Source organism: Ascidiella aspersa, chromosome 4, assembly GCF_963924565.1.
Source record: "Ascidiella aspersa chromosome 4, kaAscAspe10.2, whole genome shotgun sequence".
Taxonomy (NCBI): Eukaryota; Metazoa; Chordata; class Ascidiacea; order Phlebobranchia; family Ascidiidae; genus Ascidiella; species Ascidiella aspersa.
This window is the reverse complement of record NC_139450.1, coordinates 29641104-29762999: the sequence shown is the minus strand read 5'-3', so window position 1 is coordinate 29762999 and position 121896 is coordinate 29641104. Positions and strand designations below refer to the sequence as shown.

At 41.0% G+C, this 121896-nt stretch overlaps 4 protein-coding genes across 5 annotated transcripts in view; 3 read left to right on the top strand and 1 right to left on the bottom strand.

Annotated features, from left to right (window-relative positions):
* Positions 1–5316: 5316 nt before the first annotated feature.
* On the bottom strand, positions 5317–57137 carry LOC146157392 (uncharacterized). The gene is made up of 15 exons (XM_083387264.1): positions 56747–57137; positions 56496–56584; positions 56025–56166; positions 25042–25242; positions 21320–21541; positions 20398–20517; positions 14916–14997; positions 13586–13748; positions 11434–11496; positions 10309–10438; positions 9819–9877; positions 8950–9090; positions 8176–8312; positions 7072–7184; positions 5317–6757 (listed from the first exon to the last, which is right to left on the bottom strand). Exons 1-15 carry the CDS (start codon positions 56825–56827, stop codon positions 6677–6679), a joined length of 1824 nt encoding a protein of 607 aa, XP_083243390.1. The 5' UTR covers positions 56828–57137; the 3' UTR covers positions 5317–6676.
* A 1123-nt stretch (positions 57138–58260) lies between these two features.
* On the top strand, positions 58261–62140 carry LOC146157391 (testis-expressed protein 36-like). The gene is made up of 6 exons (XM_083387789.1): positions 58261–58393; positions 58551–58685; positions 58869–58949; positions 59365–59494; positions 60073–60230; positions 61403–62140. The coding sequence occupies exons 1-6, from the start codon at positions 58343–58345 to the stop codon at positions 61496–61498; spliced, it is 651 nt and encodes a 216-aa protein (XP_083243915.1). The 5' UTR covers positions 58261–58342; the 3' UTR covers positions 61499–62140.
* A 1721-nt stretch (positions 62141–63861) lies between these two features.
* LOC146157390 (uncharacterized) lies at positions 63862–73807 on the top strand. The gene is made up of 7 exons (XM_083387322.1): positions 63862–64188; positions 64891–65034; positions 67553–67669; positions 68121–68239; positions 69107–69236; positions 70540–70682; positions 71295–73807. Exons 1-7 carry the CDS (start codon positions 64077–64079, stop codon positions 71661–71663), a joined length of 1134 nt encoding a protein of 377 aa, XP_083243448.1. The 5' UTR covers positions 63862–64076; the 3' UTR covers positions 71664–73807.
* Positions 73808–121031: 47224 nt separating this feature from the next.
* LOC146157389 (uncharacterized) overlaps positions 121032–121896 on the top strand; it is a 16885-nt gene continuing 16020 nt past the window's right edge. Inside the window, exons 1-2 of one of the 2 annotated variants that reach the window (XM_083386771.1) lie at positions 121032–121271; positions 121700–121848. In XM_083386771.1, the coding sequence (XP_083242897.1) occupies positions 121703–121848 (146 nt within the window). In that variant the 5' untranslated portion in view covers positions 121032–121271; positions 121700–121702. The remainder of the gene's footprint in view (positions 121272–121699; positions 121849–121896) is intronic. The other variant, XM_083386772.1, reaches the window with a different exon arrangement.

Below are 121896 nucleotides of genomic sequence, written 5' to 3'. Positions count from 1 at the left end.
CGGCTTAGCTTTTTCGCTGTAAATTTGTAAACGAAGCTTTTCCTACTTATGTTGTGTTGGCTCTTTGAGTTTCCATCAAATTAAAGGCGACGAGACACATGAGGAACATTAAGAAAGCATGGAAATGGTGACACTTGTATTAGCACTGCTTTAAATGTTAGATATAAACCTACATGCATAAAGACCGCGTGAGGTAAAACAATAGAAAAATCGTTTTAGTTTGAAACTTAGTCAATTCAGTTAACTTTGTCCCTTAATCGTTTAGCTTACATTGTTTTGTTAAATTTGTTTTTTGCCCCCTTGTCTCATAAAGTGTCATCGTTTAGAATCCGATTATTCGAGTTGATGTGCTTCGAAAAAGCTTTTTTCAAATTAAAACGAGAACCACTTTAAAGGATTGCAGCTCAACAAGGTGTCGCGTTGATTTGTGACATCTGTCTACAAGCGCTGGGCCGCCAAAGCAGCAAGAGTAATCACAAAATGTGCTGGCAAAACAATGACGAAATGTTTCTACCATCAATAAAAAGTAGACCAGGGGTTCTCAAACTTTTTTTACCGTGGGCCCCTAATTTTTTTTGGGGGGGGCTCGCGTAGACAACGGTAGGCAAATTTTTTTCGTAAATGAAGTCATAAATTTACGTTACAATATAAATAGAATTCATAAATATTCTGATTTCGGTTAAAAAATGATTTTCGGTTAAAAAAAAAATCTTTCATAAATTGAATATACTTTATGCACTAATATTTATGGAATATGCACTAATATTTATGGACACCCTAAAATTAGTTAGAAAAATTCGCAAACCCCCAAGGGATCCATGGACCCTAGTTCAAGAACCCCTGGTCTAGACGTATAACAGGCGCAAATTATCAAATTAACGTGCTATTTGAAGAGGCGCAGCAAAACACGCACATCTATCATGTTACTGGTTTGAAATTTTTAACTTAAAAACGAAACACCTCAGGGTATATATTTTCTTTGCTTAGCTTTAAATCAGTTAATAGAAAATCGATATGTTGGCCAGACAGTTATCCGAATGATAAGTTCATGAAATCTTAATGGCAAAATATATCGAGTTAAAATGGTGCCTTCTGGTTTGCATAGAATTGCAGATGAAATTAAATTTATAGGAAAATCGCTTGTAATACAGTAATGAATTAATGTCGTGCAATTACCACAGCCATCGACCAATTTTTTGTCACAGCAGGTACTCATTTTGTATTCTAATTGCCACTGTATCAGCAAACCACACAATACATCACTGATCGAACCCGGCATAAATCTTTAATGCCCGTTGGCTTCAAGGTCAAGCAATCAATCGTTTAACAAGATTGCGGCCGTTAAATCAACAAGCAATTTTCTCTAATTTGCAGGCCTTTGGGAAGATAGTACACGGGCAACAACGTGTTGCCGATCAATTTAACGCAAAGAGCGCATCTTCCAATCGCAATCACATTCCGCATGCTAACTTGTTTTACTCAAATCTCAACGCGATAATTTAGACTGCAGGGCTGATAAACACGCTCGCGAGCCACATGCGTTTCTTTTACAGGTTTTATGCAGTTCTTTTGGTTCGTTGTTTTTTATATTTTCTTTAGATTGTAAGTTAACTTCGGTTAAGTCGCCAATTTACTTAGTAACTGACTTTTGCAAGCCTGCCTTTCAAAAATATAATAACTGACCCGCTATACTATAACACACATGACAGTATGTCTTGTACATTTTTCATTTTCACATTGGTGCGTAACATTCAAAATAAATCTGGCTAAACAAAAAATACAGTATCTGTGCATGTTAGTAAGACACTGCGTTTTTATAGTTATTTCTGCCCATTTGTAAATTGTGACTCTATATGCGGTTAACACAGCAGAAATAGGGCACTTGGTCGCTGACTGGTTGGCCACCCCTGATTTAAAGGGTTAAATAACTGTTACTGTTTTAGAGTAGATGTACAACGCCAATCAAAGTATATATGACCTTTCCAACGACTGCATGTAATCAGCGGTGCACTGGACCAGCTTCTGCATTGCGTTTTACATACACGCTCATTTCCGCCAAAATATAATAGTGTAGGACAGGCTAAATTCAACCCTGTTGCCCTGCAGTAGGCTTTGATAGGCAGCCGACGATAAGGTGTCAGTGGATTTGCCATCGCTGGCAGGATGAGGCAAACAGTCTTACTGCTGTTGTCACGCTTGCCAGTTGACAACCATAAAGCGCGAACGCGTGCACCTGTCAGCACATTTGCTTCAGGCCCATCAAACTGCGCTGTGGTAGAGTTGCATAAAGGCGGTATTAATTAACGAAATTAGACGAGGATTTAGTTTTACTAACGTACCGTTTTGTGTGATTCGGGACAAAGGTCTATACCAGTGGTTTCCAAACTTTTTGGATACGCGGCACACTAAAAATATATTTGATATTTCGCGGCACACTTTTAACAGAACCACAATATATTAATTTTACAATCGCCCTTAACATACGACAAATTATATGTTAATATCTCCAAATTAACATAATTTGTAATGAATAGTGCGTATTTCAGTCCAAAATGCTTGCGTGTATGTCTATTGATAAATGCTCTCTTTTCCGAAATTACAAAATGTTTTGCGGCACACTTGACAATCTCTCGCGGCACACAGTTTGAGAATCACTAGTCTACACTGCCCAATTGTCATCTTTGAAATGTTGCATCATTTAAGAATCAGATAAACGCCTTGCGCCAACCGTAAATTAGATAAGAAAGCAATATAGTCAAATCGCACGTCGTGGTTTTTATCTGATACCTACAGACCACTCAAAAACTTTTTCATAAATGATCTAATTTTGAATTGTACTCTTGCTTGTAGTTGGTTAGTAAACTTTGTATATTATGTAAGTCAATATGACGTTTGCGGCCTAAATATCTTCCAACTAATATTAAACAAAATATGTAGTATTTAGGATTATCAAATAGCCCAACTCTACAACACTGTGTAATGTGTATGCTAGTCTGACAGTCTGTAGCCTACACTGGAAGTTACAAAATAATACCAACGCCTCTTGTCATGACCAAACGTTTCCGTGTTATTTTTGTTGCGCTGTGCAGCGGTATACCTTATACCGGTGTACAGTGAAGTTGATGTATTGCTACTATCGTTGTCGCCAGTATTATAATGACTTAATTGAATGACTTTACTCAGGTACACTTAAGTCACTGTTGTGAAACAATTTGACTTAATGAATATACTGTCCCTCTCAGGCGTTGTATCAATTGTAAAATTGTTCTACGGTAATATTTTTTTTAATAAATGACTTAAATTAACTAACGTTTTAGGGGCAAATCGACTGGACTTGATTTAAGTCTTTTGAAAAATGGGGAAAACCATTTGAATTTACCTAAAATGTTTTTTTATTCAAAACACTGGTTAAGATCGGAGTAACCCATTTTAATAGTGTAATTCTATTCTAAAGTAAATTAATTGACTTGGAATTGACTTGTTATTTTTTGCAAGTGATGTGATTTGGACTTAAATTTATTTTACAAATGAATTGAATGGACAAAAGTTATTTAAAAATGACTTGTTCATAACTATATTCAACGAATACGGATCAACTGCATTGCCATCTTTAAATAAGGCCATTTTAACATAAATAAGTAAGAAAAATAAGAAAAAAAAACTGTTTCTCCAGCTAGTGTAGAACTCCACAAAATGCCACTAACCGGGCAATAATCGCGTTTGCAAAAAGCGTAGCCAGCGCATAGATTTCGTTGTGAGTTGCAAGGAAAGTTCCTTAAATAACAATCGATAGTCAACGTGGCGATACAAAACACAATCTTCGTAAAGTACCCGGTGGTTTTACAAGGGTTGCCTGCATCACGACCAGGATAATTTAATTGCCGTAATCGATACTAAACAAAGTTATATACCTTTAGCGTGCCCAGACACTTCGATTATTTTCCATGGGAACCTGTGCAAGATACGAGTGTGTTTAAGGCTCTTAGCAGTGGTACTTAACCTTTTTCCTTGTCCCCCCTTTCAAATCGCCAACCAATTCGGCCCTCCTCCCAGAATTGCCTAAATAACATAACCGTTATAATTTTATTTTTGTACAAGTAAAACTGATAACCTAGTAACACAATCACAAAATGTGAGTTATAGTTTTACATTTAATTGAGCAAAGAAATAAATTACAGTAATACATATTTTACGTGTCTGAATCAGCAAACTCGCACCCCTTTGAAAAAGTTCTCGCACCACTGGTTGATAAACCCAGGCTTAGAGTGTGTTCCAAAAATTAGTTTCTAAAGGCCGGAAGTCGTCTTCTTTAAAAAACTGATGCGCTTTCTGATTTTAATGATCTACGGATAATATTCATTTGATCTACGATACTCTTTGCCGCTACCTGGTGTGTATAAAGGACAGTTTTGTTTTACCACTTGTCAAGTATAAAAATATGATTGTTGTTTTGGGGTGTTGCACTCCTTCTCTGTTCCACAAACTTAATTAAGGAAACTTTTTTAGGGAAGCTGTTATGATTTTTGTATAATAAAGGGGGAGTAACGCTTTAATTTTATTTAGTTTGGACGGCTTGATGATTATTACGCACCCAATTGTGCTCAGCGTTTGTTTAAAGAGCTGAAATACCAAAGCTTACTTGCTACCTAAGCCTATGTGTATTACTATCGGTTTGCAGCCTTGAGTCCCTTAGTTATAAGCATTGCAACGACTTGGCCAACTGATTTGCTTTGTGGAAAGTTGTTTAGGGAATTTTTTTTATAGATTCTTCTTTTATAGCGCCTTTGTTTTCCCGATCCAATTTTAAAATCGTAAAATCGAAAACTTTTCCTCGGACATACCACAACTTAGGAGCTGTCGGCCACAATATTTGTGCCTCCATCTTGTTCGCCGGAAGAGTTGTATTTTAGTATAATTATCACTCTATTACAGGGGTTCTTAAACTTTTTTCACCGCGGACCCCTAAAATTATTTTTTGCTTCACGTGGACCCCTGTAGGCAATAAATTATTAAAAATGACGTCATAAATTGCCGTCACAATCAAATAGCCTGTCAGAAATGTGTTGCATTTAGTGGTAAAACGTTTTATTTTTAATTAAACTTGTTTTTTTAATTTGATTACTTTTTAAACGTACACTAATATTTCAATTTGGCCTTCATGGACCCCCTGAAATTAGTTCACGGACCCCCAAGGGGTACATGGACCCCAGTTTAAGAACCCCTGCTCTATTATCACTCTATAGGTTAACCGGTCTAGATTTCAAATGCATCTGTGCGTGTTTCGAAGCCAAGTCAACAAAAACACGTCGTTTTTGGCTTTCGTTTTGTTTAGCATTGTATTTGTGTATATAATGCGACGCCTGGGCGAACTTTAACATAAAAAAAGAAGCAAGAAAAGAACGAAAACGCGCAGGTTGTTGTAGTAAGTAAGTAAGTGAGTAAGTAGTTGTACACGATCGGATATTCGGAAACCACGACAGCGAAAACGTCAATCATCAATTTACACAGGAAAAGGAAAAAAAAAGAAAGAACGATATTAAAAAAAAACAAAAAAACTTACCTCGCGCTTCGGTAAACGAGAAAGCGATGTACATGAAAAAACATAAACACCGATCGGTTACTTTTTTTTGCCGCGGTTGTTTTTCTGGTTATAGGTAAAAATAGAAGCGGGGAAAGTTAGCACCGAATCTTAACCCCGACGGGTGATTTTGCCTCGAATTGCAATAAATAACAAAAAATCCCCAAAAATTTGCGAAACCGTGTAATGTCCTTTGCAAAACTGGCGTCAAAATACGTGTTTCCTGATACTGTTGTAAGTAGTACGCGGACAAGAGTCTAAAAAAACCGCAAAATAACAGCTGCTGAACGAAAAAACTGTCAATAGCGAATTCGACGTCAACAGTTACGCACTTTAAGTTAAAAGGAAACGGAAACGTAAAGTTGTTCGAACACTGCGAAAGTAAAATAAAGCCTTCCTTTCCACTTGAAAGCGAGAAAGTAAACACAAGAGTAAGAGACTGGCGAGTACGTTTTGCGTTTTGCGACAAACGCGTTTAAACAGTATAGTGTAAAGCATCTTCGTATAGTACGTTCATTTTCGAGAAAATAAAACGGATAAAGCACGCGCGAGAGAGTACGGTTACTTATGGGGGCGGTTGGCTATTGCACTGGCCTTATAGTGGCCGATTTAGTGAGCTTTTTTATACATCTGAGGTGCACTCGGGCCTACACAAAGGACACCTGCGTCTATTCGGGTTATAGGTCACATCTTGTTTTTTAAGCAAATGGAAATCAATCAACAATGCGGAAAATCAGGTTCGAAAAGAATTACAAAAATTTAAGTACGTTCAAAACAACTATTGTTTTCAGTGTAAATTGCAAAACTCTAGGCTCACTTAACAATGTCGTGGACTGTTTGTTTTTTACATACTACGCTCTTAAACATTTTTGCTACGGTCATGTGGTGCTCAACACTTCAAACGAAAGAAAAAACGGCAACTCAAAGCCCAAAATGCCGGCAAAACGGGAATAAAGCACGTACACTTGGATAACATTGGGTTGTCAGCAAGAAATAAATACGAAAAATCAACGAAAATGCAGCAAATAGCCCGTTCCTGTTCTCCCTGGGAGACGATTTTATGCCAAGCTCAGTCGAGAGTTCTGGCGCCACCTAGAGTCACTCGTCCATGGCAGCAATTAACCGCTTGAGGTCACTCGTAAGCACCTCGCTGCCTTCCATTCCGATGATGCTAGGGTTCTGCATAACAAAAAACGAAAAAACGTAACATTTAGAAACATAAGTTGAGAGTCTTTAAATAGTAAAACAACAACGTTCAAAAGTATGAAAAAATAAAACATTTGAAAACATAAAACTGAAAGTTTCTAAATAGTACAACAACGTTCAAAAGTATAACAAAAATGTAACATTTAGAAACATGAAATTGGGAGTCTTTAAATAGTTAAACAACAAAGTTCAAATCAAACCAAAAAATGTTTCGCATTTTCAATTAGAAACCATGCGAGCTATAGACAGTTTATTCCTAATATTATTTTTAATGTTGCTTTTCTTACCTCGTCGAAGCACACGGAGTTGGATTCCGATTTAGGGGAAGTCCCACCGGCGCTATTGTCGTGCTTTTCATCCGAGTCACGTGACAGATTTTGAGGCGAAGCGTCTTCTTGTCCTTGTGAAAAAAATCCAAGGTTAATTTGGGTTCAAATCGAATCGTAAATAAAAGGCTGAAATTTTTTTTTTTTTTTACAAATCCCTGCAGAATTCGGGTTGCGGTTCACTTTTTATTATCAAAGTTGTTTAACAATTTGACGACAAAAAATAAAGTAAAACGTTCACCCAGCGCGGATTTAACTTAATAGAGCGCGCATTTCTACCAAACTAATAAAAATAAAAACAAACCTTGCCCTCGCCTGTAACTATTCGTTACAATTGCCATTTCTATGTTATGTACTTCATACGTTATAAACCTACCTCACACCTTGCTCTAAACTTTTGTACAATTTTATCGGGTTAAACTTAAATCAAGGTACACCAGCAACACTTTTAAACCGCGTTTTAAATATATTTTCCAACAAAAGGAAAAAAATAATTACGTAGAAAAACAGGTTAAACTTCTAATTAAACGGAGCCTAAATTGAAAGAGGTTAATCAGGTGTCACTATATAAAGACAAATTGTGTTGATTCTCGAAAAGCTTTCGCACAATCGTGCTTCATCAGAAGAAGTTCATCAGAAGCATGGTTGAGCGAAAGCTGGTCGAGAATTCAATACATTTTGTCTTTATATAGTGTCACCTGATTACTTTATTTAGAATTAGACAAATACGGCAATTTACAAAGATAAATTGTAAGAGTTGCTCAATGATATGGTACTGTGAAGTTGCTCGTACTAACAAAATGTAGCATGTAGCAAGCATTGGCGTATGGTTGTTTCTCTACTTGCTCCCTCACTTAGCTTGTGTAGCTTAGTTGGTAGGGCGACGGTCCCGGTATAGCAGGAGGTCGTGAAATCGAACCTAACTGCGGGCTAGTTGTTTTTCAACTGCTTGCATAATAATTGATCGACAGATTCGGTCAGTCTGCGATGGCTTTCGGTCTACTAATTGCTCAAGAGCTTTGTTTTACCAAAACTAAGTATCGAAAACAAGCTTGGAAGGCTTACCTTTGGGCGCCCTGCTCAGGTTGAGAGCGGTCATGAGGGCCGACTCGCCTGGACTGTTGGATCGGTCGTCAATCGTGTCACCGTTGGTTTGGTAGTGGCCGTTACTGCCGTTGAACAGACCGTTCTTGTCGGAAGGGCTGCGCAGGTAAAATGGAAAAGTTGGTTATTGCGAACTTGTGAATGTTGGGTTTTCGCAACTTGCGAAATGTTGGTGAATATCAGGTTGGAAACAGTTTGCTTTCGGCAGCTGGGTAATTGTTAGGTTTGGGCGTATTAATAGAACTGATTAATGCATGTGGGTTAAGTCAAATTATCATGTTTCTAAAAAATTGAGAGTTAACCTTTATTGATTGTTGTTTGAATAACGAACTAACTTGTTGTAACCTATTTGAATAACGAACTGACTTGTTGTAACCACCACTTGTGATTGATCATTAATTACTAACTGATAAAGACATTCTACTTTCATTTCCCCTTTTTTGTTTCCCAGACTTTTACCTTTCATTTTTCTTTTTTATTTCCCAGACATTTACTCTTCATATAAATTGTTGCTACCAGGCATAGCAATGTATCGTTGCAGAAACGTTGGTCAAGAATTACAATTACCAGAGGAGATTTGCATAGGTTGCAGAAACGTTGGTTAAATCTTCATATCGTGATTTAAAGTATTTGCAAACATTTCAAATGTTTGTCTCGTGGAACCTTGTGGTTTTATCCGTTGTAAACGTTTTGCTAAAACGCAAAACTGTCTTTTGTTTTATTCATGTCTCTCACCTCTGTCGGTCGGGAATGTCGCTGTACATGGATGGAAGAACGACCGGTCCGTTCAAGTGGCGATCAGCGTCGTGCATTTGTCCGTACTGGTCGATCATCAGCTTTGACAGCGACACCGCGTCCTCGCGATCGCGCTTCATCCTGTGACGTCACAAACAAGCGTTAAGAAGAGTCGGTTATTTTTATGACATGGGTTAAAATTACAGATATAGCCAGTGTAGTAATGACTTAAGTCATTGACTTGACTGGGACTTGACTTGGGCAACCGATGACTTGAACTGAGAGCTGGTTTGTTATTTACTCAAAAATTTAAGTTATTATACGAATTACTTGACTGGAACTTTACAACACTGAGATATAGTAACGGGGTGTGTTGCTTGTTGGGGTGTTCGTGCTGCAGAACATAGAAAATAAACAACGAATTAGGCTCCGCAAGGCCTTTAAACTATTCAGCCCTTGTTCATGGCCATTAAAGCGTGCAAGAAAACACTTTAAATGTTAGGTCATGTTGGTCATTACAATGAAACCGGCAGAAAAAACGTTCCACGACGCATTAAGGCGATTAAGCACGCGCAATTGGCAAATATCATTTTGATGTTACGCAACACATCGTGGGGAAGACTCGAACGTGATTTATAGGAGGTCGTAAGTTCGAGTCTCACTGCAGGCTAGTTTTTCTTGCCTGCCTTGCTTGCATCATTGATCGACAGATTCGGCATGTCTGCGATGGCTTTCGGTTTACTAATGATACGTAAGCCGTAATCGTTGGTCAAAAAGCAAAGGGCTAGGTCACAGTCGTTAACACACCTAACCACAAATGTGTGTGCATGTTTCATTGAGTTATTTGAAGAAATTTTATTTCGACTTACCTTTTGCGTACTGGCGGGCTCACGAATCCGACCATGTTCTCGTGGCTCACTAGGTGGTGCTAAAGAACGACAAAATGTTAGTGTGCACAAAAATAAACAAATGAATGAAAATAGAAAACATTATTCAACATAAGACTTTTTGATATGAATATAATAGGAAAATTTAAGATAAGCGTAGGCAATTTATTTGCAGTTTAAAAAAAACAACGAATAGCGCCTAACCTATTTTTACACAAAATTAAAATATGCTGTTGCTACCAGGCTAGTATACCACAGTAGCTCTTCGGGTACTTATTGTTTTTTTTGTATGGGCAGTTGACACGTTGGGAGAAAATAAAACAGTTTCGGAAGAGCTTCTTTTTAGTAAAACTAAGTCCATATTATATTATATACTAAAGCGCAGGCTTCGGAACCAAGATGGCTTCCGTTTCACAGCAGCGGCGCGCCAACAGGTCGGACAACCTACGAACGACTTAGACCTAAAACATACCTTAAGATGCTCGGATCGGCGAAATCGCTTGTCGCAGTATTGGCAGGGGTAGGGCCGCTCCCCGGTATGGGTGAGGATGTGTCGCTTCAGGTGCTGTTGGCGACCGAACAACTTGCTACAGTACTCGCATCTGTGGGAAAATACAGAATTACTATCAGTTTTGCGTTTGTTTAAGATCGAGGTGTCGCTAAAGGCGCTGACTTTTCCTTTCGAATGTATAAAAGCGTTTATATGGCAGTATAGTATTGCTGAGTGGTAAAGCTAGGTAGACTCAAAAGGCACCTGTGGTAGAAAATACAGGATGAATTACTATCAGTTTTTCGTTTGATTAAGATTAAGGTATCGCAAAGGCGCTGACTTCCTTTAGAATGTATAGAAGCCTTTTTAGGTTAAGAGTGTAGCATTGCTGAGTGGCAAACCAGCTAACAGGCACCTGAGTGAAAATACGTATCTCTGAAATGAGTTACTTTTTAAGTTTGAACAATCGCTAAAGATGCTTCTCCGTTTGAAATGTATAAATTTCAGTATCGTATAGTAAAGTGGTAAAATAGCCAGGCCATCAAGCACCAGGGGTGGAAATGGGAAAACAACTCCAACAAGCGGTAAGTTTTTTGGCGTGAACTATCGCTAAAGGTGATTTTTCTGAAAGAACGTATATGTATGTAGTTTTATGGAAAAAAATTGGTACGTGGTGTTGCTGTTCCAGCAACAGGACCCTAAATATTCAACACACATTAATTGGGTCTCGATTTCAGAACACAAGTCGAAAATGCGGTTTCAGCGACAAGGCTATCAAACAGAAGGCCAGGTCAGGATGATTATTGTCCAATTTGCAGAAAAAACGAATGTAATCATTTTTCTTTCTGTGGGATTCCCAGCGATAATTACAGCGGGGGATTTCGCGTAAGTTTTGCTTCTACTCTCACCTGTGGAGAATAATGACAGGCAAATGGCCATTTTAGAAGAGTTTTGTGGCTCTCTTTATAGTCGTATGACGTAAGCGACAACTCTTAACTCCAATATATATATAAAAATAGACAAAAACCTTGATCTTTTAAAGGTGATAAAACGAGTTTTGCATTGAAATTTTATTTTCCCCCGAGGCAAAATAGAAATATTACCAACCTGTATTCCTTTTTCGGTTTTTCCTTCTTGGATTGAATCATGAGGCTCGATGGCGGGTAGTCACTGCGCGAAAAAATAGCAGCGTTAAGATACAACTAAAGCCGCGTTTTGAAACTCAGGCGAAAATGCTTCAAAATGAACGGTTTCGGTCACGATCATGTGGCATCGAAAACGAAAAAAAAAAAAACTTCTTTCTGTGTCAAAGCCGGTGAAGTTGTTCAACTGGAAAGAATCGTTCTATTGTTTACATTGAAAATGCTGCAGCAACCGTTTTTTGGCTATAAATTTTTCGAAGGAATTTCGCAGGTTTATTGTATGGTTTCATTTTTGCTCCATAAAAAATACATAGCAGTCCTAACTTCGTGCTTTCTTTCATACTTCGTTTTGGTTCAAACGAACGTACAAAAACTGAATGTTGTTCAAACATAACAATTCGTTCCAACTGTAAAATTGTTCTTCCGGCAAATTTTTATTAAAGTACCAACGTTTCGACCATAGGCAGCCTATAGTTTGCCCGAATAGGTGGTCGAAACGTTATTACTTTAATAAAATTTTACCCAAAGAACAATTTTACATTTTAAACAATGATTTTCAGCATTTTTATAACAATCCGTTATTTACGGTCGAAAAAAAAATCCTAACTTGCTTCGTCGAAAACCAACTACCAAAAACAACAGCAATAGACAAGGAAAACGGGGCCGTATATTGAAAGCGACCACAAACCAGTTTTTCGATCAGGTTGAGCGATATTTGGCTGGCGGAGTTTCCCGCTTAAAAAGCGCGCTCGGGAAATTTTAAGTCGAAGCCCCCGGGCACGAATCCTGGCCTTTACAAGGTTAAAGCGGCTCTCGGTGCCCTTTGATGCGTTGGCGCTTTGCGAAAACGTCGATTTCGGGATAAAGTTGGGAAAAAACGTCGCACTGTTTAAAAATGGGCGAGGGCCCGGTTGGCCGTAAAATAGCACAACGTTTTACGACTCGCGTTTTTAACGTATTCTATATGTTGGTGTTGGTCTTAAAGGCGGACAAGTTTACTTAATTTACATTTACAATTGTTTTTGCTCAGTTTGTATACGTTTACATTATAACGCTAGACCCACTTACAAACAGGAAAACATTACCAATAAAACATAAAACTCCTTGATTCTTTGGAGCTCGGTTAAAACAACTAATGCTCTTCACTTTATGTGAAACAAACAGGGCGAATGCACATTTATAACAAGAAAAAAAAATCAGTACAACAACAAGAGTTTTGCTATTTAAACCTCGGTTCGCAGCCATATTCAAAAGCTCATAATACGTTAATCGACGATATGTCAATTTTATCCGGGAAGGATGAGCAAAAAAACAACAGAGCTCTTTTTCCAACACCTTGGCGTTCTTTGCTCGTTAACCGCCAATCGTCGGCAGAGCTCAAAGTGATGTTGTTTATCTTTAGGGCGGTTTCTTCGGCACACCCTCTGCCTAATCCAAGCCCAACCGAAAGTTAAGACTACATAAGCCGAATGTTGCACTGGGACTTTTGAAAAAGCCGCTTGTTGTTTGTTGCCCGATTAATATATTTTTCGTCCTTATGGGCCGGACAACGAAGGAGAAATGATTAAATTAAGACTCTCTTAAAGGATTGTAGACAAATTCTCTCACATCGTGTCAAAAACAAAACAACTAGCGTTGAAAGCACGCTGTTATGGCATCCATGCTCAGTGTTTTTTAGCGCATTTTACGGTATCTTAACGGTCTTTCAAACCATTACAACAGAAAAACAAACAAGTTTAGCAAAATATAAATTGTTGTCCAATAATTGTCGCAGTGTTCACTAACAAACTAGCCGAATCTCGAAAAATCTTGTCTAAACGCACAATGGATCAACAGTTGGTTTGATTTTTGTTGTTTTTATAGGCCAGTATGAGATTCGATTCGAGGACCCTAGGTTTCTGGGAGCATCAGAATGTGGGGCGTAGGGTCAGCAGTGAATCACCTTAAAATTGTCGCAGTGTTCACTGACAAACTAGCCGAATCTCGAAAAAACGTGGTCTCGACGCATAATGGATCAACAGTTGGTTTGATTTTGTTGTTTGTTTTTAGTGACCAGGATGAGGTTCGAACCGAGGACCCTATGTTTCTGGAGAGCATAGGGGTCAGCGGGGAATCACCTTAATCCACGTGGCGAGTCGTGTCGCTCTCCATTGTTCGCGAGGACACCTTGCGGATCTACCATTGCGTAGTAGGTGGTGGGGTTACGGTCCGATTCTGTCCAGTGGTCCTTCTCTCGGAAGTAGGCGGCCAGTGAACTGTGGTCGATACTCTCCTGTAAGTCTGAAAAAATAAAATAAAAGAGCTGTGCGTTAATTTTATATTAAAGGTTGCGTGGCCCGAACAAAAAACAGTTGGAGGGCACACGTGTATTATATTTGACAAGAAACAGAAAATATTTTTGTATCACATTTGACAAGAAACAAAATTTAGTTTGAATTTGTTTTTCCAAAGATAAAATCTTTACGTTAACTGATTTTTTTTATCGATTTGTTGGATACGATAAAAAATAATAATGATTGAAAATAACGCAACGCTAATATTAGAAAACTGTAAGGCAAAAGTTATTGCGCGTTATTTTATTTCGTCGTTGAAGTTTTGCGAGCCGTTAAGTGGAAATCAGACTTGCTAATGCATGATAAATCACTGATGCCAAGCAAATATAACTTGTAAAACTAATTTAAGATAAAAAATGACATGTTTACTCCTACATCAAGGTTGTTATCTCATTCTCCGGGCAGAAAATAGAATAACTTTTCAACCGAAGACGCGCGAAACAACGTATAAGGCCACACGTCTCCGATCGTAGGCGGCTAATTGTTTTTCGACGCTTGGCTGATTCAACAGGCGGCAAAATCCCCACTCCTGTAATTAGCCAACTTGAAAAAGGTCGCAATGCGCCTCTGGCGAAACTAAGCATTCAGTTGACGACGCAGCAACAACCCTAGCTGATTGGAGCCTTGTTATTCAAAACGCATCAGCGTTGGGATTATCCAGCACTTGAGAGAGATATAGGATGACGCTTTACCGGGAAAAGTGGCCCGCATAAAATTAAGCAGAAAAAGAATTGTTGCGCAAATTTCTTGTTCAGAGGTTAAGTGTTGTGCTCGGCTCATTAGCATGAATTTTTAAATCATAGGTGCCACTAAATTATTGTACGTCAGTATGTTTAAGGGGGGGGGGGGGGGGGGAGAGTACATACAAGAATGTGATTCGTCCAATCCAGGTTTGAAACAAAACGTGAATACTAAACAAACACTCCTTAAAATTAATTCCCGCCTTCATATACGCCACACATTCGACGCCCCATTTAACAGATATTTGATTTAGATAACTTAGTTGACATGCCACACTCAGCCATCTTGGTGGTTTGGTTTTTAATTTCAGTGTCTTTCCCGAATTTTTAGTCTTTTTTTAAAAAGCAGGCGATAAAGAAATCAGGCCATTTACCTCGGCCATCTCCGGCGTCCCGATTCATGTCGCTGATGTAGTCGTCGTTGTTGCCCATTTCGTACTCTTGCTTTACCATGACCTACAAGCAGAAAAAATTATGTTAAAAAAAAAAAAAAAAAAAAAAATTATGTTCTTAGCGGCAATGTATTCAAAAATCAAGTAAAAGCGCCTAAAAGTGGCAACTGTAATAAGCCACGTGCAAGATATAAACCCTATAGTCAGCATGGCTTGAAATTACCCTTTTACCAGCGGGAAGAGCAAATAGGAGCTAAAACCTTCCCAAGGCTAGCAAAAACATGGGTACAAATCCCATCTGTGAACATGCAGAAAAGAGTAAAAATCTTTTTCCGCCACATACAAGACGCGATAAGAAAAGCATCGAAAAACGGGTTTTGGAAAAAAACGGATCTTTTCAGAAGGCTAATTTATAAGCAACCTATAGGCTGGCGCGTAGCGTAACCCCGCGGGGCAATCGTTGCCACTTACTCCGTAGCCCCCGGGCTAAGCAAACTGGCCTGCGGGCGGGTTACAGCATCGCTGAAGACTGCAGAACCTGTCGTAGAGCGACGATCGTATAAAAAAATATCGCGCGGTGCAAATTGGTAGCAGTAACGGGCGACATGACCGGGGGTGTGGTTTAACGGTGCCGCTCAATTTACCTGGGCGGTTCAATTTCAAAAGACGAGGCCTAGTTTTTTGTAATATTTCGCCCAGTTTTCCGCGCCTTTTTTCGCCAACGCTGTAGGTTGTAAGTTTCTTTTGGATTGGCTGTCGTCGAAATACTCGTGTCTACTCGAATCGAATGACTCGACTGTTTGTTACGATGTTTTTTGCAAACTGTGTCATATTATAATAAATTTCGTCACGCTGAATTGTTCCAAAGAAGCGACATAGAGCATTAAACATCGCTGTAGCCTTTTGTCAAAACACTGAATGTGATAGAATACGGAAAAATACCTACCAAAAGGTTATTTTATATAAACTTCTTTGTGACTATTAACTTTCTTTTATACAACAATTCGACATTTTGTTATTTGGTTTTACCCCTTAATTCATTTGTTCCGTTATTTTGGCAAAAAGCTATAGTGACGTTATTCGTGTCCAACGGAAAACGCTGCATTCGTGACGTTTGTTCCTCAATTTACGCAAATCGGTGACCGTTATAGCAACTCGCTTCCTATTCAAGCCCATCAGTACAGACAACGATACCATGCGCTATATTCCGCTGCTTCTATCCACGAATACACACTTTAGAAATAGATTGGCGACGGCACTGAATGGCGGGACTCGTGTGTTTATTTCAGTCGCTTCCCCAGTACGCCGAAATCGCATTTGCGGATTGCGGTCGTGGCAATTACCGCCCACCCGATCCCACTATAGATCACTCCCAAGTAAAGAATGAGACCCTAATGTCGGGGTAGCAATATTAGCTAAATCGAATGTCGCAAGCGTTGTTTTGCGAGACGTAATCAGTTCAACTGCTTTCGGCAGCACGGTTTAGGCACAAATTTGCAATCTAGGACTACAGGCTTTGGAAGGTATTTTGGGACATTTTAACCAGTTTTCTTTTGCTTTCACGCGAAACAAAGCGAAAAACTGTTTAAAAAGCGAAAAACTGAGCATTTCGGAAAAAAAATGATTTATTCTCTTTTTCCTTGACACTAAGCACTGCGAAAATTTGGAAAAAATGACTGACAAGAAGAATCAAGCATAACTGGCCAATTTTCACTCTACCGATTTTCATTAACCCCACCCTTAATAAAAATAAATACCAATCGATTAACGTACGACTTATATGAGGTGCAAAAATGACTGAAAACTTGGATATGAAAAAATTTCCCTACAAACCAACCAAACGGAAGGAGTCCTCATAATGAAGATGCAAAAAGTTTCAAAATTAAAAAGTGTAGCAAGGAGGCCACGTCCTTGGAACAGCCCGGGGCCCGATGCTTACATGACGATGACGTCACTTGTTGACCATGGGAAAATTCCGAGGCTGCTTCTTGCAAAAAACAAAATATAGAAGAGCGGAGGTGGTGCTAGCCCTGAGGCGGGAACCTGAACTACCTCTCTTCGGGTTCTACATCATCGTGAAACATCAGGTTTGCTTAAATGGATTACAAGGCCACTTCAAACAGTCCATGGCCCATTTATCTATTTATGGCTTTTCTACGTCCTCCTTGTAAAAATCGTAATCGTCTTTCGTCGAGATTAACTTCATTTTCAGCGTTTGTAGAACTGTCCCCTGTTTTGGCTTGTAAAGCACGACAGGCCATAAGTCATCGCCAATCTATAGTGGCGTATAGTCAGTTGTTTAAGCGCCGTTTTGTAGATTTACACAAATATAGTACGCGAAATCAAAGAAGATCGCTGTCGAAAATAAAAAAAGTGTTTAACTGGGTAAAAAAGAATAAACCAAAATAAAAAACAAGACTCGAAAAATTTGAAATTGAAAATCATTTTGGTGCAGTTTGGAGTCGTTAGAACTCTGACACCAAAGTAAAATCTCTTTAAGGATGCAGCACGAATTAACTTTTGACGCAATGTGCGCAAACTGCAATGGGTTAACACGAGAGGCGCGATCCCTAATTAGGTCGGAATTCCTGGCGGGATTAGGCAGACGCGGCGCAAAGAATGGGCCCGGGGCTGGAAAACTTCGATCGGAAAAGCAATCTCGATTACTCATGCGGTGGGAAATCGCCGATGTGCAAGTTTGAGCGAGAGGCATAAACAAGTTTCGGGCAAGTTCGGAAAGGCTGAGTTCGCCCAGTTCATCTCCCGGGGCGAGATTGTAAGCAAAGTGAAGATTAAACTTGGCGAAAACTTGAATAAGTTGCTATGTATTGTACAATAAATCCAAATGCGCGGCGTACAAACATAAATCACTGAGGGCTATGATTTACATTAGTTTTAAGCTAGGGCTGTCCGCTACTTTGTATCTAATTCCGATACCCGATATTGTGGCCAATAAAACTGCTAATCCTAATTCTATCAAAGTAAAGATCCAAACTTGAATAAGTTGCGCAGTATCGTACAGGCCACCTTGAATTAAATCCCTTCGCGCGGCGTACAAACTAATATCACTGAACATCAACCAGGCACAAATGGACTTTTAACAAGTTAAAAAAATTTGCTTAGGGATAAAAAAATGACTTTCAGACAAGATTTCAATTTTCGGCTTCATACCAAGGCATTTAAACAAAAATTCTTTTAGGCAGTCAATTTTCGGCTTCACATCACGGCATTATTTGAACTGAAAACGTTGTCGTGAAAACGCTTACGCAACACTGACGACGCAATTATTTTTCCGGAACGAAGAAAATATTAAGAGAAGGTTAAGCCCTGAAAAAATCCCATCGCCATACAGGGGCGTGATAGCGAGTGAGTGGCGGCAATAAAACGGAATAAACCTGACTAAGAGCGGTCACGATCGGGCGATTTGCCTTCCAAATGACGTCATAGGCGCCTGGGTCACGGCCTGACCCCGAAATCGCCCCCCGCTGGACATTTAAATGTCGCACGGAGCTGACCATCGTGCGTGGCCGTCGTGGAGCTAAGCCATGGTACAAAGTGAGCGGAGCTAAGTCTTTCGCAAAGTGAGCGAAATCGCCACACCTTCTGATGCAGGCCAAACCAGCGGGTAAAAAAACCCAAGTCGAAATTTTACATGCAATTTTTAGTGTATGAATTTGACACCACTGTAGGACCTTTCCGTTGTTGTTTTTTTAACCGAGATGGTATTTTTCACAAAACGCTCAGAAACTCATTTTCAAGTTTAATTTTCAAGAAATCCCGGTGAAGCCGAAACTCTAAAATAAGTCTTGATCTCAGAACATTTTAACTGTGTGACAGAAAGTAACTTCCGCTTTGGAACGATATTTAAAAAAAATGTAAAACGCTAATTTGACCTTATAAGTAGGGAAAATTCGTAACGATATTCGTTTAACAGGATATAAAAATATATTTAAATTTCGCTGAAAACAATCGCCGAATTTGAAAGAAAGACGTCAACGCAATTATGCAAGAACTTTATACATTTCACCAAACAATAAACTCGATTTAAAAGCGTTATTTTGTAATTTGAATACAGACGGTTAACAGAAATAGGTCTATTCAAAACCAAGACTATATTGTAACGGTTGCGTAAATTGCGTGAGGGCAAGGCTAAACTACAGCCCTGCTGACCTTAGTGTTTTTCGCGCGAATTGTTAAATGCAAATAGCCTTGGGTAGTTGGCCTTAGCATCACAAGCACGATTCGTGCACTTCCAGCAAATAAAGTGGCCAATAATGCCACGAACTACAGCCGCGTGACAAAAAAGTCGCGTATTTTCCTGATAAAAGTTTAGCGCTTGCGTTAGAAGGCGTCTAGGCCAGGGGTTCTTGAAATTTTTTTCTACCGCAGACCCCCAAAAAATATTTTTGCTTCGCGTGGACCACTGTAGGCACGGAATTTTAGAGATGACGTCACAAATTGATGTCACAATACAAAATCTGGTGTTTCCTGTCAACTAAGTGTGAAAGCGCAAATGAGTCTAAATAAAGATTCAGTGAAAAACGTTTTATTTTTAATTCAACACTTTTCTTTCAAAAATGATTACTTATTTCAGTAAGGGCGTCATAGAGTTATACACTAATATTTCAGCAAGGAAATCTCGTAACCCCACGTAACCCCAAGGGGTTATAGACGCCAATTTAAGAACCCCTAGTCTAGACCCAAGTCACACAAAAATATTCTCACCCCGCCCCCCATCTATCCCTTAAGCCCCCCAAGCCCCAATCTAGAGCCATTACTGGGTATTTTTAGGTGGGGGGATTTTGGTGTCGGTAAAAAGGGTAACGCACCACACAAGACGTTCCCACAGGGTAAACGAGTATTTTTATCACTCAGGAATGCTGTGAATAGATGATATCGCGCCTAGGGACCAACATGATTATTCTTTCTCCCCCCAAAAGCGTTAGTCATCGTTTAGACAAACGAGAAATGCGAGACTTTTATAAAAGCGACAAAATATAGGAGGCGAAAATCGAAAACTTCAAGGCCGGTCTACCTTGGGGCCCGATACTTACTCGGTTCATACGATCTTCTTTGCGTTTGCGAAAAAGTTTACGCAGAATAAAGTTTGGTTTCGTGCCAGTAATAGATACGAAATATTGTTTTAAAAAGGTTTTAAAATCATTTTTGCCGGAGGCAATTTTCTATACAATCCTGTTTCTCTCAAGGTAAAACGTTAAAACGCACGTTTTTAGCAGCAGTAAAATGCCCCGAAAATAACGCGTGCACCCCCCAAAGTTTTCCATGCATATGAAACAAGTATTTCGATATTCTAAAGTAATTTCTATCTTTTTCTTGTTTTAGTTATTAACCCTAATACAACGTTTCGACCAGAAGAGCGATTTCTACCTAATTTTAAGACAAGGTAAAAAAATCGCTTTTCAACCTATTTTTTTAGGCAATGTTAACAAACCACTTTTCCCACCTGCTTCGAGCTGTCTTTTGTCCTACCCGAGTCATCTGTGTCCGGTGATCCAGATGCAATTCGATCCTCTCCGTTTGATCTTCCTCCGGGCGAAGGAGGAGTGTTGATCAGCTCGCATTCCTGCATCCGGACAAAATTTTTCATCATGGTGCAAATGAAGGTTTCTATAGTTCCGCATACTCTTTCATGCGGAATTTTAATTATCAAAAACTCAATTCAATTTGTATTGTTTTAAGTACTCTGATAAAATTAGACTCAGAACGAATTCGAAATGGTATTTAATCACCTAAAATGGACACTATAAAAAGCTTAAGGCCCTGCTTTTTAAGCCCTCTGTGATCTACATTTTATTCTGAGGCATCTCTCACCCGAATACGGCACGAAATCAGGAAACGAAATACATTAATAAGCCAAACCACACTAAAAAAACGGCCTTTCAAACCATGCACCTGTATCATTTTAACGACCAATTGACCATCAGTTTTAGCTTTTTCAGCAGTCGGTCCCCTTTTTCCTAACACTGTTCACCAAGGCGTAAGGCGTTAAGCAAATGTGCGGAATAAATGAAACCGGTCGTACTTTTAAAGCTGACCAGTTAATCACATAAGGAAACATACAAGTGTCAAAACTCCGCGCTCCGAATGCATTCGGTCAATTTTAGAGGCATACACATCCTGCAGGAGGGTGATGGTTAGTTTTGACTACAGGCGACGCCAAGGCAGGCGCCGATTCTTTTTTCACAATTTTTCAATGTTCTTTTCGTTTGTTCAAACTTTCCGCGGCCCTTACGTTAAAACACATTTATAGTTGTCCTGTTCGGTACGCATTTGTTAACGCAATGTCTCTATACTTTAAGGGTTTGGTTTTGCATTAGTTTTACCATTTGCTGTTCAATCTCTCGAGAAAGTTTTAACTCCCGCACCTGTTGTTCGTCGTGGTCCTGTTGCGTTCTTGGACTCATCTTGTCCCGCTTAGTCATATCGAGAAGGCCGTCACTGTTGGCCACCTCTCCGTTTTGCTGCTGCTGCTGGTCTCCAGGGCTGGTCTTCTCCTGTTTGGCAAGCTCGATCGCTCGGGCTCGCGAAAGATCGCTGGCGCGGTTCAGTTGCGACAGGAGGGTCAGACTGGCGCTGGCGCTTGCGTTCTGTGAAATACGGCTTTTTTAGTATATCCTACAGCCTTGATTTTATCAAGATTCTGTTGATGAATAATCTTGTGATCTGCTTCCTATAGGGTGTGTTTGAAATCAAGGAAATGCAGTTTTTTTTGAAAATACAAGGTTTGACCGACGTCCTGCGAACTTAGGTTCGTGCTAATGGCGGGCTTAATGCGTTTTAGAAGGGACGAATTCCAATAGAAGAGACGGGTTTCGTTTCTTCTTTTCTAATCGTTCGAACAAGTTTCGAATTTTTTTCTAATATCTAATTGATTTCTAAGTTAAACAATCATTTTCTGAATGTTTGCTGTATTTTTTACAGTTATTTTATCCTATCAACCCCTTTTTGTGACAATTAATAGTCGTTGTAGGAGTTCAATCTATGGTTTTTTACACTTTTTGCCACTGAATTGATAAATTACTAATGCAAATTTCAAAGAGTTTATATTATTTTATGCAAACCATTTTGTGTTCTTTTGTTACAAAAAGCCTATAGGACAAAAAGTCTACTGTTTGAAAAATTGTATATAAACTGGGCAAAAAACAGTTTTGGAGTGATAACAATCTAGGCTTGGCAAATCCATACGTAAAAAACTCACAAAGCATAAGTACTTAAATATAGGGGCATCCATTTAGGGTAAGAGCAGTAAATTTAATCGTGTCTTCACGGCATTGCGGGGACAGTCTATTGGGGCGTTCGAACTCGGTCTAAAAATAAATCCCATACCGCTGACCTGTCATTTTTCATACTGACGAATCACGAAGCCGTCACCCATGGCCCTAATGCGCCCCTAATAACGCCATCCGTCAAAACCGCGCAGGGGAATTTGAAGCGAGCTAAACCTACATAAAAGTGAAAACAAACAGATATCTTAATTAGATGTGCATTGTGCAATACAGATAAATAGCGCTCGTATTTATGAACTTATATCGAATTTTAACAAAATTGCTTATACTATAGCGATATTATACGTTAAATACTGCGTCTGAATTGGGAATCAATTCAAATAAATAACATCTCGCGACAATTGCTGACATGTCAATACACGTGTGTTTCAAAAGCCTAGCAAAAGCAAAATTGACAGCTTTTTTGAGCAATTATACACAAGTCCACCCAGTTTTAGCTTCTCCATGAGCAAAGTCATAACAGCAGGGCTTATAATATGAGAAGAACAACGCCTTAACTAAACCGATAGGCCTACGGCCACTCCGGTTCGTTAAACATAATGACGAAAGCGGCAAAACGGAAAGGTTGCAGCCGGTGCACTTGCCCTGCCCCCATGGGGCCTGTCGGGTTCCTTAGGAGGCGTTTGAGGGACCCCGGGGATCCGAAACTGGAGATTCTGTTTCACGAAAAAGCGGCGACGCGGGGGAATTGAGTGACGCACCGCTGGGCAGGGAAAACGATTAAATCACTCCGTTCGGTGATTTTTAGAGGCATACACATAGGAGTGTGGTGGTTATTTTAGCTACAGACGGCGCCAAAGCAGGTTTACACGATTTTTCAATGTGCGACCCCTGTTGGTTTATTCAAACTTTCACCGGCCCTTTTGGCTAAAACTCCTTTCTAGATGTATTGTTCGGCGCACATTTGTTGAAGTAATGTCTATACTTTAAGGTTTTGGTTTTGCATTAGCTTTAGCATTTGCACTGCAAGCGTAAGGAAAAGTAGAGCTATTAAAGACGAACATTCGCGTAAAAATGAGGTAGATTTACTGACGACCTATAAATCTCGTTGCGCGCCCCCTGCAGCGCAGCGACACCCCAGTTGAAAAAGATCTGCGATAATCGGTTGATGCTTTAAATACGAGTGGGTTTACTGCGTTCTAAAGGAAGCCGGGTTGCTCAATTGCTTGCTTGGCAATGTCGGGTGATTGACGGCTGTCGTCTCTGCGAGCAAAGCCCCTCATTAAAAATATAGAAGCCCTTCGGCGTTCGTTTGCGCGGGTTCGCCGTATAAACACATTTGAACCGGACCACTTTACAGAGGCGCCTAAATGACTTAAGCTGAAAATATTCAGTCCTGGTATGACACTAACAACCGAAAAGGTTAGCTAAAATATGGGAAGCATAACTGGTATCCCTTGTGGGATTAGCCGAGTCAAATAATGGTGCTGAACAATGAAAAAACATTCGTTCTTAGGCTGGCACATTAGTGATTTCCAGACACTTCAAACTGAAATGACCGAAAGCGACAAAATGGGATTAAGACGGAACTAACCCTGCTAGTAAAGTGATCGCAACCTAAGATTCAACAAAAAATTCGGATCATTGTTTTCTAAAAATACGCCGAGCTTTTCAACTTATCCATTTCTATACCCGTAAAGTGACAGCATAAAGAAGGGTCGTAAACGGCGTGTGTGAACCACTGTTCTTTATGAATGGATTTGGGACAGGTATAACGATGTCTATTTTAGATAGGGTCGCTACAGGCGTTAAGCCCCCAACGCAGCATCGTTTCGCCTGCGATTGAACCCAGAATTCGGTGCGACGAAGGGCAATGTACACCACAACAAAGTACCCGTATGTGGCCCGGCGTCGGAATGTGAACCCGAATGAACCCGAATGGCCCGAGTCATTACTGCGTTGCCGGCCCCATAAGTAGCCATTAATTATTAAAGCGGACGGCGTTTTTTTTTACTCATATGCACGCCGCCGTTATAATCATAAATAACCCTATGATGCTTGGGCGTGGGTGTCGGCAGGCAAAGTATAGGACGGCGTCTGGCTGGGTGAGGCCACTGAGTGCGGTTTGGTAGCAGTGACGATTTAATAGTGGCTATTTTTTTGAGCATTTGCTTGAGTTGTGTGCTGCAGTCCACTGATCCTAAAAACTGTTGAAAATCGACAGACATTTTGGGATTCATCAGCGGCCCCAATTTGAAATGATATGTGTACTAATTGGATAAGGCGTAAGACGCAAACACATCCCACAAATCGTGAAACAACACTTCTGACGCCAACACGGAAATGCCTCAAAACTAACTTTACATTAAACGCAAATACAATATGGTATAAACATCGCAATGCTCCGAAGGCCTCGTAATCATTGGCCCAATAAGTGTCAAGCAACACACATGAAAAAGTTGGTGTGTGTTGATGAAATTAAAAAAAATCATATATAGTTCGTGAATTTAGGAACAGCACTTGACACTTTAAAGGAGAAAATCCACTTCAGTTAACTTTCCGATTGTAAATGGTCAAGCACGCCAATAAACACAACTTGATAAAAAAAACAGGTTGGCAATTATCTTTGAAGTTGGTGCAACACCAAAATAAATACAGATAATGAGGTAAACTAAGAGTATGATTGAATTGAAAATGGTATTTTTAAACCTTATTTGACAGAAAGACAATAGAGCATTAGGAAAATTCTTTGCAGAGAGGTTTTGACTTGTACGATTTTGAAACTTTACAAAATGCCAACAAACTAGAATTAGTTTTCTGAACCTCGGATTTAATAATCGCGCATAAATCAAACCACTAACCTGTTGCGCCGTGCTTTGCTTGGAGTAGGACCGCTGCTGTTGGGTCTGCTGGCCGGGGTTTGCGGCGGCCGAGGAGGCCAAGTGACCCCCAAGGGCCTGTAGGGACGGCACCTGCTGGGGCACGTGACCGTGGGTGCTGATAAACTCCTGGCACTTCTCGACCACGTAGGGGATCTGGAGGTAGCAAGCAGAGCACATCACCTGTGCAAAAAATAAACATGAGGTTTGAAAAAGGGTAGGTTTTAAGTGTACATGCTGTATGGAAAAAGTTTATTTTTTAACTATGTTAGAAAGAAGCTGAAAAATAACATTGTATGTAACAAGAATAACAAAGCCCGTACAGAAGTAGGTATCATTTTGGACGTTTCAAACAAAAAAATCTTTTTTAAATGAATAAAGAGTTATTCGAAACGTTCAAAATGAAACCTACTTCTTTATGGGCTCTGGTATTCTTATTACGTATTACTACAATCTCCAACCATTATGCTCCACAACATTATACAATTAGAATTTTATTTCGAATAGCAGAATCTGTCTGAATCCGATTGGTGAAAACAAACGATTCTGGTTGCGCATCAATGAATCATTCACTCTAATTAAGATTCTGATGATGCTTTTAATATCGAAATATATTTATCATATAACGTCCAAACAAACTGATTTTGGATTTTTAAGTTCTCTACAGTTAAACCTTTATTATACAATTTGTGTATAATTTGTAATCAAGCCCTTCTGGAGTCGTACTGACCAACGAAAACGATACAAATTAAGTATACACTGAATGCTTTTGGAAAAGTTGTTTTCTGATTATCGTGCAATGCGAATGTCAGGAAGTAAAGACTTTAAAATTTGATTTTACTTTTGCGACCATTGCCGACAGCGAATTACGTCGTTTCCGCTGTGGGCCAGACTACAACGCCCTTAGTAGTTTTCCCGGAAGAAACGTTTGTTTATTCCTTCTTGTAGCGTATTTCGTATTTGCGGCACACTGGTCACCTTATATACCCGTGAGCGAGTTATTGACTGAGAAAACACAATAGTGTTGATGTTCTTCCCTACGCGGGCTGCTTTTAGCAGTGGGCAGCACACAACTACGCCATTACTATATCATTAACTAAACCAACATCAGGCAAACCATGTTAGCAAAGTGGGTGAATTGCTCAGCTGTGGTGCACTTATTACAATAACAATCGTCTTGGAACGTTTTACTATGTAACAGTCAAAAATCTGCGATATACCGAGCTCTATATTTACCAAGGTCAAAGAACAATCAACTCTAAAGGCACCCACGAATATGACATAACCATCTGGGCGGTTATATCCGCATGAAAAAAACACAGCGGTATTTCCAATCTAAAACCCCCATTGGCGGTCGAGGCGGGAAAATGGGAATAAGAACGCGAAATCAAGGGTACAGGAGTTTCGAGAAGCGAACAATGGCCGCAAATTCAATTGCTTACGGTCGCCCAATGCAGTTTGCTCGTTTTTGCGATTAAGTCAGTCGTAGTAATGATCTGGGATATGTGCTTAGTGGCGGCAACCACCACGTTTGACAGCTTCAGTGAATAAACGCGCCACGGTAGATACAAACTATTTTGGTGTATTTTGAGATTTGCGGGAGAACCCAGAAAACCTAACTGTCCTGTTTGGCCGCGTCTAAAAGTGTTGCGCACCGTATATACACAATACAGATACACGTTATTGTACAATCTCTCTCTGGAACGACCGTGGCTGACACCAGCTCCGTTTCTACAGCGGAAGGATTGATTTTTTATTCATTGTCGAATTGGAACTAATAAGCAAACTCGCATAATGGTAAAAATCGTGGTTCAAGAAAACTTTACCGCTGGTGTACCCATGTAAAGTAGCGTTGATCTTGCGTTTATGACAACGATAGGTGTCACACTGATTATAGTATGTCATGCGTCACGCGTGCTAATTCGGCAAGCCCGTTTCGAAATGTACCTTGTTACCCTGTTTACTGTTTAGGCGTTACCAATTTCCTTTTATACGTTAAGCAAGCTATATTAAAGTAGTATAGTGGAGTTGGCGAGAGGCTAACTGGGTGTGATGGACGAAACAAACTGCGACACTCAGTCAGAGTTCGTGGACAGCCACTAAACGCGTTTGAACTTAAATAAACGAAACGGACTTCGACGTTTTGTTAAGCTTCGGTCCGTGGCTGTAAACGAAGGCAGGGTTTTTACGCCAGAAAATAACAGACAGGAAAAATACGCTTCCTTATTATTCGATTGAACCCTAACACAGGAGGTAGCTTGACGTGTCCTAAACTGGTCTCAACAATACCCTTTCACTTCTAGAAGTCCCTGCGGTTTATTATAGCAAAACACGCAAAATGAGTGCGTTTCCCGTGAAATCAAAAATACTGCATTGCACTAAGCCACTGCACTACATACAAGCAATGTTGACAAGTTAAGTCCATTTTGGGGCTGAAAGGGAAAACAGGAATGTATGAGGTATGGGGAAGCAACGTGCTTTTGAAAACTCTAGCCTTTTGCAATACAAATGCAATAAGACAATATTTTCTTTTTTATCATACGCGCATTCCCGCAAGCCCAAAACACGAAAGAGTACTCGTCCCCTTTGATAAATGGCACATTTAACCACTTTTTTATGTCGAGCAACGGGATAATGAAGGCGAGGCGCCGCTATCGATTCGACGAGGTCTTTGGCGTTTTCTTGTCCGCAGGACCCCGGGGCCAATTCGTCGGGCCGCAATTTGGCGCATTCGCTCGTAAATCACCGAACGGGCGCCCGTGGGGTTCAGCGCAATCCGGTTCAAACTGGTTCGGGCCGCCGGTGACCGCCGCAGGGCGTCAGCGACCTGCTGTAGCCTGCTGTTAACAGTACTCAGGGTACAAGCTAAACTATTTAATGGTTTGTGCTCGCTTTGCGACTTATCGATGTAAATACGCAAAAACTTTGCCTTTCCTAATGATGTTCAGGAACACGGTAAAAACAGTGAAAAATCAGAATACCATATTGCGCTGGAAAATTGGAATCTCGCAGAATTTCATGTCGGTTCACACTGGACGCGCCTGGAATTAACGTATAAACGTTTTTAAAATCGCTTTTGGTTACGTAAACCTGAAATATTTTAACTTTGACGCTTTCGTTTAGAAGCAAGGAAATTTGTCGATTACGCTGGCAATGCGTTATGTGTAAACTGGACGACGCTAGCGTTTTGCGCCAGACGCTAAAGCAAAACGCGTCTATGGTGTGAACCAACCTTCCATGAGGGTACAAGCGACCTTTTTATAATTTTCTTTTACAAGCTACCTTTGCGGCGCCCTTCAGCACAAAACTGCTGTTCCGGAATAAGAATGTCACAGTTTTTTACGTCTGCGATTTGGCCAACTATAGATTGCGAGGTAATGGGATAGAGACGACGCATTAGGACGTATCATACCTTAACATGGCGAGAGCTAAACATTGTTTTTTTTATGCTCGTTTTGGGGTTGGTTTAGCGTACTACTGTTATGCAAAAAATATAACGACTGCGCAAAACTGCTGCGACACGAGTTTCAAAGCGTAATTTTGCCACGTTTTAACAAAAACTAAGCAATCGAAGTATCTTTGCAGACAAAGGTAATCGCAATGTAAATGAGATTGAGGTAAACCAAAAAAATATTACAGACGTCATTTAGTGCTGAAAAGGTAGCCCAGTCAGAGGGCCCAGACATCACGCACTACTATCAACCCAACAGTGTTCAACAGGAGGGGCGGAACAACGTCACCCGAGTTACAATGAATGAGCGAAACAGCCGCGACAATTCCCGATAAGGCACAATCGAGCCTGAGCCAAGAATTACAGCGGGCCTTGATTGAAATCCAAGCCGCTATCTGCGGCATAACGCCGGACATTGTCGCATCATTCGCTGAGCCCTTACTGTCTGCCTACAACTACAATCGTTCGTCGGCAGCAGCCTGAGCCCCCTATTGACGCTATTCATGGCTTGAACCCTTTTGGGACGTGGGACGAACATCACGATTTGTGAAAGCAGTGATTTTCAATTTTTTTTACATGGCGGCCCTTTTTGCGCATTTGAAAGTGCTGGATGCAATCAGTTTCACACCAGGAAACATCACAGTCAAAAACTTACTTTGAATTTCTAACCATAGAATACTTCTTACTAGACACAAGCTTTTAAATGATTTATTATCACTCAGTAACACTTAAAAAAAGAATCTGCTCAGATTGAGAACAACTGGCTTAGGGTGAAAAATGGACTCGGAAACCTAATGTGTGCGATCGACAGTTATCAGGGGCAGCTGTTGGGACCGAAATTCATCCCCCTAGACACAAAGCCGATATGAAAAAATATCGATTTTCGCAGATTTTAATTAATATTTTCCGCATGGCGAATTAGGGTAAAGCAGTTAGGGTCGATGGTGTCGATGGTGTCTCAGTGAAGCTCGAAAGCAAACAATATTGGCTTGTTAGGTCTTTTTTGCGATGCACGAAGCAAAACGAACAAAAACAACAACCCACCCAGTAAACGACAAATAGTTGGCTTAACTTCATTAAAACAAAATATTAAACGATTTGTTGAAGTTTGGGCTAATTTTCGGACAGGTAGAAATGAATGGTGTACTTCAACCCCTATTGATACCATGTCGTCAAAATCGAATGTTAAATCTTACAGAAAAAAAGTATAGGAGGACGAGAGGTTGTGTTTCACGCGCGCCCAAATAGTACAGTAAATTATTTTTTCCACTTTTCCGCTGGTACTTTTGTGTATTACAGTAATCTTTAAAAAAACACAGCAAAACGACACGATACCCAACACTGTTCAACAACAGAGCTTATCCCCGAACGTCCTACTTAGGAGGGTTGAAATCAGCGGGTTGCACAGATCAGTCTGCTTATAAACTAAAAAATGCAAGCCTCACTGTTTTGATCATGTTTTTTTGCTCACGTTCACCAATGCTAGTAAGGACGCTTCATAAACGGCGTGCTCCCTTTTGTTCATACTGTTGTACGCTACGATTGAAAATGTCCGCATAACGGCCGGAAAACTGAGTGAATAAGGGTGCGGGCCACTTTTGAAATGGCCGCGAAATCGGGCCGGCTATTTCGCGTCGACGGTTGCTCCCCGCTGTTTGAGATAGCAACCGAGTGGGCCTACTCAGTTAACGCTTGGGTGCTCTAAGTGGGTTAGAGCCGGGAGCCAGAGTACCCCCGGACAGAGACGCTGAAAAAACGGTGACGTCATTGTTTAGCTTGTGTGGGGGGGGAGCTGCTGCCCCCCCCCTGAACGCGCCACGCCCCAACGGACAGGAAATGGTGGCACCTGTGTAGTGAAACTGATCGAATGGTTTGTGAATTTACATCGATTCGCACTTAACACGCAATAAATGGTTTCGGTGATGTGCGCCAGCCTTATATCGAATATTCATTTCCCCATTGATTGAACATTGTCAGTTGGAGGTAAAACGCTATTGGCAAAGCAAAAATAGACATCAGGGATTAGCAATTAAGGGCAACCTTATTTGAAACCCCGAGACATAATCTCCAATAAAAGTTCAACAAAGTTGACGCAGATGCCAAGGCAAGCGTACCGGGATATTGGTAGCGTCGGCCGTTGTAAATAGATTTGAATGCGATTTAAATAAGGACAAGTGGCGTTTGAAGCGAGTCATAAGTCGGAAAAGGGTTGACATGAGCGAGAAATTAACATTGAATGGCGACGTGCCGTGGAGAGGCCGCTACCTGTTTAAGTGAAAGGGGACGTCTTTAACAATGCGCCGGCTCGAAATAGCAATGTGTATAATGCGGTCATAAGTGAAGTAGTGGGTCCAATGCTCTGCACTGTGGTGAAATGGAGCGTTTTGAACTCACGACGTGAAAGGGATTCCTAAGCACGATTTTGCATTGTATGGTAGGAGGTGGTTTTAAATGCGCAGTAACTCTTGTTTCCGTGTTTTAATATGACATATTTTAATGTTTATTTTACTCTTTACTGAAGAAATGACCGTTTTTCTTTGTTAAAGAATAGACCCCTTTTTAATGAATTTGTTGTTATATTTGTCCAAAAATATTAAACCTCAGACAATTAGTTTTTCGTTGAGAAAGTCTAACAATTTAATCTTAAAAGGCGACGGTGATCAGCAACTGACGAATTAACTAAAAATAGTAAATTCGCACGATGGCAAAAGCAAATAGGAAACTAAGCTTTCCGTAACGAAACAAAGCGGTCAACATAGGTTTGCATTTGTTTCCGGAAAGCGGGTCGTGGTTCGCTGACAAATCGACAATTAATATCGCTAAGGATTCGGAATTTTCGGTTTCAACAGCCGTTTGTTGTCACAACAACAATCCACGCCCAGCTGTAGTTGGCCTGTTGTTGTAGGTTTAACGGGCGATCGGGCTCACTCTGTACAACGCGCACTGCGTTGCGTTATTAACCTTCTGAGCAATAAACCGGATTTTCGACCATTGAAATGGCGACAGATTGGACAGGTTAGCTCGGACAACGCGCAAGGTTACCCTTGTCTAATTAGGTTTGAACAATCATGTGAAAATATTATAAAAAGAGGGTAAATGATGGGGCTGTCATTTAAGTGGCTATGTGCACCGACGAAGGATGTCGGTCATATTTCCTAAAGGGCAAATACGAGTTTGAAAAAGCCATGTTTTGAAATGCAAACTACCTCTTGCGATAAGCGAAAGCTGTTGAGGTCTATTTCTTGTGGCAGTGTAAGCTGGCGAAGGGGCGAGAACTGGGAAATAAGAGCGGAAGCAGGGTTTGAAAAGAGGGCGAGGTTTTGCAAACGACTCCTAACAGCTTTATAGACGGCATACAAACGCCATCGATTTAAACAGGCTTGATACATGCAGGATTTTTTAGGTAAGAGTCAACCTGTGCGAAAATTTTAATACCAGAATCTATTGACATTAACTGAAAATGATACAAGCTCGTATCGAAACAACCTAATAAATAAGATGATGTCGATCTCGACCTTTTTGGCTTCGCAATTCATTATCAAGCTACATTACAGATCCGTGCATTGTGTACGCAACAATCGAGTGATATTCATATATAAAAAGACAAACTTTCAGACGCTTTCGTCCCAACTACATAGTCAACAAATTTGTAGAAAAACAAAAAAATCCCAATTCCCAGCAGACGCCGGTGGCGGGCAAGCTTCAGGCAAAGGGGGGGCGTTCATTAAACACACACTCAAAAACACTAAACATAAAGCAGCGGCGGCGCGGGTGCCGCGGGGACAACGCAACAACGGCGCGTTGGTGGGAGGCATCCTACCGTATGCCGCGAAATGCCGTGGGCAGGATATGGGGGGAGAGCGCGGCGCAACAAGGAAACAAAGCGGCGGGAGCGCACGAGCGAGCAGGTTCTGTGGGAATAGGCGGGCGTCCCGGGGCCCGGGGCGCCGTGGGAGCCGCTAATGGCTTTTCATTACGATTGCCCGGTCCCAGAAAGCGCCCGGTGGAAAAAAAGCAGGATTGATCGTGCAGCCAAGGGCCCCGAACCGAGATTTTGATTCTGCGGCAATTCGAGGGGTATTTTCCCGCGGGATCAAAAAGGTTCCCTGGGGAGCGCGCAACTGGCGCCGGAGCGAAAACGACGATGGAAATATGCGTCTCGAGGCGACCCGACAATTTTGCTCCACGGGCCCTGGGGACTTGCCTTGGGAGGGGAACACAGCGCTGCCATCGGCCTTTTGCAGCGAATTATACACAAGGCGAGACGCGGCCCGAAATTTACGAAGGTCAGCGCACTAATTTTAAAGCGCGCTTGTTTTGAGTCCCTGAAGATTCGCGAAGACGCCGTCGCTTATGGCTCACAAAAAATGGAAAAATGCAATTTTGTCCCACGAGATAACCCTAGGAAATTTAAACTAAATCCGAAATTAAAATTCTTCTTGTGTTTTCTAAATTGGCACTTTAAAGAAAAACACAATCGTTTAGGTATGATTATATACAAAAAAGTCCAGCCAATGCGTTTTAGGGCGCTAACTTCTGGATAACCCGATGCAGAAAGCTTTGATGTTTTAAGGCGTTGAGCAACAATCGTTTGACATGCCTACGGTCACGCAATACCATTGATTGGCGCAAGACCCATTGAAACGTGACGACACCCAGGTGGATGTGACGTCATAATGATGCCCTCGAACGACGCGATTGGTCCAAGGAAAGAACGATTTGCCGACGAGACAACCATTTCATATCCAAGAAGGTTTATCATAAAATCGACGAATATTGGCTTATCAAGTCTTTTTTCTAAAAGGTATGTAGCTAAACTTTAAAGATTGAAACAAATTGATCGCGGACCTGTGTACATTGAAGCTGCCTGATCAAGTCAAAATGGCGCAGGTTGAATTGTTTCAACCGCAAAAAATACCTTACGCCATCAAACCACAGGACAATCGGCCAACTAATTTGCAAAATCCCACCATAAAATAGCTCGACAATACATAGACACGCATATAGCCGTGCCAATTGCACGTAACACACGGCACCCTATAAAACACGGTCGGTGAACAGAAGGTCAACGGTTGGGGCGTGATAAGGCACCCATCGCGTGCGCCAGCGCCCAGCTGAGGTGTCCCAGACGCGCTAATTGCCCCCGAAGCGGCCGGTGCCAGAATTCCTTCGTTCGCACGTTCACAGCTGGCCGATTAACAGGTTTTCTTCTCACGACCAAAGCGAATGAATGCCGCTCACACACCTTACATGAATTCCTAGCGTTTCTGTGGGGTTTGCGCCGATCGGGAGAAAAAACATGGCTCTTTTGGATGTTTTTTGGGGATTTGTGCAACTCTTTTCGGTGTTTTGGATGATGTAGGTGACTCTTAGCTGGTTTTACGAAATTCTAAACTCCTTTTTTATTGCTGATTTCGGTCAACCTTTGGTGGACATTTCTCATTTGTATTTCTCATTATGCGTTTTTCGCTAATTTTGGTCGACTTTGGCTTGTTTTTCTGAATTTTATATATAACCTTTCGGGGCGTTGGCGAATGTACTATAGATCAGCAAGACTTAGTGTAGTATTTTAGATCCTTCGGTCAACAGTTTGTTGCCTTTTCGAGTGGCCTGCGCTTTCTACACGTCATTAATGCTGATTTGGAAAACTTATACACGACCCTTCCGTGTCTACCATTGGGTCGCTCAAAGTGGTCGATAAAGCGGGTGGCTGATGGACTTTGGTTAATTGCCTTCGCGCATTCTTGGCCGTCATCTAAGCGCAGTGTAGAAGTGGCTATTGTAGCTGCGGGCGGGGTTTGATCATTTGAATGCAAGTTAAAACTCAGCGATGGCAAATGGCGGCGTTTTCAGGTTATGCAAATCGCATACACCCGTCCAACTTACTGACCCGCGTTTGTTTTGAATGCGATTTACATCCAGGCCCCGGTGTTAGTTCGAAAATGGACATCAGTATGTCATTTGTAAGGTCGACGACAAAAGATTTTAAGGTCTTTCTTCAGCCCGGTGCCTTGGCTTTTCGCATTTAGTCATATTGGGGTTTCTGAATATTCAAAGCAGACAAAGAACAAAAGTTGCGGCATAGTTGGTCGGTGCGACTCTTAATGCTACAGTTAAGGCGTTCATAACTTATGTTACCTTTAAATACCATATTAAACTACAATAGAGCGTTTTTATGCTTGGGCATTGTTTCCCGGGTACTCGTTTAACATGTATTAATGTGGTATATCTTTGGAGATTTTTTCCACACCCGGACAAGATTAAAAAATGGAACAAACAGTGTAAAAATAGTCGCCGCTAAATGGATACACCGTGCAGTGGCATGGCTTATCAATCGTCAGTCATCTATAGTGGGTCAATGGACAAACGCAGCAAATTGCTTCGCTGTTTTATTTTAACATCTATACGTGGATATTGGTATATTTATATGAACGTATTGTTTCGCTGTACGCGTCGCTCCTCGATATTGAACTACAGAAACGTCGCGGAAATGAGCAATAAGCCAGTGACGGGCGTTGTTGGTGTATTCAATATTTAATATTAGCAGCTTAATTAACGACACATTATGTTTTTTAAACCAAATAGAAGTAGAAGTATTTTTAAAACCAAATAGAAGTACAATGGTAAGTTCAAATTGGCCAAACGAAGTTAGCCTTGAAGAAATGACGTGGCAAGCAACGAACCCCTGGGATTGGAAAATCTGAAATGTCATTTCTGAAGCTGGATTGAATATTTTTATGCCCTAAAAAGTTTATCGTTTGTTTTTTTGCAGGCAGAACCACCGGATGCACACATGGACAAAATATTCGACAACAACTGAAACATGAGAACTTTTGTATAAACCCAAAACCATTCGTCGCCTTATTTACTTAAAGCAGGAAACCTTCGCTTTGTCTGCGTTTTCATGTTCGACTTTGCGATTTGCAAACCTAAAAACAAGCAAAAAAACCCGAGGGAAGATGCTGGGAGGTAAGAATCCGCAACCAACCACCGAGGAACTGTGCCTTGTAGTGCTTAACACTTCTAGGGTAGCCGGATAAGCAGAATAGCTGTACAAAAAAATGTTGCGAGATTCATGGGTTGGGCTAATTAATCACGTCTCCCCGTTTCAACCATGCCCTTTGAAACATTATTTTACTGTATTTGATAAGTTTCAATCGGCGGTCGGCCTTGAAGTTCCTTACTTAAAGTTTTCACGGTAATTTTTTAGAGTTAAAAAATGGCCCAGCTCGGCGTTTCAGCAGTGGTGTGTTGCCGCGGGCGCAAAAGGAGGCGGATTTTTGCGTTGTGGCGCGTCAAGCGTGCGATAAGAGAACAAACCAGTGGTGGTGGGCTCTGGATGGATGAGGCCTGCATTTTCGAACGCCGGCGGCGATAACCACTCGTTACGGTGCGGTCGCCGTTTCGGGAGCTCATCCTTCACCAAGCTTAAGAAACAAGAGCCGAGGACGACCATAACAGCACGAGACCTTGATTTCGTTGATTGCGATTAAGTGGAGAGCTTTTCTCCAATTTTTGGAGTTTGAAGGTGATCTTACGCGTGTTTTCGGCTATTTCATTTTACCCTGTTTTTTGCTTCTTTTGGATTACACTTTTACGCACCGTCTTTCGCTATGAGCCGAGGACGACCACAATGCCACGAGAAAAAATATAGCACTGTGTTGCTTCGTGCAAATGAGGACAACACTAACTAATGTCCGTTCAACGTTGGCCACTTGTAAAGGCAGCTGATCCCGCTTTTACAAGGCTTTGAGTGCGACGAGGCGCCAGCGAAATGGGGCAAGGAAAAGCTGATGTGACAGATTTCAGATATCCGCCGAACGTTGCCCTATACGACATATCATATGAAGAGCGCGATTTGACACGCTAATAGTTGATCATGGCTGCCCTTCGTAACTGGTCCATAACGCAGTTGCGCTAAACCGGTCAAAAACTCACAAAAACTGAAAGGAGGCAATACAAGAAGTCGCGATCGTGGTTTGCCGAAGTCGCGAACGTGGTTTGCCGAAGTCGCGAAACTGCTATGCTGTTTAACACAACACACAACGGCATGGAACAATGAAAAAAGTAAAAATGCCTATATTTAGAGGCAAGTTTAAACTACTTTATTCAATAAAACGCACACGACACACGTAGAGGCTCACAAAATCAAATACGAGTTACCTTCAAGCGGCTATAAACATCAAGCGGTGCACAATTAGCGCAAAAAAATATACCCGGTTGTCTAATAAGATCGGACGAAGCCAATTAGCAATAAAGGGTAGAAATGTTGACAGTCGAAAGAAATCTTGGATAATTTTCTGCGCCAAAACATAGTCAGAAACTCAAAAACACGCGCGTTTACGGTCGAGGATTTAAATAGCACGACGCCCGCGTACACTATGCATGTGAAACCCGGTAGAAATAGGCCTAGACCAATTCACATACACCCAAGTCAGCAGATTTTGACCCAAGTGTCAGGCAAGCGGCAGGCCTCCCCTCCCCCCAATTCGTCGTAGTCGTCGGCGCCGCCTTTTAAGGGAAATTGCCGGGAGGAAAAGGGCCTCGTTGACTTCCTATAAGCGCGCATGAGTGATCGAACGAATTGCGTGCGCTTCTGGGGGCCCCGGCTTTGGCAGGCGAAGAAGCCAGGCAATACACCCAGGCAGAGAGGCCCGGAAATCGCTTGCTTTGCCTGTTGCTTGTCGAGCCCATGCGTTCTGCGACTGCAACAGTCGCGAAATACACGGCAGAATAACGGATTCCAGCCATAAGACCGAAATAAGACGACATCAAGGTTGGAATAAAACACAGTTCGGTATAGTCACAAAATAGGACTTATAGTTGATGGTCGCAAACTCGCAATAATGTCCAACTCAGATTGCGAGATACATGACAAAATTACAGTCAAGACAAATGGTAAAAAAATCAAGTTATGTTTTTCGGGTTATGTTTTTCGGGAGATGTATGGCAAAATAACGTACTCCAGTCATAAGACCGAAGTAAGAACAACACCAGCGTCGGATTAAAATACAGTTCGGGATAATCCCAAAACAGGACTAAACATAATAGTCGTAAAAACGGTTAAATCAAATCGTGAGATATATGGCAGGATTACTGTCAAAATAAATGATAAAAAGTAACAAGTCAAGTGTTTGGGTTTTTGTTATCGGCGATTATTATACCCTCTAATTTAAATGGATGGCTTTTTCTGCCACGCGAGGGCACGTTTCACCGAGCGCAAAATACGTGCAGCTAAATACAAAACAGTTTCGAAGTTATTTTTTTGGAAAGCAATTGGCCTTAAGAGTAATTTTTTTGTGAATAGCAATTTGCCTAAGAGTGTGAAACGGGCAGGAAATTATCATCGGGAAATTTTCCCTTTTTCAATTTTAACAGTTTTTAATTTCCGCCCCTAGATAATGACAAAAAGCGGCACAGGAAATCTTAGCGCGCGCATAGATAAAACTGGAAATGTCAAAAGTCAAGTGGGTAAGTAAAAAAGGGCGTGTCTAAACTTGAAAAAATATCTTTTTTTTTTCAATTTCCGCCCCTAGATATAAGGTCAGCCTTTACTCGTCGGATAATGGCAAAAATTGGCATAGGAAACCTTAGCGCGCGCAAAAATAAAAATGCCAAAAGCCCCGTGCGTAATTTAACAGGGGTGTATGAACTTTAGCGTCCAATAGCGCACGCATTTGCGGACGACATTTTGGCAATTAGGCTTAAGCGAAAACAAAAACAAAATTGCCAGTTCTCCTGACACGTCATTAGTCATTAAAGTACGTAGCGCGCGTCTGCCTAAAGCGTATGTAGAGGCAACCGTATAAAAATAGACCCTGGGTGCTTAGTCCTTATTTGTCTCGGCAATTTTAATGTTTACTGTGGCTTTAGTTTTTTGCATACAAGCAGCTCACGCAACGCACTAAGTCCCAGAATTGTAGTTAATTAAAACGGGACAAATTGACGCAAAAGGGTTTACAAGCAGTTACGAAAACTAAAGCAGAAGTCATTGGGTGAATAAAGTATATTTGGGTTTAGATTGCTTTGGAATAATTAAATAAATTGGAGGCTTGTAAACGGAATAGCTGTTTTAATAAGATGGATATTTATATTGCACTAAATCACTATCAAAGAGGTCCAGTCATTGGTGTGAACCTTACAACTGGCGCAATGGGCATCATACTTATAACTTCCAGCATCCTTAATTCACAAAACATTACGCTAGCTCAACGCTTCACAACAAAATTGCGATTATTTCGCTGATTTTTCCTGATCGGTTTATTTGCCCCACGCCAGAAACCATGCAAAAGTGGCCTTATCCACGGTGATAACAACGTAAATCGCCCAAGTTTTTCGTGGCGGTTGACCTATACGCAAAATAAAAATCTCAGCGGATGCGAATTTTGTCGATTTACGCATCGCGCTGGCAAAGGTCGCAAAACATGACTCCGCTATGGGCACTTGCCGAACAGGTGGTTGCGCTATATGCCGGCCGCAGTGACTCACGCCGTGTACGTGTGGCTACCAAAAAAAATGCCCGAGACCGTTTTTTGACCGTTTTGAAAGTTTACGCAGCCACGTTAAACGCATTTTTTACCAGTTTCTGATCCTGTGAGACCGGTTTGAAAAAGAAGCGTTTTTCCCCATTTGTATGCAAATTATTGAATTTCGGCCGTTTTCTACGTTTTTCGCCAGTTTAGGAAGCCACGTTGAGCGCATTTTCACAAGTTTCTAATCCTGTAAGACAAATTTGGACAAACAGCGTGATTTCTACCTTGATTTTCCCTTTCGTACGCAAAAACGGTCTAGATAAAGCTAATCCTTATTAAATTAGGTTTGTTTTTGGCCGTTCGGGTTCTCCTTTAGATAATAATTATAATTTTCGGATTTAGAATAAGACGAATGTGGCAAGTACCGAGAAATCCCAAATCCATTTCACCAATTGGCCAATATACCCATACTTCCGTTATGTCAACCCCATCACAAACTACGGGCCAGCTTTGGCGGCAAACGTATTTTCCACCTTTTCGTCCAAACAGTACCAAACTCAAAGTGAAAAAAGGAGCCGTCACCTTTTGAATTTTCGTGTAAACTGGCCTTTTGTCGATAGATCATAAAGGCGATGCGATTTTGGCGGTAATGTCACCCGAAAATGGCGCAGCATTGGCATTAACGTAAATGCAAGTGAATCACCGTAAAACGACGCCGGAGAACGAGACTCCCGACTGCGATAGCCCGCGGCTATTTTCCCCCAAAACAAGTCGATTTCGACATTTCCGAGACTGGCCTCCATACTGTTGGGCATATTCGAAAAACAGACTCCGTGAAAAACCAAGGGTTGGCAAATCAGCTATTGTATTTATGCAGAAATCCACCACCGGCGTTCTATCTATGTTCTTTATTAAGCGATTTTTTTTAGTTTATGTATATTGGGTATACTAATTTGAATATATTAGGCAAATGCAGGTTAAATTGGGAACAAACGTAATATAACACCGACATTTATTCAAATATGTATACCACCAGATCGCGCCTATTTCAAAATTTTCAAATTTACACACTTGTCTAAAGTACCCTTTTTTCCGAAAATATATTTTCATTCTGAGATACCACCTTTATATTGGTAATTGCCGGATACCAAAGCGTAATTTACAGGGTGAAGGCAAGTATTGCCTTTAAATAAATAAAAAATCTGTTTGTCGAGTGTTTGACGTTATGACCAAGTACGAAGCATCCCGAGTAAAATACGGGTGTTATTGTGCAAGAAAATCTGCTGACTGGGTGTTTTCACTGCATCTTGTGACGCCCCATAAGAGGAACGCGACTTTTAGTTGAACCAGAGTGAAGTTTTTCCAAAGGGGAAACTTCGCAACGTCAATAGCGAAGGCTGTTTTAACACTTAAAAGCAACAATTCTAGGTACGGCAATAAATTAAATTACAGCAAACCTCAAAGAGCCTAGAAACGACCAAGTTCAAGAAAATACCCGTTCGTAAAGCTTTTATTAAAAGGGAAGCCACATTTTAGTTTATCGCGATTAAAACAACAAAACCAAAAAAGGTAGCAAAAAACAGGTTTGGAGGCTCTTCTGGCCTCAGGAACCTGTTATGTACAGCAAACCCCCAAGAGCCAAGACACGGTCGTGTACTGTACACGTAGGTGGTTCAAGGCATACATTCTTGAGGTAAAAGAGCTTTGCTTAGTAGGAGCGATTAAGAGCACAGGGACAGCCCGAGGGGTGATCTACGTTAGTTGCGTTGATGAAGGGCAATTAAGACAGGCAACGGACTTGACCACATCGGCAAAACCAACGCGCCTAAGGGGGCAACGTTTCGCCTTTGAGACGACATCACAGGGCGTCTTGTTGTTGTCCGAACGAGCCAATCAGCAGCGCCATTCGGCTCGAACTGGGTTTTTGAATGATTACAACATTGTTACGCAATAATCGGTCTGTCAGCACCCGGCTGCTGAAAGCTTAATGAGCGGGTTATTGCCGCGCTAGGGCGCAAGGGGTTAAGCGATGTTTAACGACTTTGCGCAGGCGGCGCCGATCAACTTTGCGCTCTAATTAAAAAGCTGCTCACAGTTTATTTTTTGGCGAATGCGTGTGGAACGAGTTGGAAGCGATGCAAGTGCTGCGCGTCCACTGTCCAGTGTCAAGCGAGTTTGTTTGCAATTTTGAACGCTCCAGCAAGCCAAATTTGACGCGCAAATACATTAGGTCACTGTCTGGGTCCGATCGCAGTGCTGAGTCCCGGTCATAGAACTTTCGAGAACGTCTGACCCTTCGCCGGGAAAACGCCCACAGACCAATACACGGTTCCGCATTCTGGGCAACGCGTGCAGCTAATTTCTCGAAGACAAAAACTCCCGAGTCAGAATGCGCAGGAGTGTCCTGACAGAGTTTCGCCACAAAAATAAAACTTCCATTTCACAGTGGCAACATTCGGGTTTTGTAAGTGTGAACAACATATGGCCTTGGCGTCATGAAATGCATCGTTGGCAGGGGCGATAGAAACTTAAACAAATACGGCTAATTATATAGAAGGTTAATTATAGCAGTCACGGATAAACCAAGAGGAACTGGAAGGCTGCGGTCGTGAAGTGACGATTTAGGCCTGAAAAGCAGGATAGGGGTGTGAAAATTTCACCTCTTCCTATTACGACACTTTATAACTGTTATATCCTGAGTCAAACTGAGGACAAGATCACAGCTGTTATCATTTTCGGTACTTCAGCGACGTCTAGATTTATTAATTTTAATCTATAGGCTTTTTATTTTCATACTTCTAACGCACTTTCGTTTTAATTATTAACCCGGATGAGGTCAGCTGGTATCTGCTGTCCAAACGTCGGTTTATACTTCGTTTACACCAGAAGAGCAATCTATTTACTGAAAGTAAGTTGTTTTAGGCATTTTATCAGAGGGGGGAGAAAGGGTACCGTTTTAATAAAGGCCGTCCAAAAGTTACGATCTCGGGTGCAGGGCTATGACGCATCACAGTGTTTATGTTTCGATTCCAGGCCGCCTTGTGCGCGTTCTACACGAAGCCAAGTCACGACCGAGCTTTGTGGCACCCCCTCCCCCACATTTGGTTGGATCTCCCGGTTGGGAGTCAGAGCGTCAAAATCGTTTTTCGCATCGTCCCTGGGTGTGCTGGAAAACGTACAGCTTTTGAGTTTTGAATTCGAAGTAGCCGCCTGGTTTTGAAAATTTAAAGTGACGACATATTCCCAGGCGGATTTTGTATCTTTCCAGTGAAAGTGATAAAAAAGTATGTGACTAATTCAGTTTAATGCCCTAACATCTGAAGAGCAAGTCCTACTTCGAACACTAATCGGCGTCAGCATTTTCAAGGGCACTCTAAACACACCCATTTACTTGTCCTATGTAGTTTTTTCCTATTTACCTTCTAAACTAGAAATCGTTCAACTTATGTATCTCCGTTTACTCGCATTATGTGAGCCTAAAAAGTAACCAATAAGGCCAGACAATACTGACGGGTATCAGAATTGTAAAATTTTCGACTAATTGGACGTGACGTGACCGAAAAGTGTGTGTACTTAAATATCGCAGTTAAAGCAAAGAAACATGGTCTGAAAACAGACTTTGCGCTTCCCGCAATAATCTGGAAAGACGAGAGGTCTTGTTTCGTCGGTTTTTCCATTTCGACCGGCCGAATCCAACGAACGAGATACAAGCCTGCCAAAAGTTTTCTCTCCCTGTTTGTAATGGGAGCCTGGTGCATCAAGTTGACAACTACAACTGGCCTGAAGACCAAATGGCAAAAATCAGCCGGCTTGCATCACGTCCGAGTTTTCCTTGCAATTTTCGACATGCGAATTTTCCATACAGGAACGCGTCAAAAAGAAGCCGCCAACCATTTAGTTAATGTTTGCGTTCTGTTGAGGCCGCGTTGACTGGCAATATACAGGAAGTAACCCACAAAAAAGAGTCGTGATCTCTTCGTATGTAGACTGGCACACTTTAAAACTACAGTTGCCCATATTTTCAATACCGACCAATTTGCACAGCAGCTAAAATGTGGTGTATTTCTGACCCACTTTTTTTCTATTTTCACACCTGAGCAACAAAAAGTGTCAAACGCTTTTACGCCAGTCGATTCCATTCGGGTCACATATAAGCCAATGCTATATAAAGCGCGTCCCATAATCCACCTGGGTCACATATAAGCCAATGCTATATAAAGCGCGTCCCATAAAAGGCTGTGGATTGCGGGATTGGTACGATTTCTTGGAAGCCCTTAAAACGCTGGCGTATGCGTGTTTTTGATTGCGGCCGCCAAAATGAGTCACGAGCTTGCCCAATGGCCCCAAGGGAAGATTTTTTTTTCTGCGCGGCCGTTCCGACTCGACAAACAGATTTCGCAACGGACGTTTCGGCGAAGCTAAGGTCTGTCTTGTGCGCCAGTTTATATCAAGGAGAAGCAGCCTAAATCCACTTGCGACCTATTTCTCGCGAGGTCGCGTGAAAAACTTACGGCCTGTCGCTCGAAAAGGTGATCAAAGGCATGGATTTAGAGGTAAAGCGCCGTCACTCGACGGCCGTTCATTAAAAATTCAACGTGACTGCTGACCATGGGCAAGGTCCAGTTAAAGCGTATCTGTTTAGATCTGGCAGGAAAAGGCCTCAGTGCGTTAAAAGCTAAAATCGAACTTGAAATCCTGGAAATGCGGTTTCTATGTAATCACATGCAACAGCCGGAGTTGTCTGCGTATGTTAGTTAAATAAACATTTACTGCTAAAAAACGTTTTATGTATTTTTTCGGTTAATCAAGCTTGAAAGAATATACAGAAGTAGGTATCCTTTCAAACATTTCAAAATGATACCTACATATGGGCATTCTTATTACGTCTTACTACAACCTCACACCATTATGCTTGTAAACGTTTTAAAAAGGAGTTTTCATTCGGTCCATAATTCAAATAAGACGACAAACTTCACTTGGGTGTTCCAGCAAAATCCTGTTGGGGCGTTGTTGATTACGGCCGCGGTGACCAAAGTACCAACGCGGGAGAATTGGCCCGGGGGTCGTCGGCACGTTTGCTTACAAGCGAGAAACACGCCACAAATATTTGAGGGAGTGCTCGGGCTAACGGGGACGATTCGAGGACAATGTTTAACGAAAATCACACCAGGCCGACCCCAGGCTACAGGGAAAGACACACTCATGAGTTCGAGGCGTGTTTTCAACTGCTCTGTTTTACGAGGGTAGTCGGAATTGTTCTACACGTTTAAGTTCAATAATGACTCGTTTTTAAAGCGCCTGTCGGAATTTAGTCAACATTGACCAGTCGACGGTAAACACACATGACGTTGAACGGAATGACGTCGCGTTATATCTGAAACCACAACAAAAAATACGATCGTTTTTTGTGTTGTACCTCAGGCAAAGTGTCTAGTGCGCTGTTACTGCCGGGGGGGGGGGGGTTAGTGATAAGACGCTAGACGCGTCGAAACGAACAACGAGTTCCATTCAGCGAAACCCTGGCCGCGAAACCCGGCCGAGACACACCGTGGAATTTATTTGCTTTGGCCTATCGAAAAAGCGCCGGGTCACTCTTCGATTGCATGGGTTCTTAAGTTTTTAAAGCTTTTTGAAAGCAACCTTTTTTCGGCCAAATTGCACTATACATTTCGAACACGTTAGCACAGCAAAAATGCCACAAAAAACAAGACGAAATAATTTGCGCAAAACGGCTAGGAAGGGCCTTGTACCCTTTGTGTGTGTACAGACCCGACTTCCAAATCTGAGGTATCTGGTAAAGACTAAATATGGTATCTTAAGTTTTTTAAGATCTTTAAAAATATGGCTTTCTTATGTTCGGCCAAATTGTAGTGAACGTTTCTAACTGGTCAGCAGAGCGAAAATGGCACTTTAACAGGCCGAAAAAGTTAGGGTAAAAGGGGCCTTGTACTTTTGTGTGTGTACAAACCCGACTCCCAAATCCCGGCGTTCGAGCTGTCGCGCGTTCGGCAAACAAGCGGTAACACGAAAAGCGCGTGGCAGCCCCCGGGAGGCTTTACTTTTTCCCTATACGTGGCAGGGTAAACAGGGGCGGTCTGGATAACGTCGGACCGTAAAAGTCGCCGGCCCTGCTTTTTGGGTTTAAGAGCCAGACGCTCGCCTCTGTTTTCCAGCAGCCGCCGCGGCCGGTGCCGTTCTGACGCCGCTTTTGGTACACAAGGGTTGGCTGGTTGGAAACGCGGGGCTCAATGGGAATGTTTGCCCGCCCGTCGGTGTTAAACAGTTTCAAACGCCGATTCGAATGACATGTACGCCTGGTTACTCATTTTGAGTGACAGATAGCTCACAATAGGTTTGATAAATGAACTAATGCCTTACAGAGGTATAACGGAAACCTGCTCACAGAAATATTTTTTTTTCATTTTACTTTTCCTTTAAAAGCGAACTCGCTTAAAAATGAGTAAAAAATACAAAAAATTAATTAAAGAAAAATTGGAGAAAATTACGCTTTTTCACAGATATATAACGACAGTAAATCAGCAACGGAAAAAAAACGTTTCAAAGGGTACACGCAAGAAAATCGACCATACGCTGCGGCAGTGGCACAAAACAACAGCAGTAGTGGTCAGCGTCTTATGCTGCCCTCAGGCGAATGAAGATTAGTGGATCCCACCATTGAACCAGCGAGACCGCAGGGGTGGGCATATGTTGCATATGATCTCGTCGATATACGCTTGTTCGCAATCTCACGGCCCAACCGCAGTGCAGTGGGTATCAATATTTAAAACTGGCGGAACCCATTTGTTTTCCTAACTAACATGAAAACCAAAGTTTGAAACCCGAGTAAACTATTTACTCGCGTTTTTAAGCTTTTAATTTTATTGTTAATATACTCGTCAGCGGAACAGTGATCGACAAGCAGCAACCTGCTGCCAATAGTTTTGGATTCCATAAAGAAACGCCCTTTTAATATTTTCTTAACTAATTACAGACCCCATCATTTTTTTTAAGTTAAAAAAATATAAAATTCTCTGCACAATATTACAAACAAAACACCAATACTTACACAAGATAATTACTATTTGCATTACACAAGCTGTCAAATGATTCATTTGATCCAGTGAGGCTGTGCCTTTTCATAACGCCAAAAAGTCAATGAATTTAAAAGATCACCCAAAGGATTCGCGCACCAGTTTAAGAACCACTGGCCTACATTACAAAACCAGCTTTTTCGATCCCACGCAAAAGAGTTTGGAACCCATCAACGTTGCTAGCCTTAAGAGGAAATTCGATTGAGCGCCCCCCTTGGTAAGCGCGTATCCACGCCCGTTAGAGCGCGCGTGCGTATGTGCGCGCGTGTGCGTGAGTGTGTGTGCGTGCTCGCGGCTGCAAAGCCCCGGGGAGGTGGCGAGTCGAGCTTCGATCTGTCTAAACACCCTCAGCACCGGGCGGCCCCGGGCTAACGAAACGCGGCGGCCTACTCGAAAAGGGACGACCGCCTTCAACCTCTTGCCTCAGCCTCGGCGCTTTATGCTTGTGGCTTGAAATCGAGCTCGTTTCTGTTGCGGATTTGTTTTCGGTTGCGCCCAACGCTTTGCTTTTTGGTGGGAGCGTGTTGAGCTTGTAGATTAGGGCCTTCGGTTCTTGTTTTAATCATGGGTGCGTACTGGGGTGAATCTGGCATGAGGAGAAGTGCGATTACGCGTTTTAAACCTACATCCCTATGCCGTGCATCAAATAAAATTGTTTTATCTCGATTTGGTCACTTAGTTCCTCTTAGCAGCCGATATGTACATTTAATTCTTGATTGTACGCCAAAATGGTTGTTAATTTCCTATTTTAGGTCGAATGGGCTATTTGAGTCCCGTTTTAAACGCGAAACACTCACATGGCTCTCCATAGATCATTTATGTACGGTTTTCAGCCCGAGAAAGCCATTTAAGTCCGGTTTTCAGCAATACATGGCTACTAAATTTCCGTTGTAAACCCAACAGTTCAATTCAAGTTCGTTTTTTAGCCTTATAAATGTTACAAAATTTAAATCAGCAAACCCAAAAATCGAAAATGTTTCGACAAATATTTCACCGGTTCGTTTTCGAAAATGCGCGCCGACGAACGCGCCGGTTCACCCAACACTCAATCCTTTAGGGAGGGTCGCAAGGGCCGCAAAAACAAACACTCGAGCTTGGGCGGTTGCGCGGAGACCCAAGCAAGGAGAAGGCCAACCGACCTGGCAGCAGGCCAAGCATCGCGCTCGGAGCGATCGAGAATGGGCGCGGGTGACACTCGAGCCCCAAGTCGTTGGCGGCGCTGGGCAAGTCGCGACCTGGCCGCGTACAACACAACAGCCAAAGCCGCGCTATTTTTCCCCCGTTGGGTTTTCACGTTTTGGGAAGAATTAACGTAGGGGGGATTTAAGTTGGGCCCCGCCCCTCCACAAAAGGTTTGAAAAGTCCAAGAGTTTTTCACGTTTCGGGAAAAAATCAACTTCGGAGGGCTTTAAGTATGGCTCCTCTACGAAACGGTTTAAAATATTGAAATATTGAACGAGTTTGATATGTGCAAATTCTGGCATTTAAGTTTTTCAATGTCTTTTTGAAATACCTTTGCAATTTTACCGAAAGATAGCATCTGAAACTTTCTAATCGTCTTTAAGCCAAATCTTTAAACAAATACATGTGGGGTGTTCTTAAAAATTGAGCTGTATGTATATATGCTTATTTTACCCCTTGACCCCTTCCCACAGTTAGCTTAAAAATACTTTCTATTCAGCCTTAATTTTCGGGTCTTGTTGACAAATTAAAAAAATAAAACAGAAAATTTTAAGGCAACGTGCAATTATTTGGCCACACGCATTGAGGGGGGCAAAAAATCCACGAAAAAGGTTGCCGGTTGCTTTCGAAGCGGCCGTTTAAAAACAACGCGCTGCGGTGAGACGACCCTTTTCCATTTTTTTAAGAATTTTCCAGGAAACGCGATTTCCCGCCGCGCTGCAAAACGCAGACGCCCGGGGAGCTGGAAATTGTGAATAAAACGCCGAGGGCGGCCGATTGAAACAGCCGGGTTCGCTTGTTTTCGTTCACCAAAACGAAATTCGCCGAAATCGACACAATCGAACGGCGTTTTTTTATTTTTGCTTATACGCAGTGCAAGCGATTTAATAGAATTCGTCGAGATTACTGCTGCGGTCGAAACCGTTTTATATCGTTTAAAGCGATTTATCAACGTTAGTGTATAAATCATTCACCCCCAATCATGCCTGTACATTTCACGAACGTGCTTTGTGCAAAGGCCGTGCAACTGATTAATGTCAAGCGGGGTCACGATCAGGTTCGCTACGGTTCGTTTGGATTAAAGGGGATTCTAAGCGACTCTAATCAGCTTTTTTACACGGTCACTTGAAAAAGTACAAAAAACGCAAATTTGTCAATCAAACTTCTGTGCATTAACTCCAAAAGTAACCGCTTTTTCGCCTGTCCGGTTTTTTCTTTTGTAGCGCAAAATATCTCACAGACCAAGGTTGGAAAGAGAGAATCGCTTTTTTGTAAAGTAAACAAAAATTTAGTGAAGGAAGGATGAGGGACACGGGTCGACTAATCGAATCGCTTTAACATCTACGCGCCCACGAAAGATGTATTTTCTCTATAGACCAAAGATTTATCTTATTTAACGGCTAAAAAACACAGTAAACCCTCTTAAATGTATTAAACTACGTAAAAACGCGTATGTTTTCTCAAATAATAATTTTCTATTTGGGAATATGTTTTTCTTTTTTCTTAAGATGTTAGTTGTGGCGTTTAGATACAGGGATGTGGACAGATGACAAACTCCGATTAAGTTATCTAGCAAACCTTAAATCTACCTCACAGACTATCAGATGAGAATTGCTTTCAAGAGTTGAAAGTTTTCAAGCAGATGTAAGCGTTAGTGCAAGGACGTTTGAAAAATAATGGGTATTTAGTTTAGACGTGGAAAATGAAAACAGGTTTTTTGACTGTTGTTTGAAACACAGGTGTATTACTTTTCAACAGTTGTTTGAAACATGGGTGTATTACTTTTCAACAGTTGTTTGAAACATGGGTAAATTACTTTTCAACACTTGTTTGAAATTAGGGTGAATTCCGCTTGACCTCCTTTATCTGATAAATAACCAAATCCTTTAAAAGCTTTTAATTCAGGCATTGTATTATCCCTAAACGCAACAGGGTGTCGCGGCCCAAAACCGACACATCGCGCCATCGCCAAACAACCGCACCGGGAATCGTAATCGATCTCCGAAATAACAATTAACCGCGGGGGCTCGGATCCAGTTGCACCCCGAATTTCACCCGGGGTCAGACGCGCGATCGGCGCGGACAATGGCCCCAATCCGGGCACAATGCTTGGCGGCGAACAACAAGAGAAAGCAGCGGCTTATGTGTGTGTGAGGCAAAGCACAAAAACGGGGTGACGCGACCTTCATTGCACAGCACGCACATACACTAGTGCGCGCGCGGGTACACGAGAGCCCTTCCCTTGGCGCGCGCAACGAACACGTACGCGACTCCCCTGGGGGCTTGTGCGCCCCGCGGCGACTGGCCTTTGTGTTCACAAGGCCCGCCATTGTGTGCACAGGATTGCTCTGGCCCTGGGTGGAGCGCGCCATAAAACCAGGGCTGGATCCTGTTTCTTGACCTAATTGCCAGCAAGGCGGGGGCCGGCCAAAAAGGCCTCTCCTACCTATATATATTGATGTGCCGCTGTTTGCTGTTCTTACGCCCACGGGTGTGTGTGCGTGGGATTGGGTGTGTGTGTGCGTGCGCAAGTTGCCGCCCCTCTTCGAGCAAGGCGGCTTGAAAATGCACGCCCGGTCGAACGCGGATATGTGGAGTGGTGTGTTGGAAGTGGGTGGAGTAGTAAGGCAGGCACCCGTACGTGAGCCCCTGTTGTACGGGGTTGGACTTTTTTGCCTTGCTGGCCGATATGCTTGGAGCCGCGGCTTGCCTCCGCTTAATTTAAGGGGTGCAAATTTGCGGGAAAACGAGTTCCGAATCCCTTAAGAGCTAAACAAACCAGGAATAAATAATGAGGGCGAACGGTAGCTTTACCTAAAGCAGTGGTCTCCAATGGGGTAGCTTAAACCTTTTATGGTGTCGCCATTACTTTTATATTACGCAGTTTTAGTTTTATTTCATTGCGATTTAAACGAGCGCAATTAGTGTATTAAAAATGTTAAAATATATTTGGGCCTGTGTATAATTTAAGCATAAAATCAATCGTTTGTGTTATTTAGTTCAAGAATTGCCTATCTGAAAACAAACTGGGGTCGCCCATAAATATGGTTCAGTTTAATTAAATTGGGATCGCGTACTAAAAGAGATTACTGACCTAAAGTAACATAAATTACACATTCAGGACAAGCGTCGCCTAAGCTGTATACAAAACCCCAATGCCCTTTTCTGAGGCGCATTTCTCCATTAGTAAAAACAGCGGGAGGTCCAGCGTCGCAAAACCTCCGCTTTCCACTTTGACCAGGAAGCAGGCAGACTTTTACGATGTGAAAATTCCGACACAGCAAAATTACAGACGCGTCAGAGAGTATACTACTGCATTTGCGACACACAATGGGGTGAAGCTTCGTGGGACAAGAAACCCCGATCACGTCGCGAAAACAAGTTTCCCCGCATCACGAGATAAACACAATACGCAATTAATTGCTTAAACCAGTAATCCTCAACCTTTTGTGGCTTTTAGGGCACCCTTAAAAAATAAAAAATACATTTTCGGCACCCCGACTGGAATTTTCGTCGAGTATTTTACTGAAATGTCACTATAAATGAAACTGGAACAACCCAATCAACTTACAAACGTCATTTGATATAATGGTCTCTAATCGGACACAAATATGTGTTTTAAAAAGCTCACTAATTAAGCAAAGGCACGCCGGTTGAGAACCAGTGGCTTTCACGCTAAGCAGTGGGGTCGAATGCGAGCGAAATAGCTTCCTCATTTTCGCCAAACCTAAATACATAAACGTCGACAGGTCGTTTACATGAGGCGATGACATGGAGTAAGATTGGAGTGTAGCTTTGGGTTGTACAAGGGTCACCCCGGTATTGTAACTGTCCGCGGTTGCCTGTTGCATCTGTAACAGTTGCCTCACTGCGTTGAAATGTCCGGGATTAGCCCTTCTGGGTGGATTCCCGAGTAGTAGCGCACCAACTAAACGATGTGGCGAAATTGCGTTGGCAAGCGGTTGCAGAGGAAAAAGACCCTTCTTATTGGTAAGTTTGACCCGGTTAAAACCGGATGGCCGCTACAATTCGGGGAAAATGGAACGTGTGAAGCATGCTGCAAGCGCGTTGAGGCAAAATTCGCGCGCGAGATCTAGTTTAGTAGGAGTTTGGGTTTAGCTTCATAACGAAGGCAGCTTTAAAAAGGGATACACCTCTTAAACCGCGCTTTTATAAAGTTTTATCGCGTAATAACTAATCAACAGTTCACATCGCTTCTCTAAAAGGAACACGCGCGTTTAAAAAACATGTTTTTATAAAAGTTGCATCTCATCTTAACCGATCGTTTCAAAACAGCCGGGTGTTCATTTCCGTGACTAATCGTCGCGATGGTAAAGACAAAATTGCACGAAACGTAAAAAAAAATTGCACAAAACGTCCAATACAATATGCCCGCTGTATTTCAGGCCCAAATGTAAACTGTCTTATTGCCGGCGTCTGTTGTAGCTACAGACAGTAGCGCTATGGGACAGATAGCTTTGGCAGAGCGGGCGCGCAATATGGGAAGTCGCCATCAATCCAAGACAGGAACGACAGCCAGTGGAGTATATGCATTATACATGCGAAGCAAACGGACGGCGTCCAAGCGACGGGATGCGACTCATCTCACAAGTAATGCCCGGCGTCCAGTTAATTACTTACGGGTCGGGGAACGAGGCGCGATCTATCACTACTAGTTCCCAGCCGGGGAAGAAAGTTTCCCAATTGGACGAGTTCGGCCAGAGATATATACGAATTTTAAGGATGATGCATTAGGCCTTTCAAAACGCGAAACAAACTAATCCCGTCCACCATTTTGCTGTTTTCGTATTAATACAACTTTTTCCGCAGTTAGACTGTGTTTTTATAGAACTTTTACTCAAATTGGGCGTTTGTAGACAAAAATGCAGTTGTACACCAAACCAGATCTTGTAAAATTGGGCGAATCGTTTCGCCAAACGTATATAGTCGGAAACACCCTCATATAACCCCTACACAGGGTTTCAAACCACGGCAGCGCCATCGACTCGATTAGTTATCGATCGAAATGTTCGAAGGTCCAGCGAACATCGTTAGCCTGGAATAGTGTTGTGGGGGCTACTTGGGATTGCGTGTATTTTGCCGCACAGTGCGTTGCCTGTTTTCTGTTTTGGGTGTTGAAAAGGCCGGAACGTTTTAAACAGTGGCGTTGTTTTGCCATCGAGTTGCGACAGCGACTGAAATTAGCCAATGGGTAAGAACTCTAATGTTGTTATATTGAGGTTTTGAACCCGTACGGACAACGTTGATAGAAACAACTGTGGTTAGTTATTTGTGGTCATTGTTACTACTGTTTATTTGATAAATAAAATCCCAAATCAGTCTAAAAAACCCGTCAGCCAATTTGTTTTTCGAGTTATCAATTTTGTTTTTTGGTAAAATTTCTTTGCAAATAATCAAATCATTTAGAGATTGCACACCCGCCAAAACTAAAAAAAAAATACTTCTCACCAAATTTAGAAGCCTATCCTAGCGCGCTCGTTACCGTCCAACAATGCCACAAAAATGTATATTTGCATGTGACAAATCCAAATCGGACACAACGGTAGCGATGACGCTTTTCGCTGTTTCGTCCCACATCCTATGCAAATAAACAGACGGAAAAAGCGCGCGCCCGAAATACCAAACCAGCCAGAGAGGTGCTTTCTGGCAGCGAGGTACCGCGCTAAGGTTAAAGCTCTGCATGCAAATTGGGACCTGGGTCGTATTTGGCCGTCGCCGATTGGGCGCGGCACGGACAGTGAAGAATCGATGCTATTTGAATTAAACAAATTCGTCGCGTACTGAAACAATGGTGAAAACGGGGTGAAGAACTAGGGCACATCGACCTCGGTTAAATTTAGATGGAAAATTCAAATAGTCGCCGTTCATTGATAAAGGTGGCCAATAAGGCGAACCGGTCGGTAATTTGCATGCGATTGCGCGTTTACGAATGGCTGCCAGGCAAAGCGGCGGTCGGGGTTAAGAGGCTATCGGGCGAAATTGGTCGACGTTAAATTGCGCCACGGCCCAAGGCATTCCGCCTGAAGTGGTGATATCTGCTTATGCGATGCTACACCTTTGTGTGGGTGGTGGTACCGCGAAACTATGTTGCGTAACGTCGCTCAAGGTTAAGACATAACTCCTGCGATGTTGAAAAAACGATGCTAGTAGGATTAACACGGAGCGTGATAATAAGAAATCAGCTCACACTTGGAACATATTTCTAGGGATAATCCACTTTTATTTATGCCATCTCAAGGAGTTCAAATGCCGCTCACATAGTCAGCAACGCAAATGCTCTAACAAATTGCTCAACCGAAAAAAAGACAAAAACGATGTCGCGTTGGCATACAATGCAATGAACAGCATTGTACAGTGACTTTGCTAAATCACTTTAAAAGGCGTTAACAAACGCGCTTTTTTTAAATTCCCTTTTGGTCAGTTTACGGTCGCTTCGAAAGGCACAAAACTTTCATTTTTAGTAGTTTGTCACGTTTAATTTTTCGCTAAGGAAAAACAGGCGAGGAAAACTGAATTAGGCCAATTGAATAAAAAAGAGTCGACTCTTTTCGAAGTGACCGCGCAGATAATAATATCCTGATTTAACTTTCGTCAGAAACAGACACAAAACAACCCGCGAGGTGGGCAATTAAAGGACGCGAATAAAAATCAACGTGGTCATCTCCCACGTCATGAATAGCGCGGGATTCCGAGCAAGGGCAAGAAGAAGAAACGTCGATGGCAGAAATGCGATGACGACGCGTCTAAGTAATTCCGCGCGCAAATGGGACGATTAGGGCCGGCTAATTCGCGTGCGATCCAAACGCGGGGCAAATTAAATCGACGTTCTTACAGGAAATCGCGCCGCTCGTCACAGATTGTAATGTCAATAAATGCAGAAATATATTTGCCCGACGCGCGCAAAGACTTTACAACGCCAGCTCATTGCCACGGACAGATGTAGGAACGACGCGTTTGCCCAGCAGCGGTGACGTCGATTATTGTGACGCGCGCCCGCTGGGTCATAACGTCACGCGTCGCAAACAAATTGACTCCCTGGTTTTCGAGCATTATTCGCGTTCCACTTTTACACCTTACAGTTTAGACGACCCCTGGAATACTAAACTTCCCTTATTCACTTGAAAAAAAAATAAAGGTCTTAACGATTATTATGGGTGGGCTACATAAACTGGTCACGTCCAATCGGTGACAATGCCCACACGTAGTTTAAACTATGCATTTTGCCAAGGTAATTTTTTGGGTTTTAGCGATACGAAATTTTTTCGTATCGTTCTAAAGTGCTAATTTAAAGGCCACCGATTTATACACAATCTACATAAAAGAAAACCACATTATTACAAATATAGCGCGAAAGATATCAAAATTATTTCGATTGTTTGTCAATAATCAAGCGTTTCTTACTTAAATGGCGGGCGTAATACAACTCCAAGCTTATGAAGGCTCTGTATGCGAATATTCGACACCTAATGTTAACTATTGTTTGTTAGCATCGACCATGTTCCGTTGCACGTCAAACGCCACATTCAACGGCAAGATTTAGAGCGAGCACGTACGCAGGAAAAAAACACAGATGATTCACCCGACACTATAATACCGTTTCAAGGACGACAATACAAAAGCGAGGGATTGCGGGCGCATTAGCGACGGGCAATTAGCACCCGCCCGCAAACGGCAATATCCACATCGCAGCAGCAGTGGTATATAGCGGCTTACAGCGCACATCCGCACCCGCCAAGTCCCCAGCCGAAAAAAAACTACCAGTATGTTCGCCGCTGCCGCAGAGAGGGGGGGAAGACGATGCATAATGGATAGACCCGTCAGCGACTGGGTGTCAGTCGGCTCATCTGCTCGGCAACGAGGTCACAGTCTCGCCGGCCCTCCCCCTTCGCCGACTGCCACTGACCCAGTTTCGGCGCCGGGGAGAAGCGCCCGGGCGTCGTCCATATGTCGCAATCCCCTCACCACCCTCCCCCGAGCTGTGGCCCGAGCCCGCTCTCTCGCAATCGAACTGGGTCAATTTCGCTTGCGTCAAATTTTCGTGTAGAGTGTTGGCCTGAGTCACACATCCAAGCTAAGCTCTGCGTTGGCCATGTTCATTTATGTAAAGGCTGTTTGCGTAAAGAGATCAAAAAGCAACTTGCTTAACCTATTTTCCATGCCGGAAAGACACTTATTACCTACATAATAGATTCCACTAAAACTAAGCCTTATTCGCCTTCACTGCACCACAAAAAACGTAATTTTACTCGGGTAAAATGTTCAATCAGAGGAACAACAACAAAAACAGGAACTAAAAGTGGGTCTGTTCACATTTGGAGGAGCAAAAATTGGACAGATGCACATAAAAGGTATGCACATGAAGTTCAGTTTGTTTTGACATACATTGTCTGAGCATTATTCTAAATATGGGGTTAATAGCTGTGGTCTAAACTCCTTGCCCACATTAATCACTTTGGTCAAAAGGCAATGAGTCATTTGACCTAGCCATAATCCACTTAGAGGGTTCATAATGTGACTGTTTCTGTTCAATAAACTACAACTTTAAACTGTATGCAAAGTCCAAAACGGAAGGTGCAAAACAAAAATTGAAAATGGAAAAAATTGCTGGCTGTGCATCTACATTTAGGGAAGATATCATTGACAACTATGGTGCAATTCATTGATGATTTAATCTGAAGTTAAACATGCAATGTGTGTTTTATAGTTTAACACCTTTGTTAAATGTATTTGGTTGGCAAAATTCAATACCTGCATGACAGTACTCTGGCTTAGGCACAGTTGTGAGGTATAAACAAAATCCAGTATCTTAGAGAATCCGGTGCTGTTAACAATCATAGGGATGTCGATAATTCCTTCTGTTTTCTCTTTGGTCGGCTTGCAAAACAAGTCCCTGAAAGAACTCCTTGTTACAATTATGTATATTACACAAATGAAATAAATATTTAAAAAGACTCAAATACTGAAATATATAGGGGTTAATGTAAATGTTCAAAGCACATTCAAATGTTTGCAACTATCAATGAACACTTAGAAAAGTTCAAGTCTTTCTCACAACCTTGTTAAAACTTAAACAATGCTACTCTCATTTTATTGGTGCTAAAATTCTAAACCCAAATGGTTTGATAAATTTAGACCATTATATTAGAAACATGTTTCAATTTCAAGTACTTTTATCTTGCAAAAAAGGTAACACACAGAAATTACGAACTCAATAAATACCTGAAGTAACCCATTGCTGATGCAAGCACATTGATGTGAGCTTTGAATAAGTGTCCCTGAACGCGTATTGTGATATCACAAAGTGCACCCTGACAAAACAAAAATTGTTAAAGTACAATCGAAAATAAATCTTTACCGATCAATCATAACAACTTGAGTCAAAAGTTTCCTTTGAAATACAAATGTATTCTATTTGCCCCTGTTAGGCAAATTTAGTTTGTTTTGCAAAGAAATCAAGCAGTACGGTTTACCTTTAATCTCTGTTCATTAAGTCCCAGCAATAGTGATGAGGGGTGCTCGGCCGACTCGCAGACATACATCCGAGTTGCCATGTTTGAAGTTAATGTGAATGGCGTCTTTTCACAACTTAGAAGGCACAGCTACATCTATTTCCAGGGATTTACTTCACTTATAAAGCCTGCATACCACTTTTCTGAAAAAAAGTTATCTTTCATTAGTTTTGTTTCTGAAATTGATTTGAACCAAAAAAAACTACAAAAAAGAGATGTTTCATTCAGAAGATATTACGTTAAAGTTTAAATGGATTTAAGTTTCAATAGTTATAACTGGTTACTCTTCTTTTTAAACTTGCTAAAACAAAAGTTAGAGTACAAATATCTAAATCAGAAATACTCCAAACACAGTCCACTTAATTTAAAAATTCAAAACTGTGTAATGTTTAATTTACACAAAGTTGTGCTCAATTACAATGCATTGCTATTTATTGACGTTCAATGTTTTGATTAAAAGATCAAGCATATACTCGTACTGTTTTTACATATCTGGTACAGAATAATTGTTTTGAAGTCTAGTAGCAATCGTACTTCAACTTATTGGGTATAACAGCGGCCTTAAATACAATGTACAACAAAATTAGCCGGCTATGCCCGCTGGTTGGTGTAAACACTTTTAAAACTGTTGTTGTTGTGCACTCAACTATAAACCAAGCTCTAAACTGTTCTGTTATGCTCCAGTCGCACTACTGAGTGCTGAATTGACTGTCCCTTCCTTCTCGAGCGCTATCCGTCATAAAATAACCGCTGCCAAGATATCCAATTGGGCGACTTCCCCTCCCCAAACAGCCCCAGGTAATCATAAGAAAAAGGCTTCGATATGGGACTCCCCAACTCCGTCACGGTTCAGTGCTGTCGTAAGCCCTAGGCCAGGGGATTTTATTGCTATAGAAGCGTTACGCTGTTTTTGAGTTTGTTGATTTGCGGTTTCTATGAATTCTTTAAAAAAACAAATCTTTTACAAAAAAATTATATCACGCTATTCCCCTTATTTAAGACAAACAATAGTTAGTAATTAATTGACACAAAATAATGTTTAGTTTTTTTGTTAATTGCATTGCATATTTTTTTTTTGTTTATTAGTAAAACTGCATTTTATCATTATTTAAAAACAATTAACATGATTTGCACAGTGGTATAGCTGTAGTATATATGTGACATTCAAAATAAGTTTTTTAAATGTCTATTGAATGAAATTTACATTTCTATGACTAAGTTACCTTGGCAACAATTGATCCCACGCTACACAGTTTCGCTATTTTATAAATTGCAACAAATTCCTCAAAAGACAACAATTTGAGAAAACATTTTGAAATATATTCAATTTAATAATTATTTTTTGAATTAGGTTTACTTTGTTACATAAAAAGACTGAACAAAATGCAATTTACGTGTTTTGAATGGACTGGATATAATCCAGTTAAGGTTATTTCCCTTTATTCCAAACAAAAGTCGACTGGTTAATCATTTCTCTTAAGCTTTTTTTTGTTGCAACCAAATTTGCGCAAATATAAAGGACATACTTTGGTCATTTCCATTTGTAATAAGTTCAAGATGGGAAAAGGCCGAATTTATGTCCCTTCTGCTGAAGAACATGGCATTTGGGTAGGAGAAAATGGTATTTTTCTTAAAATAAAATAAATCATAATTTTGTAATATTCTAACTGGCATTTTTTTAAATCAAACCAGAATACGTTGCTTGCAATGCTTCCTCTGTAATTTCTTGGAAATACAATTCTAAAATAGTTATGCTTCTTGATAGTTTGCACACAGAGGAATGCCATCACAAATACCAAGCAGAGAGAGTGGAACAACGACTGGCACAATGTTAAGCACAAGCCGAACAAATCACAGTGCCCATGTGAAATGCCCTCCACTATTTCAGGAAAAGCTTCAGGTATTTAAATTTTGTTAGTGTTTTCCCTAATGCCAAATGTAGAGAATAGTTCAACACTTTGTAGATTTGATATAATTTCAAAATAAGGTAACATTTCCTAACTATCATTGACCTTCAACTTATTGCATTGATTTTGTTGTCATCTGAAATGTTTTTATGGTGAATTAATTTTGTTTTCTATAGGCTCCTTACAGCCAAAAACACCCTTTTTCTATCCACGACAACAGAAACTCATTTCAAGATCACGGAGTCTATTTTGGACAGGTCAGAAATTCTGAAATTGAGTCCTTTGTTAAAGAGTTTCATATATTGTCCAATTAATACTGACCATCAATCAAAATTTGGAAAAAAACTCAACACATAGCTATATTGAATAGGTTGCAGACTCCAATAATGTGTATAATATGGCTTTAATGTTTTAGAGAATAATAATTGTAGTTGTTTCTGCGTACAAAAAATCTTTAACCAATCATAATTATAAAATATTGTAACATACTTATTTTTACTTTTTGCTCACTTATATACTTCACTATTCTACTGATAAATGTACTTTGTTGTTAGGAATATTGTTACTGTCTAAAGGTAACACATCCTTTATGGACCATTTTAAATGGCATCAAAAATAAGGATGGCGTTAAAACATTACTTAAAAAAAACAAGTTATGATTGTGTTCACCAGGGATTGGGCAAGCATAAGATTGAGAAGGACAAAAGCCAGCACAGATCTGACGACATTGTTTCCTGGGTTGACCAAAAACCTGGTGCAAGAAGACAACGCATCAACAGCATATACAGAGAAGATTTTCCCAGTGAGCACTTTAATTGTTTGCTTGTTTACACTTGTAACTTGTATTGTGGTGTAGAGGCTCTTTAACTGGCTGCAGTGTGTAATATGATATGTCGTTCCCTTTTGTGAGTTGTAGCAAGTATTTGAAATGCGATAACATACAGCTCATTGTTTGAATAGCGTAGCTGTTCATTAGGACAATAGTGAGATGGAAATACATATTGACAGCCTATACAGTGAGAGCTTAAAACGTATTTCAATTTGGGTTAACAATGTGTCACGAAATAAAAAGCGGTACATTACACATCAAAACGTAAACTGGTGTAACATTGAATTGGAGTACATTTTAATAAGTAGTATTTCAGAAATATCTTACTGCACCACAACTAATTAATCCGAATTGATAATTATAATCTTATCCCTTTTTTGACAAATCTTAAATCTCATTCCTTCTAATGATACGTGCCACAAATATGTTTAAAACAGTGCTATGTAAACTATTTACCATAAGTGCAAACACGATTAAAGGTATCACATTTCAAATTAAATTGCGAGTTGCGACGTTCATGAACGTCTTACAATCTTCTTTCTTGCCCGCAGTCAAATCTGGATTTCTTAAGAACCACCACCGGCGATACTCCAAGGCCTACGCCCTCCCTCCGGCAGGATTTATACCACCACCGGCCAAGATAACCATGTGGGTGCCGAGCGACGAGATAGTGCCACGCACTTACCTGCAAACCTTAGCAGACACTCAGGTAACCATTTTTTCTACCATTGGAGAGACACGGCTTTTTGTGGCAGTTTCAAAAAAATATATGAAAGTCAAACCATTCGAGAAAAATCACATCTTTTTTTTTTTTTAAAAACCTATGTGGCATAAATTATTGCCAGACGGTTTAAACAGATAAATAGGGTCGATTTTATCAATATAGATTTTAATTGTTTATGTAACGTCCTCTTTACCTTTTTTACCTTTGTGCGAGGTGGAGAGAAGGGCAACGATTGAAAGGGTGCTTACATTGGCCAATAAGATTCATTAAAGCTAAAAGAATGTAGTATCGAAACTTTAACGTGTTTCTTTCTTTGTTGTAAGGTTTTATATTGTTAACAGCTGCATAAGTTTTCATTGCAGCTTCTAAGAAAAAAGTCAAAATGCCTTATCGAAGCAGAGATTCAATATATACCGTATGCAATGTCTACTGGGCACGGCTATTTAAATATAATAAGTCGTAACAACCCTTAATAACCACAACGAAAATATATTTGTATTTCCGTATGAAATCACTAGTTTGTGTACCCTATGACTGTGCAAGCAATAACCGACTGAAAAGCTACGCATTTTTTCTGTAACAAATCGTACACTGGACAACACTACTCCTTTTCGTAATTGAAACCCAAAACCCCAGTTGGCATTCTTCCGTGTTGTTAACAAGTGGCGAAAGCAATTGTTAGGTGGTTAGCCACTTCGGAACGTGCAGCAAAATACTATGGCAATACTGGGCGGATGATTACAATTTCACGCGTAAAAAAAAGAATCCCACAAATATAAAGAAAAGGGTTGTGTACAAATTTCTAGGAGCTCGTCTTAGTTAAGGAACGAGTGAAGTAGGCTAGGATTTCCTGTAAAAACTTTAGAACTAATTTCTATTCCAAATAGCTGTTTGCGCAAAAAATAGAATCAGCCGATTTATGCGGTGCCAACGATTTGCACGAAAACACCTTAAGCAATTTGCACGTTGAGATAACGAATTCGCTTGCTTCCCATGAAAATATCAGTCTAACTGTATGATAGTTATTTCGATTCACAGGCCTAACTTTAAGTAGTTTTTTTGATCGGTTAAATATTTAAAACGCTTTAGTTATCGTATTGGCATCGTTAATAATCTGTTGCCATAGAGCGCTTTTTATGCTTGTATTTCTACCTCAGGAGCCCCACCTAAAGGTGAACCCGTGGAAATACTCTTACCACTCACGCTCATTCGCCCTACCGTCGTCACGGAAGCATCTCAACTCCACCGTTTAAATCAAGCGGTTGCAGGCCAACTATTTTCATTGTTCCGAAGCACTTAATATAGACGTACTTGTTTGTGAATGTCGGTACTATACGATTAAACTGTTCCGCGTATCCTTGTTTTTGTGCCAATGGCGACGTAGAACATCGTCTAATCGTGTCCTGTCGCTCCATGGTGTTATTTGCAGTCACCGAATCATTGGTTTACAAACGGTACAACTTGTAATTTCACTGTGCTATTGATTTGTAAGTTCGTTTGTTATTCGGGCCAGCTTTATGATTTAAAAATAATATCCTAACCTGACTAAGTAAAAAAACTGTTTTGCAACAACTTGGTCTATAAATATAAGTGACAAGGTTGTTATACGTCCGTAACACGTGGCTTAAAGGGAATCTGGTCTTGCTAATTCCCTTTTAAGTGTCCAATTTATGTACTTCAGTTGTTAGGCTGTCGCTCGAAACATTTAGCGTTAACGGGCGCTAAAGCAATTAGACCAAGTGCATGCTAATCTTGTGGCTTGTACACATTCGATAACCCCGTAAAACATGTTTGTAGACGCTTGCATGCTTTTACCTATCCGTCTGCCATTGCCAACCTTTCCCTGTACTCGTGTGTTATCTTAAAGCATTAGTTATGACAATACATCACTACCCGCTCACGTACTTTCTTGGAATGTTAAATATCAGGCAAAAAAGTTTCAGTTGAAACTAAAAAAAGGCGACGGACTGTTTCGTATGCCTACAGTCAATAGAATTTAAGCTAAATGCAGATTATGCAACTCATTTATGCGTTTTATCATCATGACATTTTCTAGGAACGGTTTGTTCTTTCTTTAGGAAATTTCACAAAATGACAGCAGCAACACGAACCCGAAAGAACTATAAAAATCTTTACATTACACTTCAGATTTCAGAGTATTAAACAGCGAAACGCCGGTCAATCCCTTTTAAGATATTTTTTTATGGTTTAAAATTATTCAAATGAAAGGTTTCATCATATAAGGGACGAGCCGCTAATCATCAACTTCACCCATTCCAAGTTCTCACATCCTACAGGTAAAGTCATGTAAGCCCAGACTAGATGTAGGACAATGGAAGGATGTGATGCGGCCTTCCTCAAGCATCACATACACATTAGTCAACGATCGGAGGCAATCAATCGAGTCCAACTGCCGGATAAATCCCAAGGCCACACTTTTGTTGCTGTCAGACGATATGCGCAACACTAGCGATTCCGCGATCGTGGTTTCGCCCGAAAAGCGATCGCCTACGTCACTGGATGACGTAGTGGAAGCGTGGAGGCGGGCGAACCCCCGGGAGCCAAGGGAGAGAGAAAGGCCCTCTCCAGATTGGCATCCGGTATTGCTTCGAGCAAGCCTGGGCTCCCGAGCCGCGCGAATGGCTAAATGGGAAAGTTGCGCCACGCACGGAAATGGCCGGGAGGCGATGGCAAAAGTAATCGGAGTAGCTCCCAGGCTTGCTCGCGCGCGCAGAGCAGAGCTACCGGGACGAGGTTTGTGAATGGGTTCGGCGCTTGGCAGACCCGACTCGGGCGTGGCGATTTTTGGACCCGCGCGATCTGTGTGAAGCCCGGCAGTAAAGTTTCGCGTACAAACGGGTGTTTAGAGGCAGTTCAGACCATTTGGCCGGCCTCAAGAGTTTTATTCGAATTTTTAGACATGTTTCCAAGATATAGTTGTCGGACAGTTAGTGTGCCCCCTCCCCTTTGATGAATTAGGCGAAACGTCACCAGTGCCGCATCTTTTGTGAAAATCGATTTTGGCCAAGCATGCCGGTCGAAATGCAGGATCCATAAATGTAGGTTTAATGGTAGGCGATCATCGCGCTTACCGGCATTAAGTATAGCTGAGGAAGTGCGTTTCATCAATTCGTGAGACAATGCAGAAGAAGTTAACTATTATAAACTTGATGAGTAAACTTGACTTAAGTAGCCTACATCAATACGAAAATAAAGTGTCTTGAGCACACAGGACAAAATGAAAAATACTATCCAACTTTAGGTTGCGTTAAAACCGCAATGATGCAACAATTTCCTCAACAAGTCTTCTAATATATTAGAAATTCCATGCCATTACTTTTATCTCATAGTTTTGCAGGCTTTGGTAGAAAATAACATTGCTTATTGTCAACTTTAAATCTTATTTACAATTCACCTGTTGAATAGATTCCTTTAGAGTAGGTCTTCACAGCAATCTTATACAATTGTTCGCAAAGAGTAAAAAACCTAAAGAAAAAGTCGGACACGGTTTTGTACTTAGCTTTGTACAGTTTCAATTTAGGCTTCAAGCATATGGCATATTAGAGGGAAACAAATTCTAGAATATAAATTGTTCCTTAAATATTTCATAAAACAAATGTTAAATGCTCCATAACTACTTCAAGTGCATCGTTTTCACAGGAAAAAACGCCTAGTTTTAATGTACCGGTAGCTTTTCATCTGCGGTGTGTACTTTTTTGCGCGGAACCAATCTCAGGAATTTAATAATATAGGCGATCGTTTCCCAAATCATTTGTACACTTTGCCCAGCGGCCGCCACTCGGAAGTAGCCTATAGAGTTGCATCAGAACGATGCTGCTGATACAAGAAGTTGAGCTGCGTAGGAATACTTGCGAAAAGAAACTCGTTGCGCTCTTCACTTTTTTGGTGGCGTTATGCTGCGTCGCGTCACAAGCCTCCAGAAGTAAGTTACCAAGAGACTTACCGTATACAGTCTTAATTATAAGCCCTACTGGTATCTGCTACAGAAACGCCGGTTTATGACTGAGTTTACATCCGAAGATCAATTTCTCTCTATCTCCAATATTTTTAGTGTTGCGATAAATAACGCCAATGGGCTATAGTTACTTCTTTTAAGGTATTGACAATCTTGGTGTTAATATTAAGTAATGTTAAGAAGTCAAGGACTCACAGTAAATCAATTTGATTGGAGTTAAGTATCAGACACATATATAAATTAAACACGATAAACTTCAATATTTTTGTAAACAAATTTTACGATTGTATTGACGTTACTTATTATCAGATCGCATTGCGGTTCTTTTTGCCAAAAAAAACGGGTGAAAGATATCGAACTAAAATTCCAAGTAACAGTCATCCCTAGAAAGACTACTACTTGAAAAACATCTTCACCAGTAAATTTTAAAACAGGGCTGGAGTCGGTTAAAACAACCAGAGTCCGAATCTGCTTGACAATAAACGTGGAGTGTGAGTCCCGGGCACTACTTGGCCTAAATTTGCCGATTCCATGAGGTCTCAGTCCCGAGTCAACATCGGACAATCTCAGCCTTGTTTTTAAAATAGTCCGTTTACAAGGCCGTTATTTTTCCTTTAAAAGTCTCACTCTTGTACAAACTTTGCCTATTATCGTTTGTTCTCTGCCCAGACCTTAAATGCGACTTCGACAGTCGAATGTGCGCTTGGGCCAACATCCAGGACTCGGCCGACCAGGATGACTTCAACTGGAGGTTGGGACGCGGGAATATGGGACAACAGAGGAAGACCGGGGCCAACTACGATCACGGAGGAGGTGGGGTTAAGACACGGAATAAGGTTCTATAAATAGGCGCATCTTGATGGAATCCAAAACCATTGGCAGCACGTTTCTGCTTGTCGATCGCTGTTCCGCTAATTAACAATAAAACTCGAATTTTAAAAGCCCGAGTAAAACCATAATCAGGAATTTTTTAAAGGAATATATATATATTGCCTATACACTGGCATCTATACTGCTTTCTTATGTTTTTGTTTTTTTTATTAATTTTATTACTGCTTTGCTATGTATATTATGTATTTTACTTTACTTTACTTATATGAACTGACGATGTTATTATAGGAGAAATATATAATCCTTTAAAAAAATTCTGATCCTGGTTTTAAACTTTTAGTCTTATTGTTGGGATACGATTACCACGCAGTATCTGTCGCAAACGTTTGGGCTTAGAAGTATCACGATAGATGTTGTAAAAGTTCCAAAAATTATTGTTTAACCCGTAGCCAATTTTTTGCTGTTTTTTTAAATTTATAAACGTTGAAATTCCTGTTTGGAATACATAAAAATTGCCTGTAATATGGAGTTCTATCATACGAGATGCTCTTCTGTGAATTAACTTGTGGTAGATTTTTTCCAGTCTTGAATACCCGTTACACAAGGTGGTCCGAAATAAGAAAAAAATGTAGCCGACTTTTATATACGAGTTGTCGATATCTCAACACTAAAAAGAATAGCTAAAGTATTTGGCCTTATAGTTATTATTGTACCTTGATCAAATTATTTCATGCTGCTGAACACGTTTAAAGGAACATTTGTAATGTGCTGTAAAGCTAGGTTTTTACTCTTACCTGCAATCAAAAGTATGCTACCAGAAAATATTTTTTCAATTTAACAAGTCTCTTGGGAGTTTAATTATTCGGCCTAGTAGATTGACTGTGCATTTACGCCAAAATAATATTATCCGCCTATTGTAAAAATTGGATTTTTATCGATAGTAGCCGGATTCGCAATATTCACATTTTCATAAAGAGACAGTAGCTACATTGCCACACGGACATTTACGGATCAGATAAACAATCGTGTAAACTAAGCCTTGATCGGGTAATTACGAGTAACTCGCTACTCTATCCGACTATATGAACTTGACCCTCGTTAAAATGATGTAGGGGAAGGTTGCACTAGATGGGACGTTGCCTGAGTCGGGACTTGGGGATTACATCCACGTCCTATTAGGTAGCGCCAATTCCTAATTTTTTTTGGAAGCACCCAATGGTATAGCCACCCTTTTAACATAAAAACATTTCAGTGGGCTGACGGCGTTTTTACAACATATCAATCTAAAGAAAATAGGGGTGTTTTCTTTCTGGTTTTATTATTTTTATATCTGAGTTATTTTATATTTGTTGAAGTTGTTTAAATTCATTTTTTACTAATGTATGGGTAATTTACCAGGCTTACTTATTCAGGGAAATTTTTCATATTATCTTGTACCTATAAGCAGCCAGTATATCTTGTGTATATGGTGATGTGGGGTGCGTAAGATGGGACAGGCCGTTCCCAAGTGAGGAAGTTGCAACCTACATTTTGGGGTACTGTGACAAAAAATGGACTTACCATTACCTCTTTTTAAGAAGCTAACATTTTGTTATAGTTCAAAAGTTTTCAACTAGCAGAATTTTAATATGGTTGGTTTTAAATTTTTGATGTATGACGTAAAACAATTTATACGTTTTCCCTATCCATAAAATACGTTAAGAAATGCACCTGGTTAAAATGGATCAACGTATCAACATGTTTGTAAGAAATATTGCAAATGCAGGTAAAACTTCACTAAACAAAATCCATACTTATTCGAATTAAAACAAAATTATTGTTTAAAAGTCCACTAAAAAACAAACTAGCAAACAGACAAGATTTGGCCTAGGTCGTGTGTGTTGAAAGCTATCAACACAGGCAGAATATTTGTATAATGTATTCAATGTAAAAATATAGACACAACAAAACTAAAGTTCCAAGACAGTCACTCTTTGCCACACACTTGTCCTGTTAATTTAAAAATATTAATTTTCGCTTACCACAACAAATTCGTTCTAAAATTCTGTGAAATTGTTCTAAACAGCCTAGTTTTAAACTTATGTAAGTGTAGCAGGTGGAGGTAAAGTTGTTTTTAATGCTTGTGGTACAAATAGATCAATTTAAAAAAACGGATTCTTCCAGTCCCATCTTGCGAATCACACTGTCCCATCATATGAAACTCTGGGTTCTAAAGACGGGACACAACAACGTTTTTTCTAAGACGATTTTATAAAAAAGTTAGAACGTTAGAGGCAAAGTTATAGGTGTTTTTAAGCGCAAAGGGCAGAGGTATCAAGTAGGTATGATATTATTCAAAATTATTGTTATAACTGAAAACTACAATCATTTGAAAAAAACGTGTCCCATCATGGGCAACCTTCCCCTATAATCACAGAACCTCGAAATACTGTATAGATAACTTCGAGTTCAATTTCAAGCAATAGCAGTCACTGACTACTACTGACATTTGTATTTGTAGACGGAGGCTACATGTTCATTAAGTCGAAGAGCCGCGGCAATCGAACAGCGAAACTTGTCAGTCCTCCTATCACCAAAACCTCACAAACCTGTTTCGAGTTCTGGTATTTCATGAGAGGTTTGTATAATGTTTGGGGTCCTTAACCCATTCCCATTTAACATTTTTTTTGCCATTTTCGATTCACAGTTTTAGATGCGATGTCAGCAGTTGGTATTAAAAAGCGTTGAGGAAACAGGTCCAACTAACATTTGTGACCAAATCTCAGCTGTTTGTTTATATTCAGTCCTAAATCTAACTTTCTAACAATCAAGTAGGCTAATTTTTAACTTTAGCGAATAGAATTTAAATGGATGAAAACTGAGGTTCACACTATAGCGTCGCGAAAACGATGCACTATTTAGCTTTGCTGTTTTTTGCTTCAAAACAGATGTAATTGAACCTATTGCTTACGATCACAAGTTAACGTTTATTATTCAACTTTCATAAGAGTTATCGCAACTGGCCGAGTCACAGTCTTGTTGGTCCACACCAAAATTAGCAAAACACTAAAATAGCTTTACATGCCCAGGTAAAACGTTGGGCCACCTTGCCATTTATACGACGACCAACCGAAACAACGTTACTGAGAATAGCAAGCTGCTCTGGAACTTGAGAGGCCACCAAGCATCAACATGGTTGCCCGCCAAGGTAAATGTTCGCATTGCTCTGACTTACATTGCAAGGCTAACAACGTTGTAAACCGGGAAACGATGCATTCACTTTTACGTATGATGTCTATATATATTTATATACAGTAATCAGGTGGCACTATATAAAGACAAATTGTATTGGATTCTGGGCATCCCAAAATCTGATAAAGCGCGATTGTGCCAAAGCTTGTCGAGAATTCAATACAATTTGTCTTTATAGGCTACCACCTGATTACCCTATTCACAATTAGGCAAATACAGCCATTTACAAAGATATTGTGTGATTCTTTTTTTCTGTTTGTGCAAGGAACCTACAGCCGTTCCTCTGTTGAGACGCTACTTGTTAAACGGACTTTATGTCTATGTAAGGTTTGGTAATCACAGTGTTTGCAGTAAATAGCCTAGACCTGAACATAAATCGAACAGAATTTATAAATCAAACGATACAATCTATATACTTGTTGATAATGTTATTATTATTTTTGTTGTGTATATTTGGATCTAAGCCTGTTCCAACCATTCCAGTTGTTAATCTTTTACCATTCATTCGAATTAAGATTAGGCCTATTTACATTTGCGTTACTTTTGTAGAATATACTTGTTTTAAATCTTTTTAATAACCTTTGTGTTTTTTCATCTATATAAAAGTTGTTTTTATTGCTATTTTAGTACTTGTTTATTTAACTAGGCCATACTCAAATGTGTACACAATGCACTAATGCAGTTTCTGGTACGTTCGTCAGTGGTATTTGAAACGCCACTTCATTAGGGATAGATAGAGCTGCTGGCATAATATTTCGTATCCAGACAGCTTTATCAAACTGGAGAACAGGGGTATAGTATCTTAAAATATTTACCACCGCAGATTCCACTCGGTCCCCTCCAAAGGACTCACATTGTGATCGAGGCCTTTGATTGGGCGAAAGGAAGGAAGGGGAACATTTTAATTGACGACACTTCGCTTAAACTTGTAACGCCGACAACCTCTTGCGAGTGTAAGTGTGCACTCTTACATGTATTTTTCAAGTCGTTTCGTTTGCCAGGCAGGGTGTTGGACTGCTTTCCACCCTTGTGTGTCTTTTTGCAGTGTAAAATTAGCCCCTGCCTGAGTACAGTGACGTTATTACGGGGTACACTAAATTAAGCACTCTCATCCGATATTTGACTATGCCACTGTATAGGATGTATAGACCTTGTTAAGATGCTGCAAATTTCACTTGATTCATCTAAAACGGTTGTACCCATAACCGGCGAGATATCGTATAGTTCTTGAACGGGTACAAAACCATCTTGTCGTTTTAAGAATACTCTTTGTAAACACCATTTTTAGTTTACATAAAATAACAATGATTTATTTGAAAGTTTTAATTTTATATTAATCCAATTTTTTTCGCAAAACAGCTTTATAATAAAAGTCTTGCAGCTTACAATATAGCTAGGCCTAATATAAGATTAATTCACATACAGAAGTCACATATACACTCAGATAAAGGTTTAATTGTAAGTAACGGATTTAAACAAGTCCTTTGACAGTATAATGTGTTTTTTATATAAGGTTGTAATCCTATTAAGTTTTTGTTGCTTGCCAAAACTATGATTTTCATGCATTAGAAATGCGTTTAATGTCCCTCTATATACTAAAAAACGTTTAACGCAAAGCTAACAGATGTTATGAAGCGCTTATCAAACGCAATTTACGTTACTTGAACTTTTGCTTCGAATGGACAATCTACAATCTACATCATGGGTAACTGTAGCCTATTTCGGTAAACAAGGCAGCTGCTTTGCAGCCGTTTTGAATGGTTTGTTTCAACTGGCACCCGTCGATACCAGGATAATGGGTCAGATTAAAGCCATCCTGTGCCATTCGCTGCAACAGAAGTCAGAACGTCTAATTATAACAGCGCATTGAAACCCCTCCTGCCTTTCCTGTATTGCCATCCAACTAAAGGCTCCATGATTTTGATTACGTTGCAATATAGTTTAAGTGTTTGACCAATGCCCTTTGACCTCTACTGTATGACTGTGGAGAAATCAAAAAAACATCTTCGAAATGAGTAAATGTCTTCAAGCGACTCTGCCTCATACCAGCGTTACAATCGCCGGTCTAAAGATAATTTTCTGTTCAATATTAACAAAAAGCCTACCCACCCAATAAATTACTGCTAAACACGTATACATATACGTTCCTACCACTCTACAGTTATGATGGTTAACGTTTGTTCATCTATTTTAATACCGGTTTAATTTGCTTTTTGTTTGAGTGCTTGGCAAACCAAGGCTGTATGTTTTTTCTAGTAACTCCTAGTTACGCGAAACCCAAAATGGTCGACACAACTACAACACCTTTGATGACGACAGTCGCCATGGCAACAACCTTAGGGAGCTCGCCGGAATCTGCAACGTCACAAGTGATGACACAGCATAATCGGGTCGGACAGGTAAGACAAAAGCCAAAGTTGTTTTAATTGAATAGGGAGCTTATGGTTCTTTTAACTGCAATAAAGGCTCTGGTATTCCCGCGAAAGAGGCTATGTTTTCTGAGAACCCTTTTAAAATTAAAAAACTCGAGATCTTCCATTGCTTCCTGCTTCTGCACGCCTTTGTTGAGATGACGTGCAACTCAGGGCGGTGAATTAGTATTCGTTTTGACATTTGCACATCGAAAGTAAGAAATGCGATTTTCAGTAACCCTCGCCTATTCGTAGTCGTTATGCTAAACAGTCTTAAACTTCGAAACAGAAAATTAAACTTTGATTGTGTAAAAAAAAAGTAAAAACCGTTTACTGAAAAGGAAGTATGTCAAATAGTAAATTTCGATTTTAATTCACGCATATATTTAGGCATATTTTTACATTGGCAGACAATGGGTTAATATATTTAAAAACAGGTCGACAAGAAGAGTTTTTTTTTTCTGAACTGGAAGAGTATGTCAAAAAGTAAATTTTCAATTCCAATTCACGCTCGAATTTGGCGTATTTTTACATTGGGGGAACTATTCATATAAATCTCGACAGATAAAAAAACCTTCCATTAAAAACTATTTTCCCCAGACGACGCAAACCCAAGCAGTCAACACTATGATAAACAAAGGATCCAGCACCCCAAACCCAAGCCAAACCAAGGGCAGCAAAAACACTACAAGCTCTTCAGCTACAGACCTCACAACTATAAAGAACTCGAATCAAACTGCAGGCGGACCCATGTTCGTCGAGGCAAACCCGCACGGGCACATGGTCGGAATCGTTGTGAGCGTAGTGCTGGTGGTTGCCGTCCTCTCGGTGGCGCTCGCGTACTACGTACGTCGACGCAAGAGTCCTGCGTCGATGTACGCCGACGATTGTTCCGTCACGATGACGCGCATGTACCCGAGCGTCACGGCACCTTCCGACTATCACGTCGACTATCGAAAGCTGACGTAGGCGCCGCTTCTTTGGAAACTTCGAGAAAAACTTGACGCTGTGTACGACATCACAAAAACACACAGGAATCGCACCTTAGGATGTTTGTTTTTTAGTTCCGTGATCTACACAAAAGCTGCAGTTAACGTACGCCGCCGTGCGACAAAACACGACAACAGAGGGTAGCAAACAAGTTTTTGTTTAGTAAAGGGTCTCTTAAACTGGGGTCAATGAGGAAATTTACAGAGGCCCGCACAACATCTTTTATACATTAACTAATAATTTATGCTTGCAGGAGCACATTCGTTGTTCTTCTTCTAGAGTTTTAATCCAAACAATTATAGATAACTTATGTAGAGTACCGAATGGACTATAAAAGAGATGATGTATCGTGTTTGTTTTATACTCATTGTTTTAAACCAGGGGTTCTTAAACTTTTTTTACCGCGGCACCCTAAAATTTTTTTTTGCCTCACATGGACCACGGTAGGTAAAAGATTTTCCAAAATCACGTCATAAATTGACGTCACAATGCAAATAAACGCTATAAATCTGCTGATTTCAGTTTAAAAAGTGGGAAAGTGAAATGGAGTCTAAATACAGTTAGCGCAAAACCATTTTGTTTTCAATTAAACTGGCTTTTTTGAATAAATTATTACATTTTAGAAATACACTAACATTTTAATTACGACCTCATGGACCCCATAAAACTAGCTCACAGACCCCCAAGGGGTCCATGGACCCCAGTTTAAGAACCCCTGTATTAAACTATTGTTAGAGTCCAACATTACTGCAAGCAAACAAACAAAATGCCGCACGGTAAACGGAGTTTGAGAACCACTGGATTTATTAATATGCCCGCAATACATTTCGATCTGCAATCGGTGTAGTCCTTCACAGTTATATGCGTGGATAACAAGAAAGGCGCACTTGCACCTTTGGCAAGTGTAAACCCTTCCTCCGGCTTTCATTATACTTTCAGGATGAAAATAATGTAGTATTGTGTTGAAATTTTTATTGTCTTTAGTAGGAATTCATCTTAGAACATTTAAAGTTTTTTATTATATCGATAAGTTTAATGACAAATGAAATAAACCGCTTTGAAAATCTTGCCCTCTGGTACATTGGGACAAGAGTCGCGTAAGGCGCCTTCAAAAAATCTCACAAAATAACGTGGCGATTTCTGGCCGACGCAAAGGTGTGTCATCGTACCAACCCTGCATCACCCGGTTGTCGCATTTTTTCATATACGTATATATTTATGAGCGGCCCCCTCGAGTGCGCGTAATGCCGGCCGCGTGCTGTGAACAATGGGTGATTGTGATGACGTATTTTTAATCACTTGGCGTGACCGTCACGCTTAATCGCGTTCATTGCATTTTAAATGAAGCCAGCTTTAAATTGTTTTAGCTGCTGTGCAGTTAATAAAAGTAATCTTGGCAGCGATCGCTGTCAAGATCCCTTACTCATACATCACGCGAAATATGTTTCTCAATATTGCCTTTTTTTGTTTGTTTCTGGTCGCACCGCGTAATACATCATCAGCCAGATTGACGCAAAAACCAAAAAAAAAACACCTTTCAGGGACCTTTAAATACAAGGGCTGTACACTTACATTGTTTTTATTAAAATCTGTATTTTCTTTCATCGTAATTCCTGGAATTGTATTTATTGTTGTATACATTTTACATTTATATTCTCACCATTAGAGTAAATTAAATATGTCTAACAATACTTTTAATTTTTTTAGAACAGGGGAGCTTTGTTTGTTACTGAAATAAATTCGTTTGTCAACCGAAATCAACAAAAAACCTAGGCCCTACAAATTCACACAAAGTCGTTTTTTTAATTGTTCGACGTTTCCAATTTTTTCTGTAAACTTAATATTTCTTTCAAGTTTGAAGTTACGATGCGCAAATTCCCATTGACTCCTGAAATATGAAGTTTATATTTACCAAACACATTCTACGTTTATTGATAGTTTTCTGTCACGTTATAAGCCAATGTTTAATTAGGTTTTCAATTTGTAAAATAATTTTAATGTGAACTGAAAGGTTTTATCGAACATGGGTTAAATTTCTCGCAATTCCAATCTTTCTGTCGGTCAGCATGTTGAATTGTTGTTTCGCTAATTCCGCATCTCGTGACAACAAATATTTTCGTCAATTCGGCAATAAAGTGAAAACAACAGTTTTTTCCCTCGAAATGTTTTTACACTAGCAGCAAAACAGTTTGTAAAATAGTTTCTGAAAGTCCACCAGGTCGCATTCGTAGCAACAGGTCATTGTCACGTCACATAACCACTTCTGTTACATCACTGGGTGTGGGTAATACCCAGGGGGTTAAGTGGGGTCAATGCCGGGTTGAAATGCCCAGGGCGACACAATTTCGCCGTTACTCTTTCCTTTGCCACGGACAAAATGACGTCACGGCCAAAAACAAGTGAAAACTGGCGACGACGTGACGTCATTTCGCGCGTTGGCCGGTCAGGTGTGAAAGAAGTGACGCATCGTAAACAGGACGAGCCACGGGCGTTGGAGTCCCGGTAAATCTGCTCGACGCTCGATTGTTCTCACACTTCGCTCGCGTTTGTGACGTCATCAATTAGTCAATGTATTTGATTCACAATCTAAGACGTCTATCGGCGGGTTGATGAAAGGCGTTAAGGCGATTGTTTGAAGGAAAATGAAAACATGTTCGACAAATTACCTAAAACCACGCGTGTCTATTTTTTCTACTTTAAAAGTCGAAACAGTTTTGCTTGTGGAAAACAACAATTAGTCACTTTGCGGGTTTTCCGATGTTGATCTCCAAGAGGTAAGTTACACTTTTAACAGCTTTAACAAATTTACGGGCGATTTACCAGGAGACAAATTGTAAAGTTATCTCCGTAAAAGTATAAGCAAGTGTATATTACGTTTAAGGATTAGTGCTAATAGGCGGTGAAAATTTCCACAAACTAACACCTGATATTTTAATTTAGAAGAGAAAGGAGTTGAGTTGTACTAAACAAAACAATTCCCAACTGGCAGTTTCGCCGAAACAAGGCTTATCCTATAGTCAAGAACCGTAAATGCCACAGGCGTCGGCTAGATTAAATCTTGTATAACTGCCTCCTTTATATAAACTTAAAGTTCAGTTTCTGCAAAACGTTAGTAACAAGCCAACAAACGGAGAATATAATTTTATACAAAGAACATGTTGCGATATTTCTTCTACTTCTTCTTTTAATTTACAACAGTGTTCTTATACGACATTTAAAAATATAGCTTTTCGAAAAACCTTCGTTGTTTTTTTGAAACTCTGTCAAAACAAGAACTATAAGCACGGGGAAAATCCTGACATTTTCGCATCGCTCAGTAAATAGGCCTTGTCATGGCTGCAGCCACGTTGCCGATTTCATTAGAAAGAAAACACAGCAGCTGGTGGTAAACAGTTTACGGTTCGATTGTCGTGAAGCAGCTGTAAGCCAGAGGACAGTACTTGAATGTTGCAAACTGCTGTGCAGCGGCGACCACTTTTACGTACAAGGATTAGCCGATGTTCAGGCGCCCATTACGGTTCGGCGCACCCTCCGCACTCAGCACGGCTTCGACCTTATTAGCGGCGACCTGCGAAAATGACAAAGCAGTCGCAGATTGATATTTGTAAACTTTGCAGCACGTACGTGCGTCAAGGCAACGATGCGAAGGAGCCAAAGGCACACTTGCACAAACCCGGGCGACTGGCCGTGTCTAAACACCAACGGAGACAAGTTGTCCAACGATAACAAGACAGCGGCGCCACCGGGTAAGACAGTGTATAGGAGCTTAACCTTTAAATCGCTTTGCTTAGCACGGTGTAATTGTGCTGAATTACCCCTGATAGTACCCACTTGCCCCCAGACGACCACCGACATCGGAATGAGTCGTGATTGACGGGCTTGGGCGGTATGGGGGGCGGAAATGCCCCGCATATCTTGAATTGTCGTTCGGCCGAACCAGGACAAGTAAACAAGTCCTCGAACCACATTGCAAAAGCAATGTATAGAGGGTCAACCAGTTCGAGTCCAACTGACTGACCGTTTTTTTTTTCAAATGAAAATGGTATTCCTAAGAGTTCACTTCTCCTTAGAAAAAAGATGAAGCCTTTATGTTGAAGCAGGTTCGCAATTATTGTAACCGAAAAGTTCGGGTTAAAATCGACTTAAATAACCATGTTTTGTAAAACTCAGGTTTATTGTCGATAACGAAACAATATGTAGCCCAAACTTGTTTAAAGAATTAGAATTATGCAATCCTCGTAATATTTCAATGAGTGACTTACAGGACAACATTAAATAGAACAACAACTGTAGCAAAGTGCGTCAGAATTTCCAATAAAAATGCATCTATTTTAGGTTAGAGTTTTTAAACAAAATACGTATTGCAGTGCCACTTTGTATAACGCTAAAGGCAAACGGAGATCACCCTATTGGAAACCACTAATATGCGGTTTAGTCTGTCAACTGTTTTTGCGTAAATATACATTTTTAGAAACAAGTCAATTTCAAACGACTTGTCTTCAAAATCATTGAACTAATTTGAAAACAACAAGGTTGTGTTAAGTGACTAAGTCAAATTGGTACTTTGGAAACACTGTAAAACGTCTCTTCGACGTACAACGTGCGTCACGCTAAATTGAAACTTACTTAGTTTTCTCGCCAATATTTTCGGTTGAAACATAGTTGTCCGCAAAGTGCAGTTTTTGCACTCGCGCCGTTGAATAAAGACACGGTGAAGTCAGATAACTTCAGGTTGATTTAATAAACAGTCGGGCAAAATAGCTTACGCTAACTCCGCGAACAGTCTAATATGAAATTTGGCCAGTCAGCAATTCTTCGTTAAGCTAAGTTTAGCCCCTACTCAACCGAGGCCTGTGTAATTTTCCCACAAGTTCTGATTCACGCTTGGAGAAAATTGCGAAATGTGCGCAAAGGCTATACTTTGACGAAGCGCAACCTGTCATTTCGAAGCCGCTAATATTTACCGGAGATGAGGTGTTAACATAAACAATCGACCGCAATCTCAAGTAGCCCCGATAACCGTCAAGGCATTGAAAGGAACCACACCACAAAGCACCAGCCTGTACCCTTTGTTACGAAGGTAGCGAACGCATGTTTGGGCATCAATAGACCCTTGGCCTGAGAAATTAGGCACCGGCGTCAGAGGGAGACAAACGGCCATTGTTACGACACTGCTGCGGCTGCGTCCTTCAAAAACCGGATGATGCCGTTCGAGCTGTAGGAAGCGAAACGGGGATTAGACAAAACAAAGAGGGATGAATGCGGCTAGAGCAGGTCGGAATGTTAATTCTGACTGGGTAATTGGCAACAGTAGGATGATCTATTATCTGTTTCCTACCGACTGAGGGCTTTCGGTGGCAGGCAGAACACAAGTTTGTTTGCACAAAAACAATATCACACGGCTTGTTTTTCGGAAATGCAAATCGCACAACTTTCTCAAAAGTTCTGCGTAAAAAAATGCCGTTCAATTTGTTTGGTCTTTTCCATTAGCTTGCAGGTTCTGTGTTTGAATTCAAGCTAACACGTGCACGAAACAACTGATATGATTACTGTACAGAGGGCTTGTGTTTGCTTCTGGACCTCGCACTCGTATATATTACATAACAATTAACAAACTGTAGTTCGATTGACCAATCGTTTAAAACTGAGAAGTATAACTAACGAAGGCTTTTTTAAGGTTGTCTGCCGTTTTATGTTTGTTTTTCACTATTTATTTGCCTAAAAATTAATTTGGTGTGGGTTGGTTTATTAGGATTGGACAACTTGTTTTTCAACATTACGATTGAAAAAATCAGAACAACAAAACCATCGATCAGTCAACTTCGTGCAGCCCATAAACCTACACTCGAAACCACGTTTACTTGTATTCCTTCAATCGAACAATGCCGCTCTATGACAAACCTGACCTTCAACGGGCCACCACTCCGGCCATGACGTCACGAAAGTGCAACAGAGGAAAACAAGCGGCCCTGGGGTTACTGCAGGTCAAGCGACGGTCACGTCCGAAGCGGCGGTCGTGAAGTTTCGCGGAAAATCGCGAGTCGCCGCCTTTCGCCTTGTCAATCAGCGTGCGGATAATGCAGACTTACCGTCTGATTTCATCGGTGGGCGACAAGCTGACTGCCTTGGCCGGGTCAAGTTGTTTAAACCTCCTTCTTAAAGCCCCCGCTAAGTTTATGAGCGCTTATTGGTTTGTGATTTTTCGTTTTCGGTGAACTTTTGCGACCTCCGTGCCCGCGACAAGAGGTTTCGGCACAAACTGCCGCTAATTTGCCGTCGTTTAGATGCAATTAGCAGCCCTTGACATTCGTAATCGCAATTACTTCATCGCGTGGGAACTGTTTCGGGTGGTTTTCCGCCTTAATTCTGCGTCAAATCGCAACCAGTTAATTATCAAATTGGAAGTTGAAGTTAGTTTTTTTCCCAGAAGCATATAACACAACGTTCTTTTTAAAAAAGGAAATAAACCAACTTCTTTATTTTATTTTAGCTTCAATATTTTCTAATGCTTAGATTTCCTATTTTAGTTTTCAATTGCTTAGAATCTTAGATAATGATCAAAGCACCATAGTCGATTAAAAATGGAGAGGTAATCGCTCGTTCTGTTTAAAAATTACAGCACCATTCCAGCTCGTGCGCCAATGTTTTTGAACTGAATTAAATCTAAATTTTACCCGAGGAATTTCGCAATAGTTAGCTATTACACAAGGTGTTTTGCCGGTTTTTTCAAGTCAAACATGCAGCCCAAAAACTAGGTTGTGTGTAAAGTTGAATTGGCTCTCCACGCGATGGATTCTGCGACGGGCACCATCTTTCCTCCACAACTGATAATCTTGGTTAAGCACTCAAGGTATACTTGATTGAATTGTTTTACTGCCAGGCAAACTCTTATGTATAAAATAGGTGAGTGTTGCAGGCTCCCAAGTTCTCAACTTATAAGCCTAACCATTCTAAAAAAATACTGCGTAAAAACAATCATAATATTTACCCTCATTTTCCCTTTTTAAACGAATAGGCAGTTGTGAGTATACTAATTAAATTAGCATCATTTATGTTGTAATAAAGTTTTAAGACGCCCTGTGTAGCGCGAAGACATCCGCCAGGCCGTAAGGTAAAGATTTAGTATTTTGAGCGCAACAATTTCATTTAACTTTACAACTTGTATCGAATTGTAGACTTGTTTAGCGGCAAGATTTTACCCAGTTCCTTTTCCAATCACTAGCAATCATAAAGGGTGCCCAGGAAACGACTCCCAAGATTTGAAACCTGTTTTCAAGCGACCACAGGAACTGTCGCATCGCATCAGCTAATCGTTGATACGATCGACCAAACTAATAGGCCTGTTATGAAGTTAAGCACAACATGCAAACAGAACTGCAAGAGCTACAAAGGCCTAGCGAGGCGTTACGAATTGACCGTCAACACTGTATCGAATTTTTTAGCTGAAGCAGCGAAAAGGCGGCCTCCGGATTACCGCAGCCGGGATTACACATTGCACATTGCACGCCCGGGATTTGAACTGTGGCTTGATCTCTGGCGATGGCAAGGGAGGCCTGCACTCGTCAAGATAACTGACGGCGATAATTTGACAGCCCACGGTCCCTCGCACGGCATGTAAGACTGGTCCGTGAAAGTTCGATGCGACGGATTCTGCGATACAGCCTTCCTGGTCTTGACACCCGAAAACAAAAGAGTCCGTTTGTTTAGGGCGATGCAATTCGCGATTAAAACTGGCGACCGCAAGGCCCAGTGTCTGTTTGAGCAGGGTGTGCAATAGGGATTATTTTATAAGCGAAATAAACCCGTGGATTTGACGTTAAATGGAGACTCTTGATTCTAAAGAGTTAAAACAGTCTTAGCCTTAACTGAAAATGGGAAAACGGTCGTTTAGATTTGGTGTTGAATGGCTACTTTTTTACTTTTAGATTTCAACTAAAAACCTACACTCTTGTTTAAACTTGAAATTTATTAATTCGACCTTAGCTTTGTCAGAAAGAACACTCATAGCTTTTGACTTAAAAAATGACCAATTCTTTTCAAGAGTTTATTAATTCATTTAAAAAAATAACAGTTTTGTAAACAGAGTGGTCTATCCCTAGATTATCGACACACCCCCTTCCAGTGTAGTCAGTTACTAATTCGTTGCCCAGTTACTCATTGTTAAAAAAAATTCCCCATAAATCAGTTGAGCTGCCCAAACGCGCCGAAGCCTGCGGTTATATGTTGCGAAAGATTTTACGCGGAGTGTTTTGCAAACCTTTAGAAATATTTCGCAATCTCAAAGTATCTGCAAAAACGCGCAAAATCGCTCGTTCTATGGCGCTTGGGAAATTTAAACTGGGTTTAAGCGATAAACGAGTTTTTTAGGCGAATCATTGCATTACACAATAATGATTTTCTGACAAACGACGATAGTAAACAAAAATCGTTTATTTCCAGAAAAACGTAATTTTCTGTGAAGAAAGGGAGCCTATACTTCCTCAAACAAATCCTGCAAAAGTCCCGAATGCATCGCATCGTTAGAGTCTTACGTGCAAAACACTAAATATATGCTAAATTACAAGGTTTCTCAGAACTGATTGCATCTTCACGTAAATAAGCGCGAGCGCGAGCGCCCGCTCCGTGGAACAGCGCAAAAAGTTGCTCGCACACATAGTCCTTTGTCCTAGTTGCACGTCTTGAAGAAATTAAATGCGTCCAGGTTACCCCAATTTATGCTATATTAAACCCGATAATGTTGAGTTTTATCAAGGCCAATACTACGTTCACGCTAATCGTTTATTTTTGGATGTGTTTACCAAATTAGGTTTCTCAACCTCTACAGTTGTAAGCTAAAAACAAACTAACAATTGGCTACGAATGACTGAGCCAGAACAAAACTTTGACCACTTTGTCGGAAAGCGTTTGTTTTACCGTACCTAAGACTATCAGAATTCAAAGTTGATTTAACTCAGAGGTGTAACTTAGCAGTTGAATTACTAATACTATAAAAATAAGCATGTTTACCATTTCGATGTAAAAGTTATTTTCGGTCTCGTTTCGAGATCGACCCTTTGAAAACAAAAAAAAAATACCAAGTACAGTCTAATACCTAATTCCAAGCCGCCAATACCTTGATGGCACATATTTTACAACGCAGTGACGACAGATCGAACGTTTGCGATCCGAATATATCAGACCAAGCAGCTTCAATAAAACCGGCCGGCGTCGATAAATTACAGTACGGAAGGGCGGGGTGATCGGGGGATGTGATTTTCACGCTCGTGACCAAATGTATCTCCGTTCCACCTTTACCCAGCGTACAGTGCACAAAAATTGCGCGTATATTTAACGTGTGATTTATGGCGATTGTGGTTTAGGGCTCAGTTTAAGGATTGCCAAATATTTAAACGCGTTGTCAAACTGACCTTCCCCATACCACGGACAACCAGCAAAATCGCCTCAATTCAATCATTTGTTAATTTACATTGTAAACAGTAATTGTGTGTGTATCGTCTCTGGTGTTCTATATATTTTAATCAATCCTTTGAATTTTATCAAAACCATAACGGTCGTTATTCCGTGTTTTGCACCTATTACAATACATTTAATAAATGTGAAGTTACGTATAGTCTATCTTTCGAGAGACTTTTAACTTTATAATCCTTTGCAAACTTTTTTACTTTGGAGAACCAGTACAAACCTGTGCGAACCAGTTAACTCAGATCACTGCCTTTAAGTTTGACCAACGTACAAACATCTATAAAAGGCAGTATTAACTACTAACGTAAAAAAGTCGAATTTGTCGAAGATTGAAAACCTTCATCTTTCGTATGCTCATGTTTGTTACATATTTGGTCAGTATTAGCCTTGTTTTTAAGTCCTTTGACTCCTCATACCATTCAATACACATTGCTTAGGCTCAATTTAGCATCATGTGATGTTCCTGTAGAATGACATTGTCTTTAACGAAGAGTCAACAACCATTGGAGCTAAACTTTATTATTTAAATATGTGAGAGCGACAATGAACTGCTTTCCCATACAAAGCCTCGAATATGGCGCAATTATATTTGAGTTCGGAAGAAGATTAAACGTACACAAGAAGATGGTGATTGACTTGCTGTTTACACAGCCGTGTGGACTCTTGGCGAACGGATGGAGGTCGTGACTCGTAAGTGTATTTGATCAGCAACGAACTTTCAAAGCCCTTGTGGCCAACGGTAGGGTGTCGATCTTCCTACCCTGGGAACGTTGACCTTACACGATACACACTTTTACAGGAAAAACGTGTTCAGGATGTTTCCACTATATTAAAATGTCTTTAAATGTGGCAGCCAATAATTTTAAATTACACCTCTAATTGCCCACATGTAGACTAATAAAGCCAGTTATTTCAACTGCCGACGTGCAGGTTCACGGATAAGGCACCACCTCCTTTATCTGTTTGATTACAGGTCTGTCGTAACACCGGAATCTCGGCTGAAATATTTGCCAACTGTCACTTTTTTCGCTGAAACAAGCCTGTGCAAACAGTGTGACGCCATCAGTGAGGAAATCGGGCTAAAATCATGTGGAAAATACGACGCTCATGTCACGAGCAATAACTGGGGACGTATCTTGTTGGAATTCACTTTTTAATAACATCACCTGAAGAGTTTTGAGAAATAAACCCACTGTGGTTGAAAAGGGCGTTAAAATGTAATCAGCTGTCATCGGCATCGTTTATGAGAAAATATTCCGCTGAGTCACACAAAACTTATAAGACAATAAATTGCAACTAAGACACATCAAGTTCCGTTTTGACAACTTATGTGGGAAAATCTATGTCCGTTAAAATAAAAAACACAACGCTAAACAGAACACATTGAAAAAAATTGCCTTTTAAAATCGCTGATATCCGATTCATTGCGGATAACGCTATATTGGTCTTAAAAGTATTTCTTCGATTAGTTATTAATGCTTCAACCAGTTCAAATATTGAAAATTAAGAGATCTTTCAGCCTCCATTTTCTGTTTCGATAGGGAATCCTGCCACGGTCTGTTTTACTCTCTGTCTAAAAAATTACTCCCAGTCTTTCCGGGTGCAAAAAGTGCGTTGGTTTGTGTGCAGACAAGAATTGTATTTGTCTTAAGTCTAGGCGGGAACAATCGCAGTTTTAAGACGAACTTAAGCGTTTAAAGGCGTGAAAGTGCAAAGCACTCCAGCACGTCGTGATCTGACGCGATCAATCCGCTTGGCGGGTGACAAGTTGCCACTAGCCGTGGCACCGGTGGCACGTGCCACTGGTCAGGCACGGGATTCACGCCACTTGAAATGCCGGGGAAGAGGAAAGACAGATCACCGCAAGGCAACCGCCCCGGTGCAAATCGAGCGTGCGACCCGAATGAGTTTGCACACTCGTAAATCCGCGTTCGCGCACGATCTGCGCGCTGACAAAAGTAAGTGCGCGTAGAGCGGCGAAAATGCCAGGCACTTCAGATCTCATTCGGCCACTAAATTATGCCCGGGACCAGGTACTGTCAGCATTTTTTTAGGTCACGGGCCACAGCAAGTTACGCGAAACATTTCATCAAGCATTTATTTTCGCTATTTGAGTTAGAAGCTTTCTTTGGAATAGTATTACGTTTATTGTAAATTGTTTAACATGCGTTGGTGTGGACTGTGCCCAAAGTAATGTTTCTGAGCAAGACTCGAAACAAACTGTGGTTCTGGGGTATATTCTAAGGAGTTATAAGTTGGAATCTTGCTCAAAATGCAACTTGATTCATGTCTGGTAAAAAGCTATACTTAAATATAGCCAGTACTAACTTATTTAATACGACTTCTTAAAGGGGCTCACAGGTATTAGCTCGAAATCGGATCTAAATCCGGTGGGACTAGTCGCTTCGGTGCCTTTTTTTTCGCGATAATCTCTGCCGCAACTTTTAAACTTGGTTCGCGTGGCACCCGATAAGGGTGCGTAAAAAAATTACACTTAAAAAGTATTGAAAAAGGGAGCGTTGCACTTTGCGTGACAAAGCGGCCTTTTGTTTGGGACGAAAATTACAGTTTATAGTAATTGTGCCAGGTCGATCATCAATCTGCGGCGATAATCAATAAAAAAGACAGAGCGCCTGCGATGATTTTTATCTGCGTTTCGACCTTCACCAACATTTAGCTCTGACATTCACCGCTTGCGGTTTAGAAGCGCGAAGAAGTGCGTTGTTACTGCACATCACACCACGTTCACCAGTAATTGCATGGGCAAAGGAGGGGAGGGTATTTTGGATAATAGAAAGGCGGGTCGAGTAGATCGACATCATCTTAATTAGGACGTTTCGATACGAGCTTGTAATATTCTCAGTTAGTGTGACTGTGAATCAATTCAAGTACCCATAATAAAAGGTAGCGAAACGTCTTAATTAAGATGATGTCGATCTACTAGACCGTTTTGGCTTTGCAATTCATTATTATCATGCTACGTTAAGGATCCGTGAATATAGTGTACCCGAAAAGGCGGGTGTTATAACAAACAAAATTGGAAGAGCATACAGTGTGTTTAATCACCCAATTTTATCTTAGAGAGCAAACTGTTGACTGTCCGAGGTCTCTTGGAAAGATACTTCCAATCACCAAATAAGTCTTGCGGGTAAACGGGAGAAAACATGGTTATCTTTGCTAATCTTGCACGTCAATGGCGCACGCAGCTCTTGTATTGCCTAAACGCAACAAGCACGATTTTGAAACAGCTTTTGTTTGCAACAAACAGCACTTGACACGTTGCGGATCGCTTTTAAGCGGTTCACAATCTCTCAACGGGATTTAAGACGCAGGTATCACAAACAGATCGCAATACGCAAGTGACAATCAAGCCAAAACCGCGGACGATTTGCTAACAAGGGGTACATTGACAAAACAACACGATTTCCAGGAACCTCGGGTGATGCTTGTTTTCGCGCGAACTTTTTCCACGATTATTGCGCGCCAATTACAAGACAGCATTAGCGCCTTCGATTAGCGGGTTAAATTGCCCGAGTGCTAATTGGGGGCGGTTTCGCACGATTTCGCGCACTGTTGCAAATGCGAGCGCCGCAAATAGCCGCCACCGCCGTCAGTATTCCCAGTTCTCGCGGTTTCGGCCGATTGTTAAGGTCAAAAATCGAAACCTACACAATAAGTTGTCCAGTATACCTTTTCTCACGAAACAGCATAATATCATTCAATCGTGAGACTATTCCCTTCAATTCGAAGAAACTTTGGCATGAATGAGTGGCCCAAGCAGCACGTAACTGAATCAGCCTTTAATCCACTATTATGCTAGTTAATCAGTGCGTTGTACGTCAGCCAACGTTAGCCGGCCAGGGAACGTGCTTTAACATTGAAGGCAAAGACGCAACGTCTGCATTTTTAAGTTTAAGCCCCTTTGCACCCTTGAAGTTGTTTCTAGAGAAACCCGCGGTCCTGCGAAACGATATCGTTGAAGCTCTTTCGCTTCATCCCAAAAGAAACACAGCTGGATATTCAGTGAAAAAACATGGCTTAACATTACGTTACGCGGGGGCGAAGGATTTGGCTTTTTCGGTACCTTGCTAAACATCTTTAGGGTACTTTAGATTAACCATAGCATATTTTTCTCTAAAACAGTATACTAAACGCATTTATAGTTGAATGAGCATTTTTATGTGTTGTTGAATTCTCAAACTTAATGTGTAATGTTTTTTTTTTCGATTTCTGGGTACGCTTTTAGTTTTCCATGGGGAGATACTGCATGAATGCAACTCCGCTTGCAAAGCCTTGCAAGTGGGCAATGAAAATTGTTTACGCCAGACCAGCATGTGATTGATGGTAGGCCTACCACTACCGAGGCCCGTGGCACGTTTAAAGAAAGGAGCGGATTAAATCGCCAGTTTAAACAAAACAAATTGCACCGCAAACACAATTTCCATTTTTTCGAGCAAAATCGAAAAACAAACTGGTGCGGCCACAGCCAAAGAATGATAAACGCTCATTTTGTATTAGGGTTAGCTTTAAAAAGAGTTAAAAGGTGGTTGCCAAGGTTCACTTGGCCCTATCTGTCTTTATTGCAATAAGTTACTCCCTCCTACCAAAACGTTCTAACCCCTGTTTTACGACCTAGGCTGGGGCCTCTCGGGGATTGTTTACTTTGAGCATTTGAGCGACTCAATTATTTACCTTCGGGATTCTGCATATGACTGACACTTGAGAACTCCACGTTAGGGACAAGGATTAAGGGCCGCTGAGAGAGGAATTTACTTTCACTGCAAACAATCATAAATCAAGTTTGGTGACAGGCCGGGTAAGGCTATTTTACTATAGCCGACGACAATGCACTTACAAAAAGACCATAGAGGTTCTGCAAACGCATCATGCAAACCACAGGAATGTGCTTAATCAATAGTGTAATTGCAAAAAAGAAAATCAGCTTTACGACATACGCAGTACGCTGAACAAAAAGAGGCAGAGGTTGCTACGATAATTTCTTTTCAATTACCATTTTATACGATCTAAGGATCCCTTAAGGAAACAACATCTGAATGACTTGAATCTTCTTGGTTAATTCGCAATCACAGTACAAAAGAATGTATAATGGCTATCAGCTAACATACCTCATGTGTGAGACCGTTAAATTTAACACTAAGAGAAAAATTCCGGTGTGTAGCAGTTCAAGTCTAGTTGAATGTTGTTTCAGCAGCTAAATGGGCCGCAACATAGAACACTAATTGACAAGGTTAAACAATAGATGCCTATGTCTAAATTTGTTGCAACGCTAAATGGATGAAGGGAAACTGAAGGGGCGGTGAGTTTTGTTATGAAGATACAGCCTGGTGTATAGGCTATACGTGCCTGTAGGCCGCGCTCTCCTGGCAGTCAAAAACATGACATCACCTTTTTAGCGCGGTGGGGCGTTTCACTTGCGCAGCAGAAAAAAATGGGGGCCGATTCACCCATGTTCGCGGTATGGGGCGCGCGGGGACCCGCGAGTAAACAAAGGACGTAATTGTGCGCCTCTTCCATTGCGTAAGGAAAATGCTGCTCCCCAAGACATGCAGCGGTTTAAAGCACGGGCGGTTGTTGGTGGAAAACGGTGGTTTGGTAAAGGACGATTGGCTGGTGTTTTGTCTCGCCGAATGACACACCATGTAAGGTATAATTTGTAATGACCCGTTCCGGTAGCAGCGTTATGAGTGTTTTCGCTCTTTATCTTACGGTTTGATGGAGGATCTGACAGCCAAGAAGGCTACAGAGTCTGGTAAACGCATCTTACATGGATAAGCGCCTTAGGTGATCTTTTACTGCGTTATTTTGAAACAAAAAACAAAAGTGGCTTTACGCAAAAAATTAAAAACCTACAGATTTTTTAACTAATGTTGTGTGATAAACCTAATAAAATACAAAGAATAACTCGTCTGACATGGCTTTAATTAACCGATGATCTCAAACATTGCCGTATGCATTCAATTCAAATCAGGTCAAACCTTATACGAAGATAAAAGCAGTCTTTGAGCAAACGTAGATCACAACCTGAACAGTTTTTACGGTTTCGTAAACTTAAAGATACAGTTAGCACCATTTCGGAAAATGACCAGGCCTAAAAAGTACACGAAAATTACACGAAGGAAAAAAACTCAAAAGTCAGAATCCATCCAAAAGGCAAGCAAACAAGGATGGATTCACCATTGGGGAAATTTGTGACATTGAATGGAAGGTTAAAAGGATCAACAGAATTGACTTATTAGGCATGCAGAAGTCTAAACAAAACTAAGATTCCGCGTATATACCATATATGTTCTTTGAGGGCAGAAGAAAGGTGAAAGTTTTACCTACCAAGCGACACGCCATATTTTAAAACATTAGTTCGATAACCTATATAGTGTGTATTTTGCTGCAATGACACGTCCACAGCGGCACAACACAACCCAACACGACAAAAATACAGTCGTCGCACATCGCTGTGCAATTTCGCCTCATCCCGCTTTTCGGCAATTCGTGAGAAATTCTCCGGGCAAACTCTCACGACGTTGCGCTGTGTTTTTCACGCTTGGTAGGCGGCAATTTCGCCTTTGGCTTGGACCTTTTGTGCAACTGGCAATCAGAAAGCCCAATGTTTTTTGCCGGATAAACATGACAAAAAGAGAACACGCTAGGGCGAAAGATTGGCTATACGTTACCACAAAGCGATCCCTTCCGAAAACCGCTGAAACTTTCCTCCCTATAGTTTCTAGAGGTGAACGATACTTGCCCAACTTCAAGCTCTTTCACCGTTTTTCGCTGTTGGGAATCGAACAAACAAAGAGGGTGGGTTTTCATTATTAGTTCAATACCAAGTGCTATAACTAAAATTGTTTACTGCACAAAAAGCTTTGCCTTGTGTAAATTTTTTTTGTGCTAAAAGCTTTTTCCTAAAGAAAAAAAGGGTACCTCCCTTTCATGTACATCACTTTAAGCTCATCGTCGTTTCGATAAGCAGTCTGAAGGAAGGCCTTGAACAACCCGAAACGTAGAAACTATAAACAGTAAATTGCGCAACAAGAAAATTTGATTAGACACAAATTCATTGTGATGTTAATGGTATAGGTTTATGTTATTTTCATGGGTCTCCTGTTACCAGGAGAATGATTTTGGCCATTGGAGCAAATCGATACGTTGTGAATTGCCACAAAACGTTACGAAATCCAATTCCGCGCAACTGCTCAAGTTACGTTAAAAATGTTAACATTCACAAAGATAGTTTTGACAAAGGCCTTATCCGATATTAAACAGATCTCCGTTATGTATCCAAACAGTTCTCTGTTACTTTTAGGTTTTTCGGTTTTAAGAACTAAATAAAGCACTGTATATAGTCTGAATATAGAGAGATCCCTCAGGGCTTAGTCACTGTGTTGGCAAATAAATCGCTCTACGGTAGTCGAGGTGTGATCACCAGCAATTCGATTGTTAACGATCAGGTTGCGTTACATTTCCGGGCGATAAAAATCTCTAAAGGGAAATCGGTTCCTGGGTTTCAGTGTTTGTCAGGGGACACACAACAACATTAACAGCAGCAGTGTGCATTTAGTCTCGCAGCAGGCGTGGGTAAAACAGAAAACGGGGAACTTCAAAGCCGAAAACAGGGGCGTCCTTTGTTCGACCGCAAGCAATTTCCCCAACAGCAAAGCAATGCATTACAAAGCAGTAGGTTCCCGTATGCACACGGCTATTGTGTTCCAGGGAAGGTCATTCAACACCGGGGGACGAACGTGCCGGAAGCTTGTTTCAGGCCCCCGACTGCTCACCCATCACCCACAAGTGGGGTGCACCCGGCCACAGGGGGTCATTCTGTTGACGCGCTTTGTTAGGGGTGACGCTGCCCCCCTGGCTTTGAGGTCGGGTTGCCTTGTTCGACTCAAGCCTTTGGGTAAAAATAGAGCGATGACCAGTTTGTTGTTGTTGTCTTCGACAGATGCAATCGAGGCAGTGTTCGAGTAAGACGCCAATTGAATTGAATGCGATGAAAGAACAATGTCCGAGGCCGAAAAGTTAAATGTTTTAAGCCACCCAAATATAAAAATATGGATGACGGTATTCTATAACTTGTATTACAGACAAAAAATCCCAAGGGTCAAACGGACAATAATATCATGTTATTTTTCGTCTGAATTGGCCCTTAACGGTTGGGATTTTCGGTTGCTTTTAAGGTATCATAACATAAATGCAACTTACAGCCGTAGACTCTAGGTGTTGTCCGAAAAGTGTCACAAGGTTCCCAATCTTTTCTAAACAAACCTGTATAATACCTTATGTGTTGTCCAAAAAGTATCAGAAGGTTCCCAGTTTTTTTTAACAGGGCTGCAAAACATACAACGACATTATGCTAGACGTCCTAAAGTATGAGAGGGATTTTTTCGGTATATCATTACTCATCATTACATTACGAAACGACTTATCATTGCGAAATACGATTGATGATGGTATAGCGGACTTTGTGCTTCCGCGTTCGAAGTTGGTCTCATCGGGGCCGAACGGACCGGGATAAAACAGAACTCCTAGTTTGATCTTCGTTTAAAAATAGCCGTGAGTGACGTCTCAAATAATCCGCGAACGCGGTTTTCCGAGTCGAGGGACACAAAGTCAAGCGTTCGTCACCTATCGATATACACACGCCCTTGTTATGGGACCCCCGAAAGAAGATAAGTCGCTTAACGATATGACGAGCTGTCGCGCAGTTGGACGGGCAAGGTTAAAAATAAGGGTTGTGTTATTTTTTTGACGCCGAAGGGACAATGGCGCCCGGTCACTGAGCGCTGGTCGCGATTTAAGACACGGGTCGAATTACGCAATTGCCGACGCGCTAAAAGCCGTCGTGTTTTGACAGTAATTGCCCGAAATACCCGCAAAGCCTCGTCGAGCGCTTGTGTTGACGATGTAACGACGGCTTTAAACAAACAAACACACCAGGAAAAGAACATGTTACCGTTTGTCCGCCGCTATAGGTACGCGCATGCATGTTTTTAAGAGCGATTTCATGTAACTGGCAAAGTTATCTTGTGGTTGTTTGATGAAAAGTTGCTGGTTGGCGATTGCTTCAAAGATTAGACTAAATTGGAACGGGACAGCATGTTGGACACATGTTTTAAAGCGACTTTAAATGTCTGGAATGGAGTTTGGAATGCTACCAATTGTAGAAGATGCCTTAAAAACTACACAAACTGTGATTATGTTTAACTGAGTCGGTTGTTTCTCATGACCAACTCGCTCTCCCTGAACGAATAATAATAATTCAAATTGAGAACGACGCGAGTTTGAGAAAAGCACAAGAAGTTGGCTTCCCATGTCACACACAAACAGCCACATGACCGCATAACTGAGATTTACCTTTTCCGTTCGTCCAATCGGCGTTCAGAGATTGTTATCGTTTCAGGGGGAAATCGAAATTGCGGAGATTTTTGGCCGGCGTCCAGCGTAGTGATTCACCCCGTTATTTGTGGGGGCAACAAAGGGTAACAATGGACCCAACGAGGGGCAGCAGTATTTTAGTGGCGGGGGTAGGGGTGAATTTTCGGGACTCGCAGTGGTTATTTATGCGTGACTCACAAACGGATGCAGCCCTTTGATGATGCGAGTTTACAAAAGCCGATGAATGGACGCCGGAAAATCGGCATCCCTAATCCCGACAACGCATTCTTGGGTTTCGATCCGAAATGACAACAGTCTCCCAGGGCTGTACGTAATCACTGTGTACCTCCCCAAAGCCCAGTCCTCGCAAACCACAACGGAAACAAGTATTTGCCGTCTATCTTTAGCCCTCAGTGACAGCAGTTGTGAAGAGGTGTTGGGAGTGACAAAAAGAGGCTTTGGGAATGACAAAAGGAAAAGATGAGAGGGTCTTCTGTGCGGGGATCCCATGTATCGCCGCGGTTGTCACAACTCACACGGGGGCTGTTGATTTTGCCTGCCGGCGAAACAACTGCCAATGCTGGAAGAATGTATACTTTGTGCACTTGAAATACTTGCCACCTCGGCTTGGTCTGCGTCATAGTGACTTGTAACGGAGAATTGTACTTAATTTGGCGATACAGTTAGCTTCTTTAAGGTTCTCATAAGTCTCAAGCTCTGATAAAAAAATCGTCAAGTCATTCATCAGTCATTTATTCGTTGATTCGCGAAATGCGTTTAGTAACGGTAATAGATAATAGCTATTTTTTTCGAAAATTGTACTTCATTTGGTGATACAGCAAGCTTCTCTAAGGCTCTCATAAGTGTAAGGCTCTCATCAAATATTCGTCAAGTCATTCATCAGTCATTTATTCGTTGATTCGCGAAATGCGTTTAGTAACGTTAATACAAAATAGCTATTTTTTCACGAATTTTTCACCGGGTTTTCATATGAAACTAAACATACTTCATGAACTTTACGTCAACTAAATTCCCACCTAAAATTCCGCGTTGGTAAGGAAAAGATAAACCAGTTAGGGTAACGCTCCTAAAAATCCGACCTAATTTTAACACATTCTTGGGAGGTCGGTACACACGAAAAGCTTGCGGGGAATTAGTCGGACCAAACGTCGACAGGTTTTTCGGTTTCAGCACGCACCGAAAAAAAACAACACTTGGAACGCCCCCTCGAGCGAAAGCAACACTGGGCCAATAGCGAAGTCAGCCGAATTATTATGGGGAAGGGGGGGGGGGGCACAAAGTTTGAACTTTTTTTCTTTAGCTTTTACCATTGTATAAACTGCCCTATCGAACACAAATAAAAAAGTTAGTATACTGTTTCGAGCAGCAACTGACTGAGTTTTAATGCAATACTTAAAAACCATTAAAAGACAAAAACAAAATGACTAAAAAATAGAAAATCTACATTAATAAGTATAAATGAAATGGCTGTTGCTGTCAGGCATTGTTTCAATTCTACAATTAATAAGTATAGCAAACGTAATAATAAACAACATCGATTGTGACGTAACAGTGCATGACAATTGAAGGTGTGGCATGCCTATGGTCGACTTTTGTGGCACTGCTCATAGATGCTACAAAACAAATTATTAAGAGTAAAATATTTATAAATTGTTTTGGGGGGCATGGCCCCTGTGTCCCCTCCTGGCTACGCCTATGCACTGGGCCATAGCGCTTGCAAATATTTACCGTTATGCACGCTGCAGCTGGAGGTTATCTCAGCCTCACTTGCAGCAGCCAAAAGGTCGGAACAATGGAAGCAGCGGCGCGCGACCGAATTATCCCCCGCGAAAGCGCGCCGTGCGTCATCCAACAGGCGATTAGCGATCTTGGCGGGCGCTGCCAATTTGGTTAAATAAAGTCGAAGTTCGACCCCAAATCCACTCGGGATTTGGCGATTAAGCGGCCTTAAGCCGGCGCGTAAACATTTGCCGAGGGCATGAAAGTGCTGAAATCGGCTGGAGAGATTTGTTTTCGCGTTTTGGCGCGGCGGCAGAAAATGTTGCACAATCTTGGTCGCGCTTCGACCAAACTGCAATAGGTAGAACACCAGTTAAAACTACAGGGAACGTTGCTGACACAAATTCTATACGCAAAATGCACACAAAAAATCTTAGCGTGGATTCTTTTAACAAATAAAATTGGAGGCATATCATGTACAAAGTATAATTGCCGAGAAGAGCTAAGGTTAAACGTACGACTGGCAACACATTTCAACAGTTATATACAGACAAAGATTTAACTACAAATAGAAAAACCGGGGAAATTTCGGATTTGTTTGCTTTTAACATAGATGAATCATCCATATAAATTGACATAATTTATATTTTTACGATCTATAAATAAAAAAATATCGGGACTAAGTCTTTAATCCCAACTTAAGGGTGTGTAGAAAACCTTAAAGCAGCGCCTGAACCGTGTTCAAGCTCTATTTACGGCTGCCGAAAACCGACTATAGGAAAAGGCTTGGCTGTTGAAAGTGCGTAAAAAAGGGGGAACCTTCTGAAGGGTTGAATGGGTTTCTGGAGATTGCGAAATGCGAACGTGCTGAAACAAAGGGCTGCACGGATTGGGCGTCGGACCGGTAAGCGCGCTGACAGATACCGACAGCTACTTGGCTGGATCACTGACGAGTGATTAGCAATCCGGGGTTCGGATTTGACGGCATCAACCTAAAGTCAGCAACTGCGAAAAAACACCACGCGAAATTGCCCGGCGACTGCACAATCTTTTTGATTTTGTGTGAAGAAGGCAAGACAAACGGGCGTAAACAACCCCGAGGGTGTTCAAGTTTCGGCCAATTACAGCTAAACAGAGTGAGGCCTCGCGATCGCTTTCTATTTTTAGTGGGCGCTTGTGTACGGATTTGGCCCTGAACAGATTGACAGAGCCAGATCTGGGAATCGGGAAGATTTAAAAACTGGAGTGATGGTGAAGTTCCATCCTATGTATAGCCTTCACTAGAAAGCGCAAGAGCCGCGTGGCGTTATAAGATCAAATAACTCACCCTTGTTGAAAACCCAAAGAATGTTGATAGATTATTATGACACAATTTGCGAATGAACTGGGCAGCAAAACTACACTTCAGTCAAGTCAACAAAGTGCTTCTGTTGGGAAATGATTCATTGCGTTTTGACCACTAGATGGCAATACAAGTGCTAATCTTTCAAGCAAAGGGTCACGTAATAAGTTGGCGCTGGTGACTGGTCGTTGTGATGATGGCATATGTAAACCGGTTCAAAACTGTACTTCAACCAAAAAATTAGTAGGTTAAATGCTTACATAAACGACTGAGATTATATGAAAAGCAGCCGTTTAACAAAAAAAAAACTTCAAGTCCAGTCATAACTGTCAATGCTTCGAAATCTGCACAACGCTAATAAATAACCGCTCCAAGCAACACATTTTTCCAATTTGTTTCGTAGATCATATAATCTAGTTACGTATAGATTATACCTGTTTTCTAAATCTAGTAACATATTGTAGCTTTTCTCAATTTAAAGCAAATAACGCTCGGTTAAAAAAAACAATTTTTGGCAGAACTTCTGACATACATCATTCTGAAGGACAAATGGGGAAAAAACAATTTTTGGCAGAACTTCTGACATACATCATTTTGAAGGACAAATGGGGCTATAATTTCTACCCAACCGCAATTACCTCTTGACAAAATAACCATATTTTTACTGTTTCAGTTTCGTCTACTATAGGTTACACTACAACTGTTTACCAGAATTTACTTGAAATGCCAAAGATAGACGCTTATTTTGCGAAAGCTACTTTGATTTATGGAGCCATGAATTAGGTGTTGCTTGGAATTTGCCACTAAGTCAATAGTACACCTCAGGAAATACCGAAAGCCTAAAATAGATCTTCTAGTTAATCTTCATTCGTAAAAAAACGCCCAATCACCATAATCGGGTCATGTGGAAACAAAAAAGTCACCCACAAATCCATTAGGGTGTTGTTTATGGGGGTAGAACGGGGTGTGTCCATGTGTAAGTGGGTTGCGTAAAGATTAGCGTGTCAAAACTTTTCATCAATCAAAGACAACCCCAATCATCGTTCAGTGTCACCTAGCAAGTCTTCCTACAGTTAAAAGTATAATTATATGATTGTGTTCCATCTGACATAGATGGTTTGTCTTTTAACACAAAATCACAAAATATAAATTAAAGCTTTATGTTTCATTTGTTCTTTTAAGAGCTGAATGTGTCTCAATAGGCTACAGGGGAAATTCAGATCGTTAAACTCAGGGCAAAGGGTTTTCCTAATGATGATCAATCTTGATCACATACCACTGCTAAACCTGAGTCGCTTTTTCCATTGGTTGTTGGGGATAACTCGTTTGCAAAAACTGCGAAAAGCTCAATTTATCGCACAGTCGTCGAGCAATGAGTTATTAAGATTGTTTGTAAAAACAGCGTTTGCAGGCTGGAGCTGTTTACTGACAAATTTCGCAAGGCTAATCGGGCAGAAAATGTGTGTGAATTTCAATCTGTTTCTAGGTGCGCCGCCTACTTTCCCACAAGACTGACAGGGCGCGGAATTCAGGGAGTCTGCAAGTTGTTTTGGTGGCAGCAAGAAGGCAGTCACGTGACCGCGCTCAGCCAATCAGAAGTCTCTATACAGAGCTGGTGGCGAACCGAAAAGACCGGGCCCTAAATAGCAGGTGGTAGATTTAGCTCTAAGGCGATATAATCGCTTCGGGCAGGGATGTGGGTCTGTTTACTAAATCGCCCCAAATCGGTGCGGGGCTGGGTTTCCTGGGTGCGTAAGTGGGGTGATAAACAGCGCAGCGACCCTGGGTCGTGAATAAATGGGCGCGCGCGAATCGTTTTTAGAATTTCAAGAGGGGACTACTTTATAGTTTAAATATGATTCTAAGTGTTATCGAGATTTGGTAAGTGAGATGTCAAACACACCCTGGATTTTTTTTTAATTTGAAGCGGGCCTATACGCTTTATTTTGCGTGAAATAAAGTCACTGCGGAAGAATCGGCTCCTTACTATAAGTGTCTAAATCTCCATTTCTTAACAAAATGTCACACTGGAGCATAACATGATTGCATTACTTGTAAGTATAAAGTCGTTTATTTTAAATTGATGTTGATCTTTGACGCCGGGGTTTCTGCTGAAATTGAGGCAACGAAGCATTGGGAGTAACGTTGGTTAGATGAAAGTCGTTTTATTCGTGATACACTCTTCTTGCGATTTGTACCATAAATTTCTTTCTTGTACCATAAAATTTTACACATCAGAGAAAATGGTTTCATTTCTTGCTGAAATCGATTTATGGATATAAGAGACAAGCACAAAATCATGCGTATGCGAACAGCTTGTCAAAATTTCCTTTAGGTTATAACAATTTTGTAGTTACATACGACGAAGGTACGCATAAAGGTGCGAAAGATTAAAAGGGAAAATGATCATTCATGTGACCTGAAATTTGCACGAAAATACCATTCGCAAAATACCCATTGTGTATAGCAGCCGAAACCGACCGGGGCAACGCGATAATGATCGAGGTATGCGTCCAATGCAACACACAGGCGCAGGTTCGCGAAACTCCAAGTCTAAAGAAACAAAATAGCCGCAAAGTAATGTTTAAAAATTGCCGCTCGCGTCAAGATGTTATTTCGAACGCATTGCGTCGCGCGCGTGATACGGCTTGTCGCACACGGGGGGCACTTTCTCCCTAAAGGCGTCCGATCCCGAACGCGGGGGCAAAAAACAGGGGACCGCGCCTCGCTAGCGTCTAAACCGCCCGACTATTCAGGGACGCCCGAGCAAAACCAAACATGCACCCGTTTGGCGGTCGCTACGCACACCGCGACGCAATGTTGAATGGGGCGTGATTTAATCGCGGAAAAAATGCGATACGTGCGACGGGTAAGCGACGCAGGTCAAAATATAACCGCCCATCCCTTTGAGATATAGTGTTTTCATATCTTACACAGTCAAGTCAACATCGAGCGTAACGAGAACGTGTCAGGTTATGCCATTCCAGTTACTAATTTTGTCGCAAAAGTGAGAGCGTCAACAAACTTCGCAACTTGCGCTAAAGTAACTCGTGACGTCACGCCTTGCTGCTGGGGGTGATTTTGTCGCCGGGCACGCGTTTGGCCTATTCGGGCCGCGCCCCGATCCACATTCAGGTGAATGGCCCGCGGCGGTAAATATTTCTGAAAAAATGGCGCGTGTCGCATTCCTCGGAGGTCTGCCGCCGGACCGGTCCCAAAATGGCAACGCGTTTAGGCCAAATGGATTTTATCGCCCGTGTTTACGGAGTGACGCGGCCTACACGATAGCCTTTATCGGCCGTGTTAATGTCGAAAACGAGTGAGATTTGGAAACAGAATGTCATGTTTACTTTCCAGAACATTCTCAAGTTCGCTCGAAGGAACGTTTGCGCTTTCGTCCAGTGGGACCAAAGTCAAATCGCTTAAATCTATTGCGTTACGTATCTTGTGTGCATTAAAGCGGGCAGAGGTATTTTTGTCTTCGAAAGAATGCATTTTTAGTACTCTTTTAACGAATAAAAAACTTGAGTCAAAAAATCGAAATAACACCTATCTTGAAAATGAATAAGAAGTTATTTGGATTGTTCAAAATGATACTTCAGAATGGGCTTTAATATTCTTATTACGTTTTACTACAACCTCCAACTATTATTCTCGAAAAAAAAACACTGTTTTAGTAAAGTGACAATAAATAATTTTAACCCAATTCTATAATCTTGTGATTCTATTAGGTCTATGTAAAACACAACAAACATGATCAATAGTTTACTGAAGCCATTTAGCAGTTGCCATTTAAAGCGTAGATACCGAAATTGTTTAGTTTAGAAATACCATGCCCATGTCAACACGGACTTTGATGTTTCTTCTAACGAGAACCACGATTTATATGTTTATTTATGGAATTACCTTGAAGACTACTACGACAATGTACGTTGTGCTAATGCATTAGTCATGCTAGGCGCGCGAACGTGTAGCAGAAGGTGTAAGATTGCGATTGGTATCACGTCTTTAAACTTACATTAAGGGTCCGATTGTGGACGCACTGGCATCAATAAGACCGATGCGTGCGTAAGATGGCACAAGTAAAGAATTTCATGTTTTTATCAAAGTTGTGAAAAGAGTTTTACCAAGTTGTAAAATGTGGGACACGGAGAAGACTGTTTACCTTCTCCAGCAGTGCGGCAATCGTTGGCAGCGTCTGACGTTCGTCATAACAGCACAAACATTAAACGCATATTAACTGTCGCTGAACGTATTGAGAAGGTGTGCGATATACGGTTTAATGCTTGTTTACGATGTCCTAAACTGCATAAGGACGTGCAATTTACAGCAATATCTCCGCGACCTTTATTGAGTCATAACAGTTTAATAACAACATTGAGTCCTTTGGCACAATAATATTTGTCTCAAGGAGACCAGAAGTGTCATTAGGGTTTGTATGAACTGCAGAACGGTATACGTTGTACACCCTCCGGTTAAGCGTAAACATTCAAACTAATTTACCAATTTTAACACCGGACATATAATTTAAAGGGCTGAAAAAACAGCTGGAAAAATTAGACGTGAATGGACAATGGACATGGTCTCTAATGGGAATTTGCATTGTGTTCCCATTAAGGGTATGGTTTGAAATTACGACTTGGACGATACTAAAACCACCACGCCTACAACTGAGATACTCATGTATATAACTCTTCGTACGAACAACTATAGCAACAGATCAAAATGCTACATTGCGTCCGTTGCTATCTATCATTATCAATAATGCAATTAAGATCAAATTGTTTGTTTTCACATCATTACTATACGTATATGGCATATTGGCATACCTATGAAACCGTATAATACTAATAATGTAGAGAATGAAGAAAATAAAAAGTGGTCCGCTTGTGCAATATTGGGTATACAAACCACGAATTTTACATTTATAAGAACAGATAACAAACATATGTTCTATTAGCGGACATCGCCTCATCTTGTGGATTACCGCATTTACGTAAAGGACTTTGTTAACAGTTTTAAGTGTGCGAATCATGAAGCCTACAGAGCAGCGCGTAACGCAACCGCTGCCCTCAGTGGAAATGCATTGACCCGAACGACCAGCGCAAGACGCTGAAATCACAAACGTCCATTTGCAAGGCGCTGACGCGAGCAAAAGAAAGTTTCCTCTGAAATATGACGCTTGCTTTTAAAGACAACCGAAAGAGATATAGTATTACGTTAGTCATATGTATTTTCATTTTTCTTTAGTGCAAAGAAAAAAAAAACGATGACCCAAGTGCATGTTCAGCGAACTTACAGCCTCGGCAAAAAGTACAAAAAAAATTCTTTAAGTGTACCGAAAGATACAACTTTTTTTTAAACATCCCAATTGGGAAAATACATTTTTTATATGATACAGGTTCTATAGTTTTAAGTTGTTGTAAACTTGAAATTTTAGTTTACTGTAAATGCCAGAATATCATACGTATCCGTAAAGTGCAGACTATAAAAATGGTTCTCCAACTTTTCACAGTTAAAAAAAATTGTTTGCGGCATACTTTCTACAAAACAACGATTTTATAACAAACTCCATAATAGATTTTTTGCAAGAAACAGTTAAACGTTTTAGTATTATCAGTTTTTGAAACAGATTGTGTGCATATGAATCCAGCATGTTTGCTTGTATTCGGGTTTGTAACACAAACAGGTTATTTTTACAAAATAACGAAAGGTTAAACCATTTTTTTAAGAATCACGGAGTAGAGTATAGAGTGAACAAAATCTTTGTCAGCAGGTTTATCCATATTTGACAATAATTTATATTTATCAGTAAAACAAAGGTCCATCTGTCGTAAAACCACTCATGTGCCGGACATCACGTACTAACGGAGTACTACACCGTAACGCGGTGCTTCACGACCCTCCCGTGGTATCGCGGCGGTCGACAACCGACGCCCTGCACTGTGACGTCATAATTGCGCCGATGCAGATCGGAGTACGTGACGTCATTGTGCGGCAGGTAGGCGGTGATTTCATTTCGCGGTATCTTGCAATGAAATCCTTTCCAAAGAGTTGTGCGTGTATTTATTTGGCTATTACGTTGTTAACAGATTAAAATCTGAGTTGAAAGTGTGATCAATGATCATAAAATGAGGCAGATCTTAGTATACTGAACCTATAGACTCTTGGTGTAGGTCAACCAACCATTCAACCTAGACATTTTTGTTCTTTTGATTAAAATAAAAAAACAAGAAAGAGAGCTTTAAATTTGTAATCGACATCGCTACATATGACTTCACATCTATTTATAGCCAGAAATAAACGTGTTGATATTGCGTCACGGATTAGGTAATACATTTAAGATATCGTAAAAGTCAAGCAAATTACTGGCGCCAGTGATAATTTCCTTCAAGATACTTACACATCTTGAAGGCTTGGGCCTTCCTTCGCAACCTATGGGAAAAAATTAATTAGATTTCAGTTCGTGATAGTAATTACACAACCTTCAATAGGAGTTCGAAACAGCCCATTAACTTAAAGTATAAGGTTGGCAAATTAGGCTATTGTTATTTAAAGGGCCGCTCCCAAAAAGCACCGGTCGGTAAGGAGCCTGCTGGAAACGTCCTCCATAAAGTTTTGATTTATTGCTGTAATCCAGGCTTCAAAGTTGCATGAAAATCCTCGGGCAAATTTCAGACTGAGAGGCGATATTCGAAAGTAAACATGCAGAAGAAGCGACGATGCAGACATCACAATGGCGCATTGTCTGGGCGCATTCGATGAAATACACGTGACCTTGTTGACCATAAACCTGTCCTACGTAAATTACGTTCAAGTCAGCAACGGTTTCAACGAACTTTACTAAAATAGTAGTACAACACCGCCCATTTGCGCATTTGTCCCCACAATGAACAATATCACTCCGAACCAAGGCTATTTTAGGCAAATAAGTGCAGTGTACTCACTGTAGATTCGTTATTCATTTTTTTTCTATTCTGAATACTAAATATAGTTTGCCGATTAAAATTTTAACAGAATTGAACTTGTAATTGATCTTAATGAGCTGAAGTACATGGTATAAATATGGGAACTTCGTAGATTGACCATAGATAAGAATAACAACTTATTTTCAAAAAAAACGAATGCGAGTCTAATGTAAACAATATTTTATTATAGAGTAACACCTTTGACGATTTTATATCAAAAAATCACGCGTAAAATTTTATTTAAAAGACCGCTCAAAGAACCCAAACTACCAACCGCGCAAAATCGTTAAGTGGGAGACTGACAGGATCTTTGACCGAAATAGAGTTCGCTTATCTGCAAAGCTCGTGAAATATCAGACTTTGAAAAAGCACCGCGTTGATAAGCTTGTGCAGATTTAGGGGGGAAAAAAAAGTAATGTGCGTTTCTGTTGTTGGAAAGAACAAAAAATTCCCGATTCGTTACGGCAACCTCTGTGCGTCAAACGAGCAACCAATTTACTGTGGTTCGTCGGGGTTTGCCGAAATGTGTAGGGGCAGGTTTTCACCAATAGATTTTTTAAGCGCCTTGGCGTTCGACCTTTATCAGAAGGACCTCGCACGCTCTTTGTGCGTCAACAGGCCGATTTCATTCCTCGATTACTGCTGACACACGTTGCCGACTTCATAGGATTAGTTCCGGCTGTGCGTATTGTCACTTCATTTGCAGACTGTTTAGCAATACATATTGCGTTTAGCTGCAACTGCGAAAAACGCTTTTCAAACGTCGATGAAATCGCTATGACTTACTTGGTTTGTCCAGCGATGCAAGAAACATTGTCATTCTTACCCGCAAAATACGACCATTGATTGTTTTCTTTTGTTCCACACGAACAAGCAGCAAAAGCCTATATGCTTTGCTATGTAAAGTGTTATTTTAATATAAAGGAAAGGAGAAGTAGTAATAAATTCGTCCTATACGTAGTCGTGAAGCATTGTGGACAAATTCTCAAGGTTAAGCCGAAAAACATAAAGTTTTCATACAAATGCTATCATTGTTACACGACGTTTGAAAAGCATAAACAACTGCAATCTTGCAACTGTTTCGAAAAACAATGTTCGAAAGTTGTATCAGCAAAGCACTACCAAGCAAGGACATAAAATCACCTGGCCAATCGTACGTAGGTCCACACAAAGAGTTACTTAAAAGCTGTAGTAAGATTGTAATTTTGGGGGTTTTGATAATATAAACGCAATCTGTTGATTGCTGTGATTATAGCTACAGCTTGGCGATTAACAATTCTCACACTTTTTAAACCGGTATATGAAGCCCCATAGTGACGCAATAGCGAGCTTCTATGACGCACATAAATTACCGATAATGCTTGTTGCAAACTGTTACCGCCGATCGTGGTAAAGAGATATCTCGGCGGTCGTTCGCAGCTAAAGGAAAACAGAAGGGGCAAATCGCAATTCAAAGACACCGTTTAAGTCATGATTGTCAAACTTGACTGCTTAGCTGTCAAAAAATAGGGGTAATTTTTAGGTTTAAACATCGGTATAGGAAACATATAGAAATAGCGTCATTATTGTGTTTGCCCCAACAGATCATAAAGATAACACAGTTCTACTGTAACATAATAATTTGAGCTCACAATCAAAAGAAACAAAAACATACTGAAAATTTACTAAACGCCAAGATTTCAAACGAAATGGTAAAACGCATACCTTTAAAATATAGCACTGGTAACTGTTTTTATCTAAGCTTTGTGTACACACAGCCTTTATGAAAGGATTACAAAGTTCAGAAGTGGATTATTTGAGTATGGACTTTACATGACTGTTTCACAGTCGTCATTTAGTTTGAACGTTAGGCGTTTTGCGTTTTAAATAAATCTCCTTTTCAGCTTACAACCCGCAGGAATTCGATACATCGAAAAACAACATCGCAACACCTTCAAGTACAACATGCGGGTTTAACCGCGCAATTACACACCTGATAATCCAAAGTGCGTGCGAATTAAGCTGCTACCTCGAAAACAGACAAATGCCAGGCAACTTCGTTTGGCGTTTTTGTCTACATGCCAAACCACATACAAAGTTGAACTCGGCATGGTTGTTGAAATAAACAAAAGCTTCGTTCGTATAATCTATTTCTTTCTTTTATCTTTTTTTAACTATTACATGTGGGTTAATGTAGTCTTGTTTTATTTGTTTCTCAAGTTGGGGTCGTTTTGTATGTTGTGGGATCTAAGTTGTTTTGATAACCCTACAACAGAAGAGCAATTTTGTTGACATATACTGCATATAGTGAATATAACTTTATTTCATATCATAAAAGTATCAAAACTTGTTTAATATTGTCCATTTTCTCGCTAAACTTCGAACTTCTGTTACAGTTGGAGTGAAAAAACAATTTACCGTATAGTTGCTAATTTAAACAACACTTAAACCTGAGTTTCATGGTTAGGTTTTGTTGCATCGCACTTGTATGTACAACTTATAGAATATAGATGACTCTTTTATTATTGCAAACAATCAAAAAAACAAGTTGTAGAGTATCCTCCAATATTCACGGCGTTTCTTAGCAAAACATTACTAACAAAAGTGCAAAGGAGTTAAGGGCAAATACCAGGTAAAAGAGGTGCCATGTCCCGTAAGTGCATTAGACTAAGCGTCTGCGTCAATGGTAAGTGCTGTAGTACATCCTTGTGATTCACCGCAGGCCGCAACATCGTATTAAACGTTGAACCGCAGCTGCAAAGCTTTTTGTCAGCCATTTTGCAAGGGTCGCAAACAATTTACAAAAAAAAGAATAACTATCAGTAGAGATAAATGAAAATTTGCTTTATGGTAAACAATGAGTAGATCGTACAAAAACTAGCCTATTGCATCCAGGAAACATATAAAAACTACACTTTTTCAATATTTAAAAAAAATAAACACGTAAAAACGCAAATTTTACTCTCTAGAAAGTATATACAGTAAAAGCCTAAAATAGGACATAAAAACCGAAGAAAGCCATCGACTATAGGCAAAGTGACATTCGGTTCTATTCTTGTAAATTATGTTTTCGTCATGTCTTGCAACTAAAGAATACTTTCAAGCAATATGAAGTTACTATGTTAAAAACAAGCTCTTAACCTCTGCCAAAGTGAAGTGTCCACTGGCGGCTCCGCGCCATCTTGCACGCGCGCGCTCCCCACTATGACATCACAGAGAACTTCGACAGCATAAGCAGCAGCAAAGGCAGAAGCACTCGAGATATTTAGACTTGCGGTCGACATGTTACCTGCCTTAAGTGGGGATTAAACAAGAGGCGACTTTGTCCGCGACGCGCGTCGCCTCTTACACGCCCGAACGGAATCACTATCGTTTTCATCTTCAGCAGATCACGTTACGAACTTTCGAGAGAGCTTTGGGAAAGGCTTACATCGAATTCGGGGCTCATCAGCGCCGGGTTGCCGGCCACATAGGCGCCAACGTAAAACAATATCAACTCTGTTTGGTTGAAGTGCCGGAAAATGGCGTATGGGCACGTTTCAAGAATGATGGAATCCTCCTCCTGCTGCAAAAGCAAGGTAGAATGACAAAACAAGGTGTTTGACGGGTATGAGCTGTCAAGGGCATTATTTGTCGGTTACCTTTTCACACAAAACAGTTGAGAGTGCGATAATAAACCTAATATATCCTACAGGAGAAACCTTGCGTTGGCCTAAAGTGCGATTCGATCCAGGGATCTCAAGACTTTCGTCCAAAGCACTTATTTCGCTATAAGATTGTAGGGTTTATATGACAAACACGTCTCTTAAGGATACGGACGCCATAATGCTGATATGATGTCTCACCACAAATAAACGTTGAATTTGCAAACGACAAGCACTTAAATTTATTTAAGGTTTGTCAGTATAAGATAAGTGTATCGGTTTAACGATTGTAAGCATCTCTTGTACCTCTAGCCCTGATCAACGTGGTTTTTAACAAAGACTCGTGACTATCATCTTGATCAAAAGGGGTGTCAAAATCGCGCGTTTTGGCTTGGCCCGGATTACAACTGAATAGCTGATCGATACTGGTTTGGTTTTGGTTACCGCACGGCTGTTAAGATTAATATAATGTGGCTCGACTGGTCTACGTCTTGCGTTTTAGCGTTAGTCACACAGTTAACATATAAATACGGTTCTACCTCTAAGGTCCGCAAGTTGTTCAATGCGCAGCACCACCAGATCATTTGAGTAGTAAAAATTGGTTCTTTCCGTCTGTCAAGATTCGGCCATTTAATGCCGGACCAAGTGTTAAACTATTGGTAAACAACAAATTTCATAGGAAGGCGAATGAAAAGGCGTATACTTTGTTCGTATATTCGTAGAACTCCTATATCAAAATCTAAATTGTAAAGCTAGTGGTTGAGGTAAAACTGTGTTAACAAAGGCCTAACATATTTATGATCATTGATACAAACTTTTGCACAGGACGGAAATTCCTTAGAGGGGACGGGGTCAATAAAGTAGTTAATTTAAGGAGGTAACTTTACATTTCATAAACGGTCGAAAATTGCGCAATTATTTCAGAAAGCTTTCCCTTGTGATCATTAAGGTTTTTTTTAAAGACGGGAGTTCCCAAACGACCGAAATTCGGAACCAAGTAGCAACACGTCATTAACGACCTAACACTCCCGTAAAGGACCACCACAAATCGTACACGTTCGGCTGCCAAGCCTCTTAGTTTTCCAGCAGGGTTGCGGCGCAATGTTTGACAGGTTATATTTTCAGTTCTTTAAAGCGCAATTAAAAAACACATAAAGCAATTTTTGTATGCTGCGTCCTTTCATTTAAAGAACCAGGATCTAATCTGTAACGGTTGTCACGTATGCGCTATTCAGGGGGCGTATTAAAAAAGGACTATCCTTCGATTAATTGTTATGAAAAAAGGGATCCGTTATCGAGTCATACAAATGGTTGGTTAACCAATGACCACTCCCCGAAAATATTTACAACCGATTTACATTTATTAGGGGCACATGGGGATGATTTATTTACGTTAGTGTTGTTGTAATTAGTCACCGGTGACAAGATCCTGCCGAGAATCGGAAGAATTTTCGGCAAAATGACATAAGGCTTGTCAGTCCGATGATTTGGAAGCGAAAGAATGGCAACCCACTGATATAGGTATACCCTGTGACGTAACAAAACGTGCCACGGCGTTGTGTTCGTAGCGCCGCAGTTAAGCCGAACATCGACGATCTGTATAAACAAAGTATTTATGCACTCGATGAAAGCGGCCGCTTTGTGCAATTGTAAAAGGATATACGCGCCCAAGCATACAGCATAACCCTAATAGGGGCGTACTGTCTATGTTACTCACGCACCGTTGGCATAAGAGCGTTGGTAATAACCGTTCAGGCTAAATACGCGGTCTAATAAAATATTATGGGTTGCCATGGCGTTGTTTTGTTGAAACGAAAACAAAACCTGACTCACCCATTTTAGGGAAGAAACGATAGCAGCCGTGACTTTTTAATGGAGGCTTTACCGGCGATCGACTGAGTCAGCCAATCTCGGATCACATTGATCCCATTGTTCCAAGGCTTCCCGCAGAAGATAATAGCAGTCCTTAACGCCCGTAGACGTTTACGTAATGTCGCCGCCGTTGGTTCCAGCCTATACGAAGTGAGACGAAAACCACTTTAAAAAATGTATAGATTCTGCAATTTCGCAAAACCAATATTGTAAGATAATTGGGAAGATATGGGTGCAAAAGTTGATCGCTGTAGATAACTGTGTGAATAAGACATACGTTTTGATCCCTGCCTTATACTGCATAACATTTCCTTGAGATGCTAAGCTAAACATGGTCCGTCGGCGCTCCAGCAGTTTGACTGGAATGTGACAGTTAGGATCCTTTGCAACATATCTGCCAGTGATGGGTCTAATCTCTGCCATTACTGGCTTCGTGGCTGGATGCGTCTTTTTAAACAGGGATCACACACAACAATGTTAACCTGTAATTACAATCCTGTGAATGATACACGGAAATGGGGCTTTTGGAAAGCTCGGTATCTTGCGTTAAGCTTTTGATGAGTTTTCAGTCCTCAATTAGTAACGGCAGCTAAAACACTTTTAGGAGAAAGTCTATTTTTAGAGTAAAATCCAAGATCTCCATTTTGATAAAATTCTTTTAGTGATATCCGGGTTAATACGCATGATTTTTTAGATAACAAAATAACAAAACGCTTGCAGATTATTGATTTCAACAGCGAAATTTCCCGGAAAATTAATTGATAGAACCCACATACATTAAACTTCGTGGGAATGTACAGTTTAATATGCATGAAATTTGTTTTGACCTAAAATTAACAACAGGTTTGCAGTTTATCAAGCTCGAATATCGATCTTCTCGGAAAACGGTTTCTTGAATCCATATCAATCACACAGCGTCGGACGCTGATTTGCTAAAAAACGACGAAACAAAACAAAAGACCTCTCGATTGTAGCACTCGAAACGAGGCGTAAACACACTCGAACCGTCTTACATGAAACACAACCAGCAGCAACAGTAAGCGTAATTACATCGCAGCAGCATCCCAAGATGAGTACGTAATGTCGGCCACCACACAAAGGCCCAGCCTATGAAGAAAACTACCAGAAAAACGGCAGCAGGCTGGTAGTTATAGAACAAACGACGCTTGGTATCGCTCCGTTTCAAGTGGCTCGGTATCATTCGAAGCCTGGCGACAAAGGCTCGGACACTTAAGCATGATTGCAGCCTTTTGCCGCGTGATTTCGCTCCTAATCCTTTCCAGTCATTGATCGGCCGTTGCATTTTCGAGAAACGCGGCGTAGTATCAAGCGTGGTTGTAATGACTCAAGTGCAAATAAGTTACTGTTTTCAAATGACTTGGCTTGGACTTAGTCAGTTGCCAATAAACTTGGGATTAAATCAAGTGTTTTTTATTAAAAGGTATCTTAAGTTTCGTACATTAACCACTTTTATTGCTGTATATTGCGCTTGTGTTGTTTTTAGTTGAATTGTTGCGCATTCGCACGAGGTTACCAATTTTAATAGTTTAACAATTGACTTTTATGTCAATGACATGACTTGAAATTGACTTGTTTTCATAAAGACTTGACTGGGATTTGACTTGGGCAACCGATCACTTGGACTCGGACTTGACTTGTTATTTTTGCAAAAGATGTCTTGGACTTATGGCATTTCAAAATGGCTGTGTTGCAACACTGGTATCAAGGCGCTACGAATGGGATTTTTTCGGCAAGAGAGCAGCTGGTCATGGCTAAAAGTTAAGAAATCACCGGGCGATGAAAGGAGAGGGTTCCATAAAGTATACTATCTCCAAATTTGTAGCAACATTTTCACCAGAATACCTTCCAAATGTTGTGCCCTTATTCGTAAAAGGAATTTAAATAGTCGTCTAACCCGCAACACGGGCCGTTTAAAGGGGGTAATTCGATATCTGCGTAATTTAACAAGATATACCAGCCTAAACACCACAGCCTAGGTGAAATAGGTGATATCTGCCCCTTTCAATACCCAGTCACAACATAATACTCCAGAAACCTTGTTATAGATCTTGGTCAAACTACAATGTTGCAAATTGTTTACGAGTGTGGATATGATTAACAACACGGAACCTGAGGATAATAATTATTAACTACATAATACTTTAGAAACCTTGTTACAGATCTTAGTCAAACTATACAATATCGCAAATCGTTTACGAGTGTGGATATGATCAACAACACGGGAACAGGGGCAACACTCAATATATGGCCTATATTTTATTTCAAGGAATCTACAAAACTGAAGAGAGATCCATTGACATTGGAAACGTCAAAATCTTTTTTTTTTTTTTTTTTTTTAATTAAAAACAAATGACAAAACATAACGTTTTTTTTTTGCGAAATCGTCGAAGGTCGAAACAAACTCTTCGCGCAAAAAACGGATTGTGTGTGTTTTGCGATTGCCGCCAGTAAGCCACAGCACAAAGTAAAACCAGCAGCAGCAGCAATGGCAGTAGTTAGCTCGGCGCTGGCAGAGCAAATTGCGCTAATCGAGTTGACCTTGTAGCCGTTGGCATGCCAGCGATGCGGCCGCGGGTCGCCACATCCAAATATAACCCGGCGCGCCGCTGTGTTTGTCTCGGGAGAGGGGGGCGCGCTTTTAGATATGGCAGCGACGGCGCGGGATAGCGCGAACCATACGAGCGGGCGCGAAAATAAAACCGACAAGATGTAATCGGTTAAGTTACGAGGCCACTTCAAGTCAGCATTTCTTCAATCATTGTACGATCAGCCTTTATTTAACCCTATGGTAAAATGTCGAAAGACTACATTCCAATTGAATAGGTAAACACGAAAAATGTAGTAAAAATAGGATTAAAAACAGGGTGGATAGAAAAGGAGCCTGCTTGTGAACGTGTCTTAGAAAAGAGTGCAAAATTTAAATGTTTCATTTAAAAAATGGGTGTACAAACCGGGTGGACGTGTGGGTCTAGAGGGGTGGAAATAGTTAACACATGCCCATATAAAGGCATTTTCAACAAAACAGCTATAGTGAAAAAAGAATTAAAAACAGGGTGGATAGAAAAAGGAGTCTGCTTTACAACGAGTTTTACCAATCAAGCTATACAAATAAAAAAAATTAATTTGTAAAAAAGGACAATGTTTGATTTGTAAAACAACCCACATCAAGCCATTTGCAACAAAACAGTACAAAAGCAAGTTTAAAAAGGGGGCAGCAGTGTGACCTTGTTAGAAAATCCAGGTGAAAGTACTCTAAATTGAGAAGCGGTAAAAAAACAAAGGGTCGTGTTTTTGTAAAAACCTGCTTAGGACCGAGTTAGCCTGAACCTACGGATTCGCTAATGAGGTTGGATCGCGGTTCAAGGTCTAATATTGGCGCGACGTTGTTAAGGGCGGATTTGCGCAAATAGGCGCTTAGGGTGCTCCTCTCGACGCAGAAAGAGTTTTGCGGTCGCATATTGTACGCAGACGTATTAAATATAAGCGTATATTTATACATGTCGGCGCTGTCGCTGCATGGACTGTGAATCACCACTTGATTCACGGCTTTATACGTTGTTTTAAAGGGTCAGCCAACCTTCGAGTGCAACCCACCTATAAAGGCCACACATACTTAAAATTGATATTCTATACCTTACTGCGTGGATCGAAGGACAATTTTTGCCGGTACTCACCATTTTTATAAATTAGTTTACAAAAAGTTAAAAATACTTGGGTACACTATGCCCGGATCCGTAATGTAGGCTTGATAATGAATTTCAAAGTCAAAAAGGTCGAGTAGATCGACATCATCTTGATAAGACGTTTCAACGCAAGCTTGTATCACCTTTAGTTAATGTGACTGACAAGTGACTTTGTAATTATTTATCAAGTTACAAATATCCTCTCGAAAACAGCACTTTCCAGTCTTGCGGGTTAAATTAATTATTTTTAATGGATGACACTGCACCCTTTACCCTAATGTTTTGTAAGTGTAAGTCATGAACTTGAGAGCGTAATGGAGGTTTCGCTACTGTGCCATTGCGTCGGTGGGTAGCGAAGCTTTAAACAAGGAAAGGTTATATGCTAATTTTAGAGGAAAAACTCTTAAATTCATAAAAAACCGACGAAGGGACGGGTGGAAGAGCCTTCGCTGCGGCTCCTAATAAGTTGTTGATCGTAATGCTTATCGATTTTCTGGCATCTCTTTTCAGGCCGTGATAATAGCGAGGTTCGAGAAGTAAGCAGTTGCGATTAATCATTTATCGCCGTTCCCCAACCAAGGCGATAATTTATCACAAGATTGGACAAATTGTTATTCCCGCTAATCTATTTATAGCCGAGCCCCGGCACTCCAGAAGGCAATTAGACGGCGATTTGACAAAGTGCCCCGTCGTCGTATAGTGGAATCCTGCCTCGTAAGTTGTGTCACTATGTACAGTATACCCTCAACAGTTAACAGGGATACAGCATACCGACCAGGGGACATTTAGGCACCCAGCCGCCATTTTGAGTTTAAAAAATTGTGCAATTTTGCAATGCTTTCTATATAAGGCAAAATCGTGAAATTGCAGCCGCAATTGAGAATTGGGTTTATTGGTCAAAGTTATCCCAAAGTACGCTGAGAGCGTCAACGATTGAAATCGGAGCAATTTACTGAAAGTTCAAATAAGGCAAAATACCAACTGCCCGAAGCAAATTCCTGCGTATTTTGGGGCGATCTAATCTGGGGTATTTTTCACAGCCTACGTAGGCGTGCCAATTTTTCAGTAACTTGACGTAGCGTACGACGCAGCACGGCGACCTAGGGGTGTGTGCAAATATGTTTTCTTAAGAGTCAGCAGTTTGCCGTGTACACGATTAATAAGGGCCTTGAGATAAATAAGCACCACTCACGGGGTCGGACTTCGGTTAACTGAAATTCCCCGACGGTTAGGCATAACGAGCAGCACTACAAGAAGGGCCGTGGCATGTTTGCGCGGCAAATTTTTGCGAAACAAAAGTCACTTATCCAGTTTGATCGCAGTGACTCTCCCATCGCCAGTCAGCTGACGAAACAAGGGTACAATCATACAGAAGAAAAAACGTATAGAGTAAAGCGTTACGTAATAGAGTAAATCCTGTTTCGTAACAATGCCAGGAATGCGGAGTGCGCGTCCCGGCCGGCATGCTTACAATCACTTGACTCAGCACTTTGCCTTGTTTCGACCAAAGCTTTCTTTAAGACCTATAGAGACCTAGGCCTGAAAGCTGCGCAATTACACAAGACAATGATTCAACCCTGCGTTTTCTTAGATCCTGTTCAAGAGACGAAGTGAGAGGCCTGGACAAGGTAAACTACCGATAAGCACCCCCTCGATGACACGCGCCCAAAGCGTGACGTCACAATGGAAAGGGGGCTTGACGGTGGTGATCGGGCGGTGAAAATATTTCGCGTCCGAAAATCTTGTCACTTGTCGCCCTTGGGATTAGCGTCGCTATTTTAACCTCGCGCTTATACCTTAGCGTCGTCATTCGACCTTTCTCAATACGTCACGAGTGGCTACGTCACTGTTCCAAGCAAACTTTCAGAATGGAATATTTCGAATTTTTAGTGAATAATTTCCAAAATCCATCTTCCAGCGCAGGAAAGGGCTATTTCGGCGGGAGGTCAAATAAACGTAGCCCGCTCATAAAACGAGCTATATAGGTTTGTAATCCCCGTTTTCTACGTTTATTTTGACGGCTTTTTTATCGCAAGGTAAACACAGGCCGTGGCGACGATAAAACGTTACACATCATGTGTCTATACTAAGTCGATTATTCTCCTATTTGGACAGAAGGCGGTGGTTAAACAACGATATTTCTCCCGTGTTGTCTTAGAGCTTAGTCACTGCTTCGAAATATTCCCACTTAATTACTACACCCGGAAACATGTCGCAATCCAATGCAAGAGAATCGAAATACGACAAAGTAGAACGCACAGTAGTGACGTAACAGTTGGCTACGTTGCTTCACGTGACAATCGGATCACGCCTTGGGGGCGACAATTAAATCAAAACCTCGAAAGTTAGAATTCCCATCGTCACCGTCAGTCAATGGGCGACATTAACATTCGCTCGTGCGCGAAATATCGGCCGTGGAACGCTATTTCCAATCGTGACATCGCGAAAATGTTGGCCAAGGTAAATTTAAACTTGGAACAACTTGGTAATTCTGGTTGTTTAATTCGACGAATTATGGCGAAACGCCTACATAATCGTGGTTCGGATTTAAATTCTGTTTTTTCTGGGGTGTACATTTAAGCTTTAAATTTCCAGTGACCAAAAATGCCTATTTTTTTCTATAAAACAAAGTTTTAAAGCAGGGTAATCAAAATATTAAATAAAAATTTAAGAAGCACAGTCATCATAAAAATTAACAAAAATTTTAACCTAGTCATATTTTGTTTGTGAGAATGACTTATTTTTACGAAACAATCGCTACTTTCTCCCAAAATTACGCAGCTCACTTAATTGGAAAAATTTCGGTTTAAAAAATAAGTTGTCCAATGACGTTTTTGAGGAACATGGTAACACAACACCAAGACATATAAAAAACGTTTTTTATGAATAGTGCTAAACGGTCGTTGTGAGATTTAATGACTGTTCGAATATGTCAAGTTAAATCGAGCTCGTCTGGCGAGTGATTATTGGAGATAATTGCAGCCTAAAGTCCCGGTTTTGCACTAAGAATAACCTCGTCCGAGGCGTCAGCTTGACAGCGACAGGTCATAAATCATCCAGGTAGCAAGAACTAGGGAAATCGTCTCGGAATTAAACCGGCTTCGGGTTTCAAATAGGGGTGAAAGAGTGGTATAAAGTTGTTTGAAACAAATGGGATTCTTGTAACGCGAAACAGGAGTTTTGAGTCATATTAAGCGGTGCATTTTCTCAAAAAAATAGATGCCACACACCTTAGGGCACGTTTAATAACGAATCGCAGCATTTGAGTCATATTGAAGAAAGTTCTCCTGAAAAAAAAATATATTAACCACCCTACAACAAAACAACCACAAGTCTATTTTCAGGATTTTAATGGAAATTAATTTCGGACATGTTTTCGCGTTTAAGGAGCAGAGAAAAAATATTTGCGGCTTTCAGAAGCAATTTGCTTGTGAGACGAAAATCCGGCGTGAAATTGGGGAAACCTCTTTATTGCGTCATTAGGAGTCGGGCGGCATTTTCTTCTCTTTGAAGAGCAAGACTGGTGGATGATAAATCTCCTCGCTAAATATTGGTGGAACCCGGTTAAACCTGAACCCTGACTAAACCACTTACAACCCTATGAAACTGGTGAAGTAAAAACCCTTCTGTCATCAGGTGTTCAACATTTTTATATGTATTTGAACAGATTAAAAATGGAAAAGTACATATTGTATGTAATATTAAACTAATGTCCATTCTACACAAATGTAACAGTGGAAAAGTACATTTCATGTAATATTAAACCAAAGCTACACAAATGTAATCTCGTCAAACTTGTATAAAATTATTTGCAACGCCAACATTTTGCCAGTGTGTCCAAAGAAATGTGACACTCACTAATAAGAATATTTCGATGAAAGTTATTTATCAATTTTAGGCGAATCTAAACGCCTTTCGAAAATAAGCGCAAGCTTATGTTTTGTCGTTTATTTTTGCATGAGCCATGCTTAAAAAACGACCAAAGTATTTTCCTTTTCTATAGGCAGTTGTTAGAAAAAGCTTTAAATGAAAACAGTATTTTTCAATCTATTTCGTAGCTGACTCGTCTGCACAAAGTGAAAATACTTAGGGCGATTGCGCCATCTCTTTCCTACAGGCCATTTCTCCATGGCATTTTCAGCCACACTCGCGTATACGTATAAGAAAACCGGTTTCAATGCTAAAAGAGCTATTCTTGTGCAAGCTTCGAGAAGATTCGTTTAGGTAAAATGCGAAGTCAGTCCATGGTTGGAACCCATTTCATAGATTTGGGCCGATCACGTGGGACCACCACAAAATAAGAAACAAAATGCAGGCTATCGTGTTTTTAGTCACGTTCTGTTTACTCGCAACGTTTGCAATGCATGAAACCTGCTTCAAAATAGTGTAATGGAATGGGACTTGACATATGCGACCTTCCATAGGCTATTTATGCGGAAAATCACAAGGTTGCTATGGTCGATTTCCGCAGATTTTGGCCGATTCAGGCAAATCAACCACAAAACGAGTATTAAAAGAGCAACCATCCCCTTATTCATCACGTTTTCTCAATGTTTACAACGTTTGCAGTTCAGAAAGCGTGTAAAGTGGTCTCGTGGTTTGGAATTTTTATCTAGGCTAGCTTCCATAGCTTTGTCTTGAAAAATCCAAAGGTCGATCATGGTCGCTTTCCGCAGATTTGGGCCGATTTAGGCGAATCCACCACAAAATGAGAAATAAAATGGCAGACAAACCCTTATTCATCACGTTTTAGTCATTAGAAAGAGTACAATGCATGTAGCCTGCTTTCAAGTAACCCGATAAAGTGGAAGTTTATATGCGCAGGCGTCGAAAAACAGTAAAATCCAAAGGTTGCTGATGGTTGGATCTCATTCTACAAATCCCGACCGATCTAAGCTAAAGCGGCAAAATGAGAAACAAAAGTGCGGCCAATCCCGTTTTTTATCACGTTTTTAAGTCATTAGTGTAACCATCAGGGAGCGAAGTTCAAAGCAGCACGGCGAAAAACCAAGCTATATACGACGGAGCTTCGTCGGCGCAAGAGTGCAAAGGTCGACGACGATAGACTATCGGTCTGTGGAGAGATCGCGAGCCAGGATCAACCGGGAGCATCTTGAGTGATGCGGCGAAGGAGGGGGGCCTTGGGTACTTGCAACTTGAACCCGAACGCTGCCAAATCTGTAGGGCACATCTAGCGCTGATTGTTGGGCCAAGTTTGGCGCCCATAATCCTCGAGGTATTTCGACCGGCGCGTCCCTTTTTCAGACGAAGACGGGGTTAAAGAAGTTTCGAGTTTGCTGGTCGCGCTGAGCTGTGTTCGTCTTGTCAAGCGAAAATGTGTTGCGATTAAACTCTTGAAGATCCACTTTAGCATTTTCACTCTTAATCACTACCTGTCACGCCATTGCTTTGTGTTAACCAAAAAGAAGCATTTCTTGGTTGACCACGAAACCTTAATGGAAATAATAACAAGGCGGTCGTCGTTTTTGTTTATAGATGTTTTATACACGCCAGTTATGTGTATAACACCTGGCAAACAAAAGGTCGTGATAATCAGTAACCTTGCATAACATAAACGTTGATTTTTAAAGAAATAAAACTTTCAAAAATGTTTTTTTTAAGGAAAGAGAGTACAAGGTTCACATTTTCTTTTCAAATAAATTTGAGAGATATATTAGGAAATGTAATCAATGTTATGAAAACTCTTTAAGTATATTTGTAGCTCCAAAAATTTTGGCCATGCGGCGGTCGCGTTTTACCGTCTTAAGCCGATTAAACCGATGATTCAATACATCTAAACTTCGCAAGTTCCAACCGAGCCACAACGTCTATTGCAAATGACCTGAAGCTGTTTAAATTTTTGCCACGCTACAAATAAACAGTCTATGAAGCCTCGCAATCAATCAACGGCGAGCCGTTATATGCCACGATCTCAGTGCGTTGTTCGTTTTTTTTACTATATAGCTTTTAAGATAAGCAACACGATTCCCTAACGCAAATTTGATTGGACCAAAGTACAGATAGTGACGTAAAAGCGATCGCATACCTCGCGAGATGTCATCTTCTTGCAGACGGGATCGCGAAAAGACATCCATCAACGAAGGTGACACCCAGACAACAGAAGGGTTCAAAGCTAACTACCCTAAACACACGCATTACTGGCATGTTGTGATTAAGGCTCTGCAGACTTGTGCAAGTGTTTCGCGAAAACAGATGCATCAGGTGTGTGACAAGGCCGTTGTGCAATGCTTTCGGATGCCACAGTACCATGGTTTAAACGCGAATATAAAAGGCATATTCGGAACCTTTCTCCAGTAGGAAGATTTCGAGTTATCTGCGATTAAAGAGGGGGATTATCACAGATGCTTTGTAAACATGAGCTTTCGATCTCAGACGATTGCAATGTGTCTTCTCATAACAGAAATATAGGGTCGACCTTTTTCCTAGGGCTCAAAGTACCATTTTCCGTGACTCATTCTTCTGAAAAATTTATAGCCTGTGTTTAAATTGTGCATCATAAACGCTATCTGATTTTGGCCCAAAAACACCAATTGCAAATATTGATTGAAAAATAAAACTGGCAATTACACGTTTCAAAAATATTTAGTATAGTCTAAATTCGTAAGCAATTTTATATATTCCCTCAATGATATTTTACAGTTGACACAATTGGATTCAGATAAAAGTTATCTTCAGCACTTTTGATGTACTTTATAAAACAGCTCACGAAATTGCAAATATAAAAATTTGCGATTAATGTCTTGGGACAAACAGAAAATTTCAGCGTTTTAAGATGGCCTAATCCTCCTGCGCGATCGCATCAGTTGGATCCAGCGCGCTTATCTTCGATTCAAGCCAAAAACGACACAGTTTATCGCGAACACCGATAAGACCCAACGTTAATGAGTTCGAACCGCTCAAGTTGTCATCCACGACGATTGGCCGAAAAAGCGTGTCCGAACCAACGTCATTCAATTCCACCAAGGTGTTTTTACGTGTTTGTTTGTGTGCGAGCGGCGAGCGCTTATGGGTCACTGTAGGGTTTCGAGTAGCCTCGACAATGGATTATCGTAATAAACTCACCGTCGGGGCACAAGGAGGTTAGATCGGATCGGTTCGCGAACGTAAACATGCGAACTCGAGACCGGAATCTCACAATGATTAACAACGGCAAATATACACTGCACGGCGCTGTTTACACTCGAGTGACGATTCACCTTACAGCCCGTTGCTCGTGTGATTAAACCCTGGGCATTTTGCGCTATAGCCATCCTTGCCTTTTCGACAGGTCATTGGTTCTACCACGAGAGTTACGCAGCAAATTGTGTTTTTCGCGGGTTTGCAACAACTTCGTCGTCCATTTTGCATCCGAAGGTTGGAATTGGATTACGACTTTTCGTTCCTGTGTACCGTTTTCACTTCGTTAAAACAAATAAAATACTCCAGGTACGTTGTCACGACATAACGCAATTCTTCAGAGGAAAATGTTATAGTGTCGATAGTATATAACAAAATTGAGATTTTATTTGGAAAATCATTGGATTATATGGCCATGCTGCTCTAACTGATTCGTTAACTCATTTTTCTTGTCCGATACTGGATTCGTTTTCGCTCTTTCAATGTGCAGCACCATATTTTTCTTTTTCTGGTTACAAAAAAAAACTTGTTCCACAACAATATGGTTTGAAAAAGTTTTTATGTTGAGTTAATAATAAAAAATGCGCAATGGCCTTAACGAGAATTGGGATAAATTCCGTTTTCAAGTAGATCTATATGTTAAATCACGCGACAGGGAAATCAATTAGGTAAAAAGCGACCGACGTCAGGCGCAAAACAACGACAAAGTTTCAACAAAAATTGCCAAGAAAAAATCCCAGCTGTGTATACCTCATTGGCGCTCGTGTCATTTCGGTCACGTATACCAGTTGCGTGCAAATTAAAAATTAGTTCCTCATTCAGCGAATCCATTGACGGCAAAAGAGAAGGTAACTCTGGTATACAGCACGCGCGAAAACACACGTTCGCTATTGGCAAACGAACGATCGTTAGGTGTTCGCATAGCGTAGGGATGTCAGAATCTTAAGAGGTCGGGAGATGTTGTTTTCGTTCTTTCTACCGTACGCAACACGCCAGAGTAACCCGGCAATTATCACGCGCCAGTGGTTACCAGAAGTGGATAATTAGCCTTCCACGGACTAGCTCCGGGTCTAACCCATTTCACAGGTGTGACATTTGTGACGAGATTTTTTTACGGTGGCGATGGAGTCAGACTTGAATTTTCCTAAACAGATCAGTGTTGACAACAGACGTGTTTTTACAAATGGGAGAAACGTGCCAGAAGCGAGACTAGAGAAAACTGGTCCTCCCACAAGAAAACTGGTCCTCCGACAACCAGATATATAGGGAAAATCATTTAAAAACGTAAGAAGTCAAAAAGAGACTTATGACCTTGATTTAAAATTCTTGTTTTCTTTAAATTTTGTTGGTTTGTTGTGAAATGTAACTTGGATAGCAAGATTTTTATGGGTGTTTTCATCAAATTTGGGTCCACGAAACACGGACAATGCAAACTCATTTCCGATCCTGAATGTGTAGGTGCACGTACTGAATTTGTGTGCGCCTCGAATGTATAATAATTATATAAAAACCGTTTGGGGTCAGTCTATCTATTCGTGCACCTGCTGTTTGATCTCGTCTGTCGCTTGCGTCTGTGTGTGTGTGGAGGGGGAGGGGGGGGGGCATTTCGAGGCGACGACTGACTAATCCAAACATTGCGGTTTTCCAGCTTTCCTGGCCGTTTATTCCGTCCAAGTTGGAGATCGTCACGTTCCTCTCCAATGAATCCACCCCTGGTGAATTGCCTTTAAATGGCCCTGGCTTGGGTACATTTGTTCTGATAGCACCTATTCTCAATGTACCATTATTAACTGGACATCCTTTTTGTTTGTGTTTACTTATGGGAGTAATTTATCAACCAACACTCGAATTGCGATTATTCCTTTGTAAGAACGTTTTACTGTTGAAGATATTGCACCCCGAAAAACGCCTATGTTACCTCATACTTTGTCAGTCTATCTATACAAATCACCAAAAAATTGGCTAACCCGTGCGGCGTGCGGGCATCAAACAGGGCTCAACAAAAGCTACCATGGAAACAGCGCGAACGTGTTGCCCAGGTACGGCACGCGGGGACAAACCGGTGCGACACGCGACAGACTCGTGCGACAAGGCGCTTTACACGTAACCCTAGACGCCCTAATCGAAACTCGCGCCTTTTGAGTGCTTATTCGCCAGTCGTGTACTACAAGTTTGCAAACACGTTTCCCAAACCGGGCTTCAAAAGCGACCAGGACAACCTACGTCATCAAGAAACAGCAATCACTCCGTTTCAAACTCTGTACTAAAGCGTTAAGGGGCGAGCGTGTGCGAATCCATGTGGCTGTGTACAAGCTGCGTTTACAAACAAACGCGCGCTTCTGTAAAAGCGACGACCTAAAATAGGCGACGAGCCCTCTCGCACTTCCGACTTGGCCATTGTTCGGAGCGCGGCAAACTACGTCACGACGCGTTCGGAGCGAATTCCGCGCGTCTCGAGATGATGTAGTCGGCTCGTGTATATGTGTGTGTGTGGCTATATTTGTAGGCGCCGCATCGTTGTTTTTGTTGTGTACACATCTCCATAATGGAATACTAATGCCTTGTCTTTCGAATCTCCCTTTTGCTTATGCGCTCAATGATGGAGAAGTCCAAAATTCTAAATATACGCTCTCCCATGGATATCAGTACACCCACCACCCCCTTTCCCAGTCTATGAATATGTGCACTTCAAACCAAAACAGTCATGATGAACTTACAATGGAGTCTATGACGTCATAGACCGCGTTTGTTTTAGTAAGCTGACCCACCTATCCGGGATAAGTGCTGAAGTCCCCGGCTTTCCCAAACCACCAACGTCGCCTACAGGCGCCTTGGCGTTGACGGCGCCGGGACCGATTGAGGTGATTCGATTAGTTTTCCAGTCACAGGAAACAGGAGGTTTTACGCTACGTGCTTAGACACGTAGAAAGGCGCTTTAGTTGGGTGGATCGTCATGCCAAATTGAGGGGTATCGAAAGGGCAGCGACCATCCTCACGGATGCCCATACGCTGCGATTTGGACGTTTCGTGCAATCAGAACTTTTCGGCTTGTCATTTGCCCTGGCAATCGACGTAAGCGATGATTTTTAATATCGTGTTTGTATTTTCTTCGCTAAGAGGTTTGGAAATCATATCCATGCCCCCTCAAAAAATGAGTCGCTGTATCTTCGCAAAGGGAAGACAAGGGAAGAGAAAGTTAAAGATTTGAAATAAAACTGTTGAAGGACGCTTTTAAAGAAATTAAACCATCAACTTTATCTTGCTTAAAGATGCAAAAAGGACAAAGAAGTATTCTAAAGTGTCGTGGCTGGGGATTAGGTGGTAGTTTTAAGTTCCGATATCTTGCTTTCATCCCTTTCTCATAACGAGTTGATAGAGCGACATTGTCTTCAAGTTAGGCACATTGATGAGAATGGGACTGCAAAGGGGTAGGGGGTTAGCTTTTCCTGTTTCAGCAAAGGCGGGTATTTAATTTAGCGTAAAAGGCCCCCCATGGATAAGCGTCTGTCAAAGGCAAGGCGGCACATATGAGTCAGACGCATTAATATCGGGATTACACTCCACAATGCCCTGTGTGTGTCAGTGATACATGGCAGTGATTTACCGGTTGCAGTTCGGTGCTATCTATTTTAAACGCCCCTTACGCACAACAGGAGCGGAAGGGTTTTTGCTAAGCTTGCGCCAAGATGGGATAGTCAAAATCGCCGCCGGGCACTTTTGATTGGCGTTATCAGCGAGCGGCCTCAAAAACGAGAGAAAAAATCGCCAAAACTCGCTCGTCGCGGGGCCTGACGTAAGACTTTTTTTGGCCCGTTGAGGAAAGGTTCGTTTTTACGCCGAAGCGAAACGGGCGCCGGGCGAGAATTTTCTTACGCCGCCTTTTTTCCTTTTTCGCGGCGTCGAGAGTTTTCGGGATATATAAGGGCGCGGCTCTGCTCGTCAAACAGCAGAGCCGGAGCAGCGAGACACCGAGTAGGGCTCGTAAAGCGATTGGAGTTTAAAAGGTGATTACTGCACCCGGAATATTCGATGCAGCGAGACGGGATTGTGAGTTGCAAAACTCCGCGAAATTTCGCACTTACAGAGTGCGCTTAACTCAGCTTGAAATTATTGTGCTTTTATAGCAAGAGGGCAGTTTAGCATTTGGAAACCAGTTTTCAAGTGTGTGAAATATCGAGCAATTGTCTTTATTGCAATGCACTCCAACGAAGTTTTGCTTTGCCTTTTCAGAAAATAAAAGCGACTATATATATAAGCGAATAAAACTTGCTGAAAAACTGACACAACTTCGCAAAGACTAATAAAGAAAGGAAAAAAGAAGAACCCAAAGACCCATCGCAAAAAACGTAAGTATTCGTAAATGCATCGACAAAACTTATAGTTTTTGCAAAAGCGATCCAACCCATCGCTATACTTGCGGATCTCTATATACCGAGAAAAGAACTTAACGAGCGGCGATTAATTTCCCTCGTCCGCCGTCAACCCCGGCCACTATTTATTTACCTTCGGTCGAAATTCAAACGAATCAAAGCCGTAAATATTGTGGCCGGGCGATGGCCTCTCGGCCCCGACGGTAAAGCATCGGCCCGCATCAAAGCAACGCCGACTCCGATCCGTGAAAGTGGATTAAAATACGATTTACGAGCAAAGGGAAATTTAAACCCTTTCTGAACTTAAGCGTTTCAATAAAAAAAATCGCAATTTTAATTGTGAAGAGCCTATATGTTAAACTATTTTGTCCGGTATTTTTAATTTAAACTGATTCTTTTTACAGAAAATGCAATCCACAAAGAGCATCATCATTCGTTCACTCGCCCTTGTTGTCGTGTACGCGGCGGTCGCTTGTTACGCGCGCCCTACGTCACAAAACAACGACGATTCGGTAATGCACCCGAACATCATCAGCCGGCTAACGCACACCAGGTAAGCAACCAGTAAAACTATCGCGCTTTTAACTGTGACGTAACACTG

Excerpts from the sequence above, each read along its gene's own strand:
- LOC146157392 (XM_083387264.1), bottom strand. The coding sequence starts at position 56,827 with ATGGCAACTCGGATGTATGTCTGCGAGTCGGCCGAGCACCCCTCATCA. Across the intron at positions 10,439-11,433 it reads AAACCGAAAAAGGAATACAG|ATGCGAGTACTGTAGCAAGT; the intron begins GTTGGTAATATT and ends ATTTTCCCACAG. Across the intron at positions 9,878-10,308 it reads GCCGATCCGAGCATCTTAAG|CACCACCTAGTGAGCCACGA; the intron begins GTATGTTTTAGG and ends GTCGTTCTTTAG.
- LOC146157391 (XM_083387789.1), top strand. The coding sequence starts at position 58,343 with ATGGGAAAAGGCCGAATTTATGTCCCTTCTGCTGAAGAACATGGCATT. Across the intron at positions 58,394-58,550 it reads CTGAAGAACATGGCATTTGG|TTTGCACACAGAGGAATGCC; the intron begins GTAGGAGAAAAT and ends GCTTCTTGATAG. Across the intron at positions 58,686-58,868 it reads TATTTCAGGAAAAGCTTCAG|GCTCCTTACAGCCAAAAACA; the intron begins GTATTTAAATTT and ends TGTTTTCTATAG.
- LOC146157390 (XM_083387322.1), top strand. The coding sequence starts at position 64,077 with ATGCTGCTGATACAAGAAGTTGAGCTGCGTAGGAATACTTGCGAAAAG. Across the intron at positions 64,189-64,890 it reads CGCGTCACAAGCCTCCAGAA|ACCTTAAATGCGACTTCGAC; the intron begins GTAAGTTACCAA and ends TTCTCTGCCCAG. Across the intron at positions 70,683-71,294 it reads AGCATAATCGGGTCGGACAG|ACGACGCAAACCCAAGCAGT; the intron begins GTAAGACAAAAG and ends TATTTTCCCCAG.